Raw genomic sequence first — 141,753 nt, 5'->3', positions numbered from 1 at the left:
ACTATTATTACATAATTCTTTATTAATTTTGTAAAATATTAAATTATTATTAATATGAATATTATGAAATATGTCACAATTATTTTTCTAATTTTAAGAAATTTTTAAAATTTATTACATAATTTTCATTATTTGAATTTTAATTATTGTAAAATTTATTACATAATTTTAAATATTTTTTATATAATTATTTAGCTGTTTTTATTGTTTTGTTATTCAAGATATTTTGTTGTTGAAATATTTAAATAATATTTTATTTTTAATATTAAATTTTTATTGTTTGAATAATATTTAAACTGAATAATTCGTAGAATTATAATTTATATTGTTACTACGTAATTTCATGATGAATTTTGTAAAAATATAGAACTTTTAATAATATGAATATTATTAAATCTATTATAATTAATTTTTTGTGTTTTGAATAATTATTTTAATGTTAGTATATAATTTCATTATTATATTTAAATAATTCTGAACATTTTTAATTGAAATTGTCTTTACATAGATGTTGATAAAAAGTGGGGGGGGGGGGGAGGATAAATAGGAATTAGAGATAGTTTAGGAGAGAACTTTTTGATTAAATTAGAGATAATTTAAGAGATAAATAGGAGTGAGAGATAATTTAGGAGATAAATAGGAAGCATAGACAATTTAGGAGAAAGTGGTGCTACTTGACTAAACATTAGAAAATTAAACCTCTATTTCATTATGGTTGTTAGAAATAGTTAAGCCTATGTTATTTATTTATTGGTTTAATGGGTAATTATGTGAAATTATAAAATTAAAAATTAAAAAAAAGGAAATTAGGAAGGGAGGTTTGGAGCAAGGAGAAGGAGAGAGAGATGAAACATTCCCACTGGACCATGCATGCTTTGAATTATGGGGTCCACATTAACCCTAATCCAATGTTACCTTGAAATTTTGTTCAATTAACCCTTAATTCTGCATTTTTTAACTCCATTAAAAGAAATGTCATAGACAAATGTGCCACCTTTACAACCAAAACTTTTTCATGATGACTTCTTTTGATCTCCAAACTAACTACATGAAAACTTATAAATGGCTCGCGAAATTTCCATGCCAATTTCCAAAGATGCACAGTAACACTAAATATAATGCTTAAATGACTATAATTGGGTATAAAATTATAAATACATAAGAAACACATTTAAATAATTTATGTGATTAATCTGGATACACTTTGAAAAGTTAAAAAAAAATGGTGGCAGAAATAAAATATGCATATATGCTTAAGAAATTAATATAAATTTAATTAATGCTTCTAAGATATTGATTTTAATGATCAAAGTTTTCTTTATTCTTTGGTAGAACATTTATATATAATACTATTTATTTAAATTAAATGTTGCCTACAAGTAAGCACGATGGGTTCTAGCCTGGCCCATAAATTTTTGGGCCTAAGTCTGAGTCTAATTCTTTAGGCCTATCCCATATTATATTATATTATATGTAATATATAATACTTAGATGATATAAAATGTAACATAACTTTTTTATAGGTATATGAAACATCTTATGTTTAAAGTCATATGCCCAGCGCCCAACCCAGGCTTAGTCCATGATCCCCTTACCTACAACTGCACGTGAAATAAAGTCTATATATTTTGACTATAAGTGCATCATTGTAAGATGGTTTAGTGCACCATAGTATCATACCTTTAATATAAAAAAACCTGCATTCAAATCTTACTAATGTCTAATGGTATGAGATTTTTCAAATGTGTTTTAATCAAGAGAGAGAATATGTGGTAGAATTTGAAAAGACAATTAATGGGTGTAAATGTTAAGATAAAATTACAAAATTTAAATTAAAAAAATTATAATTAATTGAACCTAAATGGCATATAAATGATGGTGTTTATTGGATTAAATGGAAATTAATTAACAAATTTGAAACTCAAAAATCACACTACTGATCGTCTGATCCCTTGAAAATCAATACAAATAGATACAAAAAGGAATGGCATCAAAATTGAGTCCGGATCTGATTCCAACACAGGGTCTCAAGTCCCAACAATCGGTCCCAGCTGGGATTACAGTTGTACATAAAAAACGAGTTCAGCTTCCCTATTGCCTTTTGCAACTTTGCATTGAAATATTTTCTCGTGAAATAAAGCATGTAAGAAGGGAGATATTTCCAATGCAAAGCTGTAAAAAACTGTTCTAACAGCCTTTGCCTTGACCGAAGCCGAATTCATCAAAAACATGACAAGGAAGATGTTTTCAATGCATGACTGTTACGACCGGTCGTTGGGATTTTTGATCTCCTTGGAATCCAATACATCAATGCCCTATATTTTAAACCTATGGTTTACTGTCCTCCATAATATATAAGAAAACCCACAAGCCATTCAAAAGCATGATTGTTATTTCTCTAAAATCTTCTGGCAATAGTTTCAAGCAATGATTATTCAAACCTATCAAGAAGGGCACCAATGTTTTAGTTATCTCAAATCATTCGAGGGAGTAGAGACATCATTTCTAGAAATTCGACAAGTAATACAGCATTAAATCTTAAAGCTGGAGCAACTATGGCTTAACCCTACTTATAATATATATATATATATATATATATGGCTTAACCCACACATCATACTCATCATTAACAAAATAGGTAAGGTCAAGACCAGCTTATGAACCTAGACCAAAGCAACACACAAAAATGAGAAAATTTTCGATTAATATCATTTACTTAGGCTCGAGTGGTCATTTGGTCCCTTACCTTTAAAATCTAATAATCCAGTATCCAAATTTTCGAAATGTCACAATCCAGGATTTATTGTTAACGGACTGTTAATTAATAGATAAAAAGATGTAATTACCCATCGCATTTTCAATAACTGAGTTCGATTCATTTTGAAATGACGAAAATGACCTCCACTATAGTAACCTTTCTGTACAAGTGTCTCCCCGCCGGTGCTGATAAGCGGAATACGCCATCGGAAAAGCTGAAATCAACGGGAAAACATCACCGGAGAGCATCATATGAATATATTCACCATTTTATTGGGAAAATATTGCCAGAATAAAATGCATTTGCTGCCAGTAGAAATGTTTTTAATCCAACCGTCATCAGAGAAGATGAGCACTTGTTAATGGCAGCGGAGAAGGCAAACAAATCTTTTTTTGCTATTTTGATTTTATCCATTTTCTATGTAACTTATTACAGGGGTTGTTTTATCGACTTTACTGAGGGTGGAGGAGATGCATAGGATACCCCTGTAACATGTGGGAGGGGTGTATTGTCAAAATGTGGTGGTGGGGATGATCATGGTAATGTGGGAGGTGGAGATGAACGGGTGTAGTGATTTGGTGGTGGTGGATAGCTTTGAGAATGCGATGGTGGGGGGTGCTTCCAATGTTGTATTGGGAGAGGTGGTGGAGGCAACTGGTGGTGGTGGATAGCTTTGAGGATGCGATGGTGGGGGGTGCTTCCAATGTTGTATTGGGAGAGGTGGTGGAGGCAACTGGTGGTGGTGGATAGCTTTGAGGATGCGATGGTGGGGGGTGCTTCCAATGTTGTATTGGGGGAGGTAGTGGTGATGGTAGTTGGGAAGCATGACTTGGTGGCAAAGGAGGTGATTCTATGATGCACCCAAATGGAAGTGAGAGAGAGATAGAAGCTTACGGTGGCAGATCACTGGTTGGAGGTATTCTTCTGGGGGTGGAGGCGTTGTATAGTGATGGGTTGGTGGCGGCACCCCAATATGTGGTGGAGGTGGCGATGGTGGTGTATAAAGGTGATGGGTTGGAGGAGAAGGAAGATGGAGAGGAGGTGAGACGTAAGCAGAATTATGAGAATGATGAGTTGGTGATGGTGGTGGTGCATGAGGATAATGATGGATTGGTGATGATGGCAGGTAATGTCTAACAGGAGGCTTCTGCTTAGTCAGGTTAATTGGATGCGGGGATGGAGGTTGTGGAATAATAGGCTACTTTGTCTTCGGTGGTGCTCCTTTCGATATGTTTGACTATGGCGGAGGAGGCTTGAAGAATCTGGGCGAATGGGCCAAACTTGGTAGTGGGGGTTGCGTCATGTGCATCATTGCTCCCAATGCAAGGAAAGGAGTAGCACCACCCTTGCTGTCGTTACTATCGCATTTCAACTTGTTGCAGTCGATGGGTCGTGCATCCATGAAAGAGCACTCCCTCAAAGATCGTTGATCTGGTTTACTAGGAGTGCATTTATTTCGGTCATCCGGTAGAACCCTTTTTGCACCGTTAGAGATCAGTGCACTACACTCTAGTGCTTCATTGGTGAAGTAGTTAAACGAGTACGTAAAGTTCTCCAATCTCGATAGATAAAACACCACCGCTAGTACAACTCCAATAAACATATTGTAAGCCATCTACCCAATGGCGAGCGGAAGCGGGCCTTGGATATGGTTGAAGCTGACGTCAAACACCATGACATTCTTAAGCAGACCGATCTCAAAGGGAAAATAGCTAGTGAGGTTGTCATTCATGAGAATGATCTTGTTCGGGGTGTGACCCAACTTGCCAATGTTGTTGGGGATGCAACCGCCGAGGTTGTTGTTGGAAACAATGACAGAGACGAGGGAGTTTCTGAGGTTGTCCAGAATGTTGAATCAGAGGCTGTTGTTATTAAAGAAAATGGCATCAAGTCCTTATCAAAGAGCTAGATTCGTAGAAACGATTGGAGTTGAGATGGAAAAGAGCCAGTCAGTATCCGTTAAGAGGCCAAGTTTGGGTAAGAGATACCCAACAATGTCAATGTGGTTAAAATTGATGTCAAAAACTTATGGTTTATGGTATATGTTGCTAAGGCAACATGGAGCCGCCTGCGCATTCAGCAATGGAGGGCCAGTGTTCCAACCCAGGACCGAAGTTGGTCCAAAATTAAAGAGAGGATAAATTGGTTTAAAATTATCAATACATCTTTAATTATTTAATCCGCATATGATAGCACATGATAGGTGCTAATTTATAATTCATTAACGGCAGTACCAGATTATCGCATTTCGAGTATGAATTGTCGCATTTTAAATTTCGACATCAAATTAATGAATTATCATTCAAACCAAAGTATTGGATTCGGATCGAGTAAAACGCCCCACATGCACACCTCATCGTGCGTTAATAACATTTCAATACACGGTGAGGATGTGTTGTGGGATATTTTTGGGGCGCATTATGTGGGGGCAGATGTGGCTTCGTACTGATCGAGAATTTTCAAAAAAAAAAAAAACGAATTAAATGCATAAAGTATCGTGTCATGTGGAAAAGCTACGAAACAGTTCAGCCCTTTCCCTTCTCTCTCTCCATAGACACAAGTCAAGTCACACGACACCGCACATAGTCACAGTTTAGAAGGTGTACTCGTAATAACTCTTCCTTTCTCCTCAACTTTCGACGTCTTCGTCCGTTTCTCGCTGGCAGCCTTTGGATTAATCGTCACACGTGACCTTTGGTTTTTAACTACTACCATCGATGATCCTTCGTGGCTATGGCATTCCCTCCTTCCAACTGTCCTCTGTGATTCCTTCTTAAATCGTCTGACCCTGATCCGTCCATTTTTGTACTCCCCTTTCTTCGAACCGTCGGATTGGAATCTATTGCCATACCTGGGACCCATACAACACCCACCAAATTTGACGACAAAATAATGTAATCCCCATGGCTGATTCCCCCTATATAGTAGCTTTAGTTGATACCAATCAGACGGTTTTCGCATAACAGTACAGTTTACACAACGTTGGATATTATGATTCTCATCTTCTAATTTTCAATTTTATCCCTACCTCTTCATCTTCTGATCTTTTAGACCCAATCCAACATTTTCCTGCACGTGCTCACACGTGATGGGGAAGTGAAGTGGAACCAGCCACCAGCGCTTTCGCTGTCTTCACTCTTCAACGGGGACCCCACGCTCTTCTCTCAGTTCTCACTTGGTCGGTCAAAAACCATTAAAATTAGTTCCGATCTGATGGCTCAGTTTCTTCATTTAGTGATAAAAGAAAATACACAAGCGTCTATCAGAAATCCGAAGATTCGGAACGATTATTCGTATTCCAGTTTCCAAACAATGACATACGTGCACAGGTCAGAGATAGCTCAGCGGCGATTGAACCTTCCCACTTGCGTCCTGGCCTTCTGAGTTCTGGCCTCTCCTCCAGTTGACTGAAAACTGAAAAACCGAAGAGAAGAAATTTTTATTTTTTCTCGTCGCTCACATAGACCACCCGATTGGAATTGTCCAACACAGAAACAGTTATTTAGACCGTTAATCTTCTCCATTCCCGTTTACCGATGAGCTTCTGTTGACGATCTTCTCCCTCCGGTCTCATAGTCTCGCCTTCCCTGGTATGTTCAATTTTGATTTTTGAACGTCGTGGGGTGACTCTTCTTCCTTCGTGGTCGTTGTTGTGGTTGAGCCATCTAATCTGCCGCCCTTTTTTTCTTGTTTGTTTCTTCCAATTTTTTAACCAGAGAGAATTGTCTACGAGTGGATTATCTCTATCTCGGTTCAGTATATAAACAGCTATCCTTCATCCAATCTCGCTACTTCTCAGAGAGGAACCCACAATCCAGTTTATCTTTGGTAAAGCAGGATTTGGGCTTTAGCTTTAATCCAGACGTTCACAGTCTACCATGGGAGGCGGAACCGGAGCTGATTCCGATAACACTTCCGCCGCTCCTCCTCCTGCCTCTGCCGCCGCTGACGGTGGAGACGTCCAAATCAGGCAGAGCCGAATACTGCCCGACTTCTTGCAGTCTGTCAACTTGAAGTATGTCAAACTAGGGTACCATTACTTGGTGAGTCACCTCTTGACTCTGTGCCTCATCCCTCTCATGGCGATGATCATAGTTCAGGCTGGGCAGATGAACCCCGAGGATGCTCGTCAGCTGTGGCTCCACCTCCAATACAATCTTGTTAGCGTCATCGTCTGCTCGGCTTTTCTTGTCTTCGGGTCTACCCTCTACGTCATGACCCGCCCGCGCCCCGTTTACCTCGTCGATTACGCTTGTTACCGGCCGCCATCTCATCTCCAGGTCCGGCCTCAGAAGTTTATGGAGCATTCCAGGCTCATCGGCGACTTCGACGAGGCCTCGCTCGAGTTCCAGCGCAAGATCCTCGAGCGCTCCGGTCTCGGCGATGAGACTTACCTCCCTGAAGCGATGCATTGCCTGCCACCGCGTCCGTCAATGGCTGCAGCCCGGGAGGAGGCCGAGCAGGTCATGTTTGGTGCTCTGGATACCCTGTTTGCTAATACCTCTGTGAAGCCCAAGGATATTGGTATTCTTGTTGTTAATTGCAGTCTATTCAATCCCACCCCTTCGCTTTCTGCTATGATTATTAACAAGTACAAGTTGAGGGGGAATATCAGGAGCTTTAATTTGGGTGGGATGGGTTGCAGTGCCGGCGTGATTGCCATCGACCTTGCCAAGGACATGCTTCAGGTTCACGGCAACACTTATGCGGTTGTCGTCAGTACTGAGAACATTACCCAGAACTGGTATTTTGGGAACAAGAAGTCGATGCTGATACCCAATTGCCTGTTCAGAGTTGGTGGCGCCGCCGTTTTGCTGTCCAACAAGTCTGCCGATAGGCGCCGTGCCAAGTACAAGTTGGTTCATGTCGTGAGGACTCACCGTGGGGCTGATGATAAGGCATTCCGTTGTGTTTATCAGGAAGAGGATGACGCCGGTAAAGTTGGCGTCTCCCTGTCCAAGGATCTCATGGCCATTGCTGGAGGAGCCCTTAAGATCAATATCACCACCCTCGGTCCGCTTGTTCTCCCAATCAGCGAGCAGCTTCTCTTTTTCGCGACCCTGGTGGTGAAGAAACTGTTCAATTCAAAGGTCAAACCTTACATTCCGGACTTTAAGCTTGCTTTCGAACATTTCTGCATCCATGCCGGAGGCAGGGCTGTGATTGATGAATTGGAGAAGAACCTGCATCTGATGCCAGTACATGTCGAGGCTTCTCGGATGACTCTCCACCGTTTTGGCAATACATCATCGAGCTCCATATGGTACGAGTTGGCCTACACTGAGGCCAAGGGGAGAATGCGTAAGGGCAATCGCGTCTGGCAGATTGCGTTTGGAAGTGGTTTCAAGTGTAACAGTGCTGTCTGGGAATCACTTCGGCATGTGAAGTCATCTCCTAAGAACCCCTGGGAAGATTGCATTGATAGGTACCCTGTGAAGACAGTTTCTTAGTCTTCTGATTCAGGAGATTATTTAGCTGTGTCCCAGAAAATCATCTTGTTTGGTCTGTCTTACCATTTGATTCATCAGGCCCTTTCTCTGGTTTTTGATCTTGAAAGCCATAATGTTGATTTCTTTTCATTTTCTTTAATTTATGTATGGTTGGGGTATTCTGAATTAATGTACAATAACATTTTAGGAGTTTTCGAGTTTCACCATTGTGATGGTATAATGTGAAGAATCAAGAATGCATTGCTCAATGCCTAATTCTGAAATTCCTCTTTGATATGCTTGGCCATGGCAGAAGATCTTCAGAAACTATTTATAGAGATAGTTTATTGTATATGTGCAGAAAGTGGTTAGAACTTTGGTTTTCCTTAGAATTAATTTAAGTTATTTGATCATAATATTTTTAGTGGCACATTTGATCATAATTTGATACTGATAAAAATTTTGTCAGTAAAGACTTCGCTGTCATGAAATAACTTTGCTCATATTTCTGCCAGCCTCTCTTCACATAGATGTGGTATAGCATGCTTTTCATGCGACAAGGATGCATTTGTTAAGTTATGAAGACATGATTTTTTTGGTAAATTGATAGACTGAAACCTGTGGATGTAAAGTTCAATTACTTTGTTCAATTTAGTGTTTTACGATCATTTCAGTAAACAACCCCCTGTAGAGTTCAGTTGTAATTATTACACTGGATTATTGGCATCTTGTTGTTGCGTGCCTTGAGTTAGTGCGTGTTAGATTTTATTTTCTTCATACATCCTAAGGGAAACATCTATGTTGTCTTTGGAAATAAGAGTCCAATATAGGTGGTGTCCAAGGTCAGCTAATCACTTAAGTGATAGTTTGGAAAAGTGAGGGGTATATAAAAATCAAATGTACTTGGTATATTCCCAAGTAAAAGAAATGTGTAAAGGGAGGGGTTAGAAAAGGGTGCATAGGCCCTAAGAGTTGTATTCAGATTTTCTTTTTTTGTTTCAAAGAAATAAAACTATGTTTTATTGATAAAAAGGTATGTATGTGGTTTATATCTTTCTTTTCATGTTCTTCTATTGTGGATGCTTCCTATCTAATTCCTAGTCATCCAAGTGCTCATAACTTAACAATGGATATGGCTTTAAATGGAATAGAGTGGCAAAGCAGGGTTCATGTAGACTACCCCATATGGGGGGTAAGGCTTGGATGATGATGATGATTAGTGCAGGCTGTGCAGCTACAGCTGCCTACAAAATAATTATCTAAAAATGTAAGAGGAACTAGGAGTGAATAAGCTAAAAGTGGTAAGCACAGCCCTTTTGGTAAGTGGTTTTAGAAATTTAACTCCTGAGAAGATTGCTTATGGAAGCAGGTTAAGTATGGAAGAAGGAATCTTAACTGGAACCCAGGTTGTGGTTTCAGAATCTTATATGTGTGGTGCGTGAAGAGGAAACAAAAAATCTTGATCAGATTTTATGGAAGGCATCAAATAAAGTATTGGGGGATGGGTCAAATGTAAGGTTCTGGACCTTCTGGTCTGGATGTTTGGTGTGAAGAGAGACAATTGAAGGATTTTATTCTACAGCTGTACAGCATTGCCCTTGGTAAGGAGTTGATGATGGATAACCATGAAATCCATAATGATGTATTAGTATTGCAGCCTCATTTGAGAAGACATCCGAATGATTGGGAGATGACAGTTGCAATGGAACTATTGCTGAAAATACAAAACATGATTCCCAATCCAAACATAGAGCTAGAGGATATGAGACTATGGAGGTAGGAGAAGTCTGGTTCCTCCACAGCAAGATCTTTTCACAAAAAGCCAAAAAGGGCAGCCCAGTGCACAAGGTTCTCGCCAATGCATGGACTGGGGAGGGACAGATGTACACAGCCTTACCCCTGCACATACAGAGAGGCTGTTTCCAAGGTTTGAACCCTTGGAAACAGCTTTTCAATCTTTTCACAAAAAGCTAGTGACTACAAATATCAACAGCCTTCAATCTTCCAAAATATGGTTCTCTGCACCTCCCTCAAAGGTGGCTTTCCTTTTATGGTTAGCTGCATTAAATAGATGCCTGACGAGGGACTGTGTACAGATAAGAGGTGTGTGGTGAACTGCATGCGTGTTGTGTAGTCAGTTAACCATGTCTTCTTGCATTGTAGTTTCACAGGGTATCTCTGGACCAGGGTGAGAGGCATATTTGGTGTTGCAGGTTGCAAAGATCAAAATATTGATACACCTTATACCCACAAGTAGGTATTGCAGTAATCGATATGGATGATACCCCTTTATTTTTTTTTTTATTTTATAGGTATTAGAGGGATTCTGTTAAAGTCCCCAAACCTTTTCTGTATCGGTGTATCCATGTGTTTCAGGGTCCACTGGTATGGGGTGTATTGTATTGATTTTTTTTATTCTTGGCAGGCTGTTGTCTGCTGGTATGGGAATAACTTATACTTTATTTTTTTTTCTTGTGTAGGAAAATCTATTTGGATAATTGGTAAAGGACAAATAGTCTAACAGCAGTCATTTATGGAAAAAAAAAGGCAAATATTAGGTCTGTACTAGCCCACCCCTCCCAAGACCCCAGATAACTGAGACCAACATTGGGTAATGGCCTTTTTTAATGGTAAGGGACAAATAGGGCATTTACTATTTCTGTTTATCCTCAGGTACACATGGATGCAATGTATATACTCTACAGTTCTTTGTTTTTTAAATGAATACAAAAAAAAAAATGTTATTATCATCATCATCCAAGCCTTATCCCATCTATGTGGGGGCGGTTACATGAATCCTGTTTCGCTAGATGCTAGTCCATTCTATTTAATGCCATATCCATTGTTAAATTATTGGCACTTAATCTTTTCTTATTACTTCTACCCATGTCCTTTTTGGTCTATCCCTTGCCCTTTTAGCCCCTTCAACTTGTAATAAATCAATTCTTCTTATGGCTGCTATTGATGGTCTTCTAACTTCTATGCACATGATCAAACCATCTTAGTCTATTTTCTCTCATTTTATCACCTATTAGAGCTACTCCTAAGTTTCTATGAATGACTTCATGCTGATCCTATCCATTCTATTTTTCCCACTCCTCCATCTCGGTGTATGCATTTTTTCGACATTCATTTTATGGACATGTTTCTTCTTGATTGCTCAACACTATGTTCCACACAAAATAACTTGCCTTACAACTGTTTTATAGAAGGAATCTAAGTAGTATTCACTTATCACATAAAACTCCAAATGCACCCCTCCATTTTGCCCATCATGTTCTAATTCTATGGGCAGGCGGCATCCTCCTCAATTTCTCCCTTGTTACGAATTTATCAAACCAAGGTACCAAAAAAGGTCACATTGAATCATCTCTTGGTCTCCAATCCCAAGTGTACCCTGATTTGCACTCCCATTGTTATTAAATTTATGCCATATATTCTGTTTTAGTCCTACTTTAAAACCTCTTGTTTCTAAGGCATTTGTCCATAAACTTAACTTTGCATTTAATCTTTCATTAGTTTCATCAATTAAAATGATGTCATCAGCAAACAACATACACTATGGGACTTCCTCTTGAATATATTTAGTAAATTCATCCATGATCAGCGCAAATAAATAAGAGATAAGTGCTGAAAAAAGAAAAAAAAAAGGCATTTGGGCACCCCTTCTCCATTATGATAATTGTCAAGACAAAGTTGCTCACTGTTGCATAAAAATAGTTCAAAAACCCAAATATTAACATGGTACTTCTTTTCTTTTTTTGTTGTCTTTATATCATGCATAATAAAGAAAGATGCTCATATCGCTTGCCTAATAAAATTAGTGATAGAAGTCCCAGATGTAATTATCCTCTAAAAGGATGTTTTGAGTTTTAAGCTGACTCCCTGCATGAGTCTGGTTTCTCATTAAACTTGCAACAATTGGAATAAGCACAAAGACCAAATACAAATGACAGCACTAGTATATGGTAGAGACAATCTATAAGTATTCTCTCTGGTGAGGACATATTTATGATTGTTAGCCTCAAACCATATGCTGAATGCATGTACTAACTGGTATTCTAATCCCCATGATAAACTTCTTGCTCACCCAACTACTGAAATTTGGACATACTTTATACTTGAATTCAAACGAGAGAAATAGGAAATGGACTGAGATTACTGTTTTTATTTATACATCATCTTTGCAACAAAAATATCCTCCCATTTTCTAACTTGGGCCCATGTGCCACCAACTGCTAATTGATTCTTCTTTCTCTGTATGATTTTTCTCTATCTCCTAGAACTTTGGATGAAGATTACGACCTTTTTTTTTTTTTTTTGGGGGGGGGGGGGGAGGGACACTTGATTTTGTGGTGGTTGAAATACACAGATTTAGTTATGCGTGTTAAACATTGGGCACACAGCTACTCTGATGATTTAATCCATTTTGAGTTATCACCTCAAGCAATTCACTTCTCTTTTGTTTGGAGAAGTATAGTCTTATCATGGGCAGAAGATGGAACCAAAATCATAAGACACCATTCTCCTTAATGAAGTCTTTTTGGAAACCACTGTTACTGTTTTTTTTGGGTTGCAGGAACATACTGTTATTGTTTGTCTTCCTAATATATTAGAAGAAAGTAGAACAAAAAAGACTTGAAATGCTGCTTTTTATTATAGATGCTTGAGTTCTTGTAGAGGCTGCCAGCATTTTTGTTTTGTATCCAAGTGGTCACAACTTGTCTCATTTCATATTTACCATTAATAGTTACTAAATGTCAGGGAAAAGGAATAAATGGAGGAGCTACTGTTAAACAGTTCTTTCTGGGAGGTGAAATGATATTCAAGCATGCTTTCTCTTTTCCTGTTCTATATTTTCTTCTTTGGTCACTGGGTTTCATTGTTGGCTTTTGTTGGGACATCTGTGCTTTCTATCCCTTCTTTTTGGGTGGGGAAAGTTCCTCAGCCTTTTGAGCTGATGCCCTCCCCTCTGTTCTCTTTTCAATATTTATTTTGTATGGATAAAAAATTCGAACAATTATTGTATTTTGTTCACCTTCTAAAGATGCAGGATCAATCCTATGGGCATCACAGGTCTGGTGAAACTATCAAGAAAGACAGCTCAACCATGCATTTGATCATTGTATTTCTCTATTGTGCTGTATATAATTCTATGCTTTTCTGCAAATTCCATAGACAGATATAAGAGATTGGATTTTTGCATTACAGTAATTCCCAAAATAAACTTTCTTGCTTTTTGGAAAACAAAAAGGTGTTTATACAGTTCCTAGAGGATGAAGGTTGTAAATACTGTTAATACCATTTAGTAATGGTTTCTTCATGAACCAGCATTGTATCATTGCCTTCTTTGAGATTTACAGTCATAATCCATGGTAAAAAGTTCTTACACAGAAGATTTTATTTGCATAGATGGACTTTGCAACAAAACTCCAAGGTATATGATGTTTTTTTAATGCCTGTATTCTCTGTCGTTTTTTTTACAATGCAGCTCTGTTCTGCATTCTTTATATTTTATCTATTTGGATTCCTTATTGTAAGAGGGATATTTTTCCTTCAATTCTAGTGTTTTATGATGATATTTCTTATTTTGCAAAATATTAAATTGATTTGCACATTGTGCACTTCATAGAGAACCTTTTGTATGCGTTGCTTAGGGTTCAATTCTCCTTTGGTTGCAAACTCTGAGAGCAGGAATTCATCAGGGTGGGAGGGATGTCAGATGCCAAATGCTTTTTCATGCAGACCAAGTTTGTTACGTAGATAATTCTCAAGGGTCAGTTTGTTTGTAGTGCAAATGCATGAGAGTGCAAATGGACTAAGTGTAAATTCTGGTTTACTAATTTTGCATCAGATTTGACTGTCTTCTTTGTTTGTGAGAAGTAAAATAGGAAGAAAAATGTTGTCCTCACCTTATATTAAAGAGAGTGTAGATTGGAGGGTTATATGTTTGGGAGTGAGGTGGGAAGCAAGATGATGTGGCCCTCACTTTATATGAGTAAGAATTGAGGTAGTAGGAGGATGGTGCAAATTTTGCATCTCAAAAGTGCAAATAAGACAAAAAGTACAAATTTCATATGAGACGGGAGTTTAAATCAGAATTGCAAACAAACAGATGCAAAACTGAACTGGGTGCAAAATTTGTATTCAGTTCAAATTTGCTTCAAACAAACAGAGCCTAACGAATTGATCATTATTCTGGTTTAGCAGGAATTTATTTGCATCTCTCAGTAATTTTATATTCTGGTTTAGCCGGAATTTATTTGCAATTCTCACTAATTTTATGTGTTTTTTCTAGTTACCCTGGGCATTATAATTCTTCTTTTTTCCTTATTATATTTTTTTCTATTTCTTGTGTTCATATTTTTCAATCATTGATTTTCCAATGACATTGTACAAACCTACTTGAAACGAAACAATGTTGTAGATGTATGATAAACTTCCTATGAATGATGAATATTTGAGGGTCTCAATGTCTCGTACTGATTTAAGGGTGATGGTAGTTGTAAGGAAATCAGTGATTCAGTCCATCTCTTCCTCCCCTACCAACCGATCAGACCAGTAGTTTGGCCAAATGTCAAGCCAAATTATGTAGGACAAACAACAAATAATGACAAAAAAATAATAATAAATAAAGCAAGGATTGTTTTATATCTAATATACTCTTCCAATTGGCAATGCAAACAATATTTTCAGTTAAGCCTGTTTGGTTTGACAGAAAAATAAGAGAGAAAATAGAAAGTTTAAGGAAATTTTTAAAAGAATTTCACAAATTTTTTAAGAACTTTCCCTCAGCTTGTTGGGATGATTTTGAGATAAACCATTTCCATAAAGCAGGACTGCTGGGTCAGGTCTCGGAAGAATCAAATGTTAACCTGAGAAGAGAAACAAATAGGTGTACATCCATATTTGATCCAATTATAAACGGAGAAACAGAGAATTGAGATAAAACCCAACTTCATTCACCAGTCTCTTCTTTCCCCGTCTCTCTTCTGTTCGTCGTCCGCCATATAGAAGTTTGCTAGGGGTGACTCCTCAAAGGGGGTCACCCCCCTCCTCTCTCTCTGTTTCGAGAGGGGTTTACTCTCGAGATCTCTCGAGGTTTTCTTTTCTTTTCGGTGCTTTGTTTGTTTCTCTGTTCATTTCTCTGTTTTCTTTATTTTCTTTGTCCTTCTATTCTCCTTGTTCCTGTTCCCATATGTTAGTTTGTTTGTGCTTCATCTGTTTTCTTGTTTCCCTTTTCTGTTTTCCATCTCTAATTTCTTTCATTTTTTCATTTTCTGTTCTTTTGTTCTCCTTTTCTCTCTTTCGCCATCTGTTCGCTTGTTCCTTTGTCTCTCCTTGTTACCTCTGTTTCTCCCCTCTTCCCAGTTCTCTATGTTTGCTTTCCTTCTGCGGGCATTTTGATATGGAGTCCCTGCTCTAGTCTCCTTTATGCAAAAATCACCGGTGGAAGTTGCCATTTGTTATGCCGTCTCCAGCATCTTGGAAGGCAGTTACATTTCTCCGGCGTCTTGGATGGCAGTGACAGTACTCCAACGTCCTGATGGCAATTTCAGTTCCCTGGTATTTCGGATTGCAATTAGAGTTTTGCAGTGTTGTGCATGGATGTTATACTTCTCCAACGTTCTTTGGATGGCAGCTTACAGTCCGTAGTTCTCCGGTGTGTTAGGTGGCAGTTACAGATAATGTCGTCTTCTGCGGTTTGGTTTGGAGTGGTTGGAAGTTACAGATCATGGCTTGTGGCTTTGTAACCTCCTCTCTTAGTTTTCATTTTAATTGGAAACTGTTCTTGTCAGTTTGCTCGCCAGGTGGTTTGGAGATGTACTTGTCCACTTCTGTTCGTGATATTAAGTCACCTTGCTTTGGTTGTAGAGGTTATTCTGATTCACCTATATCCATCTCTTTGTTTTGTTCTTCAGAATTTGTCAAGAAATTTACTTGGCCTTGTTGGCATCTATTTGTATCAATCTCTTGAATGAATGAAACGTGATTGAAGCCTTAAAAAAAAAAACAGCAATGTTTCTTATAGATTAATGATTATTAAACCCCATTAATAAAAGAAATGATCTTATCTAAAAGGCCTAATATTCTTAATTTTCAAGTTTTTTCTTTAATTTCTCCAAAAGGGACAAACTCTAATGTTCTTAATTTCGAGTGACTGGACTGCACCAAACCCAACCTATTGTCATGACTCATGACATTTGAAAAAGTTAGTACTACTATAGAGAGATACTAGCGGAGGGGCCCTGGTTCGCAGGGGCTAGAATGGAATCGTCAACCCGAAAAAACGATGGCTAGAACGGTTCTGTTTTCAAGTCATATGAGCCACATGCTCGAACGACATAACATGTATGGTAGTGTTTAATGGATTTCACACAATTTTTTGCTTGTAACTTTTGTTGTTAGAACGGGTTGCCCGTTTTTCTATTTTTTTTTAACTGGGAATTGTCTTGCCAACTGATGGAGTGCAATCCGGCCGGTCTTAGCTGTCAACGATTTTGCCTCTAACTGGAGCAACGGGGAGCCTGAAACGGAGAAGATGAGGGAACTCCGAGGGGATCCCGATGAGATAACTCCGAAGCTCAAGTTAGTATTCTTTCAAAGGCAAAGTAAAGACCGGATGGCGCAAAGTTCACATACCTTGTTGTTGGCGGTAGGGGGCCTTTTATAACCACTTCACGCACTCACTCCGAGGCCTCTGTCAGGTCGGGTATGATTACCTCTACTTCTACCGGTTCGGGTGTCATCCTTTCTACTGGGACAAAACCGCCACTGCTCCTTGTCGGAGCCGTCTCTATAACTGGAGATGGCGGTGTCAGGTGGCGGTGGCGGGTGGCCATTTGAAGTGCGGCCGTCAAGCGGCAGATCCCAAGTCAGTCAAGTGCATCACCCCTAGGTACGAACTTCCTCGGTGTCAGGCATGGTACGGTTTGTTCAGTTTGGCATCCTGGAGGTGAAGTGTTGGAGTAGTGAGCAAGGTGAAGTTTTGAGTTCTGAGGTATGTCTTGTCTTGCCATAGTGCAGGCCAGTTCGGTGAGGTGTGTCCCGAACTGCTATAAGGCAGGCCAGTTCGGTGAGGTATGTCCCGAACTGCTATAAGGCAGGCCAGTTCGGTGAGGTATGTCCCGAACAGCTATAAGGCAGGCCAGTTCGGTGAGGTGTGTCCCGAACTGCTATAAGGCAGGCTAGTTCAGGTTATTGTCCTTTGAGTGACTTGGGGCCTAAAGGAGATTTCGGGCTCTTAGTAGGGAGTTCGGACTACTGGTAGGGGAGTTCGGTCCGCTGGTTCCTCCCCTTGGTGCTCGCGCCTTAAGCACACTTTTGTGACGAGCTGTTGCCTTTGCCACGTGTTGCGTAACTATGAGGTCGGGCCAAATCTTCCTTTATCAAATGCCCCCCACTCCTCGCGCCAAGGGTCTTGCCCTGGCGCGGGGAGTTTGCGAGGTGGTAGGTGGATTTGTCCCGTTCTTCGAATCTTGATAGTGCAAGGTGCTTTGTTAGGGTTCTTCGGTTTTCTGGAGTGTCCAAAAAGGCGGGAGACGTGCCTACCTGCTTACAAATGTTGACAGATGTGGCGGCGCGCGTTTATTTTAAATTTCAAAAAATCGCGCCGCTGGGAGACGTGACAACGGGTCTTTTGATTTTGAAAAAAGCGCGCCATTGCCGTTTTGAGGAGACGTGCGCTGGCAGTTGTCAGTTGCAGAAAGACGCATGGCACATTGTCAGTTTCAGAAAGACATGTGCCAACGCATCGTCAGTTTCAGAAAGACGTGCGCTGATGTTTCGTCAATTTCAGAGAGACGTGCGCCAATCATGTCTCGATCTCAGGGGACGTGCGGTTAGCGCGAATGTGGGCCGTCGGATTGGCTTTGATCTGCACTATTGGTTCTTGGTTACTGTGGCTATAAATAGTAGGGGACCCCAACTGATTTGTCACTTCTGCGATTTGCTTCTTAAGCTCGCGTCCAAGCCTTCCAGTTCGCGTCTAGGCTTGTTATTTCGCCTCCAAGGTTTTCTTGCTTGTTTCAGTTTTCGGAGCCTTCAAAACTTTTTTCGGGTGAGTACTTTCTTGAATCCACCTTTTCTCCTCGATGTCTAGCTTAGATAGCTCAGACGATTATTCGAGTAGGTCTGATGTAGGTTCTACGAACCGAGTCTCATCCTCTGATGGCCTTAGTGATCCTGAGGTGGAAGTTGAGGACGACTTCGAACCCGTAGGCTGAGCCGCTTCAGGCAATTTGGCGTCTACCTATCGTCGAGGTCAGATGCTAGATAAGTTTGGTCCTTCGACCATGATGCCCGAGGAGCTCCAATCTCTTATTATTTCTTACAATTTGCTTGGCGGGTACACCTATTTCATTCCTTCGGGTAGCTTTCCTTGGGAACACAGTCCTGATGAGATCGTGATATTTTGGGAGCAACTCGCTGCGGGGCTGCGATTGCCTTTCCACCCCCTTCTCGTCGAGGTCATAAACCACTTCGGTGTTACCGTTGGCCAGCTTCATCCGAACTCTATTCGGAATTTGGTGGGGACAACCTCCCTTTTTTGCGAACAGGGCTTCCCTTTAGACTTAGAGATATTCTCCTCAATTTTAATGCTCAAGAAACAAACGGGTTCTCTTCCCAGGGGAAGGCGGGCGTATTACCTGTCTCCTCGCTCGGGTTTTAAGCTTCTACACTAACTTCCCAACAAGGTCTCGGCATGGAAGCGGGACTATTTTGGGGTGCGAAGTGCACAAGGGTGGCCTTTTCAGACCGGGTGAGGGGAGGCCGCTCCTGATTCTGGTGTCACTCTCGATAAAGAGACGGTGAAGGGCCTCCGGCAATGAGCATGGCAGGGGTTAAAATGCCATCAGTACCTAATGGAGGCCAAACTTATTGCAGCCAGCCTGAGTTTGGGTAGGTTCCTTGCTTAAAGGTTTCTTCTTCGCTTTGTTCCTTCGTTTTTTATGATGCTGAACTCTTTTCTGCAGGTGTAATGAACTCAGAGAGGACTCGTGGGGGGTGCCTGTTCCAAGGCATGAAGAGGAGGAAGCGGGTCGCCAAGCGAACTCGTATCGAGCTGCCCCAGGATGAGGAGCCTCAAGTTCCAGACCACACATCAGATGATCTGCCCAGGGAGACTGAGGTGGCTCCTTCAATGCAGGAAGCGGTAGGGGCCCCTTACGCCGAGACCACTCACACGGGTGCTCCCGCCTACTCTAGTGCTCCTGCTTACTCTGGGTCCGCTCATACGTGAGCTGGGCCCTCGGGCTCGGAAGCTCAAGGGGAGTTCAAGAGCGTGTTGTCGCCGAACTACGCTCTTCAGAAGAGTAGGGAGGCCACTTTCCCCGAGGAGATCGTGGCATGGACCGATCTTCCCTTGAACCAGGTCGCCTGTGTTGCCGTAACTCATGCTATGGTGGTGAGTCAAATTTTGTCTGCCGTCTTTGTTTTCTATCCTTCTTGCTGTCGTTAATCACTTGTTTCTTTTGGTAGATGAACTCTTCTATTCACGCCTTAGCAGCCCAGGTGGAGAGGAGCTCGAGGCAAGCGCGAGCTGCCGAAGAGGCTTTTCGTGCCGCCGAGGCGAATACCCGAGCTGCTGAGGCGGCTGCTCATGCTGCCGAAGAGGTTGCTCGCGTTGCTATGGCCAAGAAGGCGATGTCTCAACAGGATGCCGAGGCCATGGGGGTGTCGTGAAGCATATGGCGGACCTAAGGCTAGACCTGTAGCATCAGGTCGAATATCTTCAGGATGACATTAGGGAGAAAACGCAGATCTTTTCCCAAGGTATTGAATATGCCAAGAAGAAGGCCATTGAGGACTACATCGCCTCGCCGCGTTTTGACGACCTAATTGTGGATTCTTACAGAAGGGGATTCAAAGTGAGCCGGTGGATGATCCGGAACACGTACCCCGACCTCAATATTAGTGTCATATCCTCTTTGGTATAACTCAGGAGATGGCCAACGCTGCTAATGGCGAGCCGGATTCCGAGGGCGAGGCAGGGCCTTCGGGTGTTGTTGAAGTGCCTTCTGATGGGGAAGAAGTAGCTCCGGGCTTGTAAAAATTTTTATTTTTTATTTTTTATTTATTATTTTATTTTATTTTTTATTTTTTAATGTACTCTTCCTTTTCTTACAATGGAATAGACAATCTTTTCGGTTAAGTGTTCTTTTTTTTTCGAACTGATATTTTGCCGAACTGATAATATGCCCGATCTCTTTCTTGCCCGGGTTATTGCACTCGCACGACCAGTTTCGGTGTTTAATACTTAGTCTCTGCTTCGCCTTAGTCTTTTGACTGATATTTTTCCGAACTGATAATATGCCCGATCTCTTGTAGCGATTTCATCCACTTCACTTGGCGGTCTATAGGTAGTATCGCCTTAAGTTAGCGATGTTCCACGCTCGGGGTACTTGTTTGCCTTCTAAGGTTTCGAGCTCGTATGCCCCCACGAGCGCTCTCTTTACTCTATAGGGCCCTTCCCAATTGGTCCAAGTTTGCCCACACTGGGTTCGGGCACCATAATCTTACGAAGAACTAGGTCGCCGACTCGGAAGCTTCGCTTCTTTACTCTGGCGTTGTAGTACCGAGCTACCTGCTGCTGATAGGCCGCTGTCCGAATGTGCGCGAGGTCTCTTACCTCGTCCAATAGGTTGAGGTTGGTACGTAACTCGTCTTCATTCGTTTGATCGTCATATGTTTCTAGTCGCAGTGTAGGTACTTCGATTTCCGTTGGGATTACCGCTTCAGTGCCGTAGGCGGGGTTGAAGGGGGTCTCTCCCGTGGCGGTTTTTTCTATAGTTCGGTGAGCCCATAAAACATTTGGTAGCTCTTCCACCACAACCCTTTAGCTCGGTCTAGACATGCTTTCAGTACGCGCAGGATGGCTCTATTCATTACTTCCGTCTGACCGTTTGCCTGCGGGTGCGTGACCGATGTGAAGTTCTGTCGAATTCCCATACTCTGGCACCATTCTTGGAACTTGATATCCTCGAACTGCTTGCCGTTATCAAAGATCAGTACCCGAGGTAACCCGAAGCAATATACTATGTTCTTCCAAAAGAAGTTCGATATGTTTCGAGCTGTAACTGCTGCCAGAGGTTCGGCTTCTATCCACTTTGTGAAGTAATCTACTGCCACCACTAGGAACTTTCTCCCACCTTTTGCTGGCGGGAATGGCACCAGGAGGTCGATGCCCCATTGTGCAAAGGGCCATGGGCTGGCGAGGTATTTGAGGTTAGAAGCAGGCTGATGGTGGATATTGGCGTGCTTCTGACACCTGTCACATTTTCTAACGAGCTCGACGACTTCTGCCTTCATCGTTGGCTAGTAGTATCCTTGTTGAAGTGCTTTTTGGGTGAGTGCTCTGCCCCCCAGGTGTCCGCTGCACAGACCTTCATGAGTGTCATGGAGTACGAGCTTAGCTTCGCCAGGTCGCAGGCAACGCAAGTAGGGAGCGTGTAGGACCGTCAGTACAATCGTTCATCTATTATGACGTATTTGGCTGCCTGGCGCTGCACCCTCTTGGCTGCATTGCGATCCGCAGGGAGGGTTCCATCAAGCAAGAAGCTCGCGAGTGGGTCAATCCAGCTCGGCTCTACTTCAAGGACGAGAGCGACCTCCTATGCCCCATCGAGAATGCTAGGCCGAGGTAAGTCCTCTATGTACACGGTTCTCATGGCGTTGTGACTCGTGCTGGCTAACCGGGAAGTTGAGCAGGGCCTCTTTTACTTTCGCCAAGTATGCGATCATGGAGAGCTTGCGTGCTTCGTACTCACCCGTAATCTGGTTGACCACGAGCTGGGAATCGCTGTAGATGACCAAGTGCTTTGCTCGTACCTTTTGCGCTAGGTTCAGCCTGGCTATTAGTGCTTTGTACTCTGCCTCATTGTTGGATGTCGCAAACTCAAAGCGTAGTGCGTATTCCAATTTTGTGCCACTCGGGCCGCATAAGACTATTCTAGCCCCGCTGCTCTGCTGGTTCGAGGAGCCATCTACGTGAAGGATCCAGGGCTCCTCATCCTAGTTCGCGCTTGGCCTGACCTGGAGAGATGCCACACTAGCTGCTACTTCACGGGGTTCAAACTCTATTGGCTTGGGAGCTCCGGGTTCACCCGAACTAGCGGTCGTATTCACTGAGTTTGATGGCTCACTTCGTCAGCCGACCGGAAACCTCGGGCTTGAGCGAGACTTGTCTTAGAGGTTTGTCAGCCAAGACGATGACGGTGTGAGCCTGGAAATACGGGCGGAGTTTTCGAGCTGAAATCACCAGTGCGTACGCTATTTTTTCTATCTACGGGTATCTTGTCTATGCTCCCTGCAGAATTTTACTAACATAATACACGAGCCGCTGGACCCGATCTACTTTCTTTATTAGTACTGAACTGACCACCTCGTCGCTCGCCGAGATGTACAGTTCTAAGACCTCGCCCTCCTCGGGTCTGGCTAAGGTTGGCATAGTGGCGAGGTAGGTTTTTAGCTCATTGAACGTGAGCTGGCAATCTCGGGTCCATTCGAACCCTTTGCCTTTGATTGCCTTAAAGAAAGGCAGACATCGGTCTGCCGATTTGGACATGAAGCGGCTTAGAGCGGCTATGCGGCCGTTTAGCCTATGAACCTCTTTTACTTTTCGGGGTGGTCTTATATCTAGGATAGCCTTTATCTTGTCCAGGTTGGCCTCAATACCACGTCGGTTGACAATGTACCCTATAAATTTACCCGAGGTGACACCGAAGACACACTTGTTTGGGTTCAGTCTAATTCTATATTGATGCAGAATTGGAAGACAGAATCTAAGTCTTTTATTAATTCCTGCGAGAAATGTGTTGTGACGACCATGTCGTCTACATAACATTCTATTTTTGTGCCAATTAAGGGCCAAAAAAGCTTATTTACAAGTCTTTGGAAGGTCGCCCCAGCAATCTTTAGTCCGAAGGGCATGACCTTGTAACAGTACAGACCAAACTCGGTTATGAAGCTGGTTTTTTCCTCGTTGGACTGGTCCATCTTGATTTGGTTGTAGCCTGAGTAGGCGTCTAGGAAGCTTAGCAGCTCATGTCCCGAAGTCGTGTCCACTAGGCGGTCAATTCGGGGCAGGGGGAAGCAGTCTTTTGGGCAAGCTCGGTTCAGGTCGGTGTAGTCGACGCACATGCACCACTTGCCCTTTGCTTTTTTCACCAGCACTAGGTTTGCTACCCAGCTTGGGTAATGAACTTCCCTTATGAAGTCCACTGCGAGGAGCTTTTCGACTTTTTCGTCAATCACCCTCCAAGGTCAATACCGGACATATCCGCCGTGGACCATGCAAAAATATCTAAATTTTGAAGTAAGAAACTCACCAGTTCAGTTCGTAGAGGCTCCTTGATGGAAGAACCGATCTGTAGCGTTCGTGTCGGATCTGTAGCCGAGGTCAGGATCACGACCGTTTTCTCAATGGGTGAAGCTCATTCCTCGCCCTGCTCCGTAGGCCACTCCAGTTTGAGGTCGTCGGATGCCTTGGTTTTTCCCTTTAGGGCGTCAACATAACATTTGCAGGATTCAAGCTGGTCGCCCCACGCTACCCCCACACCGAAGTCCATGGGGAACTTCATTGCCAGATAGTAGGTGGAGGCCACTGCCCACAGAATATGCGTAATTGGCCTCCCTATTATGGCGTTGTATGGGGAGGGGGTCGCGACCACTAGGAAATCGTGGTTGAGTCTTACTGTGCAAAGCCATGTGCCGACTTCCACAGGTACTGTTATCTTCCCCAGGGGCCTGACTTCCTCTCTGCTGAAGCCCACCAGAGGAGTGTGTGCGGGCTTCAACTCACTTCTCTGCAACTGTAGTTGGTCGAATGTCGATTTGAAGAGGATGTCCGCTGAACTGCCTGAGTCCACAAGTACGCGTCGGACTTCGAAGTCGTTGATCCTTAGTTTTATGACGAGCGCGTCATCGTGGGGATAGTGAACACCTCGCGCGTCGTCTTCTGTGAAAAATATCGGTTCTTCCGTCTTTGGCCTCTTTGGAGGGTTCTGCTCCTCTCGGACCGCCTCACGAACTGACGTCCGTGCTGCTGCCGAAGTGCAACCTGCTACCACCGAACCGCCCACTATCACGTGGATGGTTCCCCGAACTGGCCTCTCTTCTGGGGGAGGTCGCTGCAAGGCCTCGGCTGGTCTGCTGCTGAACTCGGGGGCCTCCTTTCCGTGCTCCCCTTGCCGACCTGCTTTATTATAATTGTCATTATCTACAAAATTTCTCAAGTATCCGCGACGGATGAGTCCCTCTATCTCGTCCTGGAGATTATTACATTGTTCGGTAGTATGACCGTGATCTTTATGAAAACTACAATATAGATTCTTATTTCTCTTGTTTGGATTACGCTTTAGGCGAGGTGGCCACTTTATGTAGGGGGCGTCCTTGATCGTCATCAAGATCTTAGTCCGCCTTGTGTTCAATGGCGTATAATCCATCCGAACTGCTAAGGGAGCTCGCCTTCTCTTTTTCGACCCCACCTTCAGTTCTTTGGTTGATTTCTTCCTCTGTTCTCATGAACTTGTCCGCGAGCTTGAGGAAATCGGCCACGGTTGTTGGTTGGCCGGCCACCATGTGCCATTTGAATTCTTTGTGTGTTACCCCTCTTTTGGCCGCTGCGAGCTATACTGCGGGGTCTAACCGTGGTATCTACAAGCATGCTTCATTGAACCGCTTGATGTAGCTCCGGATGGATTCTCCTTCCCTCTGGATTACCCTGAAGATACTTTTCTCAGTTCTGGGGCACCGCTTGCTAGTAACAAAGTGTGCGGTGAAGATCTGCACGAATTGGGACCAGCTTCTTATTGACCTGGGAGCTAGGTTCCAGTACCAGGTGCGGGCCACCCCCTGAAGGTAGTGGTGAAGGCCACGCACATGCATGACTCACTGGCCCTAGCGAGGTGCATTTGTGACTAGAATGCGTCGACGTGGTCGTTGGGGTCAAAGGACCCATCATACTTGTCCAGAGATGGAAGTTTGAAGTCTCTGGGCATGAGGACTGCTATAAGTTCTGATGAAAGGGGGGGAAGGAACTGAGAGAATTGGGACAGTTTTTACCTCGTCCGAGCTCATCTCTTCCTTGCCTCTGAGCTCGGGTAGGACACGGGTAGCAGTTCGGCGACTTCGCCGGTGCCTTCTTTGAGCGGGCCTGGTACTGGCATTGCTGGCCTCTGTGTTGCCGAGCTCGATGGGCCCGGAATGTTGGTCCGCTGCTAGGGCGCTGAACCGGTTCTTCGTGAGTGGGAACTCGGGCTTGGAGCACCGAGATGACTTTGTGGGCGAGGTTCCTGACCCACCTGCGAGCTGCGAGGCAGGAGTAATTTTTCTTTGTTTTCGGCCTAGGGATGAGGCCTGGCTATTAGGGGTTCTGGGGTTGGGAAGATTCTCCTCGGTGAGGTCGTCCACCTTGAGGGGAGGCCTTAACCGGCTTCGAAACAGGGTGCCGGGGGGGAAGCAGTGACTGGTTTAGGGGTAGCTGAGGGAACTGCTACTGATAATGGTGTTGGGAGAGGTGGTGTAGTACCTAGTGTTGCTAGAGTTGGTGCTACTGGAATTGTTGCATTTGGTCTTGCATTGCCCGCATGCATTGCATTAGGTCGTCCAACTGGTTCTGGCGGGTTGCAAGTAGGACAGCAGTTGGTTCAGCGAAGTTTGTTTCAATAGGGAGTGGAAGAGGGGTGTTCAACGAAGGAGGGTTCAGGGGCACCACTGCGTGTGGCACATTCAGACTGGAGGTCCCATCCACTGAAAGAGGGATGGTGAACTGCCCAATGCACACCACGGGAACTTGGAGTTGCTCTCCGGTGGTGGCCGTTTCTGTTCCACGTCTGGCATTGTTGGAGGAAGTCATGGGTGTTGGAGTTTTTTGGAAGAGTAGGTAAGAGAGATTTAGAGGGAGGCATTTAGAAGCGTTTCCCATAGACGACGCCAATTGATGGGGTGCAATCCGATCGGTCTTAGTTGTCAACGATTTTGCCTCTGACTGGAGCAACGGGGAGCATGAAACGGAGAAGATGAGGGAACTCCGGGGGAACCCGGTGAGATAACTCCGAAGCTCAAGTTAGTATTCTCTCAAAGGCAAAGTAAAGACCGGATGGCATAAAGTTCACATACCTTGTTGTTGGGGATAGGGGGCCTTTTATAACCACTTTACGCACTCACTTCGAGGCCTCTGTCAGGTCGGGTATGATTACCTCTGTTTCTACCAGTTTGGGTGTCATTCTTTCTATTGGGACAGAACCGCCACTGCTCATTGTCAGAGCCGTCTCTGTAACTGGAGATGGCGGTGTCAGGTGGCGGTGGCAGGTGGTCGTTTGAAGTGCGGCCGTCAAGCATCAGATCCCAAGTCAGTCAGGTGCGTCGCCCCTGGGTACGAACTTCCTCGGTGTCAGGCATGGTATGGTTTGTTTAGTTTGGCGTCTTGGAGGCGAAGTGTTGGAGTGGTGAGCGAGGTGAAGTCTTGAGTTCTGAGGTATATCCTGTCTTGAAATAGTGCAGGCCAGTTCGGTGAGGTGTGTCCCGAACTGCTATAAAGCAGGCCGATTCGGTGAGGTGTGTCCCGAACTGCTATAAGTGTTGGAGAGGTGAAGTCTTTAGTTATATTGTTACATGCCAGTGTTGTAAGACTTATATTTGACCATACATTTGGACCATTTTTGTAGTGAAATGTACCTCTGAGATTTGAAAAGAAATAAAAATGATTTTAAGAGGTCTCAGGTTGTTTGGTGCAACTTTAGACCCTGGCCACTCTTATCTGCCTCTTAGTGCCCAAGAGTGGCCTCTCATTCAGTCTTCAATAAGATGGATTATGGAAAGACCCCTGATCTGTTGCTTGCTTTGTTCGTTGTGTTTAGGTGGCTGTAAAGCCCGCTATGCTATGTGCCTTTCTGTTCATTCCTGATTGGAAACACATATATGTGCAGCTGGTACGTGCTGTGAGATTGGCGTGAGAAGCACAATGTGATGAACTGATCCGGACTCGTACAGTAGTGCCAGTAGTAGATCCAAAGTGTGATCTATTACCTCTCTTTTGCATCTTCATTCTCTCTCTCTTAAACCATTTTCTTCCTAGTTTATCTTTTTTTACATAAAATTATATATATATATATATATATATATATATATATATATATATTCCTAATATCTCAATATGATTCATTTATGATTTTAAGTACTTTTTATATAAAATGTATATTATATAATAAATATATTTGTCTTGATTTTGGCGCGGAACTTAAAAGTTAAATTTGACTATATAACTTTTAACTATTTGCATACATGTATGTATAACTGCATATGCCTTTGCACTAATAATTTTAAAAGATAATTTTGAACTATTTATTTATTTATTTTTGTTTTGTATTTTCTTATGTAAACAAAATGAACCGTCAAACCAAACAGTGGGACCATTCAACACGTGATTTATTGGCCAAAACAGTTTTGTATTAAGGACATTGTCACATACCAAACAAATCTATGGAATATGATACTTAAGCTAGTTTAGGTAGAATCTCAATTAGTTACTAGTAGGGACCCGGAAAATCTGAAAGATTTAATAATTTTATTTTTCATTTAATATTGCTTTATAAAAAATAATTATTATTTATTATTTTTTAAATAAAATTTTGATTAACTTTAAATAAATAAAAATAATTATAAAAGTCAACATTTGATTAACAGGGTGGGTTTAGGGCAGGGGCACCTCATCCCTTTCCCTATCCCATAGTCAAGACACTCTACCCCATCCCCAGTGTCACATGGGTTCAGTTTAAGGTAGCCATCCCTTAATGTTGGGCAAGTTTAGGGGCAAGGCACTCCACTCCTCATCAAGGATGGAGAATTCTCGAATTTTCTTGCCCCATCCCCAGTATTGGGCGGGTTCAAGTAGAGGTGTAAATTGGGTTGTGTTGGTTTGGCATGACACGACCCGCATGTGGCTTGCACAAAGTGTTTGTGAGTTGTGTCGTATTGGCCCATGAGGCGTCCCGGCCGTGCCTCTCTCCTCTACGATAATTTGGAGGGTCAGTTCGACATAGCCCACGGCCCAAGCCCACACGGACCCGTGCCATGCTGTGGGTCGGGCCTTGGGCTAGGACATGCCACACACCAAGCCAAGCTCAAGGCAAGGCACCCTCTTCCCGTTCAAGGTTTTTAAAATTGGACCAGATAGGGAATTGTTCTGGGGTTGAACAGTCCGACTATTCGGTCCGAACGGATGACCCACGCAGACAAAAAATAAAAATAAAAAATTAGAAAAACAAAAAAGGCCAAAAATTGTTATCCGAGTTGACGATTCGACTGCTCAGGTCAACAGTTCGCTAACCAAATAAACGGTTTTTGGAGAAAAAACGATTTTGAGGTGAAACTGTGTCTGGTTCCCAATTTTTTCGGTCTAACCATATGGTTTGATCCAGTTTTGAAAACACTGTCCTCGTTAACCAATATTCAATTTGATGATAGAAATGATCAAAATGATATATTGAGTATCAACCACATGGCAAATTTCTAATGTCCACAAGCTTTCAAATTTGAGCCACCCTTGACCCATTGAAGGATAAGTGGAGGCAGACAATGTGATGTACCTGCAACACATAATTGTACTGGTACAAGATATCTTGCCCTCAAAATGGTTTCACTTGTTACTTGGATGGACTACCCAATCAATTGGGAACCACAACCACCCATTAACTTGCTCCCACTCAATTTATCATATCCATTCATTGATCTCAATCTTAGATGAGTAGCATGTAGCCTGCTTTAAAACAAACGCCCAAACCTTTATAAATGTTATTTTACGAAAATGTACTTCTATGAAAATTTTTGAAAATTTTATTACATTTGTGTAAGTATGGGGATTTATTGATTTTTTTTAAATTGTTATTAAATATATATTTTTATTTGGTAGTTTACTAACAAAATTACACTAATTTATCTTTTATTTTTCAATATAAATTAATTAATAATTTCATTTTATAACATTATAATATTTTCTTCCCTCATTTGTATTTAGTTATTAATTATAATAATAACAATAACTAAAATTTTATACTTTTTGATAATTGCCAAATACAATTCACAATTTTATAGAGATTAGTTAAAGAGTTTTCAATTTCTATAAAATATTGTTCATGAGTTAATTAATAACAATACTTATTAACTTTTTTTTGTAATTTACTAACCGTACTAATAAGAATATTTAACTTTTAGTAATTTACTAATTGTATTTATTAACCTTTGATAATAACACTATTTAATACTCATTGAACATGGGTGGGATTAAATATTAACCGTATTTAACTATTTATTAATTAATATGAATATTTTAAATGAGGGATTGTGGATATAGATTGAGGGGATGCATTTTAGGAATTGATTAGGGAGTGGAGCAACATGATACTTTCCTATTGGTTTGAATAAGATACTTTAGGAGAGAGATTATAGGAATATTTTTAGGTAGTTGGGTGACATGGCTTAATGGGACTGGGGGGAAGGGAATAGGAGAGAAAGTCAAAGAGAATGCATGGTGGGGATAATGGAGCAAGGAGAGGCATGGTGACGGGGACCCATGCGATGTGGGGCTTTGTTAAGCAAAAGTTAAACAATAGAAATACATAAGAGTATATAATTGTTTTATATTTTAACTTTTTAATAAACAATCCGATCAAACTCAACCCGAGTTGGCCAATTTTCTAGTATTTCAGATAAGAATGGCCTTGAGGCGGGTTTGGGGTGGGGCACCCCCTCCCCGTCCCCGCCTCGAAGTCAAGATACTTTGCCCCATACCCGCCTAGTCCGCGGTGGTGGGGCGGGGCATTCATTCCCCATCAGGGATGGGGAATCCCTGAAGTTTCCCTACTCAAAGGCAACTACTTAAAAATTATATATTTTATGGATAATTTATACACAGGATATAGGATTTTGGGGGGTATTTTAGGAATTGAATTATAATACTTTAGGGATAACTCAAAAATAAAATTATGGGATCCTAGGGTTTTAAGAATTTAGGGAAAATTTAGTGATATTTTAAATATCAATATTAAACCTAGAGATGTTTTACTAATTTACCTTTGGGTTTGGGGTAGGTTTGGGGAAATATATATAAAACCCATCCCTATCCCGTCCCCGATTCGGGGAAAAAATATTTTCCCTATCCCTGCCCCGTCCCTATTTAGGGTTGGGGAAAACCCACTCCATTCGGGGCGGGACTCCGGTTTTACGGGGGAAATTGCCATCCCTAATTTCATAGCGACTTTGGTTTAATAAATATATATATTAATATTTTTTATTTTTTATTTTTTTAATACAGAAAAGTAGGAAATTTATCATATTTCTTAGTCTAAAATATTTTACATCATAGATTTAATTTTTGTAATTTATTTTTTAATAATATCATTGTAATTATGAAATTTAAAGTTAATTTTTGAGTTTAAATCTTTTGAATAAACAAACTAAACTGAAAATAGACCCAAATCGATACAACTCGAGTTGATGGGTTTTAACTAATGGTTAATCGGTTTTGAGTGACAAACTACAGACTAACCATATCATTTTGGTTGGAAAAATAGCCTACAACTGAACTAAACCAATCATTGAATATTCCTAATTTCAACCAAATTTATAGTCTAATCTCTAATAAATAACAATAGTTTAATCTCCAATAATTATTGAAAATTTATAGCAAACTTACACAATCATTGAAAATAAGTTTATAATGAAAATATAAGAGATATATAATAAAAATACAATAATTATAAAAATATAATAAATACTAAAAATATACTAAATTAGTCAATAAATAGTGTAATCTTAAATAATAGCTTAATCTCTAATAAGTATTAATCGATAAATTATAAAAAACATATAATTACTAAAAATAAATTTACAACAAAAATACAATAAATACGATAAATTAAATTTCAAAAGTTAAATAATAGTTGTTTAATCTCCAACAATTATTGAAAATATATTTGTAAAAAACAATAAATAATTACTAAAAATAAAATAAATATTAATTATAGTATATATAAATATATAATGAATATACACTATTATTGTAAAATTATTACTAATAAATATAATTTTGTTGATAATTATTTTCTATAATTATTAATTGATATAAGTGAAATTATGTATTTACAATATTATTTAGTAATTGAAATAATATTGTTATTTAAATTCTTAAAATATTAATTATTTATTGAATTTAATAATTCATAAAATTATAATTGTACTATTATTACATAATTCGTTATTAATTTAGTAAACTATTAAATTGTTATTAATATGAACATTATGAATTCTATTATAATTATTTTTCTACTTTTAAGAAATTTTTAAATTTATTACATAATTTTGTTATTTTAACTATTTAAAATTTTGTCATTTTAAATATTTTGTTATTTAAATATTTAAATAATATGTAAAATATTTTAAAATTTTCATTATTGAATTTTATTTATTTTAGTGTTATTTCATACTATTAAATCTTTTCTTATGTTAATTAGCTATTTTTAATGTTTTTATTTAACATTTTTAGTTATTGAAATATTTAAATAATGTTTTATTTTTTAATGTTAAATTTTTATTATTTGAATAACATTTAAATTGAATAATTCATAAAATTATAATTTATATTGTTACTACATTATTTCATGATGAATTTTGTAAAATATTGAATTATTAATACTATGAATATTATTAAATTTATTAATTTTTTTTTGTGTTTTGAATAAACACTTTAAATTTAATATATAATTCCGTTATAAACTAGAGATAATTTAATAGATAAATAGAAGTTAGAGATAATTTAAGAGATTAATAGGAATTAGAGACAATTTAGGAGGAAGTGGGGAAAGTAGTGCCACTTGGCTAAACATTAGAAAAGCAAATCCCTCTTTCTTTATTGTTGTTAAAAATAATTAAGCATATGTGATTTCCTTATTGGTTTAATGGGTAATTATGTGGAATTAAAAAAATAAAAAATTCAAAAAAAAAAACAGAAAATTGGGTAAAGGGGTTTCCTACAAAAAGAATTATACTGACATGGTTAGGACCAGTTTTAATATATATATATATATATATATAGCTTACCTAATTGTAATACAGAAGATCAGATCTGATCACAACTAACTTGATGGCAACTTTGTGAATCTGGATCTTGGACCTCTTATGAGGCATGTCATGTGAAATGAGTGTGGGATGTCTTTTCATGGTGGGGAAGCTTACGAACGGGTCGGTTTTGGCCCTGACCCAATTTGAGATTAGTGGTCGTTTGGGCTTTGGCCCAAGAGCCCCCACACAGCTAATAAAGGTGCTTGCCTCTCTGGTGCTCCCCTATTGCCCTACAGACTACAGAGTTGACAAACTAGCTCGACCCTCTCCGGACCGGACTGGGCCGGTCCCAGGCCCTTCTGGCCCCATTTTTTATTTCATCCAGGCCCCTCTCCGTAATTGTCATCTGAAACGACTATCTGTGCATGGTAGTTATTACTTATTAGTGAACTAGTCCAGTCCAATCACAGTTTTAAAAGTTGACCCTAAAAATGAAACTGCTTTGATCATCGATTCCTAAGTTAAAATGGTCTGGACCTCAATCAAATAGTTTTTGGATCCAAAACTGGACCTGGAGTCATGACTGGTTCTTGGTCAAATGGTTCATTGTCTTGTCCAATCCGATTTTCAAAACTATATTTCCAATCCAATTATTAATTGCACCAAAATTGGGTAGTGGGTAGAATTGATCCATTGACAGTCCTACAAAGCATGGATGTATTTTTATAATTGTACTACAATATCTCACCAATATGTTTTTTTACTAAAATGCCCACCCCTAGCTGCATAATAAATCACCTACTCAACTTAATGTCTTGTTCATTTATGATATTTAGCGGAGAGTAAGTCAATTAATTGGTAAATTGACCTCAATACCTACATTCATTTTTCCTATTTTGGATTTCACGGTAATTTAAGAGATTTGATACCCGAATAACTCTCATGCAAGGTGGGTGAACAATTTACCCGCCCTATTGATGAAATCAATAAAGAAGCGGATTTGTTTTTCTTCCTCCGTTTCCTCAATTAGCGCATCTCACATGAATTTCACAGCTCCATCCTATCGTGTATGGGAAACATCTCCCGGTCTCCCGACTCTCCCCTATCGAAGATGTTTAGGTTGGTGTAAGGAGCAGATCCGGACTCGTCTATGAGCCCTCTCTCTCTCTCTTTCTTTCCCTCAATCGCTACCCAACGAACTGAGATTCTGATTCTGAGATTGCTGGGCTTACCCGGGTAAAAATGAACGGGCCTAAGACCAATGTTCGGTCCACGTGCACGTGGAACTGTGGATCTCGAAAGGGTCGTCGGATCCGAATCTGATCGGGGGCTAAGATAACATGGCATCTGACTCTGTCTCCTTTTCGTTGACTGTATTTTGTCTATACAGAAATAAAACTCGACTGCCTAAAATAACCCTGATTATAAATTTAATCCCAACCCTTCACACGTATCCAGAAATCGTACTTTAACTTCATCAATGAAGAGGACTCAATCGTCAACTTTTCTAACAGGCAAGGTGATTTTCGTAAAAATGAGAGAAAAATAAAGTAGAGTAATCGAGAGAAACTGTGAAAGCAGAAAGGACAAATGGTCTGTTGGGTCATGGACTCTCTGGAATGATCCGGTTGCTCTGCTCTGAGACCTACAGAGCACCCACGGATGAAGCTCTTCATTGCTCAGATCACTCTGTTCCTTCTCGTTTTCACTTCTCTCACTGCGATCTCTGCTGATTCTCCGAACTTCCAGGAACGGAGAAGCAGAGCCTTTAAGAAGCTTATCTTGGGTTCGTCTTCGGCATCCTTTCCGTTCACATTACGTGTCTGAAAATGAAAGAACAATTTTCTTTCTGTTTTAGTTTTGTGGTCAATGCGTTTGTTTCGGATGAATACATGATCTTTTATGTTGTTTCGGTGCTAATTTGCTTTTAGATACTCTCTAGATAGTCGCAGATTTATAATACTTCTCCATTTTGACTGGAATGGCGAAGTTTTGACGAGAATAGTCTAGCTTCTGCGTTTACGTTTCTAGTAGCTGCATTGCGTGTTTTCTTTTCTTTTTATTTATATTTTATTTTTCTTACTGTAGGAGAGGGGAGTTTAGGGCCATGGAAAACTGGGCCCATGCAGTTCGCGCAAGCGCCAGGACCTGCATACATTGCACCACCTGAAGCACTTGTTTTGTCAGAGAGAAGGACGAGGAGGCCTGATTTACTTCGTGGTTTCAGGCGTTATCGAGGTGGTTGGGATATAACTAACAAGCATTACTGGGCGGTAAGTCATGGGAGTCCATTTCGTTATTTATTTATTTCCTTTTTCCTTTGTGGGTTTATTTAGTTGATCTGTTTAAATGTGATTGCAATAAGGAAGATTTTCTAGGTCGGAGCTCAATTCCAACATTTACGTGTTTGTGCTTCATTCTATCAACCATTGTTGTATTGGATCCATTTGGAATTTAATTGAGCTATTTCTCAGTAAGGATGAATGATCTGTTACAAGTTGAATGATCTAGAAGAGCTAGGGGCAGACCAAAAAGGTCATGGGCTGAAGTACTTATAAATTATTATTATTTTTTTGATGAATGAGTACTTAAAAATTATTTTAAAGACTCTTAATTTAACAATGGATATGGTATAGTAGAACCAAGTGGTGGAACAAGATTCATGTAGCCGACCACATATAGCTGGGACAATGCTGATGATGATGACATGCTGATAAAGAAAATGCTGATGATTATGACATTTCATCTTGCTGGAAACATTGAATATCATCTGTCTGACTGTCTTTACTTTGAAAGGCCAAGGTCTTTCTTTTTAATTGTATTTTTCTAGGAAGAAATGCACATTGTACACAAGAATAAAAACTGGTAAATTCTGGGAACAGAGCTGTAGCTAGGGTTTCCATCATGGTTATTCCTAGTTTCCTGCATATCTTGGGGATGGTGCTGTGTCTATTGTTTTAGCAATCAATTGACAACCATAAAATCTAATCAGAAAATTTGGGTGTTCAGTTCAGATGCTATATGCACAGTCTTCATTCAAAAGGGGAAAAAGAAATTATTTACCATAACATTCATAAATAATCAGATATTCCATCTTTATCATATAATTCCCCAGCCATAAGGATCTTTTACCTATCCCAGATATTGGAAAATTCATGACTACCTCGTATAATGTACCAGATAAGTCTGAACTTTGAAAAGCAGGAGAATAAAGTTGGGACAAATTATTTGTTAATGATCTGAAATAGCATTTACTCCTATCTGCTAGTCAGTTTAAGGAAATAACTGTATATAAGTATAAGATAGGAAGCAAGTTTGAAGGCTTAAGTGTAAAAAAACCATACAATGGTCGTCTTCTTTGTGGATTCAATTAAGGATTATCCATTGTGGAATCTACTTCAAAAGCCTGACAACAAGGTTAGGTTTGATTTTGAAGAAAAAGAGAAAAGAAAGAAAAAGAAAAAGAAAAAGAAAAAGAAACTCCTCCATTAAGTGGTAATTCAATGTCAGATGAAGATAGCATTAATTTGGGTTAAAGATAGGAATACCTGTAAGAATACCCCTTGCATGATAGAGTAGTAAATTGTCCAGCAATTCTAGGCCCTCCCTGATTTTGGATCTCACATATGTGTATGCATTAACCTTTCAACTCACATCGCCTGTTAGAAACTTAACTCATGCATGGTTTTGTATATGTTGCTCTCTCTCTTTTTGTGATTTTGTTATAAAACGGTGGTTCAAACATTTTTCAATATTTTGACTACTATATCTGCAGTCTGTAGGATTCACAGGTGCTGCTGGATTTCTTCTTTCTTCTGTATGGTTTGTTTCTTTTGGTTTTGCTCTAATTGTACATTGTTGCTGTAAATGGGGAATAAGCGTCAAGAACAAAGGAGCTGGTCATTCACATAGAATTAGCCTTTTCCTTCTACTTGTCTTTACATGTGCTGCAGCGTAATAATCTGAGCTTAAAATACCTTACACCTTTTGGTGTAGCTTTATTGTTTAAAGATCCATTGTTTACATGCAAATTTTTATGCTGAATATTCAATGTTGTTTTTATTGTATATTGTTTGCTTCTCCTGATTTTGTTAACTATTGCATCTTCCCCATTCTACCAGTAACTGCACTGCAAAAGCTAAAGCATTCTGAAATTTAAAGGTTTAAATGTATGCAGTTGCTGGATATCTGGATAAGTTACCTAGATCTCTTTGCTAAACATCCTATCTTAGTTTCGGTGATCTGGAAGGACCAAGCCTTATAGTTGATCTAATAGGGAATGACATGAAAAATTTCAAGAAAGGAGGTTTTATTTTGCTAATTTGCAGGTCGCTGTATTTGTTTGCGAAGCCTGTGAATGAGAGTATGTGGCGAACACATGGATCCTTTTGGATTCACTACCTCAGCTGCCACATGATAAATTCTTTGGTAATCTAGATCTGTTTTGTTGGGAGATCCTCACAAGCAGCAGCTAATTCAGGAAGCTGTAAAGGGCTTGAGCAAGCTGGAATTAGAACACAAAGCCTTTAGCTTGTTAATTTGATATTTGGCTTTGGTTTACCCAGCAAATAGGTTGGACAGAACTTAAAGAGTTAAAATAATCAATAAAACAAGTGAAAACAGAACTAGTGAGTCTGTAAAATTGGTTTGGCATAACCAAATATTCCCTACAGGATAGTTAAGTGAAACAAAAGGCTGGTTAGAGGTCTAGAAAGGTCATAAGGGTTTGGAACATTAAGGTTGTGTTTGAAAATGATGCAAATAGAGTGTAAATGCAAATAAACAGAGTGCATTTCGGTCCATACAAATGCAAAGTTGGGTTAGTTTTTCATTGACAAATTTACTTTCTTACCAAACAACTTTTAGTTGTAATGGATGCAAATACCAATCCCGATAAAGTAATATGCATTTTTTAACAAAAGCCCACTTTGAATGCAAATTTACTTCTTTTTTTATGCAAAACTACATCTCATTTTTTATGTAAACATGCCTTGGAAATTGTGTTTTCTGTCATTATCAATTCATAAATGCATTCTTGCCAAACACTAGCAAAATTGAACCAGAGACACTTACACTCTATTTGCACTGTTTACAAACGCGACCTAAAGACTTAGTGTTCAATTTTTAAGAGGAGAGTAAAAGCCTAGGAATAGAAATAAAAAAAAAAAAGGAGGAAAATAGTGGGGGCACTGAATTGATATAAAAAATGAAACAAAAAACACTGAAGGAATAAGTCTATGATGGAAAGAAAATTTAGGCCAAAACTAATAATAGACGGATAAGTTTGAGACAAGTGACAGATTCAACCAAATGCACTTTTCTGCTTTATTTAGTATTCAGTTTTTCCTTTTTTGGTTTGGGAGGTTCAACTGTAATGGATGGTTGGTTGCTGAGCAAATAACTCTCTTTTAAGATCTTATTGATAGTTTCACTTATCAGATTCCTTTGTCATGAGTCAAAAGATTATTGAATCTGGTATTACATATCACTTGGAAACATTTGAGACTTTAAGTACTCTGCAGTTATTTCAAAACATAACTCAAAGTATTTTTCTTTCTCCTGTCTGGCATCAGTTAAGTGTGGGTTAACCTTTACCCATTTCTGTTGTCAAAAATAAATTTGACTTGAATGTTGTGTTAGAAGAGAGGAATATAAAAATTTATTCAGATTTATCAAAAAAAATGTAAAATTTATTCAGAAATTGACTTGAATGTTGTGTTTTTTTTTTCCTGCCACCCAGGGTTGGTTGCATTCTTCTCTCTATGGGGCAGCATGAATTTCGTGGTGAAGCATTGGATCTTTTGAATTATGTTCTGAATCAATCAGATTACACTGTTCAGACACTTAGAAATGTGACAGGATTTCTATCACTTGCCAAGACCATAAATGTTGACCAGGTTATACTTCCTTCAAATGTCAAGGATAAAATTGACAAGTTGAACTTGGATTTAAATAGAGCAGCAAATACACTGACAGAGAAAGCAAATGAAAATTCTAGCAAGATAAGAAGAGTCTTTAATGCTGTGTAGGAGTTCTTAACTCTGTCAGTTATCTAGTTTCACACCTGAGTTGTTACTGTAATGCTTATGGGCTACCTTTTTTATGTTTTGTTGCAGGTGATCAGCATTGATCACTGTAGCTGTAGTGATGCTTCTCCTTGCTGTTCTTGGTCTCTGTATGTATTTTTCACATTAAACTGGAGAATATTTAGTCCTTTACAACTTTAGTATCTCATGTCATCATTTTGTTTTCACTCTCCTTTTTTTATTATTTCTAATTTATGATATATTTATCTGTAATGCTCTCTATCCTTGGGCGTCAACATGCAATTTGGATGTAAGTTTGTTTGTTCTGTTGTGATTTCCACTATAATCCTTAGAATAGTTGGTTATTTGAAGGATTTTGTTGACTCTTTTGTCATATCATTTGCAGATTCATCTTGAGTGGCTGGTTGCTTGTGACAATTACATTCATACTTTGTGGAGTCTTAATAATATTCGACCAGTAAGTTTCTGAGACGGTTATATGAATTTAAATATTTAATCATACTTCCTTTGTAGTGTATGTGTATGTTGTAGAAATTTTTCTTTCCTTTAGTTTCTCTTATAGTTGCTGAAAAATGTACCTTATACATAAGTACTAGTTGATGGATTATCAATTAATTACATTCTTATATGAGAAGTGGTAGTTTTCTATTATATTTGGAAGCATTTCTATCTATCCTTTCCGGAATTGACTATAGTTTAGAGTCTCCTGCACGACTGACAAATTAAAGGGAGATAAAGTCCTGCAATTTCCAAATTTATTATTGCTATCGTTTTTCTTGTCAACGAGTGAAATAAGCATTATGCCTTACCTGTAAAAAAATAAGCATTATGTCTTTTTTTGTTTTAATTTTGAGATGTATCTGCTTACAATCTTGGGCTGACAACCATGAAAATGTGGGTTTGAGTCTGATAGTGGCCATTTTGTGCAAGAAAGGTTAGGTCCATATCCAGTCTAATCCTCCCAGTCTTGGATAGCTGTGACCAATATTGGGTAATGCCCCTTTGTGGCCACTCAATCTATTAATATGATCATCCCTATTCTTCCAATAGTCATGGTTCTGAGCACTTGTGGGTTGTCACTTTGTTTAAATATGTCATGATTGGTATCCTCATAGCTCCTTTTGAGCAGATCCTTTTTTATTGTTAAAGATCTCTTGAATTCCTGCATCTTTGTATTCCATATAACTTGTAAGCTTTGTATTCTGTATATTCTTTTGTTAAAGATGTCGGGTTGTCTGTACTCTGTAAACCTTTTCCATACATTGCATGCCTGATACTTTTGCTTGTAACCTTGATGCTGCCTTTTGTGGTATCAAGATTCACACTTGTGTGAATGCTATTGATGCTTATGTACTTAAATTTCTTATTGGATGAAATGCGGCATTTACTTCTTCATATTGCTCTTAATTATTTTCCTTTTATAGCCATCATGTCACTATTTTAGCTTAACAAGAGATAAAGATTTGTATTACTTCCTTATTTTGCTTATAAAAAAATTACTTTCTTATTTATCTGTTCAATTAACTCTTTTAAACCAGCAAGAAAATGTATAATGGAGCTGAGTTTGACCTATGTAGTTTTTGGTCCTTTTCTGGTGTGCCTCAGTGTGCTTTTGGATACTTGTGTGGCCATGGAAGAATGGGCAGAGAATCCCCGTGCAGAGACAGCACTGAGCAATATTCTCCCATGCGTTGATCAGGGAACCACCAACAAGACCCTCATCCAGAGCAAAGAAGTTATCCACGAGCTTGTAAATGTTGTCAATACTGCAATTTACACCTTTGCCAACTCAAATCCTCCTCAAGATACTTCAAGTTACTATAATCAATCTGGTCCTCTGATGCCACCTCTCTGTTCCCCATTTGATTCCAAGTTCCATGGTCGACCATGTGAACCCCAGGAGGTTTCCTTTGCCAATGCATCTGATGTAAGTTTACAGCATCACTGGGAATCTTGAGACCTACAACTATGTTTTAGATTTCTCTTATGATGTTCTAAGTCCTCACCACTATTGTAATTAACAATTTGAGACCTCAAATATGATGTTCTTGGATCACATAGTTGCTGGAGTTTTCCTCTGACTGACCAAAGAGCCTATCAACAAAGACTCTGGGTTGGGAGTTCCATGATGTTGGTGCTATGAGACCATTTTATATGATCTGACAAATAATGTTTCTATCTTTTGGCTGGGAAAAGATAATTATGTATGCTTAATGTTCTTATTTTGGAAGGGAACTGATTTTTGAGTACATCCCATTTTTGATAAATGGGGCATAACCCTAATGAAAAGACAAAAGAACCATTAATTGCAATGATAAAATTCAAAACACAAGTTTTTTTTTAATATTTTCAAGCACATACCCATTGTCTCATGATTAGGGTTTGCCCCCGCTATCAAAATAGGATGTACTCAGATCACCACCCTTCTGGAATCTGTCAAAAACAAAGAAGAATTTATTTTAGATGTTTTCTTTTAAGTGTATATGCAAGCCCGTCCTTTTTATGAATTCTTTATATTTTGAAAGCTTATGAATGAGAAGCTTGATTGATTCCTCCCCACCTTGTGAAAATACTCAGGTATGGTGGAACTACGTTTGCACAATGTCAGCATCTGGTTTATGCACTGGCGTTGGGAGGGCGACCCCTAACCTGTACACACAGTTGGTAGCAGCAGTGAATGTGAGTTATGTCCTTGACCACTATGCTCCACCCTTGCTCAGCTTCCAGGATTGCAATTTTGTTCGGGTGACATTCAGGAACATCACTTTGGACCACTGCCCTCCACTGGAGCGTAACCTCCAGATGGTGAATGCAGGGTTGGGGCTTATTGCAGTTGGAATCATGCTCTGCCTTGTCCTCTGGATACTCTATGCAAACCGCCCCCAAAGGGAGGAAGTGTTTGTGAAGTTTCCCTTTTCAAGAAAGACTAGCAGTAGCAGTAGCAGCAGAAGCAACAACAATAACAACAGCAGCAACAACAATACTAATAAAACCAATAGTAATAGTAGTGGTGATGGCCTATCTTCAGGTGAAGTATAAATTACATGCTACAGTAGATATATAAAGAGGTATAAGATTAGCTTTTCTCAGTCTCTGGCTCCAGCTTTACCCCCTTTACCATATGAAACCAAGGTGGGGCAAAGCACCATTTTTGCGTTTGGGGTTGATTACCTGTGTATGACATGTTAAAGCTTCTCTCTCTTCATAGTAAAAGCAAATCAAAATCATTTTTCTTTCCATCTTTTCAGCTCTTCAGCAAGTCCAATTTAAGTGAAAAATAAATAGCCTATTTCATTTTCTTGACCATCTAATCCATTGACTATATCTAGCAGCAAAGCCATGCACAAAGGTCAAGTTCTGTCATGACCTTGGGGTTCATCTCATCATCCATTTTAGAAAACATTTAACAATTCCATGCTTCTGTGTTGACACCCATGACAATTTTCGTGTCAACACGATCCAAATAAAACTGATCCCATTAGATGCTAACCTCTCATGATTTCTTTATGCTTATCTGAACAGAAAGGTCGCACCTCTAAAGGTTCAAAACATCGATATGCCTGATTTACCCGTATGGGCAGATCAGGTGAATTGATAGTATTTCAGGCCTTTTTTTTTATTTTATTTTTTCACAACCAGTTCAGAAGGCCAGTTTAGGTCTCCTCTACTCCCTGAATAGGTCAGACTTCTGATACACCCACTGTAGAGGCGTATCGGAAGGGTCCCAAAATGATTCATATTGGTCAATACATGTCCATACTTCGAACTTTGACCTCTACTGCTCTTTATTGAAAGATATGGAATGGAGCATATATTCATGTCATGTAAGTGATGGTCAATCTCTGATAGTTCAACCAACTGCAAATGGTGTGGTGTGGTTCACCGAAAAAATGTCAATGTGCATATCCCAAAAGTGATTTAAGAAAAAGCAACGTGAACCAAACCCCAACAACTATGGTCTATGGCTTTGAATCATGAAACCACCTACTCTATAAAATCCTAATAGTCTAATACACAGTTTGGGCCATGCAAATTCTATTAGATTTATTTCTAAGGTTCAAAAGTGTCAAGTGTCAACGCTAGAGTACCCATCAACCTAGGCACATCTTATTATGTCCAACTAGAGATGCAGACTTGATAGGTTGTTCAACCAAACAATATCTTTTTCAAATCTAAGGACCACCAAGTCAAGCTTCCAAATCTATATCTATACTATAAAGTTTAATGTAGAGTGGAAATTTTTTGGACTAAAATTACCCTCTATTATTTTGTTTGAGAAATGATATAAAAGTCATTTTATTATAAATTTAATGCTAACTTTAAAGGCTATTAAAATACATATATTTGTGTATTTAATCTATCTTTAATTGTAAGGGTTGAAAATGTAACTTTAATTATTATTTTCCACTTCATTTAATCATCTTTCACTAATTCTTATACTTAAGATATTAACTCTCATATTCTCTTATTAAATCCAATATTTAAGTTATTTTTTACTAATAAATGTTACTAATTAGATCTATACCAATAATTTTTAACAATATAAACATGTATATTTTAAAACAGACTCAAAAGCAAAACCATTATTAATCAAGTAGTGGCTAAGCAATTCAACCATCCAAATCAAATTGGTGATACCAATGAAGTCATAGTTAGGTAATAAAAATTTTAAAATAGAAATAAATATACAAAATTACAAGAATATAGAAAAAATTAGACATATTGATGGTATTTTTATTAATCAAATTTAAAAAAAAATGTACTAAACAAGAATTATTTTTATTGATAATGAAAATGAAATACATAATTTAGAATTGACCAAAAGTAAAATTATTTTATTATTTGACAAAAATCAATAGTTCAACTTTTGGGTCAAATTTGTTAACATTTAATGTCATAAATAAATAATAATAATAATTAATAAAATATAAAAATGCAAAAATAAAAAACATAAATTTTGCAAAGAAATTCAAGCACATGTATAATATCATATAATTATCATATTAAACAAAATGTAAATTTGACATATCATAATTACTTTTACACATAGAAATACAAAAGAAAATTATAGAAAAAATTGAACACGTTTATAATTCTATATTTACACTATTATTACAAATATAAATAATATTGTGAAATTTTTTTTTGACTAAAATACTCATTTTTTATTTGAACTACTACTTTTCACCTCATTCAATTTTCTCTATTTAAGCCTTACATTCTTTTTACCAAAAAAAAAAAAAAGAATCTAGCCATATAGGTAGGCCTATCATTGATACTTGAAATTCATTATTTGATGCGATTATCACATATTTGGACGATGTGTTTATGTAATCATATTTAGATTTTGTAATGTGCATCTGAATAATAATAAAAAACAAAAAATAAAATAAAATACATAAAGTTTACAGAAAATTTTTGATACATTATTATTATCATTATCATCATCTAGAATATTGTCACATACAAAGTACATGTGCACTTACTAGTATGGTAAAAAGAAATATATCGATTTATAAAATCTAATTGATCAAAAGTTCAAATTAGACTATGAGATTGTAATAAGTTTCCAGAATACAAAATTGGGGATGATCAAGTGCAATGAATGCACCCATGAACTTTTTACTAGGGCTGTTCACGGGTCGGGTTGGGTCGGTTTACTGCGGTTTTTTCAACCGACTTGACCTGGTCGGGTTACCTAACATAGAAATCGAAACCGGCCCAGTGTTAAGCAAAATCGGCTTGGTTGGTTTGAGTCGGGTTGGGTTGGCTTTGGTCGGTTTCGGTTCTATGTTCATCCATGTGATAAAATTTTGCTAATTTTAAAAACAATCATAAATTGAACATCATTTCAGCCATCTCCTATGATAAAATTTAAATGAAAAGTTAATCACAAAAGTTGTTCATTAATCACTATTCACTAATCTAAAGTTTCTTGCAACCATTCAAAAACTAGGTGGCCTAATGGGCTTTGGAACTTCATATTTGAACTAGGAACTAAGTCGGTGAAAACCAAAGCTGACCCAAATCATTGGTTTAGGAATTTGCACAACTTGAAACTGACCCGTATTGATAAAAACCCGGCCGACTCGGATTGGATTGGTCTGGATTGATCGATTTGATCGGGTTGGGCCTTCTTATTAACAGCCCTACTTTTTACCATTAAAATTTAGTAGAGATTGTATGAATTGATCGACAGGCATCATAAATAATGAAGTGGGCTCCACGGCTTAATTGAGTGGCCATGTGGCATCTCCCAATTGACAGTGGACACTTGTCCGCCCCGTAAAATGCACGTGTATGTAATGTAGTATTCCTCTGCAAATCATGAGAAAGGAGTATTGAAACTAGAAGTAAATAACTAAGAAAAGTAGATGAGATGACTTTTGAGTGTTGGACTCCATGAATGACACCTAGATGATTCACCATCAGTTTGGAACGGTTGGCAACCAAACCAATTTGAAAAGATATTGGTACAGGATTTTGAATTCATTCAACAATTCAATCTACAAAACTTAATTTGATAGGGGCCAGGGGATGATTGCTCAAAGCCCTTAATTTAAATCATCATCTACCAACTTTGGGCCACACAAACACATTTCACACAGAGGATTGCTAATCCTCATTCTGGGGTCCACTCATTTTAATTGTTCCATTACATCAATGATCAATCTATATAGAAATAGGAAGAACAACCTTTCTGGCAGTATTGTGTGAGCCCTACGTACCTTAAAATAGGGAGGACGAACTCTTGCCATCCTTCCATGAAGATACAATACAGTCTAACTTGCAATCCAAGTCTATTAAACCCCTTCTGTTAAGTTGCAGACTAAGGGATTTTGATTTTGATTCATAGCTAGATGGTCATCATGATCATTAAAATGGAATAAAGGTGATTTTGATTCACAACAAAAATAATTAGTATAGATCGAGTTATTTCATACTGGTTGATCCCCATACGCTACATTGGTGGTCAATAAATACTTAAATAGTATAAAATACAGCTGAACCAAAAGTTGGTAGCCCCAGATCCCACCTAACCCAAAAAATTGACTAAAGTTGTTTTTTGATCAGCCTCTGCTCCTTCAAAATACACTTCTTAGCAGATAAATTGGTTGGGAGCTGTGGTCCGGGTTCAAATTTCTTTCTTTTTTTTCTGTAAATTGATGAGCCTTGGATAGAATGAGTTCCTTATATTGTTAATACAAATTGATTGAAGTCCTACATTCCCATATGAACAAGAAACTTGTTAATTTAATTTCTATATTTGAAGTAGGCAAACAGTTAGGAGTTAGTTGATTAGTTGGTACTATTAGAAATCAGGAAAGGATAAAGGATTGAATTCAATTTTCTTACATAACAAGCAAGCCAAGGCTTCAAGGAAATTCCCTCTTTGAGTAATTTCTTTGTTCTGTGTGAACATGAAATGAACCTTTTCTCTCATAAAATCAAGGTAATTTAGAGCAAATTAATTTGTTTGAGAAAGAAATAAATAGAATGGTGCCAAACTTAATTAGTTCCCTTCTTTGTAGCTGCTAGCTATTTTAGCAATTTTTGTTATCGATTTTGCAGTGATCGTCGCTTTCATCGTTGCATTCGATACAATTAGGCGTAGTTTATTGGCTGAAACAAAATCAGAATGTTGGGGGATTATTCAAATATGGTTCCTCTCCCAACCAACTCCTTGATAATTAAACCAAATTAGTGATGAATCGTGTATGGGTTAGAAGCAAAGCCATTTGCTCTTTCTCCTTTTGATGATGGTTCATATTGTTTAAAGCCAAGTCAGAGATTGTACAGATTTGTCTTTGAGTAAATGAAGCTTCGTTTTCCTTGCAAAAGAACAGTTTACTTTCCTACAACCAATTCATGAACTAGTTATTTCTCATATTGTATTTTATGGGGCCATCATAGAGACCTAGACTAAACCCTTCTCTTATTATTCCCATTGGAATCATTTCAAAACTAAATATTGTAAAATAGTGAAAGATCAAAGAAAGCAACAACCATTATAAAGACCTTTACAACTTAAAATAAACTGTAATTCTGATGAATCAAAAAAAGAAAAAAAAGAAAAAAAAGAAAAAAGCAGTTGACATGTTTGGGTGGAGAGTGGGGACACAAATGGATGAACTTGAGAGGATAAAAATTAAAGCGTTTATTTATTTTTTGCTTTACTAACTACAATTAGATATAATAATGTGCGCATTATGCTACCTATCAAGTATTTTGAAATACCCAGCTTGCCATTGTAGATGTATTTGTACTTATCTTACTTCATTTGACATTTCTAGAGGAGACAAGGGCTTGTTTTCTACTCTGCTTCTTCAGCAATTAATGAAAGGTTTTTGTTGGAAAAAGACCCATGGCTCAGTTTGGAAGGAATATAAATACAAATATATACAGTGTAAATACATACAAATACAAGGTTTTGCATCAGATTTGTATTTGTACTCCTTCCAGATTGAGCCAGCCTTAGGTTCTTTTGTTCTATTAGTCTGAAAACAAATCCTACCAGTCTACCACACATGTGAAACAAAAAAGAAAGGGTTAATTTTGTCATTTTACGTTTTCCGTTAATGCTGCATAACTTATACAAGTTTAGGGGCCGGAGGGGGATATTTGCAACTTTTGATCAATTAGGTAGTAAAATGACACACCTCCTGACCTCCATATCCATACCCATAGTGTATATATGGGGGGTGTTTGGAGTTTACCCTTGAATGTACTTCACTGATGTATTAGAAAGTAAATTTTCCAAACGTCTCTTCATTTATTAGAGGGGTATATCATATGTGAAGACTAATGAAATAAAGATCACTGGAAGAGTCATGAATAAACTTGTATTTTTCTTGAAACAGGTGGGACACCATAAGCCCGTATGGAAAATGTGTACGTCCCATGCATCTGCCATTAACGGTGAAATAAATCCATACCTAGAAGCCCAAGATACACTTATCCCTTTGGATTCCATCTGAACGATTTGTTTATCTGCAACTGTGTGATATTACAGAGACAAGAGCACGTGATTGCTTGTGAAGCATACTGTGTGTCAAACTGTCAACTACCGTATGTGGTGAGAATTGATTAGGATGCTCTCATTTGTTATTTCCAAGGTTCCATCGCTCTCTGTATGATATGATATGTATCTAATTTTAGGGCCATTCATACACTAAGGCTGCGTTTTGTGAATGCAAATATGTAGAATGTAAAAGGTAAAATTGGGTTAATTTTGCATTGATAAATTCATCTCCTTATCAAATAGATTTTTAGTTATAATGGATATAAATATGAATTCTAATAAACCATACGCCTTTTTCTTTTTTTTTTTTATCAAATGTCTATTTGAATGCAAATGTATTTCTTTTCTATTTGATATACTTTTATATCTTATTATCAATGTAAATATACAGTAGAAAATGTATTTTCTGTCATTTATCAATGCATAAATATGATGTTACCAAATATAGGCAAAAGTGAACCAGAGTGCAACCTCCATTTGCATTGTTTCCAAATGTAGCCTAAGGTGGTGATCGATATATGGTACCTTGCACACAATAAAAAATTATGCAAATTTAGCCTGAACTGAGATTTACCACACCACCATCACATGTATATCTCATAGTCTCAACCACGCTACATAGATTATAGTCCCATAATCCATTATGGTACATTGCACGTATATGTAAAAGACCTAATTGTGGGAATGGAATTTCGGTATATTTCAACCGTTTTAAATATTGATGGAAGATTTAATGTATTCAGGGCAAATTGCCATCAGAAAAAATAATAAGAAACAAAAAATTTCGAGGGAATGAAATTCTTCATACATAATTTTTTAGTATCGATATTTTGAACCTTGGTTATTCCTATGTGTTTATTATTCATCAAGTAATGATGAAATGTTAGTATTGGGAGATTCTTTGCCTAGTTGGCTGAAACCTTTTATTGCTATTTCTCTGGTTTGAATGAATTGTTGTTTTTTAAAAGAAAAAGAAATCAGACAATAAAAAATTATTAATTTTTTATGCTAAAGCTAAAATGGCAATAGACACAATAAGGACATGGATGAGACATGAGAGTGCTCATTTGGTCACCCCTCTTTAAATTGGAGATCACACCCGTGCCCAACAAACGCCCACATGCACATCTCAGCGTGAACATCTCCTGAAATTGTCAATGGCAAATGTTCCCAATACACAATTGAGAAGATATACTCTGGGGGTTTGTGGGGCGCAGATGTGATTTCTTAAATTGGCCCTATGTATTCACTTACCTATCTATACCAATCCTATCGGAAAGTACTGTTTGGGTTAAATGGAGCTGAAAGTTGGTATTTGGCAATCTGGCATAACTCCCCTATCCGATGAGTTCTGCTTCAGTCAGGGCAAGGGGAAAGACCCATTTATTCATTAAAAAAGCAGTTTTACAAAAAAAAAAAAAAACCATTAAAAAGACAATAGTTCTTACATGAAATCATAAACGTGGTAGCGAGTAAGATGTTATTTATCAAAATTCATAGATGGGTTTTGATTGGCCAAAACTCTTTTCATATCATATTTTTCCCGTTTCATAGATTTTCCTTAATTACATTTTATTTTTGTTTCAACTATAGTACTTCTACTTTTATTACCATAAAGGAAATGTAGAGCTAATTTCAAAGAGTCCCCCCAATTTTAATTAATGCTTCATCTCTAATCTTGGAAATTAACTTGTCAAATAAGTTGTTTTATGAACTTTGTACCTACGAAAAAAACATATATATCAAATTTCAATGGTTTTAGTTTGACAGGCTTTCTTCTACAGAACTGAAATTACAGATTGGACAGGCTTTCTTCTACAGAACTGAAATTACAGATTGGACCATGTAAGAACTGTTGGATAATAATAATAATAATAATAATAATAATAATAATAAAACTAAGGATGAAATTTAAATCATCAGTATATTTTATGGGAAAGAAGGAAATCTAATCCATAATTTTCATGATGAGAAATCTGGTCATTATTTTGACATGGGCTAAACATTTGGACCCCAAGACACATGTAAGCTGTTTATGGGTCAATTTTTTCTCCTTATTTGGGGGAAGTTTTAGGTCAAATTTCAGAATTTGAGATAATTATCACATTCTTTGGATGGTCAAATACCCAAAATAGAAAAATAGATGAGGAAAAAAAGGGGGAAGAAAATAGTCTACAGATCCGACCAGTCAAGGTAATGTGATAGACTAATAGATGATTAAGATCACTAAATTGGGATCAATTTTATGACCCGGGATACTGAATGGGAGTTGAGACCCATTGAAAAAGTTGAATTAGACCTTGAGAGAGAGGAAAAAATCTTCTCTCCCCAATTCATGATTGGCAGCTCTAATGTCCACAAGCTTTCAAATTTGATCCACCCTTGACCAGGATAAGTGGAGCCAGACAATATGATGTACCTGCAACACATAATTGTACTGGTACAAGATATCTTGCCCTCAAAATGGTTTCACTTGTTACTTGGATGGACTACCCAATCAATTGGGAACCACAACCACAACCACCCATTAACCTGCTCCTACTCAATTTATCATATCCATTCATTGATCTCAATCTCAGATGAGTAGCCTGTAGCCTGCCTTAAAACAAACACTCAAACCTTTATAATAGTTTATCGATTGATTGTAGGGTCATGATCATGGACCAAAGCTGGGCCCATTAAATGGGCGATCAATATTTAAGCATCGATTATAGGGGTGTCCATGAAAAACCGAAAAATCGAATCGATTTGAGAAAATCGAATCGTAAAATGTAGTTAATCAAATCAGTTGTTTCAGTTTCGGTTCAGAATTTTTGAAAAATTGAAGAACCGGTTTGGGTATTCGGTTAACCTATAAAAATTTGACAGTTAACCGAACCGACTGGTATATATATTTATATGTATATTTTATAAATATTTTTAATATATCACATTTTTTTATGTATTTTATATAAATATATATTCATTATATATAAATATATACTTATATTATATTTATAATGATCTATTTACAAATATATTATATATTTTTAAAATTTTTAAAATATATTATATATCATTTATTATTTATAATATAATATTATATATATTTATATAATATATATTATAAATATAAAAAACCAAAAAATCAAAGAATTGAATCGGTCAAAAATCGAAACTGGCAGACCGGTTAACCAGTGATACCGGTTCAATTTCGGTTTGGCAAAATGAAAAAACCGATACCACCGGTTCGAATAGAAGGAGACCGTAGTGGATAATGACTTCAAATAGAAGGAGAAAATGAAGAAAATGAAGAAAATTTTAATTTCACGTGAGTTGTGACCGTAGTGGGGTTCTTAATTAACGGCAAAACCGGTGAAGGAAAAGGAATCGTGGCGGTCATGGGTTTGCCGTTAGAATCTCTCTCTCTACATTGCTTCTTTCTCTGTACAAACTACGAACTACGAGAGGGAAAATAGAGAGAGAGGTGTTGTATATAATGCTGTAGAATATACATCGAAATTGGTTGTTTTGGATTTGAGTTTAGATGTTGGATCGAGTGTGTGAACTGATTACGACGACACTCAATCTCTTGCTTCCTTCCAAAACTGAGATTTCGAAGGAACCCGTAGCGAGCTTTCTTACCTTGAAGAAATTCGATTCCCTTCTTGTAAGTTTCTCCTATCTTCTTTCTTATTTCTTCTGTGTTTCTCTCTGTTCTTGCTTATGATTTTAATCTGCTTGCTTTGGTTTTTGTTTCTTTAACGATTTTGATTGATCAAGGTATATCTTTTTTCTCTTTTCCATCTGGGTTTGTTCTAGTTTTGCTCTTCTCTCTGTTTCCCTTTTTGGGTACTTTGTTTTTATTGTTTTAATAAGTTTTTCTGGGTTGTTGGACGTGTTTTCTGAATCCGGTTTCAATAGTTTTCTTCTCCTTTTTCGTGTTTGTCAACTTTGTTTTTTTTTTTTTTTTTTTTTTTTATTTATTTCTAAGGTACTTTTAATCAAAGTTTTTTTATAAAGGCACTTCTTCTTTTCGAGTTCTCCCCCTCCCCTTTTCTTATTTTGCCTCTACTTTTTTCTGTTTCCATGTCTTTTGATGATTCCGGCTGTGGGTTCAGCTTGAATTTTGGCTTTGACTGGTAACAGTACCACAAACCACCCCCATTCTGTTCCTTTCCCCACAACTCTCCTTTTCTATTCTTCTATCTGTTTTAGTTGGCTTTTAAAGTTCTCATTTCAGTCCTATTCTTGCTTTTTTCTTCGTTGTTGAAGGTAAATGCTTTATCTTTCCTTTCGCATTTCCTTTTCGTTGTGGAATTTTGTTCTTCTTATTCTTCTATTTGATGGTTGAGTTGCCATTTTTGTTGCAGCTTAATTACTGGTTTTGATCTTAGAAGAGGTACTCCTTCCTTTCTTGCATTGTTTCCTAACTTTCATTTTCATTCATTGCTCATTTACCTTACCAGAACTCATTTCTTTTCCTTTTGAATTGCAGTTTTGTCTGGATCTATTCAGTTTTGATTTTATTTACAGGAGTTCTGGAAAAGGAGAAGAGGTTGCAGAAAGGGGTTTGTCGCTGGTTTGTAATTTTACTTTTTCCTATTATTTCTTGAGTGTTATTTGAGGATGGGAGATCATTTTGTGCTGCTGGTCGATCGGTTGCTCACTGAATCCACACTGGAAGCTGCAATTGAGAGCAGAAACGGATCTTTACAAGCCACAGCATCAGCAGTTGAAGCAATGGCAACCCAATTCTCTCCCAGTAAGATGGATATCAGTCAGGTGTCATCTCCTAGAAAATTGGTGGAGTGCAGAATTTGCCAGGATGAGGACGTAGATTCAAACATGGAGACACCTTGCTCTTGCTGTGGCAGCTTGAAGGTTAGTTGAAATTTAATTTGCATTTATTTTTTCTTTTTGGTAGTTGGATTTTTTTTTCATCGCCCATATTATAGTTTTGTTGGTCTGAAATTTTGAAATATTCTTGGTTAACTTTTTTTTTTATTTATTACTTTCTGTTTCTTATACTGCATACAATTCCTAAACAAATGCTACTAGACTTATATTATTCTTGTTTCTTATTTGTTGAAGCATTTCTGCATTTGGAAGCATCTTTGATTTCCAATTATCAAAGTTGTTCCCCTGGGTTCCTTTTCTTTCTCAAGAAGTTCCAAAGTATTCTCGTTTACCTGTTCAAGTTTGACTGAGTTGTGAAATTTCCTATCAAAGGTCTTGTCTGGACATTGGATATTGGAAATCAATTTGGAACATGTAATGATGCATTTCCAAGAAGAAAATGAATACCGTGAAATGCTAAGATAATGTTTAATTTGCTTTTGAGTTCTGTTCAAAATGACCATATCAATTGAATTAATTTGTTGTATGCTGAACAAGTTTCAGTCTTATCTTTGACCTCGGTTTATAGCTTCTTCTTCACAATATAAAAACGCATTTTGGCTTCCCTGCTTCTTTAACGTGTAGTAATCTGTGTCTTTGTAGCTTTAACTTGGAAATTTTGTAATAGTCATAAGAATTCAAAAGCAAGAAGCTATGGGGAAAAGATCAACTTTCTGAAGATATGGGGAATCAAACTTCTCTCATTTTTACTGCCTTGGAGGATACCTCTTGGCCTTGGTTCAGCCTGCACTTTGAGCTACAAAGCTTAGTATGAGATCTAGCCCAACCATCATGCTTCTTACTGATCTTTTGAAACCAAATGATGCTTAGTATTATCATATAAAACATAAAATATCGATTTCATAGACCTTTCCAATATGGTTGTCTGTGAATCCCTTTTTATTCAGGACATACAAATCTGAGATTGCCAAACCACTTATTCAATTACGATCATCTAGACAGTAAAATATTTTGCATTTAGGGGGAGTGTCATTATTGTTTATTAATCAACATCTTTATCTATCTTCCACTTTTTGGCATTTTAACCTGTTATATTGATCCATTTTTCTTCCACCCAAGTTTTCCTTAGGCTATGCTTGGTTTGACAGTAAGCCGGAGAGAAGCAGAAAGTTGAGGGAAAGTTCTTAATAAATTTTGTCAAATTCCTTAACAACTTTCCCTCAACTTTCTGTTTCTCTTGTATTTTCTACAAAACCAAGCACAGCCTTAGGGATTATATCCGGAATTACTTTGATATCATTTACTTCTTAACTGTTGTAGTATGCTCACCGTCAATGCATCCAAAGATGGTGTAACGAGAAGGGTGACACCATGTGCGAAATATGCCACCAGGTGTGTGATTTTCTCTTCAGTTTAACCATAAAAAAACTTTGATCTTATTGATTGATATGGATCTTTCCTAAGATATGCTCCTCTGAATTTGTGAGATTTCAGCAATTCAAGCCAGGTTACACAGCACCACCTCAACTGTTCCGCTATGGAGGTATACCTATGAATTTCAGGTATCCAATGAGTTAGGATTCATTTTAGTTACGACTTCACTATTTGAACTTGGACCTACTGACATCTCCTTTTACCAGAACAATTCAAGTTATGTTTATGGATATGGTGTTTCTTTCAGGGGAAATTGGGAGATTTCCAGAAGGGACCTGCACAATCCTCGATTTATAACAATGGTAGCAACAGATCGCAGTTTCCTGAGTCCTGACTATGATGAATATTCAGTTTCCACTTCAAGAAGCCTGATTTGCTGCCGCACAGTGGCTATTATTGTACTCTCTCTCTCTCTTTCTCTCTCTCTCTCTCTCTCTTTTTCTCTCTCTCTCTCTCTTTCTCTCTCTCTCTCTCTCTCTCTGTGATCCAACTGTCCATCATATAGATAATTCTCTGGTTCTTCAATGTGTTCGGTACCCCTGTCCACACAGCTCCCTACACAGTCTTTATTGGTGTGCTTCCTAACTGAGATTAGCCATTCAGAGTCGCAATGCTTTTAGTTTCAAAGTTGTATATGAATTTGATACATGAATAGAGGGTGGCTAGAGGAACGAATGTGACCCTTTTGGGCCTCTATCATCTTTGCCCAATGGGAGATTCTTTGGACATTTAGAATCTTTAATTGAATGACCTGATCAACGTGGTTGCTTCCTATTGAAGCACTTTTTGTTTTGCCAAGTCAAGGGATAATATTGCCAATTAGAACCATCCATCAGACAAGGGACCTTCCGGATTTGCCATGCATGGACTTCCTCAATGCAAAATTAAAATTTTAATTAAAAAAAGAACCTACAAAATAGAACTTGTCTTGGACATGTGGCAAAGGCTTCTAGGCTCAACATTTGCCTCATGGATAGAAGACAGTCAAGAAAATATGTGGTGACCTTTCAGGCCCCAACTTTGCTGCCACATGGAAGATTCCTGGGCGGGCCATTGGGAGTTGCAGTAGAAGACCTTGTTCCATTTCATGTACATGATATTATTTTACCTGAGAGAATGGTTCTTAAGCTGATTGTTTCATCCTGTAATTCTGTGTAACTGTTTATTTCTTCTTTCATTTCCTTATTCTTTGCAGTTCATGGTTCTTCTGGTTCTAAGACATGCTCTTCCAGTCATAGTAAGTGGGACAGGAGAGTACTCGTTCACATTGCTCATGGTAAGGTTGGCTGGTCACAATTTCTGTCAAATAGAGATATTGAAAATCATTTTCATATGACAGTATATGAATACTGCTGCTTATACTACTTGATCCAACAGATGTTGCTTTTGAGAACTGCTGGAATTCTTCTTCCAATCTATATAATGTTGAGAGCAGTGATTGCCATTCAGCGTCGTCGCCAACAACTGGTATTCAATATTTTTTCTCCCTGTTGATAAAGTAATTGATTGCCACAAAACACCAACACAATTTTGTTGTTTTTTTTTTTTTTTGACTTTTTAGGAGATTCCCACCTTGTCCACTGCATCTGAAGGAGAAAATGAGCAGTCACAATTGCACTCTCAGTCACATCTTATTCGTATGCACTGAACTGCTCCACTGCTGACACTTGAAACAACCTGATGATGGCTGATGAAGAACGACATTTGATGACCTTCAGCCATTGCATTGTGATAAAAAGCACCTGCTAATCATTAGTTGGCTTCATTAATTCTGTGAAGGGGGCAGCAACTGTCATCATCTGTAATTAATATCAGATGAGAAGGAAAAACTAGAGCTTAGAAGGAAGATGGTCGAAGCAGCCAAATACTGCAAAATTGTGCTTTGTCTTACCTTGACTACAAAAAGGGAAAAAAATCATCCTCCATCCTCTTCGAGACTAAGTGAATGAGCAATCCATGTGTTCATTTGTAATGCAGTTAGCATTTTAGTTGCATGCTGTCTTAGTTCAAACATCTGGAAATTACTGTATAACCAGGAATTGTATATATAAAGTTTTCAAATGAAAATATTAAATACAATCAAAGATGAAAGCATAGTTCCGTACATGCTCTTTAATTAGATATTAATGAGCCATATTTTATTTATGAGAAATGGAGGTATTATAGTGTGCAATACCCTAGGGAATGATGGTTGAATTGGTCCAGAACTAGTATAGTTGGGGTTAAGCTGTATTGCTGATTATGTTTGGAATGCAGTAGAATAGAATGTATCTTTCAACAAACAAAGATGAATGGTTAAATCCATTTACTAGATTTTGTTTAATAGTTTATGATAAGATATATGTCCACCCAGTTTAAAATCCCAGGAAAATGGAAATGGGTTCTTTCTTCATGTCCATGACACTCATCTTTGATGGGTCCTAATAGTTTCAGTCACATTGTTAATGGTGGACTTTGCAGATAGAGGTTGGGCACGTGACTGCAATGAAAATGAAAGCAATAATTGGGACAAGCCAGTCTTTTCTATCTTTTCTTTTTCTCTTTTCATCTTTTCCATTGTTGTTACAGGTGAGACCAAAAAACCAGTTGAAGTCTTACCGCCTGAAAGGTCTCTTACCTGCTCATCCTTGAGAGCCATCCCTCAAGTATTGAAAACAGAGCTGGTGATGCACACCAACTCTCAGCATTTTCACTTTAATCCCATTTCACAACGCCAAAAGCGATAGGTATAGGTAGAGCCAAGATGATGAAATCTGCTTTAAAGTTTTAAAAAGGTGTCTAATAAGACGCGCTTTCATGTCAATTTTGCTGCATAGTACGCTATCCATGTAAGATGTAACAATAAAGGAATAGAAAAGAAAAAGCAGTTGCAATACCAGTCTCAGCCACAGTTGATTAATGAGCACTAGGCTTCTGACATCTAAAAAGCTTGACTAGTGATGAACCATTTAGATCAGTGGTTGGCATCGTTAGTCGTCATTTGAGAAGGGACAACAATTCTTTGTCCGTCTGAAATCAATTAAAAACACAATGGATAGCCGGGAATTAATACACGAATATCAATGAATCAATCAAGTAGTAGTTCCATATTCTGTAATATTAGTTCCAGAGGGTGTTTCTGAACTCTCGTGGGGGTATCTAGAATGAACCTAGGAAAATATAAGAAAAATAAATTTGGTCCAGAATTAATATTATTAAGCTTACAAAATCGGTAAAATGCTTTTTACTCGTAGCTTTTTGTAAAGAGTCCACCTTGAGGATAAGACACATCAACTATTTACAATCCTAGAGGACTGGAAATTTGTTATTTCTGATGCTTTTCATCAGAGACCTACCTAAATGGGGGCCTCTCTCAAGATGGGGATACATTGTTAGAGCTCTGACGAATGAATTGAAATGAATGCAGAGTTTGGGGCAAACCAAATTTTTTGGTATTCTTTTTCCTTAGGAGTGCTGAATGCTCATCACTAATGTTCTTTTCCTTTATGGATTTCTACTCACCCTTGAGCTCCTTGCGTTCTTTGTGCAGATAATAGAACAAAATAGGGAAACCTGAGAACCCAGAGGCTAACCTTAGAGGCTATGAGAATGATGCTTCAGATTGGCCACTTCAGTGATAAAGTGGTGATAGATAAACAAGGATCAGTGGCAGATAGGCCGAAGATAACAACATAGGGGCCTATTTTCTCATTCTTTGACAGTTTGCAACAGACAAGGTGGTCTTGATATGGTTTTAGGCAACCTCCAGAACTTGTACCTTCACATTAACGCCGATGCATCATTACCTTGTCATATCTATATTGTTAGCAGATTGCTGTATGAAGGAACTCTCTGTTGTATCTCATATTGATTTTCTTCCGAATTTCTCATCAGATTGAATGCAGTCTCACATTCACAGACTGTTCCACTCTTCTCATGCTTCCATCACAGTCGGTTGTGGACTTGCTAACTGCTATTGAATTCAGAGAGTTTAGAACGATCTGAAATTTCTGAATCAGGATATATAGTATAAAACTATAAATACATAATACAACCGGAACAAACAGCTCATAGGTGTCTGGACTCTGGACCGTGTGTGGGAAAGAAGAAAACGGATAAATTAATTGCAGAAGCAGAACTGTGTTATTCAGGAATAAATTAAATAAAAAAAACATGAATTGAGGAGATCTAGAGTTAGCCAAGCAGTTAAGCACCTGCATGCTTTTCTGATTTCAAGTACAATCAGCAAATCAAATGTTAGCCGATTTACTTTGTTCTTCTCTGTGAGGGAGAGAAGGAATAGTTTTTAGACCCACTTTGGAAAAGTCCAGGTACTCCTCCAAATGCCATCTTCAAGTCCTGTTACATCAAAAGCATTTTACCCAAGCACACCAGAGTACCAATTGAAGTCATCTATTATCAGCAGCAGCCTCAGCTGCAAGTTCAGAAAGGATTCGAGTTATTTGTTCTAGGCTTCTAGCCATTTAATGCCTTCAACCTGTCAATTATAAAACCTTGAAATATACTTCCTGTTAATTCAAGTAATATGGGTAGCATCTTGTCATCACATTTGGCATCCGAAAGCTACTTCATAAACCAACTTATGCTGGGTCGCAAAAGGCAGAACTCAATTGGTATACCACAAATCAACCCAAAGATCATAACCAACTTATGCTGGGCCAGAAGCAAATTCCTTCCTTCTTTTGTTCTAGATCACAAGGCTGTGAATATCCATTTCTGTTGACTCATGAGCTAATGAGCTTTCCATATGTATCCATCACCCATTCTATACACGAACCTGTCTCGATACTCAATGCCTTATACCCGTCTTTCAAGTCTCAAAAGAACCATGCTCTGTAGTCGTACATTTGGGATCCAGGAAAGTAACATCAGGGAAAATTTTCTCTGGTTCTCAGATAACTCTCACATGCAACAGGAAGCACTGCATTGATTTATATGAGCTTAATAGCCAACAGTAATAGTTTACCTTAACAAAGTACACAACGTTAAAGGAAAGCTCCAAAAAATAAAGAATCGAAAGAGAGTAATGCTGCAATGTCACTTCACTAATAATTTTCAAAATTATAATTATGAAACATTCAGCTAAGAAATATATGGTTATTAAACAAATCTATACATTTCATTGCTATTACAAGAAAAAATGAAAGGAACAAAAGGTATATAGAAGTGGAGCTCAAGTAGGCAGTATGGCTGGTTAAGTTGTTGTGTATCATGAGCCCAACAGACCATGCTATGCACCTTAATTAATGGCAACGCCTGGTTTTAATCTGGTATAATCTCAGCTTCAGTTCCTCCTCCGCCTGAAATGTTGGGTAAAAAAGGAAAATAAGAATATCAAACTTCCCAATGAAACTTGACAGCCCTGATACCCACTGACGCCATTTCTTTTTTCCTTAGCTTTTAATAGAGCACTTAAAACATGATGATTACTATACTACTAATCATATGTTCTTTAAAGAGTGTAGTTGGTAAAAGTACTTCCGATTCTTCTGCTGGGACCGCCAGACACAAGCGAGTGCTCCAAATGCACAGCTGGCAAGAGCAATGCCTAATGCAGCTCCTACAGGCACTGCAACTGCACTTGTTGATGTTGCCATATCATCAACCAGAGACCTCTCATTTCCGCCAACCCCAAGGAGACCATTGTCTTTGTATGATGACACAAGCATATTACCATAGTAACCAACCAAGAACTTGAACACTGCATCCAAATTCCATTCAACCTGACTGGTGCCATCACTTTTCTTTTTCAGGGAGCGATAACAAGATGGGCAGAGCTGCTTTGGTGGCCATAGCATCTTTGGGAATTTTGGGTCACCAGTCCCCAGAGACTCCTCTTCTTTCTTTAGCCTTTCATTTACTTTGTTGTGTGTGTCCCATAGCCATAGGGCAAACTGGCTTGTCTTGTTGAAAGGATAAGAAACACTGCAAAGAAAAATAAAATCCTAGTGAGAAGATCTTAAGAGAATGTGGAGAATGTGAAGATAACCAATTACAAGCAGTTCAGGTTCTCTCACGTTGAACACATCTCATAGAAATGTCTACGGCACTCCTGGCATATGAAAAAGTTGTGAATGAAATCACAAATGGCTGTAAATGCTATGTGGCTTTCTCCATCTTCCAGCCTAACAGATAGGGAATGTAATAGAACCCATAACCCACAGCTGCAAAGCAACAAGAAACTACCTGAGCCAAACATGAACTCCCAACTCAGATGTATCGTAAAGTGCTCAAAAATTTTATAAAATGTGAAGATGTGAGGCAAGTCATAAGGATGCCTCCAAATGTGCAAGGCATAAACGTCAAGGAATGGAGTTAAGCCTCATTAAAAGGATTATAATAATCTATTAATGATTCTCAGTAGCCAAAAAAAATCTATTAATGATTCCATCAGATAACCAAATAAAGGCATAGTATTTCTATCTATTTAGGCATCTAGATACCAAAAGGTTAGTCTCGTTTAACAAGGTCCTGAGAGACACAAAAATTGATGCCAGGCTGGGTCTCCCTCCAACCCAGGGACAGATCAACATGAATTTGGATGGTTTGCCATGGGTAATCAAGGATCACCTATTGGAGGAGTCTTCAAGGGTTAGGAGGGATTTATGGTTGTATTTTAGACCCATTGGTGATGATGATTTCATTCATGCAGAGTCTATCACTACTACAGGTACTTCATTTAAAACTATCAGTACAATTCTCTGCAAGAATGCCAAATTTAAAAATAAATTTTGAGAAGAGTTGCATTGCTGGGATGGCTGAAGGGGAGATGGTAGAGTGTGAAAACATTTTGGGGTGTAGCATTGTCCAATGGCCTCTGACTTACCTAGGTCTACCTCTTGGAGCTAATCCTAAAGAAGTCAGGTTTTGGAACCCGATGATAGAAAGATTTACCAAAAGGCTTGCCTCCTGGAAAAAAAAAGGGTATTTATCAATAGGAGGAAGGATTACCTTGATCAGGCCTACTCTTTCTAACCTACCGGTTTATTACTTGTCAGTGTTTAAAATCCTAATAGGTGTAGGAAAGAGATTAGAAGATAATGAGAGATTTCCTGTGAAAACCAAAGGAAGGTAAGAGGGATCATAGGATAAGGTGGGAACTGGCTTGCAGTGATAAAAATAAATGGGGGGGGGGGGGGGAGAATAGGGAATATACAAAGAAGGAACACTGCTCTGCTAGGGAAATGGTTGTGGAGAATGCCTCAAGAGAGAGAAATTATGGGCAAGGGTGACCGCAAGTATTCATGGGCTTTCGGATAATGGATGGGATGCTGGAACATTGGCAAGGGAAAATCAAGCATCTCCTTGGAAGGCCATCAATAAAATCCTACCCTTTTTCCTTCCTTACATAGATTTGATTTCTGCAGTAAAAATGGTATTTGTAGAGAAGATGGGCCGAATGGCCCATAGGCTGTTTATCTTTTTTATCTTTTATGTTTTCTGCTGTAATGGGCCTTAATCTGGGCTTTATTCTTTCTTATGTTATGTTCAAAAAATCTCTCTCTGAACTCTAGTTGTCACCACCTTCTTCTTCTTCTTCTCTCTTCTTGCAACTTGGTTTCTGCTACTTTCTTTTGATTTTCTGCAACTTTTTAAACAATCCTTTCCTTTCAAAAGGCTGTTTTTCTTCTTGGTATCAGAGCAGGCTCGACTTTTCCCTCTTTTCACCTCTTTTTTCCCATAACTGAATCGTATGAATAGTTAAATAAACCTACTTCAGCCCAGTTGTTAGTGGTTTCTGGAGAGAAGGGGACTGGTTTTGTCGTCCTCCTGACAGATTCAAGTGTGTTACCCAAAACCCTAATTTTCTAGAGAAATCTGATTGCGGGCCCCACAGGGAGTTTGACCTGGGCGCTCAGTGACTGAAGGTCTTCTCATCCTTCATCTTGAAGATTGAATAAGTGGATTGGTGTTCTGTGAAGTCTACAAGAAGCGGCTGAGATTTCTCTATTTCTCCCAGCTTCCGGGTGTGATGCAGGTACCTGGTACGGCTGCATAGAGGTTGGCTCACAACACAATTTGTTCTGTCTTCATTTGTTGATATCCAAAGTTGTTAGAAGTTATTTTTGAAGTATTTAAGAAGATGAAAGCAAGCATGTTGCTAAATCTGGATAGGTTCCGGGAGCTTCTGTAGACTCTCTATTGGCTGTGACCACAACCAAGCTAGATGGAAGTAATTATCTAGCTTGGTCACAATCAAGGTTTAAAATTTCGCAACGTATCGGATCGTATTGGCCAATACATAACGTTCTGGTACAAGTCCGATACACGATACGCATAGAAATTATTTGTAGCGTTCATTTTCGTATGTATCGGTTTGTATCGAACCGTTTTGGGCCCTATATCAAACTGTTTCAAGTCTGTATCGACCGATACAGTTCCAAAACAATCCGATACAGCCTAATACAAGTCCCCTTCTCTTTCATTAATTTCATTAAATTATATTTAAGGCCGAATTACCTCTCATTAATTATATATTTACTCCTATATTTAAATGAATTTCTCTCTCATTAATTAGTTAATTACTCCTATAATTAATGCATAATTTTAAATTTGAATTTCAGTTTTAGCGCCTAAATGGAATTCTCTTCTCATTAATTCCGTTAATTAATAACCCTCTTTCTCATTAAATTCGTTTTGTTAGTATAAAAACTACGAATTATCAATAGCAAGATTCGAACCCTAGACATTAAGCTTTAAGACCTAGAGGTTCACCACTAAGCCACGCCCTTTTGCTTGGTATTTGTTTATGCATTTTTATTTTTAAGTAATTTTTCTCTTTTTCTTAGTGTATGCTTATCAATAAATGTTAGAATTAATTATTAAAATTTATGTATTAATAAATATTAAGATAAATTATATTGATCATTTTAAAACTAATGTATATCAATATACATTTTAGTTTTTTTTTGGGGGGTTTTTTCACGTTTTAGTTATTCCATCATTTGTCAATAGTTACTAAGTGTGTCTCGATATCTCGAATTTTATATAGACCATTAAATTACAGTTTTTTACTTTTAAATAACTTATTTACAATCATCTAAAACTTGTAACTATTGTTATTAATATGTTTTTTAGAATTTATTTAAACTTTTTAGCATATTTATGCGTATCTTGATTTTTCGTCCGGATCCATACGTATCCAAAGCGTATCAAGATACGTCTCCTAAAATTATCTTTCTGATACACCTTACGTTTCCGATACTTTGAACTTTGGTCACAATCAGTAAAAATTCATATTTGCAGTAGAGGCAAATGGGGTTTTATCCCGGGAGCAAGAAGGCTCCTTCAGAAGATGATCCATCATATGAAAAATGGATGCAAGAAAATTATACGGTTATTGGATGGCTTGTGAACTCAATGCAACCGCAAATTAGTCAGTTCTATTTGTGGATGAATTCAGCAAAGGAAATTTGGGATAGTGTTGCTGAAACCTATTCCTAAAAATTAAATGTAGCCAAGGTTTACAAGATGAGAAGTGATGTGAAGAATTTGAGACAAGGGGAAAAACCATTAGTTGTGTATTTCTCAAAATTGAAGTCTTTATGGCAAGAAATTGATTTGATAGAAGCTGTAGCCTAGGACACCACTAATGATGCTAAGACCTATAGGAAACTTGTTGAGAGAAACAGGGTGTTTTGAGTTTTTGACAGAGGTGAATCTAGAGTATGACATCACAAAGCAAACTATTTTATCCAATGATATTGTTTCACTGTCCCAAGCCTATTCCTTGGTAAGTAGTGAAGAAAGCAGTAGACTTGTCCAAGTCCAAGGGGCTGGTCTAAATGATCACTTTGCTAAAATGGGAATGAAACGCAAGGGAGTTGCAGGGACTCCAAGTAGCTCATGGAAGAAAGAAATTACTTGCGAGTACTGTAAGAAGCCAAAACATACAAAAGACAAGTGTTGGAAATTGCATCCTAAGCTTCTTCCTCTTCGGTTTCAAAAGAAGACTGATAATATGAAGGCAGGGGGTGCCAATATTGTTGCTGGTCTAGATAGTGACAGATACCAAACTGAAGAGATGACTACTAGTGAGCAGTTAGCAGCTATGAAGGCAGAATATGAGAAGTTTGGGAGGATGATCAATCACCTAGAGGGTGTGGCCTCTTCTTCCAACCCTCCAAGAAATTCAACATCTTCTGCATTTGCTCATTCAGGTATACGGGCTTCTGCCAATCATACAACTATTTCAGGTAATTGTAGGATCCCTTGGATTATTGATTCTGGTGCTTCTGATCATATGACTAGCCTTTCCACTTTGTTTGTTTCTTATGATTTAGTTCCTAGCCGTGACAAAATCACCCTAGCCGATGGCTCTTTTGCCCCTATCTAATTGTAGGATCCCTTGGATTATTGATTCTGGTGCTTCTAATCATATGACTAGCCTTTCCACTTTGTTTGTTTCTTATGATTTAGTTCCTAGCCATGACAAAATCACCCTAGCCGATGGCTCTCTTGCCCCTATCTCCGGCAAGGGAACCATCAAGGCTGCAAATTCCTTGGTACTTCCTTCTACTCTTCAATGTACCCAAGCTAAATACAAATTTGTTATCTGTAAGTAGCCTAACTAAGTCATTGAACTGCTGTATAACCTTCTTTCCTTCCTACTGTGTTTTTCAGGATCTGGAGTCTCAGAAAGTGATTGGGAGTGGCCACGAGGCGAATGGAATATATCTGCTGGACAGAGCAATGAACAACCTGGAAAAGCTGCTTTTGGGTCTACATCCACAGAGTCCATCAGTCAAGTCATGTTATGTCATTTTTGTTTGGGTCATCTTTATTTTTCTTCATTAAGTCATTTATTCCCAGAATTGTTTAAGGGAATTAGTATGTCAAGTCTTCATTGTGAGAATTGTCATTGTAGAAGTAGTTATCCTTTGAGTAATAAAATATCTTCTCATTTTCATATTGTGTACTCTGATGTGCGGGGACCTTACCACTTACCTTCTATGGGTGGCTACAAATATTTTATCTTGTTCATTGATGACTTTTCTCAGTTCACTTGGATATTTTTTATGAAGTCCCTAGACTTGTGAGGCAATTCCATGAATTTGTCCTAACCCAATTTGATACCAGAATTAAAATTTTCAGATCCGACAATGCAAAAGTATATTTGAGAAAAACCTAACCTGTTATCATACTGATTTGGGGGTTATTCACCAAAGCTCCTATGTTAGGATCCTAGAACATAATGGAGTTGCTGAAAGAAAAAATAGGCATATTGTTGAAGTTGCAAGAAGTATTCTATTTGCCTCACATGTCCTTACAAAATTTTGGGGTGATGTTGTTCTCACTACAACCTACTTAATCAACAGTATACCATCCAGGGTTTTGGGGTTTAAGTCTCCCTTCAGTTTTTTTCATCCGGGTATGGATCTTTTTCCTATTCCTCTTCATGTCTTTGGTTGCACTTGTTATGTACATATCCCAAGTGTCCAGAGACATAAATTTGAACCAAAAGCCCACAAGTGTATCTTCCTTGGTTATTCTCCCACACAAAAGGGTTATTGTTGTTTTGATCCAAAGACTGGCACTCGGTATGTCTCAATGGATGTCACCTTTGATGAGCTCTCTTCCTTTTATGATTCTTCTCAGGAGAGGCAATGTCTAAAGGGGGAGAATTTGTCATAGTTGTTTGCTCTTCCCCTTCCTGTCCCAGTTGAGTCTTCTGTTGAGACTCTCCCTCCCTCAAATGAGTCAAGGGAGGATCAGTCATTTCATTCCAGTATTCCTATCCCTCCTCCTTTACCTCCTCGTCCTATTTTTAATCCCAAGTTGCACCAAAGGCAGAGAACCAGAAATGAGCAGATTGTTTCCCCTACAACACATGAGCCTCTTGCACTTCCAGTCACAGAAGAGACAACAGGTACTGATACAGTCCCTTTGGAGTCATCCTTCCCAAACCTTGATATCCCCATTGCTATTAGGAAAGGAAAAAGGAAGTGTACTGCACATTGCATTTCCAAACACCTTTCTTATAGTTTGCTCTCTCCTTCATATTTTGTCTATTTTTCTTCTATTGCTTCTAACCCATTTCACAGGTCTGTGTCAGAAGCTCTTATTATTCCAGAATGAAGGGATGCTATGAGAACAGAAATTGATGCCCTACACAAGAATGAAACTTGGGAAGTGGTTGATTTGCCTGAAGGGAATGATTCAGTAGGCTGTAAGTGGGTTTTTACTATTAAATATCATGCCGATGGCACCATTGAAAGGTACAAGGCTAGGCTGGTTACTAAAGGTTATACACAGACATATGGGATTGATCATCTGGAGACCTTTGCTCCTGTTGCAAAGAAGACTTCTGTGAGAGTTCTGCTATCTTTGGCTACACACTCATATTTCCCACTTTATAACTGGATGTAAAGAATGCTTTTCTAAATGGAGAGTTACATGAGGAGGCCTATATGTCTCTTCCTCTAGGGATGTATGAAACAGATATGAAAGGGAAGGTCTGCAGGCTGAAGAAATCTCTTTATGGGCTTAAACAGTCCCCAAAGCATGGTTTGAAAGGCTTAGGGCTGCCCTTGTTAGCTTTGGCTATGTACGGACACAGTCTGATCATACCCTCTTTGTAAAGAGGAGAGGATCCTTGGCCGTTTACCTGATTGTGTATGTTGATGATATTGTTGTGATTGGTAATGATGTATCAGGGATTAATGATCTCAAATCCTTCCTTCATACAACGTTTAAGATCAAAGATCTGGGGGAATTGAAATACTTTCTTGGCAATAGAAGTTGCTAGATCCAAGGATGGGATCCTTATCTCTCAGAGAAAGTATGTACTTGATTTACTCTCTGAAACAGGAAAGATGGGTGCTAGACCAGTTGCTACTCCTATTGATATGAGTCATAAACTCTCTACCTTAGATGGAATGTTGTTGAAAGATAAGGGAGTTGTTGTCAGTTGTTTATGTATTCAGGTTTAGTACCATAAGGGTACTGTTGTAATTTCTCCTTTTTTTACATTGTTCGGCTGTACTAGTATAAATAATAATATATCATTCTTTCGCTCCCTAAGTTCAGAAGGGGCTTTCAGTCCTCTCGGCTCTCCTCTCCTCTCTCCCTCTCTTCTCTCCTCTCGTCTCTTCACTTGCTCTTGCTCTTGCTCAACATGGTATCAGAGCAAGTCGTCCAGGCCTGAAGGGTGGTGTCAAGCAAACCTGTTGTTCAATGTCGAGCAGATAATCTTTTCATCTCCCAGGGCTGTATCCATCGAACTGCTAATCAGTTGTATTCAGTTCAACCCAAAAGTTATAGAGACTTTTCATCTTCTAGCCCAGAAGTTGTATTCATTGTCTATTTGACTGTAGAGAGGCTATCATCTGAGGTTCGTAGAGGGAGTTCTGGTTTACAGAGAGGCTATCATCTGAAGTTAAAAGAGGTACTGTTCATTTACTGTTTGGCTGCCCTACAGATTGACTGTTTATTGATTGACTGTTCAACCGATTGATGGACTATTGATGGACTGTATTTCTTTAACAAAGCAGTTGTATTCGACATTTTTTTTGTATTTCTTTACCCCTTCGATGGACTGTTGATGTCCTAAAGCAGTTATTGTATTGATCTCAGTCATTGATTGTTCGGCTACCAGACCTGCCGATTAGGGGTGTGGTGAACTTCACCTTGTTTTTCTATTCTGTTGGAGGGTCATATGACCTCTGTACAATTGTACATCATACAGACCTGATTAGGTACTGCAACTGCAATGTTCTTTTCTTGGATTCCTACAAGACCGTAGATTATACAGACCTGTTCCAGTACTGCAACAGCAGTGTTCAGTCTTTGCTCCCAGTGAAACCGTAGGTCAGAAGGACCAGTTTCTATAATAGCCTTGTACGGAAGTACTCCTTTGGTTGTTGTTTTTTTCTTAAACCAGAAATCATGAGTAGTGAAGATTCAGCCACATCTGGAGTTTCCTCAATGCTGAATGGAATGGGTGGGGGTGACCTATCCTTTCCTATGGCTGTTGTCCCTCTTGATGGTTTAAATTACCTAGAGTGGTCAAGAGGGATCAATCTATACATCACTACAAGGGGGAAGATAGACTATATTAATGGGAGGATAAAAGAACCATCCTCCGGGAGTGCTGAATATGATAGATGGAATCAGGAGAACAGTATTGTTATGTCCTGGCTCTTGGTTTCCATGCAACCTCAAATCAGGAAGAATTTCATGTGGGCTGAAACTGCAAATGAAATCTGGGAACAAGCAAAGTCTACATATTCAGAATTGCGACACTATGCCAAAATTTATCATCTGCAGGCAGCATCTTCTACTTGTAGACAGGGGGAGAGGTGTTTATCGGTCTATTACTCTAACTTAACATCTGCCTAGAAGGAGTTGGAACACTACCAGAGTGTGGATTGGAAGTGTGATGAGGATGCTAAGAAGTACAAACAGCTTGTCTCCCAGCAAAGGGTGTTTGCATTCTTACATGGTCTGAATCCTATGTATGAATCTATCAGAGTTCAGATTCTCAGCTCTAAGGATCTCCCTTTTGTTCAGGAAGTCTATGCTCTTGTACAATCTGAAGAAAGCAGGAGAAATTTGATGAACAGCCCTGGTGGGGATGCTATTGTGTTAGTTGCAAAAGGGGGTGTATCTACTAGTGGGGGATCTTCTTCCCGGAAATGAGATCTCTAGAAAAAAACAGAAGATAAGGAAAAATTGTGGTGCACTCATTGTCAGAAACCCCGACACACCAAAGATACCCGTTGGGATCTTCATGGGAAACCAAAATGGGCTCAAGATCTGACTAAGAAGCAAGGTTCAGAGGTGAATAAGAAGTACGGGCAGCAAAATACAAAGTGTTTCGACTGTTGCTACAGTAGTCTGAACAGGAAGAGGAGAAGAAGAAGAAGAAGAAGAAGAAGAAGAAGAAGAAGAAAAGAAGAAGAAGGGTCTGTCGAAAATCTGATGGGTTTTCCCATAAGTCGACCCCCTTAATCTATATTAGATTCTAATCATAGTTACAAAGACAGAAATGACCTTACTTAAGTGTGGGGCAGAGTAACTCTAATAACACTGCCACATAAGCAAGTTACTTAATAAACAAAAGAAGACTAAACTACCCCTATTCGGCACATCTTAACACTCCCCCTCAAGCTGGAGAATATATGTCATATAATCCCAACTTGTTACATAGATAGTTCACTTTCCCTGAGCTTAGAGCTTTTGTAAACATATCTGCCCACTGGTCATTGAAGCCCACATGTTCTGTATTTATCTCTCTAGCAAGAACCTTCTCTCTCACAAAGTGGCAATCAACCTCTATGTGCTTTGTTCTCTCATGAAAGATAGGATTGGATGAGATATGTAGTGCAGCTTGGTTGTCACAGTACAATTTCATAGGTTTATCCATGTGAAACCCAATTTCTTGTAGGAGATTTCTTAGCTACACTAATTCACAGATAGTGTGAGCCATGGCCCTATATTCGGCTTCAGCACTACTTCTGGCTACAACCATCTGCTTTTTACTCTTCCATGTCACAAGATTTCCTCCCAGAAATGTGCAATAGCCTGTAGTAGATCTTCTGTCACTCACTGAGCCTACCCAGTCTGCATCTGTATACCCAACTACTTCAAGTTTTCCTCCTGGTTTATACAATAGCCCACTGCCTGGAGCTCCTTTCAGATACCTCACAATTCTAAGGACTGCATCTCAGTGAGGTATACGAGGGTTCTGCATGAATTGGCTCACCACACTGACTGCAAAGGAGATGTCGGGTCTCGTGATAGTCAGATAGTTCAGCTTTCCCACTAGTTGTCTATACCTTCCAGGATCTTCAAATACTTCTCCTGTATCACTGCTCAACTTAACATTTGGTTCCATAGGGGTCTCAGCCGGTTTTGCACCTAACAGTCCTGTTTCTTCCAATAGATCAAGGACATATTTCCTTTGGCACAGATTCACACCTTGTTTTGACCTGGCAACCTCTATTCCCAAGAAATACTTTAATGTTCCAAGGTCCTTTGTTTGAAAATGATTTTGCAGAAATACCTTTAGTTTGCCAATCCCCAATTTATCACTACCAGTGATGACAATATCATCCACATAAACCACTAATAAAATCTTCCCAGCTTCTGAGTCAGCTGAACACTGAGTGATCAACTTGGCATTGCTTCATTCCAAAACTCTTCACCACTTCGCTGAACTTCCCAAACCAAGCACGTGGAGATTGCTTCAATCCATAAATTGCTTTCTTCAGCCTGCACACCTTACCACCCTCCCCCTGAGCAACAAACCCAGGTGGTTGCTCCATATATACCTCCTCCACTAGATCACCATGGAGGAAGGCATTCTTTATGTCAAGTTGAAAGAGAGGCCAATCATACATAACTGCCAAGGAAATTAGGACACGAACGGAACCAATTTTAGCCACCGGAGAGAATGTCTCCATATAGTCCACACCATACACCTGTGAGTAACCTTTAGCAACAAGTCTGGCCTTCAGACGCTCCACACTACCATCTGGCAAGTATTTCACAGTATACACCCATTTACAGCCCACAGCATGCTTCCCAGGTGGAAGAGTAGTAAGTTCCCATGTTTGAGTATGTTGAAGAGCAGAAAGTTCCTCCTCCATTGCCCGCCGCCATCCAGGTGAACTAAGAGCTTCTTGAACATTGTTAGGTAGGGAAATAGAAGACAAAAGTGAAACAAACTGGTGATATGAGGCAGAAAGACGAGATAATGAAACAAAATTGGAAATGGGATGGAGTGTGGAACTACGTTTACCTTTTTGTAAGGCAATGGGTAGGTCAAGATCTGAAGGTTCAGCAATAGGAGCCATGAGAGGATCCGCAGATGAGGTAGAAGCAGGAGGAGAGGCCGGTGTCGTTCGACGTGTATACACTTGTCGGATCGGTGGTCGTTCAGTAATGACCTGCACTGAATGAGGAGATGAGTCTACTCCAACAACAGCCTCTGGAACTGAATCACTGACAGGAAGAGGAAGAGAAGGTAAGGGTGAGGACAAGGGTGCTTCATGACTGGAGAAGAAGGGGACAGACTCAAAAAATGTGACATCAGGGCAGACATAGCACTTTCAGGCAATAGGATTATAAGAATTGTACCCTTTTTGAGTCCGAGAGTAGCCAAGGAAGACACATTTAATTAAGCGTGCATCTAGCTTGTCTATTCCAGGACTCAGATTATGAACAAAGCACACAACCAAAGACACGAGGAATTAATGAAAACAGAGATAAAGTGGGAAACAAGATGGAGAAGGGGGACCGACCATGAAGAATAAAAGAGGGCATCCGATTAATGAGAAAACATGCAGTGAGTACAACATCACTCCAAAACCGTTTAGGAACATGCATGTGGTGAAGCATAGACCGAGCAATTTCAAGAAGATGACGATTCCAGCCACCCCATTTTGTTAAGGGGTGAAAGCACACGAGATCTGATGAATAATGCCATGTTGTTCTAAATACTGTTGAAATGCAGTAAGAAAGTATTCATGATCATTATCTGAACGAAGAACTTTGATTGGAACACCAAATTGTGTGCGTATTTCAGCATGGAATTTTTGAAAAATGGAAAATAATTCACTTCTTTCTTTCATTAAGTAAATCTATGTCATTCTTGAACAATCATCAATAAAGGAGACAAAATACTTGTACCCATTATAAGACTATTTTGATCGGACCCCAAACATCTGAGTGAACCAAAGAAAAATGACTCAACATACAACTCTCAACTCTTGGACTGAAGGACACACGACGGTGTTTACCAAACTGACATGACTCACATTGTAAAACTGACAACTGACTCAATGATGGAACCAACATCTTGAGGACCTTGAGAGATGGATGTCCCAGTCGGCAATGCCATTGTAGAGGAGTAAGGAAAGTCTGAAGTGCAATTGAAGATCCACCACCGTCAAGGTAATACAATCCACCAGCTTCATGCCCCCCACCAATCTTCTTCCCCGTCTTGAGATCCTGAAAAACACAAGTGGAAGGAAAGAAGGTAACAGAACAGTTAAGAGCTTTGGTTATTTTACTAACAGACATAAGATTGAATGAAAACTTAGGTACGTATAAAACAGATGATAAAGGGACAGAAGCCAAGTCAACATTACCAACACCACAGATGAGAGATGAGGACCCATTGGCAAGTGTAACAGTTTGTGGTGTGGAGGTTTCAGTAAGAGAAGAGAACACACTTGGAGTCCCAGTCATATGATCTGAGGCTCCAGAGTCAATAATCCAGGAAGGAGTTTTAGATGACATGCAAGCGATACCTGATTAGGCATATGTGGCAGTGGTATGCTGTGAAGTAGTTTGAAGGAACCATTCATACTCATCACGCGGAACACTCACCATCTCCCTCCCAGAAGTAGATGTAGATGTGGAAGGTGTTAGGTCTGCCAGTTTACTGTCACTAATAGCAACCTTGCCTGCTACAGCATGATTAGCCCATTTAGAGGGAGGGCCATGTAGATCATAACAGAAATTCACTGTGTGTCCATCCCTACCACAATGAGTACACTTCCTTGTAGAGTTATTTTTTCCTCTGCCACGGCCCCCTCTGGAATGACCTCCCCCTCTTGTACTATGTCCACCACCTCTAACTGTCACAAGTGCTGATTTATCATACTGTGTGGGGTTCTCTGTCTGGCCCAAAGAGATTCTACGAAGTCTTGAGAATACTTCCTCAAGTGTAGGAAGAGTAGAGCCCCCCAATATTTGAGCTCTAACTGGTTCATATTCCGACTTCAGCCCCACTAAAAATCTTGTAACATCTAGCTGCTCCCTTTGCTGTTGCTGAACTTGAATATCTAGAGTAAGGGGATGATAGACATTGAGTTCATTCCTTATATTCTTCATGCAGGCATAGTACTCTTCTAGTGTTTTGGTTCCTTATTGTAAATCAAAGTACTCCTGATACAGCTGATATACTCTTGTTGTGTTATCTTGTCCAGAATATAGCTTCTTAGCATGCTCCCATATATCCTTAGTCGTATCAAGGAACATGAAGTTGGCACTGATTTTGGGTTCCATACTATTCCACAGCCAAGTCATGATTTGAGCATCTTCTTGTTCCCAATCATCAAACCCTGGAGAGTCAACCGGTGGCTTCTCATCTCTAACATGCTTTGCTTTCTTCTCTGCCTTGAGAAAAACTTCCACTGATTTAGCCCATGGAACATAGTTCTCCCCATTTAGCTTAATTGAGGTCATTTGTACTCCTAGATAGTCGGAGGAAATTACTACACTATTTTTTTTTATCATTGTAGCCATCTCCTATTGCTGCCATTGTACTCTTTCACAGTTGTCTCTAACTTTACTTCTCAGCTACAAACTGATTGATGTTGTTCACAGTTTGATATTTCAGGACCTATTGCAGCCTCTAAACACCACTGCTGACTTCACACACTTGTTCTTATTCACACTACTGCTGACTTCACACACTTACGTCCCACATAAGCATCAGATTACCATTCACTAATCACAAGTAGAGGCCCTCTTACAACCACTCAAGCACCACAACACAGCCAAATCTGCTGCACCCAGTTCAGACTTATTTAACACACTTAAGAGGGCATTACACAACCACAAGGAGTTCGGCAAGGTCACTGCATTCTACCTTACACCACTCGGCCACTTACAGCAGCCCTAACACCATTCAACGACTTACAACAGCCCTACACCATTCGACTACTGCACACACAGCCCTTCCTAGGGCAACAATGAACCTAGTTCTCTAGGTTCTACTCAGTACAACAGCTTCTTGTAGGATTTCTACCCAGAAATATAAGTAACACTAGAAGAAGAGAGAACCGACCTTCCTTTGAGAATATCAACCATTCACTACTGAAGTCACTTTCCTTGTTGAAGAAGGTTATACGCAGTAGAGAGACAAGCTGTAATGTTTTTGACCTAGGGCGAACCAATTCTCTCCATTGACTGATCAGAAACAAAGGTGAAGAGTCACGAACAATGTTGAGGTGCTTTACCAACTAACTTAGGTCAGGAGCATGGCTCTGATACCATGTTTTGACTGTTGCTACAGTAGTCCGAACAGGAAGAGGAGAAGAAGAAGAAGAAGAAAAGAAGAAGAAGGGTCTGTCGAAAATCTGATGGGTTTTCCCATTCAGTCGACCCCCTTAATCTATATTAGATTCTAATCATAGTTACAAAGACAGAAATGACCTTACTTAAGTGTGGGGCAGAGTAACTCTAATAACACTGCCACATAAGCGAGTTACTTAATAAACAGAAGAAGACTAAACTACCCTTATTCGGCACATCTTAACACAAAGAAACATCACATGGCCAACATGGCTACTCGGGAGCATCAGCCCCCCATTTCTACTGTGACTCAGACACATCTCACTGCACCTGACCCGAGGGAGGACATTATGAATTCCTTCCGTGACCATTTAGAGCTCTATGGTAGAGCAATTCGTCAGATGGATACTCCTCCCTCAACCTCATTTGCATCTACGCCAGGTAACCCTGCCACTGCTTTCCATGTTGCTTCTCACACCCATGACTCTCCATGGATCATTGATTCTAGAGCATCAAAACATATGACTGGTACGTCCTCTTACTTTCAAACATATCACCCTCTGTCTGGAAGAGACAAGGTGAGACTAGCCGATGGATCATACTCTTCCATAGCTGGTCAAGGCACTCTCTCTCTTCCTCTTGGCCTTACCCTCTCTGATGTTGTTCATGTTCCAAACTTTCCCATTAATTTGTCCTCTGTTAGTAGTGTTACTAATTCCTTGAATTGCTCAGTGACTTTTTTCCCTTCTCATTGTGTGATTCAGGATCTAGCCTCGAGGAGGACGATTGGTAGGGGTCGTATGGCTGATGGACTTTACATGTTGGAGAATAAGGTTGATCTTCATGTTACATAGTCTATGAGTCAGTCTTGTAAGAAAAAAGTATATTTATGGCATTGTCGTCTTGGTCATTTGTCTGTTGAGTCTTTGAAAGTTGTATTCCCAGAACTGTTTAAGTCAGTGTCTGTCTCTGATTTTTCTTGTCAAACGTGTCAGTTGAGCAAACATTGTAGAACTCATTTTCTTCAAAGACATAGTAAATCTGAATCTCCATTTCACGTTGTTCATTCTGATGTGTGGGGCCCTGTTACTTTACCATCTGAGGTGGCTACAAGTATTTCATTACCCTCATTGATGATTATTCTAGATTTACGTACCAAAAATCATTCAAGATTTCTAGTGGATGGTCTTCACTCAATTTCAAACTGAAATCCAAATTTTCCAATCAGATAATGCAAAAGAATTTTTTCATAGTGACCTCACGGAATTTTTTGCTTCGCATGGTTCCCTTCACCGTAGCTCTTGTGCCCGCACACCACAACAAAATGGTGTGGCCGAACGGAAGAACCGACATCTCCTTGAAGTGGCTCGAGGTTTACTACTTCATATGAATGTTCCCAAACGGTTTTGGCTTGAAGCTGTTCTTTGTTCCACTTACCTTATAAACCATATGCCCTCTCGTCGGTTAGAGTACAAAGCCCCACATCAACTTCTCTTTCCTAAGGCTCCCCTTCTTTCTATTCCTCCTCGTGTCTTTGGTTGTCAGTGTTTTGTCCAAAATCTGTCTCCCACCCGTGAGAAATTGGATTCTCGTGCTATACCTTGCATATTTCTTGGTTACTCCTTCACTCAAAAGGGATACCGTGTTTATGATCCTGTTTCTCGTAATTCTATGTCTCCATGGATGTTTCTTTCTTTGAAGATGAGCCTTTCTATCCTGTTTCTCCTCAGGGGGAGTGTAGACATGAGGAGAAACTGGTTCAACTTCCCTCTCTCCCTGACCCTCCACCTTTTTGTGTTTTTTCTGTCGTCGCAAAGGCCAGCCAAATCCAAGAGCTGTAGAGAATCCGGAAGCTATACCTCCAGTGCCAACAGACTCCTCGAGGGAGGATCATACTCACTCAGGTATTTTAGCTCCCAATGATGTCCTTGAATCTATTGAAAATGATTCCTCTACTGCTAATGATCTTGACCGTCCTATTGCTCACAGGAAGGGTGTTAGATTGTGCACCACAAAACATTCCATTTCCAACTTTGTCTCCTATGAGAACATTTCATCCTCATTCCGTGCCTTCCTTACCTCTATTGACAGTGTCCCTATCCCTAAGAATGTGGCAGAAACTCTTTCAGTTCCTGAATGGACAAATGCCATGAGGGAAGAAGTTAATGCCCTTCACAAAAATGGCACATGGGAACTTGTTGATCTTCCTAAGGGAAAGGTTCCAGTTGGATGTAAATGGGTGTTCACAGTCAAGCATAAGGTTGATGGAACAGTGGAAAGGTATAAAGCTCGCTTAGTGGCAAAGGGATTTACTCAAGTGTATGGAGTTGATTATGCAGAAACTTTTGCCCCCGTTGCCAAGATGAATTCCATTAGAGTCCTTTTCTCTCTTGTGGCCAATCTGGATTGGGTTTTACACCAGTTGGACATCAAGAATGCATTCTTGAATGGTGACCTTGAAGAGGAAGTGTACATGATTCAACCTCTTGGGTTTCTAGCCCAAGGCAATGAACAGAAAGTGTGCAAGTTGAAGAAGTCCTTATACGGGCTAAAACAATCACCAAAAGGTTGGTTCAGTAGATTCCATGTGGCAGTTCAGCAAAAAGGATACAGGCAATGTCAATCAGATCACACACTGTTCGTGAAAAAAGAAGGTAAAATTGCTGCTCTAATTGTTTATGTGGATGACATAATTGTTACTGGTGATTAGGAGGACGAAATTCAGAAATTGAAATTTTTTCTTGCAACTCAGTTTGAAGTGAAGGATCTAGGACCTGCCAGATACTTCCTTGGAATTGAAGTTGCCCGATCAAAGAAGAGTATCTTCATTTCTCAAAAGAAATACGTCCTAGATTTACTTCAGGACACTGGAAAGATGGGGGTGAAGCCAGTTGACTCTCCCATTGACCCCAACCATAAATTAGGTGACAACTGTGGTGAATCACTCAAGGATGCGAAACAGTTTCAGAGGCTTGTAGGGAGATTGATATACCTTTCTATGACTCACCCAAACATTGCATATGTTGTTGGTGTCCTCGATCAATTCATGCATGCTCCTAGGTCTTCTCATCTTGAAGCAGCAGAGAGAATCCTCCGATATTTGAAGAAGTATCCGGGTACTGGTTTGTTGTTTCAAAAGCACGGACATTTGAAAGTTGAAGTTTATACAGATGCTGATTGGGTTGGATCCCAAAGTGACAGAAAGTCTACTAGTAGCTACTGCACCTTTATAGGAGGGAACCTTGTTACATGGAGGAGTAAAAAGCAAAATGTGGTAGCTAGATCCAGTGCTGAAGCTGAATATCATGCTATGGCCCATGGGATTGCTGAAGGCATGTGGATAAAGAATTTGTTGGGGGAGTTGGGTTTCCCAATGACCAAACCTATAACTCTATTTTGTGATAACAAAGCAGCTATAAGCATTGCTGCCAATCCGGTGCTACATGATAGAACAAAACACATCAAAGTTGACAAGCATTTTATCAGAGATAAAGTTATCACAGGCGAAGTGTGTACCCCCTATGTCACTTCTGAGAACCAGCTTGCAGACATCTTTACAAAGGGTTTAAACCTTTCCAGACATCATGATCTTTGTGATAAGTTGGGCATGATTGATATCTATGCCCCAACTTAAGGGGGAGTATTGTCAGTTGTTTATGTATTCAGGTTTAGCACCATAAGGGTACTGTTGTAATTTCTCCTTTGTTTACATTGTTCGGCTGTACTAGTATAAATAATAATATATCATTCTTTCGCCCCCTAAGTTCAGAAGGGGCTTTCAGTCCTCTCGGCTCTCCTCTCCTCTCTCCCTCTCTTCTCTCCTCTCGTCTCTTCACTTGCTCTTGCTCTTGCTCAACAGGAGTCTTCCAGACACTACTTGGAAAACTTCTCTATCTATACATGACTCGGCCAGACATTGCATATGTTGTCAATTCATGCGTGCTCCCAGGGATACTCACATGGAAGCATTAGAGCGGATTTTGTGTTATTTGAAGGGTTCCCCTGGAAAGGGAATTCTATTTGCTAAGAATGGCCATATGAAACTTGAAGCTTACACAGACGCTAATTAGGCTGGAAACATTGATGACAAAAGATCTACCTCTAGGTACTATAGCTTGGTGGCAGGTAATATTGTCTCTTGGAGTAACAAGAAACAATCAGTTGTTGCCCGATCTTCAGCCAAAGCTGAATACAGAGCCATGGCTCATGGAGTTTTTGAACTACTGTGACTTAGATCCTTGATGGAGGAACTAGGTATTAAGCATGATAAGCCAATGATGTTATACTGTGATAATCAGGCTGCCATCAACATTGCTCACAATCCAGTACAACATGACAGAACTAAACATATTGAAGTTGGCAGACACTTCATTCAAGAAAGAGTAGATTCTGGAGAGGTGTGTCTACCTTTCATCACTTCTGAAGGACAGTTAGCTGATTTCCTCACCAAGGGCATTCCCAAGGCTAAACTTCAGCATGATACTGACAAGCTTGGCATGATTGACATCTATTCTCAGCTTGAGGGGGAGTGTAGAGAAGATGGGCCGAATGGCCCATAGGCTGTTTATCTTTTTTATCTTTTATGTTCTTTTGCTGTAATGGGCCTTAATCCGAGCTTTATTCTTTCTTATGTTATGTTTTTTAATTTTCTACCCAACTAGGGGCCTCTCTGTAAAATTACTAAAGTTTAACTTAATGAAATGGAATTAGGGGTGTAAGAGAGGAGGTTATGGTGTAAGTGTTAGATAGTGTATGCCCTTAGCTCCAATCAGATTGATGTACTTATTGTCATTTATTGTAAATGAATAAAGTGCATAATTGATTCGTGTTATTTTAGTGTGTTTCTGTGTAATACCCTTAAACTGGACACTTATGAAACTTGTGTTAGTTTAGAATCTTCACAGTCGTTGGATAGATCTAGGGAGATTTATCCTGCCAAGGCTGACACTGATGTGCCGCCAAGTTGGTTAGGGTGGCTTGTCTCATCTGCTAGGGTGAGACCTGAGGTACATGCAGTGTGTTTTCTTGAAACCCTGAATCGGACCAAATTCTAGTATTGCCCTGGACCTTGGAGATAGATGGGCAAAACTAGAATGTTACACCTAACCCTAGACGCGATTATGGTATTGCACTAGGTGTCAGATTGGCCTGTCTTTGATATGCCAATCAGTAAGATCCTTAGAGGGGGTCAAAACCTGGGTATGTTGGGATAGTCCGAGAATTCACCTGAGTGGGTGATCATAGTGACAGGATCAGCCCCTTTGTCGAAAAAAGTGAATGATTGGGGAATGCACTCTCTCTTATGGAAACCTAAACTGCCGGCAGTTGATTTCAAACTTGTTGAAATTTGTTTTGCAAAATATATTTATATAGATATACTTATATATTATGGTTTCACAAAATGTTTGCAAAAGGTTTTAATTCCTGGGATCCATGTGAGTAGAGAGTGCAACACTATACCTTGTAGCCAAGGGAGAGGTCCTCTCTTGTAGGTTAGTGTTTGAGCATTATGGGTTGAGAGGTGGCTGCCCACAGTCCTTGGGCTAATCTTGCATCTGCCCACAGTCCTTGGGCCTTCATAAGGTGGCTGGACCCAAGGACCATTTAGTGTAAATGTTGGGCCCATTAAGAGCCCATACTGATGGACTCAGAGGTTCACTGTGTTCTACAGTGAATTCGGCCAAGCCTTGTAACAGAGGTTGGGCTAAACCCATGTGGCTGATGTGTAGATCAATGCTAGGGTTCCACGCCATACAAAGAGAGCCAAGCTAGCCAACATATAAAAGGGAAATTGAGCTACATGACTTAATGGGCCTAAAGCCCATTTCGAACTACGCTTAAGTGTTTTAATTAAATGGGACGAGTTTGACTTATAACCTGATCAGAATATAAAATAAGTCATCCATTTCAGAGTTCAGATCCAAATATCAGATTTGGATCAAGAAACTCTCCTAATTGGATTAGGAGGCTGATCCAAAAAAGGCTATAAATAGGGGGCGAATTCACCAATTTCACTCACTCAGAAATCTGCAAAATTCTTCCCCAGTTCTTGCCGCCCCTACCCAGTTCGATCTCCATTCTTGGATCTGATCAAGAATAGTTCTTCATATTGTTTCTTGCTAGAAGAAACAATTTAAAGTCGTGCTCACCAGCCCCTTGCCTAATTCTTGCTAAAGAATCAGGGTTCTGACTAAAGAACCATCCTGTTGATCCTGCCTCACCATAAGCTGTGTCATCTTCAGTGGAGGCGGGTTTTGGTCAACTCTTTAGGCGTGAACACCTACGTTGGGAGTTACTATTATTCTGTATCAGATATTTTCCTACTTGCTAAATTTTTGTTTCAGATATGGTCCGATTTGTTTCAAGAACGAATCTTGAAAAATGCAGTTTTTCTAAATCATGGAATAGGATTCCCAGATGGGAGAAAGAAATTTTTGAAATTTCGCCCAGCCACCCTACATGGTTCGGCCATCCATATGATGGATCTCCCTTTCCTTCAATAGGTTAGGACTTAGGATTCAGGAGGGGCATAAGAGATTCTAAACTTCAAAATGTGATGAGCTTGCTCCAATTGTTGGAAGAAGTATTCCTTGATCCCTCTAAGCTGGATGGCCGATATGGACAAATGCTCCTTTTGGCTCCTCTTGTGCTTCATTCTTTAGAGCCCTTTCCAACCCTCCATTAGTTCTTTGCCTTCTTTCCCAACAAAGGAGATATGGTGCAAGCCTATTCCTTTTAGGATTGGAGCTTTTATTGGGAAGTTGTCCACGAAAAGATTAACACTTGTGATTTGCTTCAAAGAAAGCGCAAAAATTGGAGTTTATCCCTACACAGGTATGTCTTATGCAAAGCTAACGATGTTGGGTGTAGGTGGAATCCACTTACTTATCTCTTGTACTTTGACTGCATATATTTGGGAATGGTTTCTCTCTTTGTTGGGTGTAGGTGGAATCCTCTAGGTGATTTGCAAGGTCTATTTGCTCCAACTTCCTTCCCCATGACCAAATAAGAAGGGAAGACTAATGTGGAGATGCACTAGAGCAACAATATTATGGATGATATGCGAAGAAAGGAAGTCAAGAATATTCATGGAGAAGTTAGGATCACCCACTAGCTTAAGTCTCTAAAAATCTTCTCTAATGCTACTACAGATGACATTCCTAGAAATTGGAAGGAAGTGTCAATTTCTGCTCCAAACAAGGCTGCTATACTCATCCTTGGTCCCCACCAGAAACAAGATTTATCAAACTTTGATGATGGTAGCATGGGAAACCCAGGACTATCAGGAATTGGAGATGTATTTAGGGATGAAGAGGGGGGAATTATTGCTTTATACTCAGGCCTGGTAGGGGAGGAAGACTGTCTCAGAGCAGAGGTTTTGGCAATGATAAAAGGAGTGCAAAGGGCAAGGACTTTGAACATTAGGAAGTTAATAGTAGAAGGGGATTCACAATTGGTTGTAAATTGGCTTCAAAGTGAGGGAATGAAGATGTGGATTTACAATAATTAGAAGAAAAAATTCAGGTGGTTAACAAGGGACATGGAAGATATTAGCCAAGCAATGGGTGGGATGACAAGTTCTTTTCCGGGCACAATTGTAAGAGAGGGGTGCTGTTAAGGGGAGAGATGAGTGTTTTTATCTCTCACTGTCTTTACTTTGTATTTTTAATCCTCATACCATACCATATTCTTAATATTAATGAAAGTTTACAGTCATTGATAAAAAATACGATAGAAGAGGATTGTGAAGGGCGCCTTTACATCATCATACCAGATAGGCTAGGTATTTAACAGCCAGGGGATTTGAGAGAGCTGGAGCTCTTTCACCGGGGAGGGGGGGGGTTAAAAGATTGCTGCAGGACAGGAAAGAAAGAGTCCAACTAGTTAGCAATGGTGGGTTAAAAGGATGAGAAAGAAAGAATAAAAATCTGATATAGGAAGAAAGAAGAGAAAGTAGTTAATCCCATATGAGAGAAAGAACTCAAGCACTCATAATTTAACGCTGAATATGGCACCGAACTAGCCAACTCCATATAATTAGGACAGTTTTTAGATGATGATGATGGCGATGAAGATGATAGGGAAAAGGAAGAGAAAGTATAAGTATTTCAGATCTGAAACATATAAGAAAAGGAGAAGAGGAAGGGTGGAAAAAGAGATCGCATCTTGAGAGAGAGAGAGAGTTCACTCACTCTATGAAAATTTAGACTTGGGTGTAACTACGTTGACACTCCCATGAAAATTGGATTGATGCCACATGACCATAATCATGATTAGTGGTGTTGTCCTATGAAGTTAAAACATATCATACTTGATCATCCTTGGTTGTATGATGATGGTTTTATACTTGGGGCTGGTTGGAGTGTTTCAGCATTTGTACTTTAACTTCAAATCTTAATTTAATCAATTCCTTTTGCTGATAAAAAAAGAGAAATTTTATTAACATGTATGCATGGATATTGGAATGTAAAAGAAAAGAACATGACATTCTCTAGAAAAGTTTGTCTACATAGGTGCACCAGGGCAGCAGTCATTTGGACATTTTGGGAAGAAAGGAATGTAAGGTTATTCAAGAGAAAAGATGCACAAATGAAGCATTATCAAGTGCACCACTGTGAGAGTGGTGCATTGGATAAAACCATGGATATCTTTTCAGCATTCTCAACAGATGACATCAATGTTCTAAGATCCAGACCGGACACAAAACTAGAATCTTTACCATGTTGTAGGTCAAACGGTTTGACCATGAATCACCAAAATAACATATATAATATAATTTATAGTTACATCATGGTGGCTAGATGGTTTGTTACTTAATTATTGATGCAAATGATCAGGGTTCAAGTCGTACAACTCACACTTTCTACAGATTGTATGTGCATTAAAGCATAGATAGATAGATAGATAGATAAATGAATGTAAATAACAAGATGGATTAATGTTAACAAGGCAACGGACATAACTAAAAGGTCATGAGTTCAATTCTTCCTATTAGTGTCGTAGTGTTTGATTGATTTAGTGACCCGGGAAAGTTGTGAGAACCAGTTGGGTCGTTGAACTTGAAACTCGGCCGTTTTTCAGCAGTTCTTCTGGGTTTTGACCAGTTCTACCAGTTTTTTCAAAAAATTGAAAACTGGGACTCAATAAACCGGAATACCTTCTGGTTCCCAGGTTGAACATTCTGAACATCCAGTCCAGTCTGAATCTTACAACATTGAATGATGTAATTACAAAATGGAGGTAGCCAAAGCTTCCTTAAAAAAGTAGTAGCTTAAATGCAGTGAAAACCATGTAGTAGAGGACCTAGAGGTGTCATAAAGTTTAACTTTTTTTATAAATGGTGTATAACTGCATTACTATGCTGAATAAAAGAGGGTGAGGAACCCTCACAAAAATCCTACAAGATGTATATCAATATATACTATGACATGTACATTATGTTCTGTTGGTGACTATCAAAAATGATGTCAGTCCAATGATGGGTCCAACTACTTGTAACATCATAGAATTGCTTCAAAACCCTGCCCACCAGACCAAAATCCTCTCAATTTTGCCAATAAGCTGCTCCTTCGTGATGCCTTGGACTGAAAAATATGGCTGTCTCTTTCCTTGCACACGTTCCAACAAACAGAAAAGGGCACCAGCCTCCACAGAATCTCCCATCTGCTTGAGAAACCCTGAGCCCTCCAAGAAGTAAGAAGCTCTGCCAGAATCAGTGGAGACAACCACTGCATCTGAAAAAGGTTCAAAAATGACCACACCAAGTGAACAACAACAGGTCAGTGGATTAAGAGATGATTAACCAATTCTGGGTTCCCCCACAAAGAGAGCAAGTGTTGTCCACAACCATTACCATTCCTCTATGGATTAGGTGATCAACAGTTAGAATCCTGTCCCATGCAGGCTTTACAAAAAGATGGGCACCAGATACAGCCCACAGATTTTCTCTATTATGTACGTCATGAGCTTAGGAGCTCAAAATCTATAGCTCTATGCCATTGACTACAAAAGTGAGAGCATCTAAAATTATGGAATTCCTCAAGAACCCTTGACTAGAAGTCTAATTGTTTCTCCACAAGGTCGACCATCCTTACTAGTAGAGCTTTTTCCCCTGAAATTTTTGTTGTTCCTTTCCTCCCATATTCCCCAGCAAATGGCAGATAGAAGCATCTTTCACAGGATGATACCCCTCTTACTAAGACAACTGATTAGCCAGGAAAATAAAAGTGTGTGGGTATCCTTTGGGATGAGCCACTGGTACCCCAAGAGGTGTAGGAAGTATGATCAAATGTTGATGGCAGTACTGCAATGAATTAATAGGTGTGTCACTGATTTGTCCTCCTGAGATCACACACTACGTCTGTTTGCTAGCCATATGCCTTTGGATTGTGGATGGTCAAAAGTGGAGAGCTTATTGAGGACTACTCTCTCCACATGAAGAACAACACCCTTGATGAGACTGGGACTTCTAAATTCATTTCCAATCCACCATTTGTCCTCTCTGCTCGATTAATTTGATAAAAAAGGAGCCAACTGAGAATTTAACATCCTGTCCTGCCCTCTAACATATTTGGCTCTCCCTGTTTGGGTTGGGTTGGATCTTATTTACCATCTCCAATAAGGATACCAACTCCAGCTCCTGATCATGGACATTCCTTCTCAATTTCGGGGTCTACACCACTTGACCTCCCTGAATTTGGAAATAGTCCCCCACAAAATCCTTTCCTGAATGGTTCATTGCTTTGTCTTTTAGTGGATAAAATAACTAATTAGTAAGTATTCAAGAGTATAGTAATCAACTCAGCTTTAGCTTTGTCCATTAAGGAGCTCACAACCTCATTAATAACTTATCCACTAAAAGGCAAAGCAATAATTCATTCAGCTCAGCCACTTCAGTTGTTACCAAACGATCCCTAAGAAAATAACCTAGCTATCCATAAATACATAAAACTGGGAGAATCTTAGATATGATTAATTCCTCCTGCATTATCAACTGAAAAATGCATGATGCCTAGAATAAATGGATCACACAAGTAGAAGTTAAGCATTACGCAAACCAAACAATATAATAGATCACAGTGACAGTTCCTCATCCAGTTCACCCCTCCCAACACCCCAGATAGCTGGGACCAACATTGGGTAATGCCTTTTATAGTGACAGCAATTACAACAAAATGAGAAAAAATAGGAGATTACCTATAGCCCCTTGTTTCATTCTTGCTGCCACGACAAAAGATCTGGCATGAAACACCAATACAATAGGAGAGAGAGTCAGATATTGCTCTCACTGAACAACATCAGTAATTACCATAATAATGACTATAAAGTAACAAGGAAGAAGAAGACTACAAAGGAGTTGAACTCGCAGCAGATTTATGTAAAACTAAGAAGAGAAAATAAACAACTGAACATTCATTAATTGTATTAAAGAAATATGAGAAAGACTATTCCAACAAAAAAACACCACAATACCGTACATATTAGAACTGAACTACCTGACAAACTAACCAAATAGAATGAATCACTTGTCTATTACATTCCATAATTAAGCGACCTGATTGCAAGGAGGACATGAAGGAAACAAGTCCCCACTAGTGTGTATGTAGTGGTTGAAGAAAGAGATAGCTAAGAAGATGAGATTAGAGATTGCAGCAGAGTAAATAGAAGAAAGCAGCAAATAATAGATAGAAAAGGATGAAGTGATTAAGAAGAGAGAACAGGTTGAAATCATTTAAGTGGTCCAAGTAGGAAGCAAGTGTTGGTTTGACTCCCAGTTGGACCAAGCTGCGAGACTGAGCGGACCCAAGCCATATTGACTCAAGATGAGCCACATCCTATTAGATTGGAAGCAGGGGAGGATGGTTCAAGGTTTAGTTGCGGAATCTCAGCAAGAGAGGCGGAGCAAGGGCAAGTAGAAACAGTGATAGTGGGTGCAGCTGTGCAGGAGGTTCAAGGAGACTGAGAAAGCTCAAAGACTGAGTGAAAAGCGATTCAAGAGGTCTAGCAAGAAGCTGGCATGCCACTCGATAGCGACAGCAATAAGTGTTGCAGACCGGCAGCAGGAGATGCAGATAGTTATTGCAGAAGAAGGGATACTTTGTAAGGAGCTATTTGGGCCAGAGAATGGAGCAGGGGAATGATAGGTTCCTACCTATTACAGAGTTTCTTCGAGGAAAACAGGAAACCACCTCCTGAAATGGACTGGAGTGAGAAAGGAGAGAGAGGGAGAGAGTTAGAGAAGAAGATAGAGAAGAGGGAGAGAGAGAGAGAGAGAGAGTTCAAAATTCAAATTCCAGTTCCTCCATTTCATTTTATCTGGACTTATATCAGCTTACATCCAGATCTCAGAGAATTCAGTTACATCCAACTCTGTAGGTTACAACAAAGCTTTTGGTACCCAGTTTTAGAAAGGTTCACCAAGAAGCTAGCAGGGTGGAAGAGGAATTATATCTCACTAGGAGGTAGAATCACTATAATCAAGTCCACTTTGACAAACCTTCCAGTGTATTTTTTGTCTACCTTCAAGTTACATGTCAAAGTTGCCGATAAGATAGAAAAGAACATGAGAGATTTTCTGTGGGAACCGGGAGACTCAAAAAAGGACCATCTAGTGAAGTTGGAAGTAGTTTCTAGGAAAAAGGACTTCAGGGGTTTAGGCATTGGCAAATATTAGATTAAGAAATTTGCCATTGTTAGGAAAGTGGTTATGGAGATTTCCCCTAGAGCAGGACAGTTTGTGGCACTTGGTGGTGGAAAGTATTCACGGGATGGCAGCTAATGAATGGGATGCTGGCGTCGACCCTAGGGCTACTCACTTCTCCCCTTGGAAATCCATTGCTGGAGTCTTGCCTTTCTTTCGCCCTTTCATCAGATTTGATCTGTGCTCAGGCAATAAAATTCTGTTTTGGGAGGATCTTTGGTTTGGGAGCGTCCCCCTTAAGGACAGATTCCCGGTAATTTATTCTCTTTCCCTAAATAAAATTCAAAGTCATTTCCTCTTTCTATGTATCTGAGGGGACCTAGAACTTGGGTTTGAGAAGAGGATTGAGAAATTCAAAATTTGCTTGTGCAGATGAATTGTTCTCTGTGTTGAACTCAGTTTTCCTAGATCATTCTTGCCCAGACAGTAGAATTTGAACAGAATCCTATTCAGGGACCTTCTCTTGTTCCTCTTTTTTCAATGCCCTAATTCAACCTTCTACCGTGCCTATCTCCTTTCCTACTAAAGAAGTGTGGTGTACTCATGTTCCACCAAAGGTCAGGGCTTTTTGCTAGGAAGTGGCTCTCCAAAAGATCAACACTATGGATGTACTTCAAAGAAAAAGGCCAGATCGGTGCCTTTCCCCACATGCCTGTTGCCTTTGCTTAAGAAGTGGTGAGATGGTGACTCATCTTTTGATTTTTTGTCCTTTTGCTTCTTGTTTGTGGGATTGGTTCTCTTCTCTTTTTGGTTGCAGATGGAATCCCCCCTCGTGTGTGCTGAATCTCTTTGACTCTAGCTTCTTCCAACAACCAAAGAAAAGAGGCAAGGTAATGTGGAGAATAACAAGAGAAGCCGTCCTTTGGTCAATTTGGGATAGGATTTTCCAAGGACAAGAAAAATCCAAAGAATCACTTGTTGAGGCCATTGAAAGTGCAGCAACTTTTCAAGGACTTCTCCTCAGCTGACTTAATTAGAAATTGGAGCTCTATAGTTTTCTCCTCTCCCTTCTCCCTTGTAATTCAAGAGGTTTGGTTACCACCGTCTCAGTTCAGGGTGAAATTAAACTTTGATGGAAGCTCATTAAGTAATCCAGACCCGTTGGGAGTTGGGGGTGTCTTCAGAAATAAGGAAGAGTTTTGGCCCTTTACTCGGGCCCAATTGGGGTGGGAGATTCCTTGAGGGCAGAAGTCACGGCCTTACTTCAAGGACTGAAATTGGCAAAACAATGGGATATGCAACACTTAGAAGTGGAAGGAGACTCCAAGCTGGTAATAGGGTGGATGCAATCTAGAAACTAGGCAGTATGGTCAGTTGGTCACTTAGACAACCTCTAAGAGAGATGTTTAGCATATCAAGGTAACTTGGGGTGCAATTTAATTGGGTAAGAAGGTCAGCAAATGGAATGGCTGACACATTAGCTAAGCAATGAGTTATTAGGGAGACTTTGTTTTGGGCTTGTTTATAAGACTTTTATTCTGTTTTTCCGTCCATCCTTTGGGTGGTGATAACTATACTCTCCTTTTAATATCTTTAATGAAAGTTATTGTTTCTTATAAAAAAAAAAAAAAAAAATCTGTAGGTTCCCACCCACATGTAATTCCCCAACTGTATGCTTACATGGCTACTGTAGACTTGCTTGATGGTAGGCAAGTAGCACGTGAGGGCTTGGTGGGCTGCAGCTCTAGTTCTGGGCCTTAGCTCCTTAGGCCTGTCTGGTGTCATTACAGGGAACCTTGGGAGATAGAAGCAATTGGTATTCATCCACTTGCAACAATACGACAGGTCACTGGCAGAATGTGGGCAGATTAACCACCAGGAAAAAAATAACAACAATGCTCTAGCAGTGGTGGGGGTTGTTGCCACGGGTATTTTAGTCCTTTTATCTTTTATTAAGTTGTTATGACCTCACCCTAATATAAATAAAGTAGAGGGCGCTGCCAGCCCATCTTTTTGACCCTCAAACATTCTCTTCATGTCTCTCTTTCTTTCTCACTGTCCTCTCCTCTTCTCTTCTGCACCTTCTCTTCTTCCTTGATTGAATTATCTGGTATCAGAACAGGAATTGTGATCAATTTCATTTTTTTCCTATCTCTTCCATCTTGATCTTCTTTGTTTTTGACTAGATGTGCAAAACAAGAGCCCGGGTTGGTCTGAAACCCTTCTTCCTCATCTTTCTTCTCTGTTCCTTGGTCATGGCAGCAAGAGAACCATCCCTTGTGGTGACCAGTGGACTGTAATGGAGGCTTGAAGACTTCCTGTATGGTTTTTCTTGGATTGTGGGATTTGTTGGTAGCAGGGGGTGTATTCCAACTGCAAGTTTTTAGTGGAAAACAGTATAGTTGATAGTCCTAAGCATGTGGAGAACCTATTTTAGGTTGCTATCAAGTGTTTGTGATCATTCACTGAAGTAGAACCTGCTCAATCAGTGGTGTGCAGATCTGACTAGGTTTGTTCCTTCATAAAGGTGAACAGGTGATCATTAGTGGTTGTCTGTGAAACCTGGGTAGCCAGATCCTTTTTATTATATCAATTTTTTTGTGTTCTACCCTGGCAGATCTGATGGTTAAGCCTTGTGTTCTACTTGAAGTGTGTTTTCAGTTTGATTAAGGGCTTATGTAATCAGTTATCTTTACTGTTGTAGAAACCCATCCTGTTATAGCGATCTCAGTTATACGACATGGCTGCTGAATCAGCAATATCGGGTATCACTTCATCATCCATCAATGGTAATAGCGTGGGTAACATGTCCTGCTGCAATTGTGCCTCTTGATGGTATGAACTATCTGGACTGGTCCAAAGGTGTCAAGCTGTTTGTTACTGGAAAGGGTAAAGCTGGTTATCTGAATGGGAAGATTAAGGAGCCAAAGGAGGGTACTGTAGACCACAGTGGGATCAGGAGAACAGTATAATCATGATATGGCTATTATCCTCCATGCCACCTCAGGTGAGAAGGAATTTTATATGGGCTAAAATTGACAAGGAAATTTGGGAGCAGGCCAAGACTACCTCGCCAAGCAGAGTCGCTATTGCTCATGTGTACCAGTTACTAGCAGAATCTTCTGTAATGTGAACAGGGTGACAGGGTGACACCCAAGCCTTTCTTTCTGCCTATTATTATGTACTTACCTCTACCTAGAAGGAGTTAGATCATTATTTTTTTATGAATAGGAGTTAGATCACTATCAAACTATTAACTGGAAGGATGACAGTGATGCCAAAGGCCTATAAGAAGATAGTTTCAAAATAGAGAGTGTATGCTTTCTTATTGGGACTGAATCCTATATATGAACCTGTAAGAGTGCAAATCTTGGATATTAAGGAGTTTCCTTCAATTTAGGAGGCTCATGCACTTGTGCAATCTGAAGAGAGTAGGAGGAATGCTATAAATCCTCCAGAGGGGAACAGGTTGCTCTGGTGGCTAAGGGTGGTATCAGTGGGGTAAAGAAAACTAATTTGAATAGGAAGTCTGAAGGTGATGAAAAGGACAAACTTTGGTGTACTCACTGCCAACGACCTAGACATACAAAGGAGACCTATTGGGATCTGATTGGGAGACCCAAGAAGAACCAGAAGAAGCTGCTACATAAGAGAGTAACTTGAGCAGTGTGTTAGAGTCCTATGCTTGTTACAAGGAGTATCCAATAGTCCGTCCATCTACCTCATTTACCTCTACAGCAGGTAATCATGCTTCTGCCTTCCACGTGTCCTCTGTTCCTCCAGAATCCCCTTGGATCATTGATTTAGGGGCTTAAAACCACATGACTAGTAAGTCATCTCTCTTTACCTCCTATTAGCCTCCCTGTGGAACCTCATTTCCTTTAATTAATAAAGAAGCATCTTTTCCTTTTAACATTGTTCATTCTAATTTGTGGGGTCACACATCTGTGATTTCTGAGGGCAGTTATATGGATGCTTCCTTTTTGAGAGTCGACCCTACTTCTCTGCCTCTCCTCTCCAAAACCTATTTGTTTTGCGTGTTCTTACGTAAATGGCGTTGTAAGGAGTAGGCAAGTTCAGAAGGTGTGGAAAGATCAATAATCATGCGACCGATACCACCAGACTCCTTGGAGACAAACCTAGAAGGTAGTACATGTCCCTCCTAGTTGGGTGCATTCCTATTGATGCTTTTGATCCTGTTGATAGTATCCCTATGAATGACCTCAATATTCCCAGTGCAAAACGTAATGGTATCCATTCATGTACTACCAAACTGATGCAGGATCTTTGTGAATCAGCACTATTCTGGCAACCAATTTAGGTCTAAGTGTGTAGCACAACCAAAGAACTAATGGAGAAAGAAGAGAAGAGATGGAAACGAGATAAAACCCTAGGAAATCACACCCCCAATTTGGCAATCACACCAAATTCTGTAGAGAAACTTTCTTTGTTCATCAGCAAAAACTGTTCCTCAAATGAGCCTTACAAGCTTAATAAGAAGAAGCTTCCAAAGGAAGAAACTTGCCCCCCAAGTTAGCTTGCCCAATAAGCCACTTACAAAAGAAGCTAAATTAGACTAAACTTGCCCCAAACAATTATAAACATAAAGCCAAACAAATGGAAATTACTAGACTAAGACCTGTTCCCAAACATAACCCACTAAACATGCAAGTTACAAAAATACCCTTGTTGTCCAAAAATGTAAGAAAACCAAATAAGTCCTGTCAAGCATCAAGCTTAACCACACAAAGAGCATCTTAAGGTGGATTGAAGACTCTAGGGTCTTCCCAAGTTAATGCATTGCTAACCCAGCTCCCATGTGGGCCCCACGTCTTCATAATGATGCCAAATGAGCATAGGAGCAGCTTTGGTTCTCTTTTGATATGCCTTAAGTTGATCCCCATCACAAACACCCTATTGCTAACTTTACCTCCATTGAGAACCTTTCATCTTCTTTCTATTTTTTGTCTACTACCTCTAGTGTTTCTATTCCTAAGGATGTGGTAGAAGCTTTGATTATGCCTAATTGGACAGATGCAATGAAAGAAGAAATGAGTGCTCTCCATAAGAACAAAACTTGGGAACTTGGAAAAGAACCAATGAGATGTAAATGGGTGTTTTTAGTGAAACATTGTGTTGATAGATCTGTGGAGAGGTAAAAGGCGAGGCTTGTTGCAAAGGGATTCACACAGATGTACAGGGTTGACTATGCTAAGACCTTTGCACCTATAGCTAAGATGAATTCTATACATATGCTTCTTTTCTTGGCGGCAAATCTTGACTAGAGTCTTTATAAATTGGATGTCAAAAATGTTTTCCTCAATGGAGACTTGGAGGATGTTGAAACTGAAGAGAGGAGAGGAGACTTGTGTGTTTCGGCAATGAGGGTTCTAAGAAGAGTTTTTGAACAGTCTCTATCTCAGCCCTCTAACACTATTTTATTAGATATTTTTGAGTAATTACAAGGAAGCCCTTAGTTGGGCAGAATTTACAAAGAACTTAAAAATAACTTAACATTGACAGGATGGACCCAAAATAACAAGAAGAATAAACAACCTATGGGCCATTCGGCCCATCTTCTCTACACTCCCCCTCAAGCTGAGCATAAATGTCAATCATGCCAAGCTTGCTGGTATCATGCTGAAGTTTTGCCTTGGGAATGCCTTTGGTAAGAAAATCTACCAATTGTCCTTCAGATGTGATGAAAGGAAGACACTTCACCCGAAGAGACCCTTTTCCCTAATGAAGTGTCGATCAACTTCAATATGATTGGTTCTATCATGTTGCACTGGGTTGTGAGTAATGTTGATGGCAGCCTGATTATCACAGTATAACATCATTGGCTTGTCATATTCAACTCCAAATTCTTCCATCAAAGATTTTAGCCATAATAATTCAAAAACCCCATGTGCCATGGCCCTGTATTCTGCTTCAGCAGAAGACCGAGCAACAACCGATTGTTTCTTGCTTCTCCAAGAAACAACATTACCAGCAACCAAGCTGCAATACCCAGATGTAGATCTTCTGTCATCAATGTTCCCGGCCCAGTCAACATCGGTGTAAGTTTCAAGTTTCATATGATCATGCTTGGCAAACAGAATACCCTTTCCTGGGGAGCCCTTCAAATAACTTAGGATTCTCTCTGCAGCTGCCAAATGAGTGTCTCGAGGAGCATGCATGAATTGGCTAATGCAACTGACTGCAAATGCAATATTTGGCCGAGTCATGCATAGATACAAAAGTTTCCCAAGAAGTCTCTGAAAGATTCCTTTGTCTTCTGACAATGTCCCTTCTAAGGTTGAGAGTTTATGACTCATATCAATAGGAGTAGCAGCTGGTCTAGCACCCATCTTTCCAGTTTCAGAGAGCAAGTCAAGAACATACTTTCTTTGGGAGATAAGAATCTCATCCTTGGATCGAGCCACTTCTATGCCAAGAAAGTATCTCAATTCCCCCAAATCTTTAATCTCAAACTCTGTATGGAGAAAAGATTTTAGATCTTGAATTCCTGAGGCATCATTACCCGTTACTACAATATCATCTACATACACAATGAGGTATACTGCCAGAGGTCCACTCCTCTTCACAAAAAGAGCATGATCGGACTGTGTCTGCACATAACCAAAGTTAACAAGTGATGTTCTAAATCTCTCAAATCATGCTCTAGGGGACTATTTTAGTCCATAAAGAGATTTCTTCAGCCTGCATACCTTCCCTTTTATATCAGTTCCATACATCCCTGGAGGAAGAGACATGTAAACCTCCTCATGTAATTCACCATTCAGAAATGCATTCTTCACATCCAATTGATAAAGGGGCCAGTCAAAGTGAGCAGCTAAAGATATAAGAACCCTCACAAATGTCATCTTGGCAACAGGTGCAAAAGTCTCTAAATAATCAATCCCATATGTCTGTGTATAGCCTTTTGCAACCAGCCTAGCCTTGTACCTTTTAATGGTACCATCAGCTCTGTATTTGATAGTAAAGACCCACTTGCAACCAACAGGATCCTTCCCTTCAGGCAAATCCATCACTTCCCATGTGTCATTCTTGTGTAGGGCATTTATTTCAGATTTCATAGCATCCCTCCATTCTGGAATCTTAAGAGCTTCTGACACAGACCTGGGAATAGGATGAGAAGCAACAAAAGAGAGAGACGCAAAATATGAAGGCGAAAGCAAAGTGTAAGAAAGGTGCTTGGAAATGCAGTGTGTAGTGCACTTTCGTTTTCCTTTTCTAACAGCAATGGGAATATCAAGGTCAGGGAAGGATGAATCCAAAGGTGCTGAATCAGTACCTGTTGTCTCTTCTGTGACTGGAAGTGTAGGAGGCTCATGTGTTGTAGGAGAAACAACCTGCACATTTCTGGATCTTTGCCTTTGATACACCTTGGGATTGAGGACATGACGAGGAGGTAGGGTACCAGGACAAGGAGAATGGAATGACTGATCCAACCTTGATTCATTTGAGGGAGAGGCAGACACATCAAGGGACTCAACAGGGACAGGAAAAGGAAGAGCAAACACCTGTGTCAAATTCTCCCCTGTGGACAATGTCCTTATGGAGAGGAACCATAAAAAGGGGAAGACTCATCAAAGGTGACATCCATTGAGACATACCGATTGCCAGTTTGGATCAAAACAGCAATAACCCTTCCGTTTGGGGGAATAACCAAGGAAGATACACTTTTGGGCTTTGGGTTCAAATTTATGCCTTTGGACACTTGGAACATGTACATAACAGGTGCAGCCAAAGACACGAATAGGAATAGGAAAAAGATCTTTGTCCGGATGAAGAAGAGTGAAGGGAGACTTAAAACCCAAAACCCTGGATGGCATGCGGTTTATGAGATAGGTAGCAGTAAGTACAGCATCACCCCAAAACTTGGTAGGAACATATGAGGCAAATAAGATACTTCTTGCAACCTCAACAATATGCCTGTTTTTCCTCTCAGCAACCCCATTCTGTTCTGGGGTCCTAGCACATGAGCTTTAATGAATAACCCCCATGTCAGAAAGATAACAGGATAGGTTTTTCTCAAAGTATTCTTTTGCATTGTCTGATCTGAAGATTTTAATCCTGGTATCAAATTGGGTTAGAACAAATTCATGGAATTGTTTTACAAGTCTTGGGACTTCATCACGGGATTTCATCAGGAATATCCAAGTGAATCGTGAAAAATCATCAATAAACAGGATAAAGTATTTGTAGCCACCCACGGAGGGTAAGTGGTAAGGCCCCCACACATCAGAATGCACAATATTAAAAGGAACAGAAGATCTTTTATTTCTCAAAGGATACTTGCTTCTACAATGCTTTGACAATTCACAAGACTCACAATGAAGATTGGACAGACTAATTCCCTTAAACAGTTCAGGGAATAGATGACTCAAAGCCAAAAAAGACAGATGACCAAAACGACAATGACACAACATAATCTGACTAACAGACTCTAAAGAGACAGATCCAAGAGCAACATTCCCAAGATGATCAGTGCATTGTCCCGGAATATCAAGCAGGTATATTCTGTTCGCCTCATGGCCACTCTCAATCACCTTCTAAGACTCCAGATCTTGAAAAACACAGTAGGAAGGAAAAAATGTTACACAACAGTTTAGTGACTTGGTTAAACTGCTCACAGACAACAAATTTGTATTTAGTTTAGGTACATGAAGTGCAGAAGGGAGGTACAAGGAATCTGTAGCCTTGACGGTTCCCTTACCAGAGATAGAGGCAAGTGAACCATCAGCTAAAGTGATTTTATCACGTCTAGGAAGTAAGTCATATGAAACAAACAAGGTAGACAGATTGGTCATATGGTCAGAAGCACCTGAGTCAATAATCCAAGGTATCTTGAGATTACCTGAAGAAGTAGCATGATTAGCAGAAGCCCTTATACCTGAATGAGCAAATGCTGAAGTAGTAGATTTTCCTGAAGGGTTGGTAGCAAAGGTCACATCACTCAGCTGACTGATCATCTTCCCAAACTTTTCATATTCTGCTCTCATGGCTGTCAACTGTACAGAAGCAGACATCTCTTCACTATCTGGCCTGGCAGCTACATTTGCACTTCCTGATCTTTTACTATCATATTTTTTCTGAAACCTGATGGGAACAAGGTTAGGATGTAACTTCCAGCACTTGTCTTTGGTGTGCTCCGGCCTCTTGCAGTACTCACATACAACTTCTTTCTTTCCTGTGCCACTAGAAGTTCCAACATTCCCTTTAGGTTTAATCCCCATATTGGCAAAGTGATCATTAATATCAGCCCCTTGAACCTGTACAGCCCTTCTGCTCTCTTCACTACTCACCAATGCATAAGCTTGTGACAAAGATACACACTCCTTGGAAAGAATATTCTGTTTTGTGATATCATATTCCGGGTTAAGTCCGGTTAAGAACTCAAATACCATGTTTCTTTCAACCAGTTTCCTGTAGGTCTCTGCATCATTGGTGGTGTCCCAGGTTACAGCTTCTATCAAGTCTATTTCTTGCCACAAAGACTTCAAAGTTGAGAAGTATACAGATAATGGTTTCTCCCCCTGTCTCAGATTCTTCACATCACTTCTCAACTTATAGGCTCTAGCCACATTTAGTTTTTGGGAATAGGTTTCAGCGACACTATCCCATATTTCCTTTGCTGAATTCATCCATAGATAGTGCTGGCTGATCTGTGGCTGCATTGAGTTCACAAACCACCCAATGACAGTGTAATTTTCTTGCATCCACTTCTCGTAGGATGGATCATCTTCTGGGGGAGCCTTCTTACTCCCGGAAATGAACCCCCACTTTCCTCTACTACAAACATGAATCTTTACTGATTGTGACCATGCCAGATAATTAGTTCCATCTAGCTTAACTGTGGTCACAGTCAATAAGGAATCACTTGGAGTCCCCTGACCCAATCCATATTCAGCACCACTTTTGTTTTCAAAATCTGAGGAGTACATCATGTAAACACTCCAAATATGATTTCAGATGACTTCTACAAGTATGCTAGATAAGAACAAGCAATAACTAAGTTCAGCCGACCACAAGGAGACAACACACAGTTCAGCCGACCACAAGGAGACAACACACTGAGTTCAGCCGACCACAAGGAGACAACACACTGAGTTCAGCCGACCACAAGGAGGCAACACACTGATTTTAGGCTTCAAGAAGAAATCAGAAACTCCTAGGCACTGTGCACTTAGCCGAAGTACCTTTTCAAGGTTGTACACTCAGCCAAGAAGAGTAAGTACCAATCGGTATTGCTGAATAGGCCTTTTCACAAACACAGTGTGGGCAATAGAGACAACCCCACTGTCAAAGAAGAGAAAAGACCCCAAAAACTGTTCGTATAGCCCTCTAAAAACAGCCGAACAAGAGTAACAATACACAGCCTTGTTACAAGGATGTTTCGACAGATTTTAACAGTCCAAGAAGAAGAGAAAAAACAGCCCAGAAATTTCTGGGTTAAACCAGATTTAATGGAGTTGAAGGTAGTACAGAATAGCTAGGATTTTCGAACACTTCAACAGTCCAAACACAGTCGAGCTTCAAAAACAGAACCGAGCTGTTCCCCTTCCCCTTTTTTCTTCTTCTCTGATTCTTCCTGGTCACCGAACCCCTTCTCCAAGAGATTCTAGTCTTGGGCTTGTCCAATGACCTCCAAGAATCAGGTAGTACGTGACTAAGCCTCCAGCCCTAGGACGTTCTAGTTCAGATATGCTTTGATACCATGTTGAAACTGAAGAGAGGAGAGGAGACTTGTGTGTTTCGGCAATGAGGGTTCTGAGAAGAGTTTTCGAACAGTCTCTATCTCAGCCCTCTAACACTGTTTTATTAGATATTTTTGAGTAATTACAAGGAGGCCCTTAGTTGGGCAGAATTTACAAAGAACTTAAAAATAACTTAACATTGACAGGATAGACCCAAAATAACAAGAAGAATAAACAACCTATGGGCCATTCGGCCCATCTTCTCTACAGAGGAGGTGTACATGATTCAACCACCAGATTTTTAGGTTAAAGGAAGTGAACATAAGATTTGTTGGATAAAAAAATCCTTATATAATATCTAAGGGTTCGGTTGAATAGATTTAATGAGGTGGTTCAATAGATAGGGTTTAGGCAGTGCCAATCAAATCGCACCCGTTTGTAAAAACGAAATAGGAAAAGATTGTAGCATTCATTGTGTATGCCAATGACACTATCATCAATGGCAATTGGGAACCAAAGATCAAAAGACTGAAGGAGCTCTTAGTCTCCAATTTTGAAGTAAAGGATTTGGGTCCCCTTCAATATTTCCTTAGGTTGAAGTTGCTTTCTCAAAGAAAGGCATCTTCATCTCTTAGAGAAAGTATGTTCTTGACCTTCTATAAGATACTAGGAAGCTAGGGGCCAAACCAGATAAATCCTCCATAGGTTATAATGACAAACTTGGAAATGATGAGGGAGAAGCAGTTGTTGATGCTAAACAATTCCAAAGACTTATTGAGAGGCTATTGTATCTCACTACGACTTGCCCAGATATTGTCTATGTTGTTGGAGTACTAAGCCAATATATGCATACCCCCAAAACATCAAACCTTGCAGCTGCAGAAAGGATGTTTAGAAACTTGAAAAGGGTTTGTAGACAAAGTGAGGCAGCGATGGAATGAACCTCTGCTACCTGTATTGAAACTATTGATAAAACACAATTGAATCCTCCCACAATAGATGATTCAAGAAGATGCTTCTAAACTTCATGACAATATCTAAACACCACCAAAATTATTATGCTTCATCACTATCATACGAAAAAGCATACCTTTTGCATGAAGCCTATGGTTTAAAGTATCGATGCACCCAAATGTATCGGCAGGGGTGCATCGGTGCTTTAAACCATGCGCCTTTATTTTTTTAAGTTTTTTTCAAATTTTCATTTTAATAAATATTTGTATATTATTTAATAAATAAAGCAAATGGGTTCCTGAAAACACCTTTAAACAAGTGTATTGGAACCCTGCCGATACAATACAATATGCCTGATATGGGGCATATCGCATCGATACTTTGAACCTTGATGAAGCCTTCAACTGAAACATGGAATTATGACCCTCTTGGGTGGATAGTGATCAAAGTTTCTGCTTCTCATAAGCTAGGCAACTTAACAGGCAACTAACAGCTTAATGAAGATTATCCAAAAGTTAGAACTTTAAGGCTGTTTGGGAGTGCTTAAAAATAAGCACTTATTTTGGGTCGGGACCACACCAATAAGTGCTTATTTATGTTTGGGAAATAAAAGCCCAAATAAGTGTTTATTCCCAGGGATAAGCACTTATTCGAGAAGCCCAATTTTTGGGCTTATTTTTTAGTGTTTATTTCCTTTCTGGCATTCCTTGGCCCGCCACATCATTTTGAAAATACATATACTGCCCCTGCTTGAAATAAGGGTTTTTTCACCAAACACTCATGAACGCTTGTTAGAATAAGCACTTATTTTTCAAATAAACACAGCCAAACTCTGCCTAAATAAAAGACATGATCTCTTAACTCCAAGTTCTATGAATAAAACAGTGATTAAAGATTAGTGTAGAATATAGAACAAAAGTATAAACTTTAATGGCAATTTTCTTCTCACCCAATATCCACGAGGAATTTCTTTTCCACAAATCTGAAAACCCTTAAATGCGTCATTTCCATGATAAGTTGCATTTTTTTCTATATTAACTGACCATAGATCTGAAGGCCACAAATCATCAAAGTTCAAAAGTATTTCTGCACTTCCCTTTCGACACCTGATAAACAAAATTGTTTGTAAAACTGAATGCAGCTTATTAAGTAGATCAAAGATGCATAATGGTAAGTCCAATTTCAACCTCCTGGAAGGGTGATGAGCCACCAAGAGTTGAAGAAACCTTATAAGTGGATCCCGAGTCTCTGATTTTATCATCTGCAGAACAAAATTACAGGTGAGTTGAATTGAAGAATCACTATGATAGATAATAACATAATCTAGACAGATAATTGTGTCATACCTTGTGTTCAAAAATGATGTCGAATGCACTCCAGGTTGCCTCTTCAACATCATATAAAGCACGTGCAATCTTTCACAGTATATGGATTACACAAATTAAACAATATGCTTGAATTTAAGTAAAGCCATTTTAAATCCTCATACAACAGAAATCAAATTGGAGAAATGTTTTATCTGATAGACCTGTCCAGGATCTGATGCATTCAGTGGAAGGTTCTCGCTCTCATATTTCTCATCATCCAAGCTGTAAGAACTGTAAACGCACAGTAATAAAAATCTGTCCATCAATCCAATTTGAGAATAATAATTGCAGTGATGCACTACCATAAATTTCATTGAAATGAAATACGTCAACCCACACAAAAAAAATGAAAAAGGCAACATCAACTTCTTCAAAGTACATAACAGCAGCATTTGAGGCAGCAGTCTTGATATATTTTCATCAATTAATACCGTCTTTCATCAAAGAAGGGTAAAAACAACAGTGTTTCATCTTATTAATACCTTTTTCTATGGATACAAGCACTAAAGAGAAATGATCAAACTACAAGGGAACTGCAATTTATCTTTTTTTATTTTGCTTTAAAATAAAAAATATATAGTAAGCATTATTTTTATTAATGACTTAACTATTAAAAACAACCAAAACAGAGCAAAAGATGGGATGGAGATAAAATCAAGCTACAAAAATACCCAATAAGAAACAAGGGTCACCCCCAAGCCTTTCCATGATTATCCAAGAATGAAACCCACCAAAAAAAGCATGTGTGGTAAACCAGGTTCCTGATTTACTTTTACTATTACTATTTTTTTTTTTAAAGTAAACTACTATTATTACTATCATCATCATCATTTTGATCAATAACTGTAAAAATAGTATTACAAAGATATGAAAGAATATCACATATGTCAAGCATCATTTGCCTCGCAGGTCTTTTCCACCTCCCCACAGCAGCACAAGAGTAAGTACCAAGAATTACTATTAACTGTTTTAAATATACACATACTGACATATACATATATGACATCATACAGAAAAAAATACACATATATAAGGGTGTCAATGGACCGGTTTTGGGTTGGACCCCGTCCAACCAAAATCAATTTGGATGGATTGGATGGACCAATAAGACATAATGAATTGGACCAGTCCAGAGTTAATCGTCTAAAGTATTTATTGGATTGAGTTGGATTGAATCAATGTCTGGTCCATTGATAAAAGATAAGAATATAGGTGTCAATGGACCAGGTTTGGGTTGGAACCAATCTAAATTAATACAAATTTGAACAGATTGGACGGTCCAGACATTAAATTAGACCAGTCCAAAATATTCATTGGATTGGATTGGACCTGATCCATTTATAATGGACACACATTGGACTGGATCAGATTGAACCAAATCCAGTCCAATTGACACCCCCTACACATATACCGTTTCTATGCCTCCTGTCTCTTCCCTTCTTTTATAAGTTCCTTTTGTTATGTATGCTTATATGGATGTGATTAAACTATGTACGATGACAATCAATTTTCTGAATTTTCACCATCCCAGATACAGTGTCCTGGTTACATCACATGAACCATATGCTAACCATCATACAAGGAGAAAATTATTTTATCATATACATTTGTTTCCAAATATTAGCTACATCTCATTTATTTTTGCAACTTAGATGAACTATATTGTGTTTGAAACACATTAGTCATCCTATATCTAAATTTCAAAGCATTCTCTTTCATCTCATTTTATTTTTGTAAGTAAACTTTGCTGATCTGCCTCCTTTCATGTTTTCAATGTTTCACGTCAGACACCTTTTATCAATGTTCAACGGATACATTTGTTCATCTTTCTTAGATAGTAATCAAGCAAAGAGGGAGCATCGAATTCAAACTGTTACCTGTTAAGTATATAATTTTAGGGTGTATGTTTGTCGCTCCATATCTAATGCAGTAAAAGTCAATCAGAGAGGATATTTTTTCCCTGTTCATGGCCTTAGATTGATGGCCACCATAGGTTACTATCACATTGAGGTGGAAGGTGACTCTCAGACAGCTACTGGTTGCATGTGCAGACTATTCATAAGATAAGCAATATTTTTGGTTTCTAAACTGAACATCATCTCATCAAGGATTCTATGAGGTTTCCTAGAACAGCTAACTGTGTTGCAGATTTATTGGCCAGACATAAGGTTGACAGTAAGGCTGCATTTTTCTGTGTTTAAAAGGTGGAAATAAGAATTTCAGCTGTAAAAGGGCAAATAATGTAACTGAAACCTATAGAATGTAAATTTAAAAATTTTCCACCTCTTTTACAGAGAGATAAAGGAGACTTGAGTAAAAACAAATTTGTTAGAACAAGAAGAAGAATTAAGAAGATAATGGTATTGAGAGAACACTGACCAAAAACCAAAAGTGCCTCTTTCTATTAGACTATAAATACAAGCAGAAACTCTGCACATCTTTATCCACAATTGTTAATTTTATTAATGTAAATCAAAGTTCTACAGTGTGCTTTAGTAAAGTACCATCATCCTAACTCCTAAATGTTCTAGAAATTTCTTCCCAAATTATACAGCATGCATCAGTCTACACGTCCTCTATTATAACATCCAATATAGACTAGAAATCTCTTTCTCGCTGTCTCATCCTCCTAATGAAATCCTTCCTGCAGATCCATGTAGAAACCAACAATGGTGTAGTAAATTTCACTTGGTCTTTACTGTTAAACCAGAAATATGTAAAGACCTCCCCTCTTTTATAAGTTCTGACACTTTTTCTTATATTCCTATGTTCCAGACTCTTCCTAATGCAATATCACTTCAGTCATCACTTTTCAAGTTTAGTAACATGTTCATTCAACTAAGGATGAAATAAGATTTCTAGTGCACATGTTCATTCATGGAGCCCAGAAATGCACATGTTCATTCATCCAAGTGCAGAAGCACAAGGATGAAACAAGATTTCTAGCAATGTTAATGTTAAAAAAAAAAAAAAGAAAAGAAAAGAAAAAACAGTACCATATAATAGAGCATGCTTTTGATGCCTTGATGCCCTTTTCTCATGCATGAAATAGAGTTCAAGCTTGGATAATTGGTAACTGTTCATGTCATCACTTTTTTTATGAATAAATATAATTTATTAATTCAGAAAAGGCAGTACAGGGAACTCAAAAGAGGCACGAGCTGTTACCTCTTCAGTACAGTATTACATCAAATAAAAAACAGAATTAGTCATAAATACAATTACAAAGCAGCCCAAAATAACTGTTCCCTGGTAGCCCCCTGCTTAGCTATACATCCGCTAAGGTGTTTGCTGATCTTCCCTCCCAACGAAAGACTGTCATATTTCTTGTAAACCGGTTGACTTTCCTTTATAAATCTTTGTGTTGCCACATGGCTGAAGCTGGATCTGTCAGCCATCCCACAGCAATTTGAGAGTCTCCTTCAATTACCAAATGCTGAACTCCTAATTGTTCTGCAATCTGAATCCCTTGTACCGCCGCCAAAATCTCAGCTCTATTAGAGTCTCCTAATCCCACAGGACCTGAAAACAAGGCTAATATATTGCTCTCCGTATCTCTTAGTACCCCTCCTATTCTCGATGGGCCTGGGTTTCCTTGGCTGCTGCCATCAAAATTCAGCTTTACCCATCCTTTAGGCAGAGGGATCCACACTGCAAAAACCCTGTCCTTCCTTGTATGGTTGTTAGCCACCACTAACCAATTTCTCCAAGTATCATCAAAGGAAAAAGTATGAAAGAGGTCCATAGTTCTCAACCAATGAAAGGCCCTAATCATGATGCAATCCTCAACAACCTGAATGCTTCTTTCCTTTTCCTTGAATATTCTTGCATTCCTTTCTTCCCAAATTATCCACAATGCGGCTGCTCTAATACATCTCCACATCATTTTTCCTTTTTTTGTAGGTCACACAAAAAGGAAGGATCGAATAGCTGACTTAAATCTGTGGACAAATTCCACCTACACCCAAACAAAAAAAAAATCCAACTCCAAATAGCTCTAGAAAAGGAACAAGATACAAGTAGATGGGAGCAATCCTCCCCATTAGCCCTGCAAAGTACACACCAGTTAGGGGATAAACAAATGAAAGGCCTGTTCTTTTGCAAGCAGTCCAAGGTATTAATATTTCTATAAAGCACCTTCCAGTAGAAAATAACAATTTTTGGTGGAACAGGTCTAAACCAGATCTCCTTGGTCAGAAAACCCCTCTAACTTGGGGAAGAGGAGGGACTTCAAAAAGGAAGCACAAGAGAAGTACCCTTTTGGATTAGGTGACCATAATCTCACATCCAAACTAAGAGGGTCCAAAAAGACACTGCCAAGAAGGGACAACAGATCTGAGACATTGTTAAGTTTATCATCCCTCAAACCTCTCTGAAAGCCAAAATCCCAAGTTAAGGATGAAGGTGAAAAAGGAGATGGAAGAAAATGGGAGATAGCTTTTTCCTTGTAAAGGGAAATAGAATAAAGAAACGGGAATTGGTCCTTTAGAGCAGCAGTCCCCACCCAAGTGTCTTCCCAAAATAAAACAAGGTTACCAGAATTGATATCATACCCGACAAAGTTGAGAAATTGAGGGAGGATACTTTGGATTGCTTTCCAAGGAGATGCCAACGTTGCTTGTCTTGATACACCCGCATCCCATCCGTTTCCCAGTCTTCCATGTATGCTAGCTATCACTTCATGCCACAATCTCTCCCTTTCTCTAGGCCACCTCCACAACCATTTTCCTAATAGGACTTTATTCTTGAGAGTTAACCAATCTAACCCCAATCCACCTTATTCTTTGCTCCTACAAACTATTCCCCAATTAATTATGTAAATAAACCCTAGCAGATTCTAGGTCGAAGTAGAGAAGAAGAAAGAAAAGATAAAGAAGAAGAAGAAGAAGAAGAAGAAGAGAAAGAGCGTTCGGCCAAACTAGAAGAGAGTAAAAATCACACTCCCCTAGCTGACCCACTTGTATTTATTCAAAAACATAGAGTTACAAGAAAGACCATTTTGTCCCTCATAGAAGATGGGACACAACTTAGACTCAGATACAATAGACCTTTCACTCTCAAGCAAATAATCCAGAATGACCAAAATACCCCTGACTCGAGCATTCTAACACTCCCCCTCAAGATGGAGATATCATATAGTCCCAGCTTGTTAAAAATGTAATCTATTCTTCCCCGAGACAATCCCTTTGTGAAGAGATATGCCCATTGATTTCCTGAGCTCACATGAGATGTGGTTATCACCCCACTTATCACTTTCTCTCTTACAAAGTGACAATCAACCTCAATATGCTTAGTTCTCTCATGAAAGACAGGATTGGAAGAGATGTGAACAGTAGCTTGGTTATCACAATATAGTTTCATGGGTTTGTCAATTGAGAATCTCATCTCTTGAAGCAAGTTCTTCAACCATACTAATTCACATGTAGTATGGGCCATAGCCCTGTACTCTGCTTCTGCACTACTTCTTGCCACCACTGTTTGTTTCTTGCTCTTCCAAGTTACAAGATTGCCACCAAGGAAGGTACAATACCTTGTAGTTGATCTCCTGTCTGATATAGAATCAGCCCAGTCCGCATCTATGTACCCTACTATCTCAAGAGTTCCTCCTCTTTGGTATAATAAATCACGACCTGGAGCACCCTTTAGGTACCTAACAATTCTCAGAACAGCTTCCCAGTGAGGAACCCGAGGATGTTGCATAAACTGACTCACCACACTCACAACAAATGACATGTCTGGTCGGGTAATGGTCAGGTAGTTCAATTTTCCCACCAACCTTCTATATCTTCCAGGATCATCAAACTCTTCACCTGCATCAACACTCAACTTGGCATTGAGTTCCATAGGAGTCTCTGTTGGTTTAGCACCTAAGAACCCTGTTTATTCAAGTAGATCAAGAACATATTTTCTTTGACGTAGGTTGATCCCATGTTTTGACCTCGCAACCTCTATTCCCAGGAAATACTTCAGCTTCCCCAGATCTTTCATATTGAAGTGGTCCTGTAAGAATTTCTTCAACCTGTCAATTCTGTAGAGAAGATGGGCTGAATGGCTCATAGGCTGTTACTATATGTTATCTTTATGTTCTTCTCTGTAATGGGCCTTATTCTGGGCCCATACTCTTTTATGTTCCTCTTTTGTAATTTCTTGTCCAACTAAGGACCTCTCTTGTAATTACTAAAAGATTAACTTAATAAAAGTGTATTAGAGAGTTAGAGGGAGGTTGTTCGAAACTCTCATCCTCTAACTCTTCTTGCCGTAGCTCTCTCTTCTTCTCTAATCTTCTCTTGCTAGTTTCCTTTGTTTCAAACACAGTCCCTACTTCTAGGACTGTTTTCAACTAATTCCATTGCTATCACTCCCAGTTATGACAATATCATCCACGTACACGACTAGCAAGATTTTCCCATCCTTTGAGTTATAGCTGAACACAAAATGATCAACCTGACATTGTTTCATCCCAAAGGCTTTCACCACTTCACTAAACCTACCAAACCAAGCATGTGAAGATTGTTTCAATCCATAGATTGCCTTTTTGAGCCTACACACCTTGCCAGACTCCCCTTGAGCAACAAACCCTGGTGGTTGCTCCATATACACCTTCTCAACGAGATCACCATGCAGGAAGGCATTTTTTATGTCAAGTTGTACAAGAGGCCAATCATACATAGCAGCTAATGAAATCAACACCCGAACTGAACCAATCTTAGCCACAAGAGAAAATGTCTCCATATAGTCCACACCATACAACTGAGAATAACCCTTGGCCACTAACCTCGCCTTCAATCGCTCCACACTGCCATCAGGAAGATACTTCACTGTGTAGACCCATTTACACCCAACCGTGTGCTTACCAGGAGGAAGAGCGGTGAGTTCCCATGTGTGATTATGTTGTAGAGCAGAGAGTTCTTCTTCCATGGCTTGCCGCCACCCTGGGGAGGTAAGAGCTTCCTGGACAGTCTTGGGAATGGGAACGGATGAGAGTAATGATATAAATTTGCAATGAGAAGCAGAAAGGTGAGCAATAGAAACATAGTGTGAAATGGGATGAGAACTACAAGTACGTCTACCTTTCCGCAGAGCAATAGGAAGATCAGGATCTGAAGGAGAAGGAGCAGTAGTAGGATCTGTCGACAGGGACTGAAGTGGAGGAGGGCCCGATGCACCTCTGTGGGTATACACTTGAGTGATTGGCAGCCTCTCAGTAGTAACAAGCATAGGATGTGCATCTGCAGTAGAAACAGGAGCTTCTGGAATGATGTTCACAACAGGTACAGGAAGGGGAACCACAGAGGGAGAGGAAGAGACCCCAGCATCTGAGAAGAACGGAACTGATTCAAAGAAGGTGACATCAGAGTACACAAACGATTTATGGGATTTAGGGTTATAACACTTATACCCTTTCTAAGTCCTTGAGTAGCCAAGAAAGATACACTTAGTAGCTCGAGCATCTAGCTTGTCTCCCCCAGGCCCCAAGTGTCGAACAAAACAAACACAGCCAAAGACTATTGAGGTAAGAGGAAATGGAGACAAAGTGGGAAACAACTGACTTCCAAGGATTGACATGGGCATCCGATTGATCAGAAAATAGGATGTGAGAACAACATCACTCCAAAAATACTTTGGGACATTCATATTAATCATCAAGGACCGAGCAGTTTCAAGAAGATGTCGATTTTTCCGTTCAGCTACACCGTTCTGTTGTGGGGTGTAGGCACAAGAAGATTTATGATTGATCCCATGATGTTCTAGGTATTGCTGAAATGGTGAGGAGTTGTATTCTTTGGCATTATCAGAGCGAAGAATTTTAATATGAACACCAAATTGAGTGCGTATTTCAACATAAAATTTTTGAAAGATAGGGAACAACTCACTACGATCTTTCATAAGATAAATCCATGTCATCCTTGAAAAGTCATCGACAAAGATTACAAAATACTTATACCCATTGTATGACACCACTTTAATTGGACCCCATGCATCAGAATGAACTAAAGAAAAAGGACTTGAGACACGACTATCAACTCTTGGACTAAATGAGACTCTACGATGTTTACCCAATTGACATGACTCACAATGTAACGATGAAAGATGACTCAAGGAAGGAACCAGTAACTTCAAGGCCTTGAGAGAAGGATGACCAAGTCTGCAATGCCATTGAAGAGGAGTAAGAGATGATTGAAAAGCTACTGAAGGACCACCACCATCAAGGTAATATAATCCACCTGCTTCATGCCCTCCACCAATCTTCCTCCCCGTCTTGAGATCCTGAAACACACAAGAAGAAAGATAGAAGGTTACAGAACAATTAAGAGACTTGATTAATCTGCTAACAGACATAAGGTTAAAAGGGAACTTAGGGACATATAAAACAGATGATAAAGACAAGGAGGAGAGATTAACATCACCAACACCACAGATAGGAAATGTAGAACCATTAGCAAGTGTAACTGTTTGAGATGTGGAGGAGTGGGAAAGGGAAGAAAATACATCATGAGTCCCATACATATGGTCCGAGGCCCCAGAGTCAATGATCCAATGTGAGGCTTTGGAAGCTAAGCAAGCCATACCTGAATGGGCAAGTATAGCGGTGTTCTGTTGAGATGTTTGAATGAACTGCTCATATACTGCACGTGGTACACTCACCATTTCCTTCTCAGAAGCACAAGTAGATGTGGAGGGGAATGGGTCAGTTTGTTGACTTTCAGTAATTGTGCCACTACCCTTAGTCATAGCATGGTTAGCCCAAGTGTTGGGTGGACCACGCAAATCATAGAAGAAATTAACTGTGTGCCCCTCTAAACCACAATGTGTACACTTTCTCTGAGTATTACTCCTTCCTCTTCCTCGGCCTCCCCCTGAGTCCTAGCCTCCAGTCCAACCATTGGCCCTGCTAAACATGTGACCACCACAGTTGCTTGGGAGTCCACTCCTGACACCACCACTTCTATTTCCATGACCACCCCCTTTAGTCACTACCAAACCAGATCTGTCAGAGAGAGAAGAATGTTCTACCGACTCAATGGATGTCCTCTTAAGACGAGCAAAAACTTCTTCAAGTGAGGGAAGAGTAGATCCTCCCAATATTTGTTCTCTTACAGGCTCATACTCAGCCTTCAACCCCACAAGAAACCTTGTCGCATCAAGCTGCTCATGTTGTTGTTGTTGGATCTGAACATCTGATGTTAGAGGATGATACACATTGAGCTCATTACAAATGTTCCTCAAACTTGCATAGTACTCTTCTAAGCTTTGACTCCCTTGCTTCAAATTGAAGTACTCTTGGTACAACTGATACACCCTAGTTGTATCCAGAGTACAACTTCTTAGCATGATCCCAAATTTCCTTAGCTGTATCTAGGAACATGAAGTTCACACTAATCTTTGGTTCCATGTTGTTCCAGAGCCATGTCATTATTTGTGCATCTTCTTGTTCCCAGTCACTGAACCAAGGGGAATCAGAGGGAGGTTTCTCCTCTCTTACATGTTTTACCTTCCTCTTGGCCTTCAAGAACACCCCCACAGATTTTGTCCATGGTGCATAATTCTCACCATTCAACTTGATGGATGTCATTTGAACACTTAGATAGTCTAGAAAAAGCATGACACCTGTTTTGTTATCATTCCCATTTTCAAATGAAGCCATCTTAATTATTTCACCTTCAAATATACAACACAACCTCACACTCTTTCACAAGGCTTATCTCACTTGTAACACCACCAACTCCAGCTTCTTTAAATACACATTACGCACCACACACAAAGGCTGAAATCACGTCTTCACATCAAACACCTGGGCTGCACACTGTAGTACCATCTACCATCAACACACTAAGACTGAAATCACTCAATCTTCACATCAAACACTTGGGATGCACACTGCATAACTGATTACACACAAGGTCTAGGAGATCACTATTAAATATTTAGAAACATAGATACACCAATCACCACGACATAACCACCACCAATATTGCTGTTGTGAACTTCAGTAGTCGACAACTCTCCTTTCAGCATACATATGAAGAGAAATGTAGAGGAACACGACTAAAATGCATATCAGTCACACCGAGCATCACCACAACCAACTTTTGAAGCAAAAAGAAAACATTCACAATCCCTTACTTGGACAAACAACAGTAGTGTTCATACCTGTCCACATTCAGCCCTCTTCGATACTGAATAGAGGGTTTAGTATACCACTTCAACGACCACCACAACAACGACTGGAAGCATTCTCACCTCCAGGCCCACAAAACGACAGCTCCTTTTCAGCCCCTTATCGAACCTCCACTCAGGTCAGTCGAAAAAGAAGAAGATGACTGTGAAAGTTGGCGGCAAACCCAGAAAGAGAACAGCAGCAAGAAAGAAATGAGGATATGACCTTACAACTCTGATACCATGTAAATAAACCCTAGCAGATTCTAGGTCGAAGTAGAGAAGAAGAAAGAAAAGAGAAAGAAGAAGAAGAAGAAGAAGAAGAAGAAGAAGAAGAAGAGAAAGAGAGTTTGTTCGGCCAGACTAGAAGAGAGTAAAAATCACACTCCCCTAGCTGGCCCACTTGTATTTATTCAAAAACCTAGAGTTACAAGAAAGACCATTTTGCCCCTCATAGAAGATGAGACACATAACTTAAAATCAGATACAATAGACCTTTCACTCTCAAGCAAATAATCCAGAATGACCAAAATATCCCTGACTCGAGCATTCTAACAAATTAAATGATCTTTCTTTTCCTCCCCTAGCTCCCAAAGAAAATTTCTCATCAACCTCTCCAGCTTCTTAGCCTCTCTATTAGGTATCCCAAAAATGGACAAGAAGTAGACCGGTAGGTTCGCTAGGGTTGCACTCAATAAAGTCACTCTACCCCCTATAGAGATATAGTTTCTTTTCCAAGCCGCTAACCTTTTCTCAAATTTTTCCAAAACTGGATTCCAAAAACTACTTTCTCTTGGGTGAGCCCCTAAAAGGAGACCTAGGTACTGCAAGGGCCAAGAAGAAACGGGACAACCTAGACAATTTGCCACAGATTGAATAATCCCCTCATTCATATTGACACCGACCACACAACTTTTATCCAGATTTATCTTCAAATTGGAGACCTTCTCAAAATGTTGTAATAATGCTCTAAGGTTCCTCACTTTTTGCCTGTCACCTCCTTCACAAAATATTATGATATCGTCAGCAAACTATAGATGGGTTACCCGGACATTGTTTCTTCCAATCCTCCAACCACTCACTTCCTCTTCCCCATCTGCCTTAGAGATTAGTCTGCTAAAACATCTACAGCTAAGGTGAAAAGGAGCGGGGAGAGTGGGTCTCCTTGTCTAAGGCCTCTATAAGCTGAGAAATAGTCTTTGACCACCCCATTAACCAAGACTGAGTAATTTATTATTTGTGATATAAAGAATAATAAATAAATAGATGATGCCGAAGAATCACATTTGTTTGTCAACAATAAATGTCAATAAATGGATTAAGTAATATGAAGTAAATAACTGTTTGCTAGAATTAACACATTTGCTTTTCAATAACAAATTTCAACAAATAGATTAAGTAATACTAGGTAAATATTTGTTTGCTAGAACTCAAATATACTTAGCCCTGTAATTTAGAAGACTTTAGATAGTTTAGATGATTTGGCTATTAGGTTATATGCTGCCAAGGATTTTTTTTTATCAGTAAAACAGAAGAATATTTTATTGAGATAGAAAGAAGAATTTACATTAGTATTCAGTTGTTATATGCTACCACTGCTATATGCTGCCAAGGAGTTTTGTTGTAGTTATTTTCTGGTTGATCTATATTATTGGAAGTATATGGTAGAAACTAGTTCTTAAAAAAGCTAAATACTTCTTATTTGAGTTGGATGGTGCCTACTAATGAAAATTTTCACCTCAGAATTATAGAAGCATTAGAGTAAATAGATAAAGGAAATAGCCTTTTAAATTGAAAAGGCAATACCTCCCCATTTTCTTATTAATCCACTCAAGCAAGCGCTCAGAAGTTCGTCCATCATCAATAGCAAGTATTTCACTTTTCTCCTTTTTAGGTTCCCAACCACCAGAAGCAAATTTAGCTGGAGGGCCCCAAAGGAGCATAGGATAATGGCCAACAGAAAACCTGTTGCAGAGCTTTATATTTATCTGTGCTGCCACACATTCAAAAAGGAGAGAGAGAGTAATCATCAAACTAAACTTCTAACCAGATGGCAACGCATGTCGCATTATAACAATGAGAAAAAAGAATGATGTAACAATTAGAGAGAAAAGTTGTTATGCCAATTATGAGCATCTTAAAAGGGAAAACTTATCAGTTGAATGAAAGGCAAAATAGATATTCTCTATGCATCAGAAGCAGCATATATTTCTTGAATAAATAATATTGAAAGAACCAAGGAACAAAAAAGTTGTTCAGTGGGAACAAATAGGTATTGTCTCTTCTTGTTTTAACCTCTATTACATTAATGTTAGCTTATTGATGTTCGGAGGAGGTAAAAAGGCTAGGGTGGTCTGGAGTTGCATTCCGTTTGCTATCTGTTGAACCATTTGGAGAGAGAGGAACAGAAGAGTGTTCAAAGATAATCATTGGAAGATTAAAAAGATAGTGGTGGTCATTGGCAAGTGCATGGCAGATAGGGTGCTTATTCACCCTGAATTTGCACGTCTGCAATTCAGATCTAGGTGTTAAATTTTGGGATGTACTTGAGTAATAAAATTGTAACTCTGAGAGTTCTTTTGGTTTTTTCTTTCATGGTTTTACCTTGACACCTGAATAGATTATAACTCCTTTTTTTTCTTAATAAAAAATTCTCTTTTTACTATAAAAAACATTATACATAATATTATGTTATCGCATTCTACAACAAGTCTCATAGTTAATGAATTTCTTGTTAATTATCAAAAAAGAAAAGATAACCAAGGCTCCGTTTGTTTTAGTAATGCCATTATAAGCAAATATATGTTCATGAGATGCAGTTTTATTTTTTTCCCCGTTAATCCTTACATTGGGGAGATGGTAGTGTAAGTAGCTTCAGAACACAGCAATGTTTTACAGAGTGGAAATCTAAATACAAGACAAGGGAAAAGAATGTAACCTACAAAAGAGGAATTAACCAAATTAGAGTTCTAAGAACAAGGCATGGTGGATCTATATGACTGCCATGTAACTCCAAAAACAATAAGTGAGCAGTACCTTCAACGCACAGTCTACCCTTGCCATGATTATAATACCAGGATGAGCTGCATCAGCTCCATTGAAAATCCTTGCAACCTTTTCATATTGGGGCTGCATATATATTGCTTAATAAGCAAAATTATAACCAATAGCAGGCATTATAAAAACAACCTCAAAAAATGTATAAAATTTACCTTGTAATTTCTGCAAGCAGGACACCTGGAAGAGAAATAATAGCATAGGGTCAGTACTTAAATTAAAATACAAAGGAGCATAAACTATAAAGTGAGGCAACTAAAATAATCATAAATAGAGGATTGACGTTTTATTGTTCTATTGTAAATGATAAGACAGAAAAGTTTTTATTCACCCAAAATACCCCGCCATGTCCCTTTCTCTGGTGTATTAACATAAAAGCTCTCAAGTGAGGCCAAACGGCTGACTAGTGGCAACTCAAGTTTTGGTAGCCTCCCCTAAAACTATAACAATCACTCTCTTCAAATTCTCCATCAATAAATCATCTATTGCATTTTATGGGAAAAAATTGATCCACACATTTTGATAGTAGTCTTCAAGTGTCATTGTCATAGGTCTCTACCGAAAAGGAGGCCATTTATAATGGATCTGCTTCCGTTGCTCTAGGAATGAGCTATGTATTTGGCTGTATCCCATAGGTTATCTTGTACCATGTGATGAAAACTGACACTCCTTCAGCATTTTACATCTTCAACACATTTTTTCTTTCATTTATTCTTCCTTTCTCGCCCTTGCATGTATGGCATCTATTGAATTTTATCCCTGTTATATGCATAAATTTCTGAATAGAACACTGTATGTGTCAATAATAACAATATCTTCAAATATGCTCGTGTCTAGAGGCATATGACAGTAGTAAATAGTTCATCAATCTAAAAGACATCCCATATTGTGATTTTTCTTGATCATCAACTGAAATGAAAGCAAAATTCATTAAAAAAAACCTGAAATGAAAGCAAAGTATAAGCAACTAGTCTTCTCAAATCACAAGGGGGATATTGAGAAGAACAGCCAAAGACCTGGCCCAACTATGGGAACATGAACAAGAAAAAATAGTTAACAAGGTAGGGAGAAGCACCAAGTACAAATCTATACTCCAGACACCTCCTCTCACAGGTATGTCGACTAGGGAGTTGGCTGATCTTGACAATTATCTAAACTAGATATTCACTGCGGATGCTAAAGATCTAGCCTCTCTAATTTGGTGATGGATGGCCAGGGCACCTTCTCAGTACCTTTTATCCATCTACCCACAACTTAAAATCACCCTTTACCCTCAAGTTAGATGTCCCCAACAAGATCACTCAAAGATCTGTAATAAAAGAAGAGTCTTTGCCTAAAGAAAATTCCCCTTGCCAATGGGACCCAGGAAAAACCAGGATGATATGTTTGATATGGCCTCTAAATTTGCCTTCTATCCCGGATGGACCTTGTACAACATGCATTGAAACCACAGCATAAGAAGATGGAAACAAGGTCCACATTACACTCCATCCATGAATCAACGAGGTCACCACATTAGACCATCCTTTAATCACATCATCAATGAAGAAGTCACTGAACTCTTCTCTAGTAAGAATTCAAACACCTCTAATGGTAATGATGTCAAGATGCACGTCATTAGATGACAACTTAGTAGAAAATACTAGAATTTTTTCCACATAATACATCATAAAATAACAGCTTGATACAACAGAGTGAAGGAGGAGATCTTCGTATTTTTTGTTTCTCTGCAACAGGTCAAGGGTATTCAGTATTGATCCTCTCACATAATTCTTAAACTTTGCAACTGTCAACAGACCCAGAGCAGAATACAGAAATCTGGGGATGAAGAATGGATGATTCGACCCTACCCCAAGGGTCCTTTATATAGAAAATGAAATTAAAGATATTACAGAGAGGCCCTTGCAAGGCAACAGAATTTAGAGAATTTACAGAGAGACCCTTGCAGGACTGAAGTGAAAATAATAATAAATAAGAGAAACAATATAATATAAGGACTACAATAAAATAGTACATCAGGGAGTTTCTTCACAGCAACTATTTAAATTCTTCTATTCTTCTTTTTAACAGCAAGACTAAAATGAACAGAATTATGTTATAAGGAGAGTAATATTATGAATAACTGTACAAGATGGACATCAAGAGCACATTGAATAATAGAAATATGAGGCTTCCCCCATGATGCACAAACTAGACAGCTATTAGAAAACTACGGAAAGGGAGATGGCACATGATACAAGTCCTGTCTCAGAAACCCAGATATTGTAACTCATGTTTCAAGCACTATGGTCCCTCAGAATCTATTTATAAACTATGTTGCATGGGGAAACAGGTATAACCTCATTGAGTGACTGAAACAACCTCTATGGACCCCCCCTTCAAAATCTCTGTGGCCAACTACTCATTCTTAGCTTAAAACCACCAATTAGCCTCAACCTTGGCACCATGCTTATGCTAAAAGCTTCTTTCTTTCTTTTTTTTTCAAGTGATTTTTGAATCTTGCCCAAACCCTCCTCCATGCTATTCACAAACTGAAGAAACTTCTAAGTCGATCTTTTCCCTACAGACAACTAATATAGTAACAAACATCCCAAACCAGTTTGCACCAGTAGCATACCAGTTTACCAAAGCCCCTAAGTTTCTTCCAGCTAGGAGCTCAAGTTATTAACTTCCGATGCATGAAAACAATAAGCATCCTCTGGTTTTAAATTTCAATGATTTACTGTACTTCTAATGTTCGGTATCACTTTTAGCCCTCATCTGCAGACAAAACTCCATATACATCTTTTTTTCAAATGTAAAACATCATCATCATCTAAGCTTTGTCCCAAATATATGGGATCAGCTATATGATTCCCATTTTGTCATTCCATTCTGTTCAGACTTCAGCATCATATCCATCAACAAGATACTTGTGCTTAAATCATTTCTTATTACTCCCACCCAAGTCCTTTTCAGTCTTCCCCTGGCTCTTCTATCCCCTTCAACTTATAACAGATCACTTATTCTAACAGGTGCTGTAGATGGTCTTCTATGCACATGACCAAACCACCTTAGTCTACTTTTTCTCATTTTATCACCCATCTAATCTACTAACCCTATTCTTTTCTAGTTTTACCACTCATCCATCTAAGAATACCCATTTCTACCACTCAATTTTTGAGCATGCTCTCTTAATTGCCCAACCTCTGCACCATACAATACAACATAGCTGGCCTTACAACTGTTTTATAGAATTTTCCTTTTAGACAAAATGGTATTTACCTTTCACATATAAGACTCTAGATGCACCCCTCCATTTTTTCCATCATACTCTAATTATATTATCAAAATCCTCCTCAATCTCCCCTTTTTTATGAATTATTGAACCAAGGTAACAAAAGAGGTCGCATTATCTCTTGCTCTCCAATCCTACATTGTATATATTCTGTTTTAGTCCTACTTATTTTGAAATCTCTTGTTTCTAATCTACTTGTCCATAAACCTAAATTTACATTTAATCCTTCGTTAGTTTCTTCAATTAATACTGTGTCATCAGCAAACATCAAGCACACCGAGACTTCCTCCAGAACAAAATTTAGTTAATTGGCCCTTGACCTGTACAAGAGTTAAGATTCTAAGCAAGAAAAAGCCCTCGCCTTAACTCTCAAGCCCTGCCTAAACTTGTTCCCAAGCAAATGATAAAACCATTGTAAGAATACAAATCCTAAATTGACCTTAACCAATTTCAATAATTGCTGCCTGAGTATTCCCCTGGTCGAGCGAACTTTACCACATTTATGTTAACTTGATTGCTCCCCTTCAACAACAGAATCAATTTTATCTCGCTCGTGCCCCTCCCCTGACTCAATATATTTCCTCACCATAGTTCAGTAATGTCCAGTTGCATACTACGTAAAGAGAAAAAAGGTACTAGAGAATCAAGAATTTATTTCTAGAATTCAACCTCAATATAGTTGAAAAGTTTTCTACGGTATATGAGAAATAAAATGTAGAGAAAGTATTTAAAGAGAAAAGAAAAGAAATGGAACTAAAATACAACACTCCCACAGTCCTACTGCTCCAAAACCCATAATGAACTCATTCGCCATCAAAAAGTTGGGAGATGGATCCAGATATACCTACCAATGTGCAAAGAATTCAACGATGGCAAACGAAGCCGGGGAGTCCCTGAGAACTTCATCGAAGTTGGTCGTGTTCAAATCTATAGCAGCATCGGGGGGATCAGGGTCACCAAGAGCTCTAAGGATCGACCGTGATCCGAAAGGAATAGATGATACTCCGAAGCTCAAATAAAGAAGAAACGGAAGAAAAATAGAAAATGGAGACATAGAAATAATCCGACTGAAGAGACACCAAGAAATGGAGAATTTTCAGAACCAGTTCTTCTAGCTGCTCAGAAGCAAAATTTTGATCGAATTAGCGTTTTGAGTAAGGCCATTTAGTAAAAATCAAAGGATCAACATGAATTTCTGCATTTTCTGTTCGAACACTGAAAAGAGTCTGGGGATCCGCTGTACAGTTTTCCATTTTCAAGGTGCATTCATCGATATAATAAATTAATAATCACCCGGGAAATTAAATAAATTAAAAATAAATATAAAAAGTAACCAGTAGTGCGTATTACGCATCCCTTTGGTGTTGGTGTATAATGGTGTTACGTTTTTATTACAATGTTGATCATCGAAACATAAGAGGTGCAATAAAAGCCCAATTATGACATCTGAGGCCCATCACTTTGGGCCGTTTCAGCATCTAAACCGTCGAATCGTTCCTCGAGATTTCTACTTCCGACTGTCAGTCGCGGGTCCGCAGTTTAAACGGTTGGAATGCTGATGATCGGCGTCATTGCGTCAAGTTCAACTGATGGTCAATTGGTCATGGTTCTGGGAACAACGTAGCACCACTTTTCAGAAGGAATCAATGAAGTATGGGCCAATTTTCTTCCCAAAATCCACCCACTTTTTACTCCCATGAGCAGTTGACACTTGAAATTTTGATGGCCCACTAATAAGTTGGCTGACATTTTGGGTGGCCCACCAATTACAAGGTCTTCTGATTATCTAAATCCCTGCATTTGGCATTCCTTATTTTGGATTTGTCTTCAAAATACTCCGCATTTTTAATTCTCTTTATTGATAAAGGCTTTACATTTAACCGGATTAATTACAAATAAAGAGAGTTATTTAACCTCATTAATATGAACAAATCGAACCGGATGAACCTTATTATGCTACCTCACCAGTTACTGGTAACACCGCACTACTTCAGGGAATGTGGAATGAATCACAGACTGTGAATCAAAACCATCAATCCGATTTAGGTTGGGTTGGGTAAAGTTAGGTTTGTTGAGGTATAGGGTTGGATTACGATTTTAATTCTTTAATCCGATTCAGGCCCAGGTTTGTGTATCGGCAGAAGCCTAACGGTGCATTAAATAATATGCTTTTTAGTTTTTTTTCAAATTTTCATTTTTATAAATATCTTTATATTATTTAATAAATAAAATAAATAAATTCTTGAAAATACCTTTAAACAAATGTATCATAAACCAGCCGATACAATATGATATGTCTAATATGGGGTATATCATATCAATACTTTGAACTTTGGATTCAGGTGTCGCTGCCCTGGCCAATTGGGTCGTGATGCCTCTAGAGAGGGTATTTTTTTAATAATTTGGTGACGTTTAATCATATAATTTCAAATTTTAAATTTATTTTCACGTTTCTTTTGATTTTTCTTCATTCACTTTAAAGGAAATGGCACTTACGAGTTAAGATCCATAAATCAAATCTCATCTAAAATTAGTGGCTTTTAGGTTTTAAAAGTGGGTTGTAAAATATACAATTGAATGACAATGGGGTGGATTAAAAAATTGCATGTTATTAAATTTGCTCGAGTCTCGTGGATACAATGGATGGTTAGGGTAGGGTTAGCAAAACCGACTAGTTGATATCCCTTTTTTTATATATAATATCCCTGGTTGGGTAGAGGTTGGTTGTATATGAGGCAGGTTGGGTCTGATTTGATACTCCCTAATTGACTTAGCAATTGGTTTGGATGGGTCGGGTTCGGGTTGGATTAAGACCTTTTGGGTTGATTTTTTAGTCGGGTTGAATTTCGGGTTAGGTTGTCAAATGCTAAACCCTAATACTAAATGTCCAGGTTAGGATTGACCCATGAGTCAATTTGGGTCATCTGAAAAAAAATAATTGTAATTTAAAAAAATAAAGAAAGACTACATAAAAATGCCAAAATTAAAAGAATTAACCTTAAAATTTCAAATATAAAATAAAAAAGTTGAACATTTAACAATTTGAAGAATAAACAATAAAGAGTAAAGGCTAAATAGAAAAAATTAAAGAGTGGAAACCTCTAACAATGCATAAATAGTCCCAAATAGGCTTGACAATTGAGTCAGCGGGTTAACCCATGACCCAACCCAGTTTTTTTCGGGTTGGGTCGGGTCAGTCATTCTCACATTCAGGTACCTAAATATGAGACCCAAACCCTATTTTTTGGGGTTGGGTAGGGTCGGGTTTGGCCCTCCAGTCACATTGTGACACGTGGCATCTTGGAATAGTTGGACGACACATGGATGCCACCTAAGCGATGACTTGGAGTCCCAGATCGCGGTTTCTCTTCGCCTTGACCTAGTGACCTGCCTTCATTGCCAACCTGACAATCTCGACCACAATACAAGTCGGCTAGAAGCACTTTGTCCAGGGCTGAGCTGTAGCACCTCGTCACTGGTCCAAGTGACCTCGACACGAGGAACAACCTCCCTCGAGGGCGTGCTTGCTTGATTGAGGTCCAGGTGGTGACCTACGAGTTTCTCGGAAGTTGGCCCATGTACAAAGTGTTCCGGAGGATGGTCAACGTGCGTGACAGTTATCTCCAAGGATCTCGAACCAATTAGGTGACTTCCCAGAAATCTCAGATGCGGTGCATGAAGCCCATGCCAAACAAAACCTATATAAAGACACCAACCCCAATGACACGAGAGAATACACACAATTATTTATTCACTAGTATTCTAGCACTCAAGTATTCAGTTCATAACCATAATATAGTACTGACTTAAGCATCAGAGTGATTTCGCCGGATTCTCTGATCCTCTACCTTGCAGTTTGGTCTAACTCGCCACATGATTAAGAGCCAGGTCATCTTCCAACTAGGAATTTCCAGATTGCCCATCGTCAAAGATAAATCCTTAAAATAATGAATGCCAAATGCAACTTTAATCCAATTGGAAGGTGAAACGGACTGATTGAACCAATAACAACAAGCATGGGATCTGCTGTCCTCCTCGTTTGTGCCGCCTGGATGTCATCTTTATTTTGCTCCATCATAGAATTACATATACTTATTTTTCATAGTGGATATTCATGTAGGGCTGTCATTGGGTCGGACCAACCCAATGATCTGAACCGATTAAGCCAGTTTTGGTTTCAGGGATTGGAACCGATGGATTGGTTTAGGGTCTTAATACATGTCCCAATTATTATTGGTTTGAAACCGGTTTCACTCAGCCTTAAAGCGATAAAGTCTAGAAATTAATAGGTTCAATTCCAAATCTAAAAAAAGTAACTTTTTTTGTACGTGTTTATCTAAAAAAAAAACACTTAAAAATGCGGGACTCTTACTCTAAATGAAAGTCATATGAATAAAAATGTAAAGGAAATTTCCTGATTAGTACCTTGTACTTTGAGTCTAATGTTACTTTGGTCCCTGAACTTTAAATTGCAACAATTAAGTATCCGCATTTTCAAAATGTGACAATCTTAATACTTGTTGTTAATCATCCATTAAGTGACATTTAAAAAATACACAAATGCCCTTTAAGTGTCATCTAATTTTTTTTATCAACTATCCAAACAATGGCAAAAAAATTAATAGTATTAAATCCTTGTCTCTTTTATTCAAGAAAGTTGGGGTCACCAGAATGCCCACTCAAATGTAACCCCAACTTTCTTGAATGGAAGAAACAAGGATTTGGGACTGTTAACTTTTTGTCAATATTTAGATGGTTGATAAAGAAAATAAAATGACACTTGAAGGGCATTTGTGCCCTTTTCAAATGTTACTTAATAGCAAGTTAACTACTGATTAATGACAAGTACTGGATTGACACGTTTTGAAAGTTTAAATACTAAATTGTCACATTTTAAAATCCGGAGACCAAAGTGGCACTGGCACAAAGTATGGGGTACTAATTGGGAATTTCCAAATATAAAAATATAATACTAGTGGGGACTTGTGTGATGCACGGGATTTATTAAGTTAAAGGTAAACAATAGAAACATGTAAGAGCATATAGTTGTTTTATATAATAATTAATAATCATCTATATTTTATATACTACTTTTAATAATTTTTTATAATAACAATAATTAATTTTAAAGAGGATTGTTTGTTAAACTTAGGGATGGCAATTTTCCCAATTTCCTTGATCCTCATGGGAATCTACCCAAAATAGGGTAGGGATGGGGATGATTTTCTCCCCGCGGGGATGGTGATGGAGAAATTTTTATCCCCATTAATGGGGACAGTACAAGGATGGGGAGAGCACTCATTGCCCTGCGTGAACCCCGATCCCTACCCCATGGGATCCCCGCTAATATATATGTATATATGTACACATACCTCTATATGTTAACATTTTTAAAAATATGGTTGAATATGTTTGAATATGTTCTAATAGGATTGTAAAATTTAACTTTTTGTAAATAAAATAAAAAAACAAAAACATAATGGTTGATATTATAAAGAATCACGGGGAGTGGGGATCCTTGTGGGGATGGGGATTTTCATGGGGATGGGGATGGGGAGAGGCTCCTCATCCTTGCCCCATCTCATTGCCATTCTGAATCAAATTAATGAAACTGACCAACCAGTTTTCTAATATTTCCAGTCGGCTTTGGTTCAACAATTTTCCAACCCGACTAGGTTGGATCAATTTCGCTTTGGCCATATGTAAACTGACTAAAATCGAATGACCCGACCATATATATATATATATTAATATTTTATATTTTAAATATATTTTTAATATAGAAAAGTGGGAAAATTCCAATATTTCTTAGGCTAAAATAGTCTATATCATAAATTTAATTTTTAAATAATGGCATTGTAAATTTTTAAATTTAAACTTAATTCATAGATTTAATTTTTTTAAGTTTAAATTTTTGAATCGATCGACCAAACCAAAATTGATCCATATAACCTGAGTGACCAACCCCCTAACCTAACCAAGTCGATTTGGTTGGCCAAACAACTTACAACTGAATCAAACCAACACATGAACAATAGTTTAACCTCCCCTAATTATTAAAAATTTATAGCTAAAATACACAATAAATTAAATTTAAAAATCTAAAGAACAATAGTTTAAACTCCAATAATTATTGAAAATAATTACTAAAATATAATAAATATTGATTTTAGTATAGATAAATATATAATAAATAAATATTAAGTTTTTAAATTTATTATTAATAAACAATAATTTTTTTGAAATTTATTTTCTATAATTATTAATTGGTATGAATGAAATTATTTATTTATTGAAATAATATTATTATTTAAATTTTAAAATATTAATTACTTGTTAAATTTAATAATCCATAAAATTATAGCACTATTAATACATAATTTAGTTATTCAACTAGATATTTAAAATCTTAATCTATTTATTATAATCGAAAGTTATTCAATAACTATTTAAAATATATTATTAATTGATTTAAAATATTATTTTTTTATTTTATGATTTAAGATATTTAGTTATTAAAATATTTAAATAATATTTCATTTTAATGTTAGATTTTTATTATTTTGAATAACATTTAGTTTGAATAATTAAAAAAATCATAATTATATTGTTTGTACATAATTTTGTGATGAATTTTGTAAAAATATATAATTATTAATAATATGAATATTATTAAATCGATTATAATTATCTTTTATCTTTTTAATAAATATTTTAAAGTTATTATATGATTTTATTAAAATATTTAAATAATAATTAGAGATAATTTATGAGAGAAAATCTCTACTAAATTAGAGATAATTTAGGCTCAATTTGGAAAGAGTACAAATACAAATTTGTAGAGTGCAAAACCATGTATTTTGTATGTATTTACACTATTCATATTTTTATTTGGCCTTAGGAGAAAGTTGGAGAAGTTGTTTAGGAGAAATTTTAGGAGAAGAGAGAGAGAGAGAGAGAGAGAGAGAGAGTAGTAAACTTGTATGTGCATTTCTGAAGGGAGAGTAAAGGATAGATATGCCCTTTTTATTCTTATTGTATGTTTGGACAAGGGGGTAAACACGTCCAATAAAAGTTGCAGAAAAGAAAGGGCATTCACGTTTTTATAAATGCGATAATAATAACAATATTGGGCCAGCCCAGCCATAAAATCTGCTGAGGACCTGAACACAAAACTTAAGCCCAAGCCCGGAAATTTCGGGCTGGGCTTCTGGGCCGGGCTGAAAATGATTACCCTAGTTTTTAGGCTACCTAATTACCAAAATGTGGTTACCAAAAACAATTTCAGAAACGTTAACTTGGTCAAACTTACCTCAAATATATTTTAATTCTGGTACGGTATTACCTACACTATTTTATTGTTTATGATTGTGGGTCCCGCCAGGAAGACTTAAATATTTAAATTTAAATCAGTTAATCAGAGGGATCGGTTTGATAAGATGGACTCATCAGAGTTTCGAAACTTTCGATGGGCCTTGTGATTGAAGGGTCCACAGCGATTATACATACAAGTGTGATGTACTGGATCATCCAATGCATACCAGTAAAATAAATATTTGTTTCCAGAATTATCCCTCCCTATTTTATTTATTCTTCAAATTGCCTGTAGCTTGTAATTTTTGTAGTGAAGTCTGTAATAAAAGTTGTGTGCTTTTTTTCTCTTGGAAAATCAGAAAAAGTTTGGAAATTCAAATAGAATAATTTTTCTCAGGCCGGAGATTTCAAGAAAAGAATAGAAATCGGATTTCCGGTACGGTTCTTCGTTGTTTGTTGAATTTATTTTTCATCTCTTAATTCCCTAGTGGTTATAACTTTTTGTTTTCGTCGTCGATTGATCTATAACCTCCAATTCAAGACTAGAAACTCAGTAAATATTTTTTCATCTTTCTATGTATTCAGTTTTTTTTTTTTTCATTTTGTTCGTTCAATAATAAATGCGATAATAATAACAATTCAAGATTTCTATAGAATAGATTGGTCATGCAATCTTTTCAAATGCGTTTTTTTGGGAGATTAATTTCTATATATACATTTGATATCTCTGTAATTCTTAGTTCTCTTCGATGCATTTATTTGTTAAATTCAGTGGTTGGTTGTTCGTTTAAAATGTGGTTAAGAATTGTTTATTAGGATTTAGCTTTTATTTCTGAATATACTTTTGTGATCTGGGTCGACTCTAGAGTACTGTGGAAAAGAGATGTCGGGTTGTCAACTGGACAAAAAATAAAAAAAAGTCGACGGATTCGAGAGAACATTTTTTTTTTCTTTCATTCTTTTTGGTGGAAGCCAGACGTCGACGGATAATGTTGACATGAGGCCTTTTGGTGGAAGCAGAGCTTCTCTTTAGATGATCTGTGAACGTTGAATTGCGGAAGGAGGATTCAATATAACTGATTCCATAATAGTTTTTTTTTAGGTATTCGATTTCATAATAGTTGGGATAAGGTTTTGTTTGAATTGATTGAGTTGAGAAAGATCATGCAAGTTTTTCCATGAGCATTGGCAATGGCAGAACTTTGGCAAACGTCCAGTTGCACTATTAGCTTTTGAATACAACCGGCTTAAAAGTAGTTGACGGACCTGAAGTTCCTTGATGATAGAAGTTAAGTTGTAAGGTGGTTCTGTAGCTAAAACCACAAAGTGATTTGGGATATTTGGTGCTGTTAATGGAATTGATCTCCTCTCCTAGTTTAGGAGTTGTAATCTGTTGCCACCTAGCCCTTCCATTGCTATGCATATTTCCAAAAAAGAAAAAGAAAAATAAAAAAAGCCATTATAGTGTGAATATAAGCCCATTTACGATTCCGTTTGATAAGTCCAGCCCCTACTAATTTGGAATCATGACTAGTGAATCCGTCAGCTCTCAGCATTACGTTTAAACTTTTGAAATTTGCGTGGCTTCTGTTGAATAGCAGGCCCCTGTTTAATTACTTTGCTAGATGTATCTGCACAACCCCAGGGGAATTTATTTATGTAGTCTTAGTAGCTCCCGAGGATTGATGGTTGCTTTCTTATAGCTCATAACTAGCAAGAACCCATGCAATACATGGGAACTATAAAAGACAATATATGGAATTAATAAAATCATGAGATTGTGAAATTATGAACTATAAAATAAGCCAGGGGGAAACTGAGGGGTGGCTTAGTTGGTAGGTTAGCCAGTTTGTTCCAGAATAGACAATTCGATTCCCGCAACCACGACTTTTGGGAGGGGGGTATTAGTGTGGTGTGTATCACCAAATACCAAAAAAAGCCAGGGAATATTTATATCAAAATATATTTTCAGAAGATAAAACCACAATTTTTTTTTTCATCTTTTCGAAAATAGAAGACATGGATCTGCTCAAGACAGAGAATTTGGTGAAGGTTTGCCACCAACAATCTATACCTTTAAGAGTGATATTCAAGCTTTTCATGACCTATCATACTCTACACGGATGTTATGAAGCTCATGCAGTAAAATCTATGCAGAAAACCTTGATTAGATTACGTAGACCTTATCCTTAAGGAATTTGTAGAGACTAGAAGATAACCTCTTGAAAGTTAGGAAGGTGCAAAGGCTAAAGTAACAAAAGCATGATAGATTGGAGGGTGAGGAGATAGCTGAATGAGAGTGCAGTGGAGAGGGGAAGTGAGAGAGAGGATTAAGAGGGGAAAATCTGGAAAAGAGTCAAGAAAAAGAATGAGGTGGCTATTATATCCATATTCCATTCCATTCCTTTAATAGATAAGATAGACTAGGGAAATGGTTTATTTTAGATGAAGTTGGTTTTGCTTGATCTTCCACATATGGGCCATCTCATGGGAAGTACATTCCTTCCATTAATATTTTTTCATCTGTCATACATTTCTCTTTTATCATACCTTATATCTCAATACAATTTACAAATAATGAGGGAATTTCCATGATATTTGAGTATTCTATGTTTCTCTCTCTCTCTCTCTCTCTCTCTCTATCTTAACTAACATTGTGAACTGCTGAAACTCTGCACCATAGAACATCCTTAATGATTATGATTTTTAGAAAATTGATTTTTGGCAATTTAGACATCTTCCGGGGACCTAGGTGCTTTGTCCTCCAGCTTCTATTGATTCACCTTCAACCATCTCTTTGTCATTGCATTCTAGTTGCTGTTGATGAACAATTAGTGATATTGCTTCAGATATTCTTGGGTCTATTTCTTCAAATAGAAGTTTTGGAATCATTTAGAAATGGTTCAATCATTTAACGTAGCCACCAAAGAAGTTTCTACGTTAAAGTCCTCATGATTTTAAACAAAAGAATGATATTTTTTTTTTATTCTGTTGCCCATTCTCAAATTTATTGCTCTTTGATATTAGATTTATGAACTTAAGCCTTTTATATTTCTAAAATGATTTAGTTTGAAACATTTCTTCATGCCACTCAAATAGACTAGAAAATCTTTCCAATTTTATCTGGAATAAAGGAATTACAAATGCCCGTAAGAGTTTTGTGTGTTATATCCCTTGTTCACCTTATTCTTGGAGAATGAATTCTGCATTTTTTTGACCCCATACATTCACCCTGGTCCTTACTCTGCATTCTGGCTTCAGATATGACATTGCTAAGTTCTTTCGACCGATTTCTCATTGTAACATAATTTAATACCATATCTCTTCTTTCTTCTTCTGTATATTTTTATATTTGATGCAAAGATTACAACTTGTATTTGATTAGGATGATAAAATCTTGAGTATCATTATTTTTCAAGGAAACATGTTTTGGCTGATTGCTCTGTGTGCTGTGGCTTCAGATATGGTATTTCTAATTGCTTTTGGTTGATTGATCATGGTAGCATAATGACTGCCATATCTATTCATTTTCTTCTGTATATTTTTTCTTATGATGTAGAGGTTAGAACTTGTATCTGATTAGGACGACAGAGCATTGAAAATCATAAATATTTTCATGTAAGCATGTTTTACCTAAGTTTAACTTTTGCAACACCACATTTAGTAACCATTGGTTAGTTTCAGTTATTGTTCTGGTTTTGTTAAGAAGCATATCCTGCATGTATCAACCTAAGATAACTTGATATTTTTCTGACTGTATTTAGTAAGTAATATTTCCAGCTACAAGTAAATAGTTTTTTATTGTTTTTTCTGCCTGAATTTTATTTAATTACATATAGGTTGTCATTATTGAATGCTTCAATATCCATTGCAGCTATTATACCATAAAGTGGTGCCAGTGAAGGATTCCAAGCATGGATAGCAGCAAGGAGCATGGTGAGGTTGATGGGGACATCCCTGAAGGGGAACCTGAACCATCCATGCCCTCATCTCAGGAGGAGGTAGTTTACTTTCTGCTGCCATTTACATACATAACTTACCAAACACCCTGTAGTATTTACAGGAAAAAAGGAATCAGGGATCTTATGTCATGTTCTCTATACTTGCCATTAATGGTTTACTTTAATAATTCCCAAGGCATATATTTATCTCTTATTCCGTAGGAAGAAGCAATCAAGAAAAAGTATGGAGGAATTATACCCAAGAAACCACCACTGATTTCTAAGGTGATTAATCTTACATTGGAACTGCTTGATGCTATGCCATTGATTTGAATATGACAGGCTTGAGGTGCTCCTTTGTGCTAGTTTTAAATTAATTCTTTTTATTTCTAACTTCAGGACCATGAACGTGCCTACTTTGATTCAGCTGATTGGGCACTAGAAAAGGTATGGCTTTTTTCGGCCCTTTTGATCTTTGTCTCTTGATGGCTAACACATTAATTTGAGAGTGAACCATGCAGTTGTGTATATAACATCCTGCGTTGGGTTATCTAATATTCTTTGATACTTCTTGACTGTAACAGCAAGGAGCTCCTGTAGATACTCCTAAAGGACCACTTGAGGCCCTTAGGCCTAAATTGCAGGTACTAATCTAATTTTATTTTCTTAAAGATGTGATGATGTAGTTTTTTCATTTCTCTCTTTCTCTCTTGCTCTCCTATGGCTTCATTTCTTATTCTGTTTTCTGTTTCTTAGTTTTATGCATGAATTCATTTCCTTTCAGTACCACATAACAATGTTAAAATTGTATCCTAGATCAACAGAAAGTTTCTTCTTTTTACTAATATTAATTGCATGAATCTTAATATAAAAAGAGTTAAACAAAATTAGCAAAGTTAACTTTTCTTCAACAATTACAACTTTAAACCTTCACATATTCTTTTATCAGTCTTTATTAAGATGGGTTGATAAGGGTCCAAATGATCAACAAGGAGCTTATGAACAAAACCAAAAGAAGTAATTGGAAATTTTGCTTTAATTCAAAACGTTGTTGAATCTATAAAATTCAATTTGGGTCAAATGTGGAACTGTGATTGAGTTGACCAGATTCAATTGATTCTTAATAAAGTCATCATTTCGTTTAAACATAATTTATGAAAGAAATACAAATTCTCTTATTGTTAGACAATTGTTTACATGTTAGTTGGAGCAAGGCAGTTAATTCCATTAGTAACATCGATGATAGGGCTTCTTGTTTCCGCACAACACACAGTGATCATATTTGTACAAGAAGATCAAAAAGATGCAAAATGACTAATGTAAAACTAAACAATTAAAATAGAAAATGGCCTATTAACTCAATTAGGGGCCATTGCTCGGTGCAATGGTGTTAAATCCCAGGCTGACAAGCATGAGAATTCAGGTTTGAGTCTAAGGGTGGTCTCTATGTGCAAGAAAATGCCAAAGGTTAGGTCCATATCCAGTCTACCCCTTCCAAGATCCTGAATAGCCAGGACCGATATTGAGTAATTGCTTCCTGGCCTATTTGGATATTAGATCAATTGGACAAAGTATTTCATGGTCTTAGGTTTGAGTCCTGTGGGAGAACAATGTTTAGAGAACTGAACCGACATAGAACCGAAAAAGGGAGAGGTTCACAGGTCAAGGGTTCAACTGGGGTCAAATTGGAGATCAAATCGTGATGATGTGGCATATACGTATATTATATATACTACAGTCATATAAATTCTATATATAATATAATTTACAACTTTTTATTATACTTAAATATGGTGATGGATGGCAAGTTCCTTAATTTTTAAAGAAAATGACCAAAGTTCAAGTCTCTTAATTTACACTTTCTTTAAAATACGTGTGTAATAAAGTAATATATAATTATGTACAATAGAATCCTTATTTAATATAAATAACGAGGTGGACTATCATAATTAATCAATAATGAAAATAAGAGGTTATGGGTTCAAGTCTTGTCACACATGTTTTAAAATTTCAAGAATTTAATGATCCGGTTGGTTTCATAAAACTGGGACTGGTTCATCGGTTTTCCAGTTAAACTGGCCTATCAACTGGTTTTCACCAATTATCCAGTGCTTTTGTAGGCAAGAAAAATGACAAACAGGCACCTTGTCATATGTTGCATACAATTTTGTACTTTATTTATGCTATGTGATACATAAAATTGTGTAGTATATACATTATTATGCTGTCATTTGGTTATTTGCTTGGATTCTTGTTGCAGTACTTTCTTTCTTGGACTTAGTGTTTTGCTACTTTGCTTATTTTCTTAGATTATTTTTATATGAAAATTCATCATTTTAAATATTCCTTGCTACTTTGCCAAAATGAATTGATTATAATATAGAATATATAAATTTTTGATGAAAAGTGGTATTGCTTTATGACATTAATAGTGTCATGTGTCTATGCCCAAAATTCTTATTTGTTTTTTTGGTATTTTCAATACAAAATAATAAGAATATGGGGTTAGCTACGTGAGTCCTGTTTCACCATTCCGTTCTGTTTAATGCCATATCCAAAGTTAAATTATAAGTTCTTAAACTATTTCCTGCTACATTCTGCCCCTACTCCCTAGCCCTTTTAACTCCTTGAGCTTGTAATAGATCACTTCTTGTTACAGGTGCTGTAACCCCTTCTAGCCTTCCTATCCCTAAAATGGTTATAGGTATAATTGTCAAAAAACCATCATTCCTAAATGGTCCTTAGATGCTCTCCTAGCTTTGCCACTTTGATAATGTACAAGCATTTTAATTGACTTTTTTTTTGTTATTTTCTCTTATTGGGGTTATTGTTAGATTTCTAGAAACTTACTCATTTTTAATTCATTTTCCTTTCTCCTTCCAACCATCTATCTTAACATACTCGTCTGTGCTCCACTTGTTAGCTCTTATAGCTCTCTTACACAAATTTCATTTCAATCTATCTGTACATGCCAATGATAGAAAACTCTGGATGCATCTCCCTTATTCCACTCTAGTTATATGCTATCAATACCTTCTTTTATTTTGATTGCAAAGGAAAATTTTATACATGAAAAAAGGAAGAAGACCTATATGCTTTGTGGCCTAAGAAGACACCAAGATCACTGACTGAATTTACAGTTGTATTTACAAACTATTACCATAACTTACCTGCTCAGAACAACCTCCCCTGGCCCATCCAACTCTCCAATTATCAACACAAAATGGACACCACACCTTCACCCACTCCAATTTCCCCCATCCCAACTCTCAAATCTGCCACATCCTAAAATTCTACATTCCTTGCTTCTTATCCCTTCCCTTACCCTTCCTCTAGTAATCTTAACATCACCTATGTCTTGTTTTGATATATGATATTGGGTTTGGCTTCTCTACTTTCTTACTGCTTCACCCTTCTGCAATTTCAGGATTTGTACACTCCAAACCATCAATATCTTCTTTGGTATCTGCTTTTCTATGGATTTTACTTGTGTTAAATCCTATTGGTTCTAAAGTATCCATCCATATGCCCAACTCAGCATTTAATCCATTTTAGTCTCATCTGTCACTACCATATTATTGGCAAACAGAATGCAATATGAGGGACTTTATATTTCTAGTTAGTTCAGAAGTTGAATAATATAAGTTTTAGATAGACAATAGAGTAATCAGTTATTTTCATTGAGCCACCCTCTGTTGCCTCTCATCATGGGAAATTCCCTATTATTTTCAATGATTCACTCCCTCCATTGCCTCTCATGGTTATGGCACTTGCACATGTGACAATTGCGTTGCTTAGATACCATTCAGTGGCTGTAGTATGGTTTAAATCCCGCCCCAATGGTACACCATCATGATGATCATCTTTGAAAGCATTAAGACCAAAACAAGCAGAGTAGGGATCTAGTTGTAATTTTCTCCATAAAGGGAGTGAAGCTACTATTAGCGTTCCAAATCTAACAGTCAGTGCTAACATTTTTGGCTGGGTGTACCAGAACCAGAAGAAAACAACAAGAGCATTGTCATTTTTCATTAACTTTATGACACAGAAGACTCGCATGAATTTTGCTTTCCAAAGCAAAGGGGAGCTAGAAAATTGAAAAACTGAAAATAAAGAATAGATCTACATTATTATCCAACCTTTTTTTTGGGTAATAAAAAACTTATTAAAAGAAAAAGAAAAATAATAAGGTGACCAGAAGTCACCCTAGAGAAAAGAAAATAAAAAAACCTACTCCCGACCACAGCTCCAAACTAAAAACCAACCATACAAGAGAAAAAACTCCAGACAACAAACTCTAAACCTAACAAACAACCAAACGATCCCATAACCATCAATTTCCATACAAGTTCAAACAATCCCATCTTTTTATTGTCAGGCTATGATGGTGGCCAACTCGGTTCTAAGATATTTGAATGTCCGGATGCTAAAAAACTATTCCTACTCATGAAAATGCAAAAAAGACTTTTTTTGTTATTTTTTTTTTCTGGAACATGATTTATAGTTTTTGTAAGTACCTGAATATAAGCGGTGCTAAAAAAAAAGGCTCTGCTGACTCCAGGTTGGTCTGCTTTTAAAGTTTGATTACTCAGACAAATGGGTCCCAGTCACATGACCGGTCTCAATACTGTAGTTTAGACTACATATTGACAGAGAACTGCTATCCATTCTTTAAAATGAGAGTGCATCCTTGTTTTATGCACAAGAGGGGAAATCTGAGATTTTTAGTACATAGACATATTTTCTATGCTTTTTCTGACGTCCTTGTTATTTTTTCTACTTTTCTTTTGATATTTTAGCCCACACAACAACATGCACGGTCCCACAGATCTCCTTGTGCTCCTCCAGATTGTCAAGGTAGGTCTACTGGTGTAAACTAATACCTGAAGAATTACCTTTTCTTTATCATATTAGCTTTGCCTTTTATAATGTACCATTTTACTTTACTGTTTTATAATAGATGAAGGAGACGGAAGTCATGGAACTGCCAATGATTGAGAGACTGCTAGTGGCCTTCGTATCTCAATATATTGATGTTTATTCTTCTAGTATCTGTAGAAGTGACGAGTTCTATTCCATTGCTTCCAACAATAAAAGCAGTGAAAATTTGATGTACTTGCTGAAGAAAAAGAACCTTAACAATGTGTCTTAGGGCTGGGACTCAAGCTGGAATTGCCAAATTAAGGTCTTTTTCAGTTTTGGAATACATTCTTGATTTTTTTTTGGCAAAATTTCAATGTGGGGCTTTATAACTTCATATTTGTGCGTGAAGGGGGGGGGGGTTTACCAACATGTATTATTATTATTTTTTCAAAACAAAATCAACTGCCACATCAGAAAAATCGTATGCATTTGGCAGTGTTTTTTTTTTTTTTTTTTCTTTCAAAAAGCAAAATCACAAGTATTGACAATCGACAAACACCCCTAAATGATTCCATGGTTTCTAAGAAAGATTTTTTTGGTGATGATAAGGGACCATATGCATAATACATAAATACATTAATACTGAAACAGAAGTCAAAGTTTTTGAAGAAGGCAATCTTGTGGTTGTGTATTTTTCAACTTGAAGTCCAAGGTAGAAGGATTGAATGATGTTGAATGTTTTGACAGAAGATGTTGATAGTTTCTATCCTGCTGATACTTGATACTTCCAACCTCTTTTGACATGGGGGTTTTTGAAACTGTATCTGTTAGAAGCCATCAATGAGCAAAGGAATAATCAACAAATGTTAATTGTACTTCACCATGAAAATCTCTTTCACCTTTCATGAACAAACAGGCATTTGCACTCCTTCAGTCTTGAAGCTGGATGGCTTGAAGGACCATCTTGTAATGTTAGAACTCAGAAGAATCCTCCAAAAGAACACCTTACCTCACCTCACCGCATCCAGCAACCAGCAGCAAAGAATCCTCCAAAAGAAGTTATATCAAGAGAACGAAGAGCCAGATGTGATTGCTTAATTTTGCTAAATTGATCTGCAATTTGCATGGCTTTTGAGGAAAAAGGAGAGAGGCAAGCGCCATAAGGCAAGTATGTTACATGGAGGCTGTATATTGTATTTGTTCCCACGTGATCAAAGGATTGGAGAACAAAATTTTGGCCTTAAAACCATAATTGAAACGTTAGTGTTTCCTAACTAGTAGATAAGTTTGGACAAAAGATTTTTATCAATTTGTTTACTGATTTAATTGATGGGTGGAGAGAAGTTTCTCTTGAAGTTGTTATTAAAAAAACGGAGAAAGTACGGATTGAACCAATGCAGATTTTTGATTTCCACTGTAGAGCTATAAACATTCAAAAGGTCAACAATCCACACTCTATGCATCAACACCCGCTCGTGAATTGGTATTAATTCCGAGCTAGCACCTACCCTGCTAATACTTTGAGCCTACAAATTCTAACCCTGGGCCGATAGGTCATTCTCCCTTAAAAAAAGCTCTAAATATAAAGTCCAAATTAGATGGTTAACCTGCTTATCGAATTTTGGTATGGCAAGATTTGTTGATTCTTCAAACAAGGGCCTATTGACAAATTATGGGGTCGCCATGTCTTGTCTCCCAACAAAACATGGGGTGGGGATCATATTCCCCATCTCTGACCCCTATTCCAAAATTAACCTCCATCCCTACTGGGGATGGGTTCCCCGTGGAGACTCAAATCCCTGAAATGTTTTCAGATAACAATATTTTTTTAAAAATAAATTTACTTCAAATAAATAAAAAAATTTAATTATAAATAATATTTTAAATAAAGGCGTGTTAGGCAAATCAATACCTTCTTTTTTTTTTTGCTTTTTTAAGAACACGATTTAGGACTCTTCCACCCCTTGAATCGGTGAGACCCCTGTTACACTCACTATAGAGGCATATCAAAGAGATACTTTGAACCTTAGTTGAGAGAAAGGAGGGCGAGGTATATGAAGCTAAGAATGGGGGTGCCTATTTAGAAAATTTAAAGAATGGGGTGTCTTTTAATTTTTCTCTCACTCCTTAGCGCTTAGATTTTTTAACAAGGTATATAGTTATACACAAGTCATTTCGGAACCCACATTTAAGTAAGTTTTACACTTTTAGTGAAACAAAAGGTATATTTAATCAATTAACCTTAAATACCTTAAATATAATGGGTGGTTCCTTGTGCATCGGGGGGGGGGGGTTGAAAACCGTAGAAGACATCGTGGGGTTTTCTACTTTTCTTGAAATAATTTGGCTGTTTTAAGTTCAACGGTCGGGCTGTGTCTCCACATGACACGTCAATTCAGACAGCTGGTGTAACAATATTGATGCATCCATGGTTAGATGAATAAATGTATCGTGCAGAAAGAGCCAACATCAAACAAGCTAGTGAATTGGAAAGCTTGCGAGATAACTTGGCATGACCGCATGATCCCTGCTAGACCGGAAAAAGAAAGGGTTCAAAATGCTGGACCCTAACATCAATATCCCCATGGCTTGTATAAATCTCCTAGGTCTGAACTGAACTCCCATGGGCCTTGCTGCTCTAGCTTTCATTCTTCGAAGGAGAAGGGTTTGGGAGAATATTCTTGTATACCTGAATAGCCGAATTCATGAATCTAATACTACAAGCAAATAACATCGCAAATCCAAAATAGCATTTTGAAGTAAAACACTGAAGACTGAAATATCTAATCTAGTGTTAAAATGAAAATAAAAGTACTCTTCCCCTTGATCTTTACGAGTTTTTTTTCATTTCTAATGCAAGGTCTGAAATGTTTTTAAAGCCTCCCACAAGTGTCCCGGTTGAAAATGAAAAGCTTGAACTAGAAAATTAACTATAAAAATAAAAACAACAAAGAAAATTCATTCCATCAACACAAAGTCAATGTCGACCGGATGTAAACTGGATACTGACAAGTATGAAATGAATGGGCAGTAACCTCATTCAATCTTTGTGGAAATGGTAGGTACTTACCATTTCCACATTGCCACACCATTGACGAGGTTGGACCAAGTATGAAACCCTCGTATGATTCCCGTTCTTTTTTTTGACCAATTTTTCTCTCCATGCGGTACAGAAGTAATACAAAATCGCAAAAAATGCACACCATAAAAAAGGGAAACCACCTCGAGAGACGCTGAAAGCACTTGAACCAGCTAAATCAAGGAACCATTTACATGCTACAGTAAAATTCTTTATAAGCAAAGGAATTGGCCAGTCAAAAATCCTGGGGTAAATACCACTACACTACTTACCTTAATCCAATTATTGATTCCGCAAATCCTGATTTTCAAACAAATCAAGTAAACATGACACATTTCTACCCTAACCTTCCCCCCAAAAAAGACAAAAAAAAAAGGTAAAATTGGAAAAAAAAATGTCATATACCAGCTACCAAACCAGGTTAAATTTTGCTATTACACATCCACTTTACATAGCAGTGATGATTAAATACGTCCTCCTTAAACACCAATCCAAAAGGACAACACGTGCATGCGAATTTTAGTCTGGTAAGAAACTGTAGTAGTGACGCAAAAATACCATCTGGGTAGCTTGAAATATCTACCTGGATCTTTCCCTACTTAATGTATTGAGAGAGCCACTTGAATCCATCACCATACCCCATCTTGCGGACTATGCTACACATGAAGACCTCCAGAGGACGCACGTTTGAATCGGCAAGATTTACCTTTCCCTTACCTGTGGTGAAGTTTGTCAGGCCAAGGTGGTAGCGCAACTCATCCTCTGAAGCTGCATAGGGTATATCGATCTTGTTGCCCAGCACAAGGAAAGGAACATTGGCCAGTGCCTCATCTGAGAGAAGCGCATCTAACTCTTTCTTCGACTCCGCAAATCTTTCTTTGTCATAGGCATCAACCAGGTACACCACTGCATCAACCTGCAGCAGCAAGTGTCACAGATATTACACACTCAAGAGAGTAGTAGTAATCAACGCAAGGCAAACAAGCTATTAGACTATACAGCTAGAGATGCACGAATGATCTCTCTTGGTAACCGACAGCCATCACAATCTAAGGGGATCTGTTAACTAGAAAAGCACGAAAGTAAAAACCTAGTAAACACATACAGCAATCACCTTACAAGAACTTAAGAAGTAGAGTGCCCAAAAGGTGTAACAAAATGGCATTAAGGCTATGCTTGGTTTGAAAGAAAAGGTAGGGGCAGGGAAAGGTAGGGAAACCCATACAAGGTTTGTAAAGGTTTCCCTACATTTTCCTAGTTTTTCCTTTAAACCAAACACAACCTAAAAATATTAAATTGCCCAACGAATTCCGTGAATACATCAATGAGACAATGATATGGATCTGTCCAGAGGATCATCATCATCATCTAATCCTTGTTCCAACTTGTATGGGTCAGATACTTGAATCCTGTTTTGCCATTCCATTGTGTTCATTGCCATATCCACAGTTAAAATATGACACTTAAATCATTTCTTATTACTTCCACCCAAGCCCTTTTGGTGAAAGATCAAAACCCAAAGGCCTCAACTTGAGGGATATGATCAAGTGGTAAATGGTACCCAGAACATGGTTTGATCAAGTGTGGACCAACTCTTCATGTCGTGAGTGATTGGTCCTACAGATCTTAGCTGTAAGTACCAACTACTAAAAGCCTTTTTGGGCGGGCCCAAGGGGATTATTAAAATTGAAAGTATAACATTTTTTTTCAAATTTCATGCTGGTTAGATGTGTTCATATTTTCTGGTGAGGGTTAAAGCGCCAGGTCCCCACCATCCATGTGTGAAAAAGCATGGTCAAATAAAATAAGATAGACTATATGAAGGATAAGATAGGAAATCCAAAAACTTTGAAAAAAGTGAGAAGGACAAATAAAATAAGTTAGAACAAAGAGGGAGATTTTAAGCAGCATTACAACTAAAAACAGAGTCAATACTCCAGACTATAAATGGATAGGTTCCAATGTTTGTATAAACAGCTGACAAGAAAAACTTAAAAGTTAAAACATAAAATTGAAATACAAAGCAAACTGAAATATGGGGTGCGTATAAAGATGTAAATATGTAACGAACTTCTCATAAAAACCTTAAACCATAAAAACATATACAAAAGAATTGACATAGACAATAATGATCAAACAAAGGCACAGAAACAACGTCCCTTCAGGTAATAATAAGAAGCAAACAAGATAATGATTTATGAATATCAGATAGTTCAAACTTTTTCCGTGTGAAAGAAACATCAAATCAAATTCAACCAGAAATTGAAGGAACTTTGTACTGATCAGCAAACTAATAGGTTGATACTCAAAAACAATTATAATTTACAATAACTATAACTTTGTATTAGTTCCAGGCTCTAAAGTATATGTAGCAAACAAAAGCCATATAGACAAAAAAAAAAAAAAAGATAATAAGCAAGCTACTGCTCAATTGTATGTATAAGAAGGCTCCAACAAAGTAATTTTCCACATGCAAATCATGTTTCATATTCGCGATAAAATAAGAAGACAAAGTAATTAGGAACTCAATCAATCACTAATGAAAAAAGAAAACAAGAAAAAAAAAAACTTCAGAATATGACCTAAAGTATGTGCAGGCAACGGTTAACCGTTGTACTAGAACACAGTATTTGGATAGATAGATGATAGATCAATCAAGCCGGGCCTTTTTGGACCCCAGAATCTTCAGAACGAACAAGTATTTATAGATTTCAGGTCGATGAAGCTGGATCGCAACTACTCTATGCTAAACATTAGTACTGCAAGCCAGATATTCTCAGAAACATCCTAGATCGTGAATCACACACATATGCATAACTTATTAATAAATCTCTTTCTTTTCCTCTACTAGTTTACTTATTGGAATTTAAAATTGTATTTTTTTCAACAAATATCGTTTAAAATTCTCTTTCACTTGGAATATGTTTTTCTCTCTAATTTATAATGGCAGCATTCCAATTACAGAAGAAACAAAACCACAAAACGGCTTGACTTTCTGTAATCCAAGTATACCTTTGCATAGTAATCCTTCCATACTCTGCGAGCGATCTGATGCCCTCCCAAATCGAAGGCTTTAAACTTGATTTTCCCGATACTTAATTCCTCTGATGTCGGATACTGTGTCGGCTGATGTTGAACCAATCTCTGCAAAAGAACCAACAAGAACAACAAATCAAAGAAAAAAAAACGAAAGATAAAATATCACGCATAGAAACATGAAAAGAAAGAATACAGAGGAGCACTAAATTCTGACATAAGAGAAAAAATAGAATAAGAACGAAAGAACAAACGAGACAAACCTCATCTTTCAACATGTGAAGCAGCGTCGTCTTTCCGGCATTATCAAGCCCTAGAAACAAGATCTTGGCCTCTTTCTGCCAAAGGCCGAGCGATGCAAGAACGCCGTAGAACCAATCGAGAAGAAACATGATTACCGACGAGGATCAGAATCCGATCCAAACAAACCACACAGAAATCCTACAAAACCTAATAAAATCCGGTCGAAAAAAAGCTAGATCGTCCAATCGAAAAACTTCAAAAGCTCATATCCCCCGCTCGATTAGCGGGAAAATATCTAAAACGACGATGGACGGAGAAAGAGGGAGAGAAACAGACACGGAAGGAGACACAGAGCAAAGAAGGAAAAAAAATGGGAAAGAGGGAGGAGCTGAGAATTCGGCTTTGAAAAAACAAAGAAATTGAAGTATCGATGTAAAGAACGTGAGTACAACCTGTATCAGGTTTCCGGTTCGTCCATCGATCGGGTTGAACTCGTGACTCGTGAGGAATGTATAACCGGGAACACCCGGTTAAATGTGAGTTGTCGGTTGGAAGCCTGTGATTGGTTGGTTCGTCGTCATCGAACCTATTTCAGCCGTGGATATGGAAATCAGCGGCAATCGTCACTTGGTCTTTTGATCGAGAAGAACTCTTACGTGTAAGAAGATTTGGACGTCGAACAGGTGAAACTTCTCTGTGGACCATCGTCTGTACTATGTACCGACAGTACCGTTGCGTAGTTAAGACTCGAGTCGAGACCCGAGAGGAGGTTGGGATGCGATGACCAAACCCGAGCCTGACCCCATCATGTGTCCAACCCACTGAGCCAGGGACAGTTCAAACTTGAAATCGGGTTCGGGCTTTAAGCCCAATTATTAGGGTTGGGCTGGGTTGAGCTTAAACTGCCCAGTCCATTTGACTTGCACCCTTAGCACCAATGTGGTAATAAGACTGTTCACAAAACCAGAAAGGTTATTGGGTTGGATCACACGGTCTGATCGCAGGGTGAATTCAATGATCCATGACATAGAGGCCATTACCCAATGTTGGTTCCTGACTCCCATGGCTCTAACTCTTCTACTCCTAAGGCTGTGTAAGAGGCTACGTATCCAATCACGACTGAACATATTAGTGTTTCATATACATGGGACTTACACCCAGATTGGTTACACAGCCTGTTTTACACAATTGCGAGTAGCAGATCTTGAAGCAGCTCCAGCTATATGGGGTCTTGGGATGGGTGCATGAACTGGATATGATCCTAATTAGGGGTGCAACTTGGGTGGGCTAGGGTTGGGTTTTGTCAAAAATTGAATGGGCCCGGGGCAAAAAAAAATGCATATTATGACATGTGTAAGTTATGGTTAGATATGTACATATATGTGATCATCATCATCCATAGCTTATCCCATTTATATATATATATATAGTCAGCAACCAAATGACCTTTCTGGTTAAACCATTAATCTATTTAATCAGGAAAACAGACTATGATTAAGATATTATTTCATTTTTTTCTTTGTATTTTAGCTATTTCTATCTTTACTAACAACAATTCTTATTTTTCAAACATACTTTTATTTAATATGAAGAATATATAATATTAATGCATATTCAAAATTTTCTGTAAAATTTATAAAAAATTCTTTATTTTTTTTATTATTTAAATTGTGAGATAATAAAAATTACTTATTTACCAAGAGGAAATGCAATTCCAATGTATTGTTTGAATGTTGGTTTTTAATATTGTGGTCAATTCAATTATTTATATATATGTATATAGTATATATATTATTTATATATAATATATATGTTATTTATTATTTATTTATAAATATGTTATTTATATTGCATTTTTTGTAAACTTTTTATATGATGGAAATAGTTGAAAAAATACTTATATTTTTTGTTTTTTTATTTTAACTGTTATGTTTTTCTTTTTCTTTTTATATTTTATTACTTAAAAAAAATTAAATTGGATCATATCATATTCGAATATCTGATATCTTGATTGGATTCAGATTCAAATCAATATTTATGGGATCCGATCGAATCTTTGGATCAAACCAGATTTGAATCAAATCTGATATGATCTGTTTGCATCCCTACCAAACTACTTGCCTATGATGACCTGGCTAATTAAATTATTAAACCATTTGACATGGTTAGTCGGGTCATGTGTTATACATTATTGCTATTTATTTTTTATCCTAATTTTTATACCATTTCTATTATTAATGAAAATAATTCTCATTAATCACACTTTTTATATGATGAGTATATAATATTATAAAATATACCCAAAATTATCGACAAATTTCTACATTTTTTAGAATTTTATATATTTTATTATTTAATAATATCCATTTGACATGGATAGCTTAACCACTAACCCACCACTTGGATGGAAAACCATTTTGCTTTTTCAGTTGATTTTAAATCATGTATTCCATTTTCATCATTGATAAAAGTAATTCTTATTTTCATATTTATATTTGTTTAATATGGTGAATATATAACAATAGAATTGTATCAAAATACTTTATACAAAGCTTATATTTTTCTTTGAATTTTTATATATGCAAAATATTTTGTATTCATTACTTAGTTATGACATCATAGATTGGCCCATTTGACCTGGAATGTTAGATCATTGAATTACCTACCATCTAGATGTGGAAATGGTTTCATTTTCAAACTGATTTTAAAATTTGCATTTCATTTATATTATTGATAAAATAATTATTATTTATCATACTTATTTTTGTTTATATTATTAGTATATAATATTATAGATGTGCCCAAAATTGTTTCATATTTTTTTACTATTCTATTTAAAAAAATATTTTTAATTATACATCATGGGTTAACCCGTTTGACCTAAAAGGTTAAACCACTAATACACCCCCTAGATAGGAACATCGTTTAATTTTCCATCGGCTTTAAGTTATATATTTGATGTCCATCATTAATAAAATCATGTCTATTTTATCATAGTTATTTTTTAATATGACAAATATATAATAATAGAAACATGTCCAAATTTTTTTAAATTTATTTATTTTTCTATATTTTTTGTATTTTTTATATTTTTAAATTTGTATTATTTATTTATGACATCATGAAATTCTCCATTTGACTCAACTAGTTGAACTACTTACCACCTCCTAGATGAAAAATATGATTTCATTTCTATGTTTATTTTAAGAATAAAAAATTTCATTCTATTAATAATTATTGTGTATAAATTTATTAGTGGAATTTAATGATGACAAGCAAAAGTATAAATGTTGGATTCAATGAGAGAGAATGTGATTTATTTAATGACTTAAATGTGAGACTTAATGAATTAATTGAATGTACTTAATGGTATTCTTTTAATTACACTTTCTGTGCCCCCTGCCCTTTCAATGGAGATGAACTAAATTCAAGAGGAAGGGTATTTCAGTAAAGAAAAATTCCATCTAATTACAAGTGAGATATGCTTATGCGGTGCTGAGATGTCAC

General features: G+C 38.2%; 6 protein-coding genes across 17 annotated transcripts; 4 read left to right on the top strand and 2 right to left on the bottom strand.

The window, feature by feature from the left end:
* The first annotated feature begins 6,030 nt into the window (after nucleotides 1-6,030).
* Nucleotides 6,031-8,484, top strand: LOC148863780 (3-ketoacyl-CoA synthase 4-like). The gene is made up of 2 exons (XM_088979400.1): nucleotides 6,031-6,348; nucleotides 6,475-8,484. Exon 2 carries the CDS (start codon nucleotides 6,637-6,639, stop codon nucleotides 8,206-8,208), a length of 1,572 nt encoding a protein of 523 aa, XP_088835526.1. The 5' UTR covers nucleotides 6,031-6,348; nucleotides 6,475-6,636; the 3' UTR covers nucleotides 8,209-8,484.
* Nucleotides 8,485-33,813: 25,329 nt separating this feature from the next.
* Nucleotides 33,814-41,530, top strand: LOC148863779 (uncharacterized). 2 transcript variants are annotated; one of them, XM_088974787.1, is made up of 8 exons: nucleotides 33,814-34,030; nucleotides 34,333-34,517; nucleotides 36,020-36,198; nucleotides 37,985-38,141; nucleotides 38,361-38,419; nucleotides 38,689-38,748; nucleotides 39,897-40,218; nucleotides 40,869-41,530. In XM_088974787.1, exons 1-8 carry the CDS (start codon nucleotides 33,907-33,909, stop codon nucleotides 41,328-41,330), a joined length of 1,548 nt encoding a protein of 515 aa, XP_088830913.1. In that variant the 5' UTR covers nucleotides 33,814-33,906; the 3' UTR covers nucleotides 41,331-41,530. The 2 variants fall into 2 exon arrangements, with proteins under 2 accessions (XP_088830913.1, XP_088830912.1); XM_088974786.1 differs by having other exon boundaries at nucleotides 38,677-38,748.
* Nucleotides 41,531-50,603: 9,073 nt separating this feature from the next.
* LOC148863778 (uncharacterized) lies at nucleotides 50,604-55,690 on the top strand. 7 transcript variants are annotated; one of them, XM_088977621.1, is made up of 10 exons: nucleotides 50,756-50,962; nucleotides 51,666-51,694; nucleotides 51,791-52,176; nucleotides 52,795-52,960; nucleotides 53,473-53,544; nucleotides 53,647-53,714; nucleotides 53,834-53,984; nucleotides 54,782-54,862; nucleotides 54,964-55,053; nucleotides 55,148-55,690. In XM_088977621.1, the coding sequence occupies exons 4-10, from the start codon at nucleotides 52,874-52,876 to the stop codon at nucleotides 55,232-55,234; spliced, it is 636 nt and encodes a 211-aa protein (XP_088833747.1). In that variant the 5' UTR covers nucleotides 50,756-50,962; nucleotides 51,666-51,694; nucleotides 51,791-52,176; nucleotides 52,795-52,873; the 3' UTR covers nucleotides 55,235-55,690. The 7 variants fall into 7 exon arrangements, with proteins under 7 accessions (XP_088833742.1, XP_088833744.1, XP_088833747.1 ...); XM_088977616.1 differs by lacking the exon at nucleotides 52,795-52,960 and having other exon boundaries at nucleotides 50,604-50,962; XM_088977618.1 differs by lacking the exon at nucleotides 52,795-52,960 and having other exon boundaries at nucleotides 50,679-50,962; nucleotides 51,829-52,176.
* Nucleotides 55,691-58,605: 2,915 nt separating this feature from the next.
* LOC148863777 (sulfhydryl oxidase 2-like) lies at nucleotides 58,606-117,131 on the bottom strand. Of its 4 annotated transcripts, XM_088977613.1 has the most exons (12): nucleotides 116,619-117,131; nucleotides 112,649-112,673; nucleotides 112,473-112,565; nucleotides 111,243-111,424; nucleotides 99,440-99,509; nucleotides 99,258-99,326; nucleotides 99,099-99,172; nucleotides 98,861-99,017; nucleotides 84,811-84,851; nucleotides 59,604-59,750; nucleotides 59,065-59,511; nucleotides 58,606-58,886 (listed from the first exon to the last, which is right to left on the bottom strand). In XM_088977613.1, the coding sequence occupies exons 1-12, from the start codon at nucleotides 116,822-116,824 to the stop codon at nucleotides 58,871-58,873; spliced, it is 1,527 nt and encodes a 508-aa protein (XP_088833739.1). In that variant the 5' UTR covers nucleotides 116,825-117,131; the 3' UTR covers nucleotides 58,606-58,870. The 4 variants fall into 4 exon arrangements, with proteins under 4 accessions (XP_088833739.1, XP_088833741.1, XP_088833738.1 ...); XM_088977615.1 differs by lacking the exon at nucleotides 59,604-59,750 and having other exon boundaries at nucleotides 116,619-117,027; XM_088977612.1 differs by lacking the exon at nucleotides 58,606-58,886 and having other exon boundaries at nucleotides 58,968-59,511; nucleotides 116,619-117,027.
* Nucleotides 117,132-123,208: 6,077 nt separating this feature from the next.
* Nucleotides 123,209-132,256, top strand: LOC148863776 (uncharacterized). Of its 2 annotated transcripts, none has more exons than XM_088975872.1 (7): nucleotides 123,209-123,520; nucleotides 126,959-127,085; nucleotides 127,248-127,310; nucleotides 127,425-127,472; nucleotides 127,610-127,669; nucleotides 131,825-131,882; nucleotides 131,986-132,256. In XM_088975872.1, exons 2-7 carry the CDS (start codon nucleotides 126,999-127,001, stop codon nucleotides 132,021-132,023), a joined length of 354 nt encoding a protein of 117 aa, XP_088831998.1. In that variant the 5' UTR covers nucleotides 123,209-123,520; nucleotides 126,959-126,998; the 3' UTR covers nucleotides 132,024-132,256. The 2 variants fall into 2 exon arrangements, with proteins under 2 accessions (XP_088831998.1, XP_088831999.1); XM_088975873.1 differs by lacking the exon at nucleotides 123,209-123,520 and adding an exon at nucleotides 123,525-123,637.
* Nucleotides 132,257-135,117: 2,861 nt separating this feature from the next.
* LOC148863775 (small COPII coat GTPase SAR1A) lies at nucleotides 135,118-138,729 on the bottom strand. Its single transcript, XM_088975871.1, has 3 exons — nucleotides 138,267-138,729; nucleotides 137,980-138,111; nucleotides 135,118-135,883 (listed from the first exon to the last, which is right to left on the bottom strand). Exons 1-3 carry the CDS (start codon nucleotides 138,393-138,395, stop codon nucleotides 135,563-135,565), a joined length of 582 nt encoding a protein of 193 aa, XP_088831997.1. The 5' UTR covers nucleotides 138,396-138,729; the 3' UTR covers nucleotides 135,118-135,562.
* Nucleotides 138,730-141,753: the final 3,024 nt, after the last annotated feature.

Source organism: Nelumbo lutea, chromosome 3 (genome assembly GCF_056320005.1).
Source record: "Nelumbo lutea isolate HS-2025 chromosome 3, American lotus-T2T, whole genome shotgun sequence".
NCBI classification, from domain to species: Eukaryota; Viridiplantae; Streptophyta; class Magnoliopsida; order Proteales; family Nelumbonaceae; genus Nelumbo; species Nelumbo lutea.
Note: the sequence above shows the minus strand (reverse complement) of the source record. Positions and strands in the feature narration are given on the sequence as shown.

Excerpts from the sequence above, each read along its gene's own strand:
- LOC148863778 (XM_088977616.1), top strand. The coding sequence starts at position 51,922 with ATGGGAGATCATTTTGTGCTGCTGGTCGATCGGTTGCTCACTGAATCC. Across the intron at positions 53,985-54,781 it reads GCCGCACAGTGGCTATTATT|TTCATGGTTCTTCTGGTTCT; the intron begins GTACTCTCTCTC and ends TATTCTTTGCAG. Across the intron at positions 54,863-54,963 it reads ACTCGTTCACATTGCTCATG|ATGTTGCTTTTGAGAACTGC; the intron begins GTAAGGTTGGCT and ends TTGATCCAACAG.
- LOC148863776 (XM_088975872.1), top strand. The coding sequence starts at position 126,999 with ATGGATAGCAGCAAGGAGCATGGTGAGGTTGATGGGGACATCCCTGAA. Across the intron at positions 127,311-127,424 it reads AACCACCACTGATTTCTAAG|GACCATGAACGTGCCTACTT; the intron begins GTGATTAATCTT and ends TTCTAACTTCAG. Across the intron at positions 131,883-131,985 it reads TGCTCCTCCAGATTGTCAAG|ATGAAGGAGACGGAAGTCAT; the intron begins GTAGGTCTACTG and ends GTTTTATAATAG.
- LOC148863775 (XM_088975871.1), bottom strand. The coding sequence starts at position 138,395 with ATGTTTCTTCTCGATTGGTTCTACGGCGTTCTTGCATCGCTCGGCCTT. Across the intron at positions 138,112-138,266 it reads TTCACATGTTGAAAGATGAG|AGATTGGTTCAACATCAGCC; the intron begins GTTTGTCTCGTT and ends GTTCTTTTGCAG. Across the intron at positions 135,884-137,979 it reads GGAAGGATTACTATGCAAAG|GTTGATGCAGTGGTGTACCT; the intron begins GTATACTTGGAT and ends TTGCTGCTGCAG.
- LOC148863777 (XM_088977612.1), bottom strand. The coding sequence starts at position 116,824 with ATGTCTCCATTTTCTATTTTTCTTCCGTTTCTTCTTTATTTGAGCTTC. Across the intron at positions 111,425-112,472 it reads GGGTAGACTGTGCGTTGAAG|ATAAATATAAAGCTCTGCAA; the intron begins GTACTGCTCACT and ends GTGGCAGCACAG. Across the intron at positions 59,751-84,810 it reads AATGAAACAAGGGGCTATAG|CTGTGGGTTATGGGTTCTAT; the intron begins GTAATCTCCTAT and ends GTTGCTTTGCAG.
- LOC148863780 (XM_088979400.1), top strand. The coding sequence starts at position 6,637 with ATGGGAGGCGGAACCGGAGCTGATTCCGATAACACTTCCGCCGCTCCT.
- LOC148863779 (XM_088974786.1), top strand. The coding sequence starts at position 33,907 with ATGAAGCTCTTCATTGCTCAGATCACTCTGTTCCTTCTCGTTTTCACT. Across the intron at positions 34,518-36,019 it reads CTAACAAGCATTACTGGGCG|TCTGTAGGATTCACAGGTGC; the intron begins GTAAGTCATGGG and ends CTATATCTGCAG. Across the intron at positions 36,199-37,984 it reads GTCTTTACATGTGCTGCAGC|GGTTGGTTGCATTCTTCTCT; the intron begins GTAATAATCTGA and ends CCTGCCACCCAG.